Raw genomic sequence first — 142,732 nt, 5'->3', positions numbered from 1 at the left:
AAATGAACAGGATCAACGGAGATAGATTCTACATGACATAAAAAAAAGAAAACAGCATGTTTCTAACAGTTGCGTGACCAGAGACGTAACCACCCCCTGGTAAATATTGGAGATGTATTTGAAAGATGGAGACAGCTTAGAGCCCAAAAGGACGCCGAGTTGGCTTATTTTCTCCTGAACCGGTAAGTATTAGCTTCAGGCTAATTTATCACAGCTACTAGGGATGGGCATTTTTTGTCATTTCAACATTTGTGTACTCACATTGAATTATATAGCTAGAGTAACCGAGTTGGTTACTCGCAAAAACAATTGAGACATAGCCAGTAAAGTGATCCCGACTGGTCCTGGCTAACGCCGCCATGCTAACCCTGCTAACTGTTAACGTTACCGGGCAGCCCATGGCTGTTTACAGCGTGTAGCCTCTTCAGCGGCTGGAGCCGACAACGGTGAGTTATTTTAAGCCACGAGAGGGGGGCTGTAAATCGGAAAGAGGGGACTATGAGTTTGCAGTGTGTTTAGCGATTGTTGCCGTAATTCTAAGCCAATGAAGTGTGTTCCGTCGGCAAGGTAGTGGTATTTTTAGCGTTTCGTATTGTAATTCTAAGCCAAGGAAGTGTGCCTGATTGCCGTGTGGAGAGGACAGTGAGGTTGTTGTGTTTTTAGCGGTTCATACTGTAATTTTAAGCCAAAAAAGTGTGTCTGTTAGTTGTTTACAGAGCTCAGCGTGAGCACGGGCTTTTATGACTGTCAATATAGCCAGCATCTAACGTTAGCTACTCGGCTGTGCTGTGGAGTAATGTCTGGCTATGTGAGACTAGCATCTAACGTTAGCTACTCTGCTGTGCTGTGGAGTAACGTCTGGCTATGTGAGAAAAGCGTCCAGCTACATTGTTGTGAATGCTGCGGTCTCAGCTTGGCAACCCCCATGAACTTCGAGTCTGGGCAGGAGGGGGCGGGGGAGACGACTCTCCAGTATTTTGAATTGGTAGTGCAGTAACTATTTTAACCGCTAGCTGCCAGTATTACACACAATATTACATATTGCACCTTTAAACAAACAATTGGGGAAATAAACGCTGCTTCTCCGCGAGTCCCATTGATAGAGCCTGCGGCTGGATGTAACCCGTTTGTAGCTACAAATCACGGATAGTTAGCTTCATTTTCGGCATAATTCAGAGTATATTTACAGTTTGAATTTTGTCACGCCACGTATACAACATCTAGCTAAATGTCTTATAAAGCTAACAACGGTGTCCGATTTCAAATTAATGAATATTTGTGAAGATTAGGGCTTTCGCTATCTGCAACTGTCCCTTCAATCCTAGCTACCAGTGTAGCTACAAATCACGGATAGTTAGCTTCATTTTCTGAGTAATTCCGAGTATTTACAGTTTGAATTTCGTCACGCCACGTATACAACATCTAGCTAAATGTCTTATAACGCTAACAACGGTGTCCGATTTCAAGTTAATGAATATTTCTAAATTTCAGAGGAATTCTAAGAGGAGGCTAGCTAGCTCTCATTGATAGAGCCTGCGGCTGGATGGAGCTCTATCAATGAGACTCACGGACAATCTCATTGATAGAGCCAGGGTCGGGGGTGGTGGTCCAGCACGGGGGTGGAGGACAGACGCTCTCCCTCACAGCTCAGGGTTGCCTGGCTCAGACTCATGAAAAAAAAAATACTGCATAAACGCTACTGAAAAAAAAAACAACTAAATCTTAAAAGTAATACTCCATCTTCACTCCCTGTAGATTTGAAAAGGTTGCATCAAAAACCCTATACTAACCCATACACTGCGTCCATTTCGTGCCTCATGCAAAACCGTCTGGAAAAAGAGCTTGCTCACTTCCTGCACTACTATTGGTCAGAGCTCTTTAGCCCACCTATAACTAACTCATTAGCTAGTTTTGTCTTAATTTGTATCGGAGTTTGCTGATTGGCTCCAAGACACGTCAAGGAAATCGTTATTACAAAACACAAAAGGTCAACACAGTCGGTGTACCTGACCGATGGTAGAGCAGGAGCTGGGCACTAACATCAGAAAGTCAATAGCTTGTTCAACGACATGTTCAATTTCTATACAAATAGACAATGCTATACAAAATGTTAATAGAAGTAGAAGTTACCTCCTGCTTCCAGTCCTTTGCTTAACACGTCATGAAGTTATCCCCGTATAAGAGGTCCAAATGTCCGACATTTTGAATGCAATGTACTGGAGACCACGCCCACCCCAACTCGCCTGTCCCCGAATTTCACCCAGTCTAGTCGGGTCACCCTACTTGAACAACATTAACTCTCAGAAAATCTGCAATCTGCACTGTGAAACTGCACGTATCATCGTATTTTTGGATGACTAAATCTATCATGCATTTGATCATAAAATGCCTCATTGGTTTCTATAAAGTTATCTTTAATTAACTTACAGATTAACTCTTTAATACAAAACATTTAGCTCTTTGTTGTTGGGGATTTTTGTTTGTGCATCAACTCAGAGTCAAGACGTTGTGTCTCAACCCACAGAGTGTAATGAACAATCGCAAGTTAAGTGATAAATATGTTCAGGTTTAATTATCATGCAACGATTGTCTTGGCACTGATGTGGGAGTAACGGCAAAAACACGTTTGTCTTGTACTGACAGCATGCACATGCAGACTAAATAAAGACGAAGATGAAGAGAAAGTATTCTGTTGATTGTCAGCACACTTGTATACTTGGAAACAACTGCACTCTCACCCACACAGTCCCATACAAAACCACTAAGAGGTAAAAAATAGTCTTTGCAACAGTATAAGCACACACAACCAATCAACTGGTATTGTGTTCAGAGGCTTCCAGCACTCCAGAGGCTACACATTCAACCAGTGAGGATGCTGAGAGCTGTTAGCTAAAACAGACTCTTTTGTTTTAGATGCAGAAAAGAGATAAAGAAGAAATCCCCCCCTCGGATACTCAACACTGTTGTGTGGAGCATAATCACTCTGGAACATTCAGTGCAATCCAGGCGACTTGTAGTGTTGTAATTTTTCCATTGTGTCTAACTTGTACTTACATTTGCCCAGAATGCCATTCGAACAACTCCCCTGAGGACGGACATGAACGTTTCATTCAATTTTGGGTTCTTCTTCTTTACAAAAAAAGAGAGCGATAAAAATAACTTACCAGAAAAGAGAGGCCCATTCTCAATACCTACACCTGTGGTTTTTTGTACCAACGTGCACCACAGAGTACACAATAAAAAATGTTTGTCATGTCTGAAAAATGTACATAGGACACATTTAATTTGCCATCACTGTACTGCCTTGGCTCAGTATTCAGAATTACCAGACCAATAAACAGCTCAGTGTTAGAAGCCCAAGGGGCCGCATAAGGGTAGGTTTGTTGCTTCAGGTTGCACGGATTTAACTGGCCAGTGCATTGCATTGTCCAGCTGCAAAAGCATCTCACAATACATCACATTTGATGTCAAGGACTATTTTTCCCATATGAAGCCTCGAGTCAAGCCTACCTTCAGGTTCTGTACACATCATCCTCCTCAGGTGAATCTGGCTCCTCTGAAGCATTTGCAGATACCTATGAAACACATAGCGAGGTACTATCATAATAAGCGGTGAAGCTGTGTGCTACAGCAGAACACTACTGTTAAAGCTAGGTTTGGGTATCGTTTGGGTTTTTTCTGATACCGGTGCTAAAGCGATACTTTTGAAATGGTGCCGGTGCCTAAACCAATACTTTTTAATAAAGTAAAAAAAAGAAGAAGGGTACTAAACAACAGTCGATGGTCAAAATGAAAGATTTAATAATAATGTAATAACTATAACTTATAACAATAACTTATTTCACCAGTAAATTGCTGTTGGAACGACAAAAACAACCACCAGATGGGAAAAGGGTATTTTACAATAACTTTGAATGCACCACGAGGCTACCTGTTTTAAGTGAACGCAGTGTTGTTTAATTCCGACAACAGCAGCTGCTCGCTGCAGAGCAGACTGTGTTGCGTCCCGGTGTTGGAATCCACGGTTTAACGTTAGCGGTCAGCATTTTAACCGTGTTTAATACAGCTGCTAGCTAAAGGTAGGCTAACGTTACCTGCTGTCGAGTGTAGTGTAAAGTCAGGCACCGAAATTTTCGTTCTTATTCGGTCTCGTTACTACTACTATTTACGTCGGCACCGGTGCCCTATTGGCCCCGCGTTTCGGTACCCAACCCTAGTTAAAGCTATAGTGCGTAGTTTCTGTTGCCCCCCATGAGGGATTTTAAGTAATGACAACAAAACTGTTGGTGCACAGTCCCCACCCCTCCTCCATGCAGTTTCTGCGTAGCCAAGGAGGACATGGAGGATTGAAAAAAACATGATGGACTCTTCAGAAGAGGTAATTATCTTCACTTGAGTTTCTGCGCACGAAAGTCGCCGGACGCCACTAGCGTCTGAACATAGTCATACTGAGAAATCCAGAGAGAGTTGTGTGGAGCTGATAGTCTTAATTGGCTTTGTAGCAACTCATTTGGCAATGGCTTGAATGTAACGGACGTTCATTTATATCAAAAAGTTACACACTAAAGCTTTAAATGAGCACATGGAACAAAGCTCCATCACTAGGGCTGGGTATCGTTCAAAATATTTGATACTGGTTGCGATACCAATACAGTGACTTCGATACTGGTTCCTAAACGATACTTCTTTTAGATACCAATTTTATAAAACAAAAAGAAATGCCAACACAAATCTTTTTACGGGTAACTTTAAACAGCCAATCACAAACATTAGGAGATGTTAGTAGAAGCATGCTGCATGCTTATTGGCTCACTGATACTGATGAGATTTACCCCTTGTGTATTGAAATTGGGTATTGAATGACGAGGCATTTTTCGATACTTCAGAGGCAATTTGGTTGGTGCCAAAAACGTATTGAATTCAGTACCCAGCCCTGTCCATCACTAGTCATGTTCTGTTCCGTCCTCATGTTTTTCATCAAAACCATAATGACATTTCTGGAAGAAACTACTTGATAAACTCAAATGTTCAATTTTGCTGCCATTTCTTAACAAAAGTTTACGGTTACAAATAGAGGTCATGTTCACATGGGATGAAAGGTGGTGAGGGGAAAGACTTTTCCTCACGGCATCCAACAACAAGCAGCTGATAGTGCAGTTGTTCTGCTTTTCACTCATAAGCAGATATTCCAGCTGTCTCATAGTCTCACTTTCAGCTGTTCTGTTGTTTTGACCCTAAACTAAAGTTGTGTGACGCATCCTCTCTGCATTTTTTTAGCGCAAGACAACTAGAGTTTTCAGGATTTTTTGTTATGATTTTCATTTAAAAAGCAGTAGTGGAATGTAACTTTTGTTTATTTCACCTGAGTATTTTAATCTAATGCCACTCTCTACTTCTACTACACTACCTCAGAGGGAAATATTGTACTTTTTTAATATACACCAGAAGATCGATAACCTTTTTCACAGCAGATGTTCTCTGCGTCATAGCAAGAAAAGCAAAGCTGTATAACATTACTCCATTTAAGTCGCTCAGAATGCCACGTTAGTGAGCCATGCAGCTCTGGAACTTAAACACCTATTATTATTTATTAACTTACACCATTGCTTTTCCGCTATACCACCTCAAAATGTCTGCTGTGAAAAGGTCTTAGGAGTAGGTTTGGGGTAAAGTATTGAAATACATAGAGTTCAAGGTGTTTCATTTCAAGGTTTTTGTCAGTCAGAGTTTGCCATTTCTAACCCTAAATTAGTTGGTATGGATATTAGTGGCACATATAAAATGGTTTCCTCATCCAAGTGTAAAGAAAAGACAAATGCAGTTATAGTAAGTTTGCTAACCTCAAATTATTCCATGCAGCTCATTCAAACTCCTCCCTAGTCCAAAATAATAAAAAAAACATCACACCACAAAAATGGTCTCAATAAACCCTCTTCCCGTCATTTAACCAGCTTTTGCGTTATTTTCCGTGCAGCAGGAGTTACATGATGTTGGTGTTTCAGAAGTTATACAACTGTGAAGGACGCGGCTGGCCAACTTTTTGGCACGTTGCTATGGCAGCTGACAGCACGGACGAGACCGAGTTTGCCACAGGTGAGCCGGAGGAAGTAGCTAAGAGGCGGAGGGGTTGGAGCGCGGGTCATTTCATGGGCATGTTCAGGAAGGAGTAGAATTTTATTAACAAATGTGTTAACTTTATTAACAAAGTCATTTAACTCACAATAATAGTAAAGTGCTCATCCTTTATATGACACTAGCAGGTCCAAACTGGATGAATGGATACTGTAGATAGATAGTTTCCTTGAATTTCTCCATTTTACCATGTCTGTTCGATAGAGTTCAAACGGTTGGGATCAAATATTCGGTCACTGCACAGAGATCGGCATGCACAGGATATCCAAACTTCAGATATTGTAATATGGAGTTCTGGGGTGGCCCCATATAGGCTGAGTCCTTGGCAGCGACAAGGGTTCGAATCCGACCTGCATGTCATCCCCACTCTCTCTACCCTTTCCCATCTTCAAGCTATCCTCTCAGTAAAGGCCATAAAAGCCCCAAAAAAAAAAAAAAAAAAAAAAAAGAAATAATAAAGATAATATGGAGTTCTACATCAATCCTTCGCATGTTCAATTTAAAATGTAAGAGTAATTTTTAGATGTGTTGGAGTTTTATCGGGTCCCAGAGCATCACAAGACCAGCTTTGACTCCGTCCACCATGACAAACTAGGTGTACTGTTATTTCGTTCTCCTACTAACATGTCTACTGCAGTTAGTTAACACTTTTGTTCACCTTGGACTGCAGTTACCTATAATTAGACAAAAGGAGGTAACCAAAAAAAAACGTAGAGCTACAACCAATGATTACAACAGATCTCTCATTTTTATGAATTAATTAACATTTTTTTAAAGAAAGTGTTGGTATCAGAAATTAGTGAAAAATGCCTATCACAATGTCTTGCTTTGTCCAACCAACAACTGAAAACACAAATAGGCCTGTATTACATTTACAGAGATATAAAACATAGAAGAGCTGCAAATCCTCACATTTGAGAAGCCGATACCAGTGAATGCATATTTGCTTCATCTTTTTTGTCCCCTAATTTTCTGAGCCATTGGTTAATCGTTTTAGAAGACAGAGAAAGTGCCGTCTCAGTTTTGACCTCTTTCACGGTCATTTTTGTTGAGTTTTTCCCTAAAAAGGAGAGCGCCTTACTTTTCCCAAGCTCCAGATGAAGCTGACCACTGTTATTGCTGTCGTTAGTATTGAGTTTTCAAGTTCAAATAAAAAAAAAAAGAAGAAAAATTCTTTCCTACACTGTCACAGGAAAGTCAATTGAGCTGCGTGAGGACAGTTTGCTCTGATATTGCGGTGGGAACGGCTGATTGTTTGGTTTACCACCTGTGGCAGAAGCCTGGAGAAGATTGCCAGCCACCCGCTGGGGCCACTGCTGAGTGAGTGATGGTTGTGGGTGGGACTGTGTGTCCAGAGATTGTATGTGTATGCGTAAGGAAAGAGGGTTTCTGTATGTATAATAGAGCGCATGTGTGTGAGAGTCTTTAACTCTTAAAGTTGACACTGTGTGTGTGTGTGTGTGTGTGTGTGTGTGTGTGTGTGTGTGTGTGTAGCTATTATACAGTATGTAAGGATAGTGTGTGTGTGTGTGTGTGTGAGAGAAAAAGAGAAAGCACTCACATGCATTCAAGAGTAAGTTTTCAGGTGTCTGATCTCATCTGTGTGTGTGTGTGTGTGTGTGTGTGTGTGTGTGTGTGTGTGTGTGTGTGTGTGTGTGCGCGTGTGTGTGTCAGAAATCTTGGTGGGCGAGGAGGAGATAGAGACTTTGAATAGGCAACAAAACAATAACAGCACAATCTTTGTAGTTTATGGGTCTAAAATTGAATTTGTGCTTCAAAGCTTTTTCACCTGCCATGTCACAGCGGGTCATGTCATTTCAGCTCCGCCGGTGCTTTAATCTCCAAACCTCCCGCGAACTCCAGCTCACTCGACCCCAGAATGGTCACAACGAAGCCATTAAAGCTGTCTCGTCCAATTACATAGCCACTTCATCTGACACGCGCAGCCACATTAAGCAGCAGGTCACTAGCTGCTCTGTGACGACTGTTAATACACTGCGATTCTCCCTAACCAGCAGCTATCATAAAGCTTTAATGCCCCCCCCCTACCTACATAATAAAGTACAAAGACAGTAACCCTGGGCATCGCTATTAACACTGCATAGTAGGCGTTAGAGCTGGGCAATATATCGATATTATATCGATATCGTGATACGAGACTAGATATCGTCTTAGATTCTGGATATCGTAAAATATTAAGTGTTGTCTTTTCCTGGTTTTGAAGGCTGCATTAGAGTAAAGTGATGTCCTTTTCTGAACTCAACAGACTGTTCTAGCTGTTCTATTATTTGCCTTTACACAATTTAATCAACATTTCTGAGGATTATCAAAAATGTCATGGTGTAAATAATATTTTGTTAAAGCACCAATTGTCAATCCTACAATATCGTCATAATATTAACATTGAGGGCAATGGGCACGAATTTGGGCAAGAATATAGTGATTTTCTCCATATCGCCCAGCCCTAGTAGGAGTGTATGTATGTGTATGTGTGTGTGTGTGTGTGTGTGTGTGTGTGTGTGTGTGGGAAGGGGTCTATCTTGCAGTGCTTCTCCCTTTCTATCACATTTTCTTGTTCTGTTGCTTATTTGTCTCAATTTCCATCTAAGCTGGTGTCTCCCTCGGCTGCTACATTAATATCAGTCCACTTCGGTTTCTATTCAGCGTTAGGTCAGTCTTATTCACTTCACTTTAAGCAGTGCAGAACCCGTTCAAAACATGCCTGTCCAGAACGGGGCCGATTGCTTGGCCTCCGGTGTTGTTGCTGAAGGCTTTCTCGAGAGAACCGCTAATCCAAACAACTTCACACTCGACACTGCGCTTCCTTGGGTCCAGAGCAATATACCTACCGAGACATAGGTGTGTCCCCTAGCAATGCTAGAGTGTAGGCATGTCATTTGCTAACAGCTAGCTATTTGGGACCAGGCATTCCTTCTGAAAAAGTTACATGGCTGATCCTTGAAATATTTGAGTTAGCTACAAGGAAACATCTCCTGTCTCTCGGTTATTGAATGTACTGTAGTGAGCTGTATACCCAGCATGCTGCTGGGGGTGTAAAAGTTAATAGGGGTCCCCCTATCACACTATACACTGTGTACTTAATGCACTACTAATAAATACGTCCCGTAGATCTCAAGAGTTCGCACTCGACACTGCTCTTCCTTGGGTCCTGTCAGGTGCGTAGTGGACAGGGGGGACAGGGGGGGGACATGTCCCCCACACTTACAACACATCTGAGCATGGAGCTTGTTTTTCCGAGTTACGCAACGTAGGCGAGTGCGCACGTTACTCAAGTTGGTAGACTGGCTACAGTCTCTTGCTGCAAGCGGTAAGGAAATGTAATTAGTCTACGCCTCAGAGAGCTACCTAGCTTTCTATGGTAAATTAAAGTATTAATCAATTAGCATCAGCTATCGTGTGACATAGTACAGAGACCACCACGTCTCTCTGGCTTCTATTTAGCTGAAGGCTGTTGTGGGAGTGAGCTGATGCTGATAGTGCTACCGCTGGCTGTGGACGGTTAAAGTTAGCGGGCAGGCATCTCTGCAACGCCAAAATCGCTTAACTGTACATATTTAATACGAGTTTTGTCACCACCATGCAGTATATAATAATAACTTTGGCAGATAATGTAATACAAAAATGATAAATAAATAAAGTAGGCTATACTTCTTTCTCGAAAATGTAAAGTGTGCAAATATACAAACATATCAATCATAAGATAATACTGATGCAGATCTGATGCAGTGGAAGAAGGCAGTTCTGGTGATTTTGATGACATGCTTTTCGAAGAAGAGGCTGCTGTCAAAACTATCTCCTGATGTTGTGGATGTGAGGAGGGAGACAGAGTGCAGCTATAGATGGCGAAGCAAAAGTTGTGCGTGGTTTTGAAGAGGCATTTGGGACCGATGATGATCGGGTCTGATTTGTCATGGTTACGTATGAGAAGGTTGGTTTGCATCCATGATTTAATTCCACGGAGGACCAGTGGTCAAAGTGGAGGGAGTTGCAGAGGCGATGGATTTGGCGGAGATGACAGAGCTGAACAACATCGGCGACGGCGTTACATCGTTAGGCGTCATTACATTTCAGGAAATGATGACATAGAATGAAATAGTTGCCACAAGTACAGCTTTCCCTGTAAGTCCTGACAACTCATTTTAATTATGTCCCACTCTGCCCCCTTTTCTCACTGTCCTTGGCGTCTCCTGGGACCCAGCTGCTCGGATGAACCTCAGTGCCATCCTCCACCTGAATGGGAGACTTCACAAAGCAGCTGCTTGAACCTCGAACTAAGGCATACATTAAAATAATAATGCATAACCATTGCCATTAAGTTGTGCAACTTAACTTTGAGAACTACATTTCATGCTGAGAGTGATCTGTATACAGTATATAGGTCTATATGTATATATAAGTTATTTTCAGTCATGTTACAAATACAGCTCTGTTACACTCTAGGCTAGTAGATCGTTGATCATCTGTTTCTCCGTGAAGGGGAGAGACAGTGAGATAGAGAAAAAGAGGTGCTCAACAATCAGCTGTTTTTCCAAAGTCAGCTCTTTAGATCAAATTGTGGTCACCACTACGTTTCTTTCTTGCCTTTGTTTTTGGTGTGACTGACTTGTGTCAGGTTCGCTCTGTGGAATGGAGGATAGACCGGATGTTTTCTGTTGAGATGCTGGAGCAATGATGTTGTGCTGTTGTGGGAAGTAGGGCTGCACACTATATCGGTTTTTTTTAAATCGTCATCGCGATATCAACTGGTGCAATATAGATATCGCAACGTTGCGACATATCGCACTAGACGCTGCGAGATTTTTAGTGTTAGTCGAAAGAAAATATCAGTAGAAAACTGCATTTTAAAGTGTAACTGTCATTCTTTTTTAGTGGTGCCTGCTCAATTTGTTCAATAAAAGAATGTTAGAAATGATTTCCTTTTATTTGTTTTAAATTCAACAAGCAATTTTTTCTATTGTAGAAGAATACTGAAAGCAGCAGAAATGCAGAACTGAGTACATTTTAATATCTGTTAATTTATTGCAAGTAATATTGTTATTGCGATATTTATATAACAACGTTGTCGCGTAGTTTCCTCGTATTGTGCAGCCCTAGTGGGAAGCTAGTTTGATTTCGACAGACTGTACAGACATGACTATAGTTATTCTTAGTTATATTATTAGGCTGCATTTTCATAGATTTTAATCTACTTTATTGCAATACATTCTGTGATAGTTTCCATTTTGTCTTTTGTTCTAATAGATCTCCTTTGCTGTCACAGTTAACATGACAAGAAATGGAGTTGGAGAAAGTGGTTTTGTTTTTGGGGGACTGCGGGAGACTTTTTTGGTAGGCTACTGTAATTCACTTATATGTAGGATATTCTTACAGTCCTGTAATCTTACGTTGCAGTGTCTACTGTATGTTTTAGTGTACTTATTATTATCAGCTGGAGCGTGCGGCGTGAGCTTTATAGAACGTTATCATTCAGCTTATACAATCACAAATCTCGGTACAATCCGAGACAATTACAACAACTCACCTTTGAAGCCTCATTAATCCACTGATCGTCAAAACAGTCTCCTTACATTGACAAAGGTCCAGACGATCAAATCTGGTAAAATATTCAGTCCAAACACGTTATGACATTAAAATATATGCAAGGACAGGCGGTAGATGTTCAATTTTCCACTGTATTCTCTTTAGTAAATCATGTTCGCATGTAATCACCTGCCGACATCCAGTTTTAAAATCACCGCTGCAGTCAGACCGTTTGATTGACACCTCACTTGAACCAATAGGAGCTTCCTTGAGTCTTATTTTGAGTACAGACCCAGCCAATTGCAACCGGTTGGGCTGATGAAGGACAGTTTGTTTTGCCAATGAAATTCTGAACACTGCTATATGCTACTTTTCCGGGCAAGATTAATTAGTTAAGACGAGATGATTATATACAAAACCTCAGTACTATAACATATTACATTACTTACAGTTCAATGGACGTACACAACAGTCAAAGATATTAACTCCCCTTCTGGGCTAAATTGGGAGAACTCAGCCAGATGGAATTTATGGAGCATACCACTTTAAGAGAGGGGTTGGAAGAGTCCAAGAGGTGCTAGACTTTTTACCATTTATGTAACATTTTCAGTGTTAACCATTTTGTTTATATATATATATATATATATATATATATATATATATATATATATATATATATCACAAGGGACAGAAAATTGTTATAAAACAAAGTTAAAGTGCTGGTTTTTAAGTGCTTGAAAATTTAAAAAATAAGTAGGATCTAAATCAAACAAATACTGTATAACATAAACCAAAATGTGTGCCGTTTCTTGGTTCTTGTTGAATATCAGCTGATGCCCTCCGATGGTCAACAATCATAACATCATATTGGATATATGAGTACTATATTTCAGTTTATGGAAAAAAAAAATTAAAAAAATTCTTATCTTTTTGCATATTGAGGAACTTACCTGGTTCGTTGGCATGCTCCGCCTTCGTGTGGCCAGTTAAAATGTTAGCAGGTCTTCCATTGGTGCTGCAGTAAACGGTTCGAACGCTATTTTATGGAAAATGTCGGTGTTTCCAACAAACATAAATTAAATGTTGGCTACTTGGAATCCGCATTTTGGAGAGACAAATGGGAGAGGATCTTTCAATAAAATCATCCTCCTGAACAATCTGTCCCCCTCGTTTCTGAAATTCTGGCTACGCCCCTGGGTCCTCTGCAATACCCCGGACAAGAAGTCACTCAGATGAAACGATTGGCGAGAAAATCGAAGGACAGACAGAAAAAGACTCTTTTTTCTTTTAGTTAGATCGAGTACATGGAGTAGACCAATGTCACATTTCATAGAATGTATAGCCTAAACTGTAAAGTATCTTAAATTATATTAATGCAGATTTACTAAAGACTGAAATGCAATTTAAAAGTATTATAAAAGTACATAAAGATAGCTAATTACCCATAACCACATCACTCTTCAGGAACGGTTTCAACATGGATTTAAAACGCTCCACTTATTGTAGTCATAATCTTTATTGCCAGCACATTTACCGAGTGAAGTGTGCATGTCTGAAAGGGGCTTTTGTGTCTCACACTCCCGCAGTCTTTATAGCTACAGTATTTTTGTCTCTGAGTTTATCTTTTTCCTCTTGTGTTTTCATCTCAGTTTCTCTGTCTCGTTTTCTGCCTTCCTCTCTCCTCTCCTGCGGCGATCTGTCCCCTCGAGCTTCCACGGGAAAAAAAAAAATGGAAATTTGAATCCGTTCAATTAATACATCATCTCGCTCTCTTGTCTGCTCCTTCTCTCCCTTTATTTCTTTTTTTCTCTCTGCATGACTTCTTCCCCCAGAAAATCCTTTCCCTATCACCACATCAAAGGTAGTCCAACAATAAAATATTATTTTAATGGCTGTAACAATCAGACGCTGCCTAAAATGGCCTTGACAGTAATTGATGCCACACAAAGGCACTCAGGTAACATTGCTGCCTTTTGTGTTCCAGATGCAATTGCACCATTAGGGAGAACCCCTTCTGTGCTTAAACTTCCCTCTTGAATTGTTGGATACGGGACTAAATTTGAGGAAAACAACCAAGGATTGTTGAAAGGTCTCTATTTTCCTGATGCCTGAGTGGTCTCCAAGTGGCAGCTCACTAGTTTGTTTGTTGGCATCACGCTGCGCCGTCGGTGCTTTTCCTTTTCCAAGTTTCTTTCTCGACTTAATGGGACGCTGGAGGATAAGGGACAGCAGGCTGAGTGTCCACTAACCGGAAAGGACCCGGTCACGCTCATGTCTGGTTTGTTTATTTTAAAATAGCTTATACCTGCTTTTTCCCTCAGCCTCCTGCTCTGTTTACTTTTACATCTGTCATACGTGATCCCTCGAGGCACAGGGGATGGTTCAGGTATACTGTTCCATAACGCAATAAATAGATTTGACTGACACTTATCTGTATTTTTTGTTTTTGTTTCAGATAGTCAGCCAGAAAATACTATTATCTGGCTTCATTTTGAAAGACTGTTTCTTTTTATAAAAACGGTGGCTGGTATTGTTGGTAGCTCGATAGCTCCATTTTCTGCAGTTGTCCCCAATGTCACGACACTCAGAAAAATCTTTAAAATATGAGGATACTGTCAAGTATATGCAGATTGCTTATCTGAACAGATGATCTTTGTCCAGATAAAACTTCCAGTTCTGCAGACAGCTTAGCCTTTCTTTGTCACTCAAAGGAAATATCAGGGCCATACTGCCAGGCTCAAACTGTCCAAATAGATGGGTGTTAAAGGGGGAGAATAGATTTTCTTTGCAAACAATAAAAAAAAAAAAAAAAAAAATGGCAGTATGGCATTTTAAGTTATATATTGTGATATTCCGGTGGTGGAGACCCAGCGGTGCTTATTCTGTCTAGTGCGAGGCAACAAGGAATGGACCCAATGGCATACAATCTAGGCAGACAGCAACGGTTCAGTGATGTACTGATGATGAAGAAGATACATATGCTTACAGACAGACAGACAGGCAGGCAGGCAGGTACAGATAAGGGCACGAGTCTAGATACAGGTTCAGGTGGCTGGAAAGCAAGGCACGAAGGAACATTGACAATCTGGTGCAAAATGAGTGAAAATGGGCCAGTAAATGACGTACTGCAGGGCTGATGAGGGAAAGTGGGAACAGGTGAGCAGGTGGAAGTAAGAGGTGACTGGGGACAGGTGGGAGAGTCTCTGGTGGATGGATGGAGAGTGGAAATGCAGGGGACCTGGAGGAAGTGAGAATTGGCTGGAGAACACGGGCCGAGGGGCAAACTGAGTATAATAAAACCAACTGAGACAGACATTGTGACAATTCTCCAACAAACAACAACTCATTATGCATCTGTAATGGCAACATGCACAGCATGCATACAAATTCAGAACAACAGCAGAGCACCGAATATATCAAAGTAGTTACAGTAGTTGTAGTAAAAGCAGCAGCAGTGTTGTTGCGGACATTGTCTGTCCATTAAGTCCATGTGTATGTTTACATGTGTTCTTGCATTTTTTTAAATTATATGTATGAATGGCAAAAAAAGAGACAAAATGAGAAAAACCCAACCAGTTAATTTCAGTTCCTGTTAGAGCCGTCTTTGTGGAGATGCAAACGTCCTGCGTCATCCACATGATCTGTATGCTAATCCCTTCTTATGATAATTATCTAATGCTGTTGTCTTCCCCCAAAGAAAACATAATGTGCAAAAGCTGCAGGCTGGGTCTGTCAGAAGTACACAACTGCCGGTGCAGTAACCCAACTACTTTATGTAAATCCATTGAAAGAAGACATTTCGGAGATGCGTTGTCATGGTTGCTGACGGTGTGCATACTAAATGCATCTTGGCTCCTTCCAGGCAGACTGAGCTGAGCTCCAAACCACTTCGCTGCAAAAGTTCTGCAGCGGCTCCAGAGTCCGAGCAGCTCATCCCGCAGCAGGCTGACAGATAATTGCCACAGAGACTCTGGTGTCCCCTCTGCTATCAGGCTGCACCTTAACATGCCAGAAACAGACACTGCTAACCAACCGGAGCAGGGCACGCTGGACACAGACTGGGATTGTTCCATTATGTTCACTCACTTCTTTCACTCTCTCCATCTATTTCATCTCTCTGTCTACTCGTCTCCAACTCCAACTCTCCTATAGTCATCCATCTATCTATCTATCTATCTATCTATCTATCTATCTATCTATCTAGCTATCTAGCTATCTATCTAGCTATCTAGCTATCTATCTAGCTATCTGCAATGCAGGAGCTTGGCTGGTCTTTAAAAGGTTGTGGCCACCAGGGGGCATCGATCAGAATGCAGACTAGATGTTCATTTTAGGTGTTTTATTGGAATTTAAGTGTGTTAAGTGTGTGTGTGTGGTTCTGAAACAGAGATACAGGTATAAATCAGTAAAATGTAGACTATATAAATGTCAAATAGTTATTACATGCCTAGCAGGTACAGTATATAATAAAACAAACACAATTAAGAGGTTAAATTATAGTTTTCATATAGATATATATATATATATATATATATATATATATATATATATATATATATATATATGACTTAAATGCAGTGTTATAATAAATGCTTATTACTAAGCAAATACAAAACTTAGACATGCAGTAGTACACTATATCCCTGTTAATTTGCTGCACATTAACTGCAACAATACACATCATTGAGGGAACGAGGACTCTTGTTTACAGATGTACAAGAGACTGCAATTATAAATATGATTCTGGTCAATAATGACACCACATTTAACAACATCAATGCTGTAAGCCTGTCAACCATACAACGCATCCTCCAACGGCACCAAGTGACGATGACACAACTTTACAAGGTGCCATTTGAGAGAAACTCTGACAGAGTCAAGAATCTGTGACATGACTTTGTAGAGGTATGTATGCAAAACTACTTCCAGTACTTCAGACATACCACATATACTGATCTGTATATCCTTTTGTCAGTTACAGAGAGTATTGGAGATGGATGTAATTCGCCATGAATTTATTTATGTGGATGAGGTTGGCTTCAACCTCACCAAATCCAGGCGCCGTGGAAGAAATGTAATAGGACAGAGGGCAATTACTGATGTCCCTGGACAGCGTGGGGATAATATAATTATGTGTGCTGCCATCACTCAAAACGGGGTCCTCCATCACAATGCCACACTGGGTCTATACAACACCGGCCATGGGCTCACTTTTCTGGATGGAATTTACACAATGTTTGTCCCTGATCCAGATCAGGAGCCTGCTAGATTTGTGGTTATATTGGACAATGTTAGTTTTCACCAAGCTGTTCTGGTCCAAAACTAGTTTGCCACCCATCCATACCCCCATATTCACCTTTCCTAAAACCCATAAAGGAATTCTTCTCAGCCTGGCGCTGGAAAGTATATGATCACCAACCCTGTGCCCGCATGGCGCTTCTCCAGGCAATACTTACTTAGATCCTTCCCTCGATGTTTGGCAAGAAAAAACGTATCTTGTGATGTGAAGATGTGTAAAGAATATACTTTTGATTCATGGTTTTGTTGTATGCTACTGTATACAACAGTAATGTTTGACCTTTAATAAATATTTTCTGTTTCTACGTTGCAATGGTGTTACAGTGTACTTTTTACCCCTCTCAGCAAATAAATTTCAATGTAGAACATTGTATTGAAATGTAGATACAGTATAAGCCTATGAAAGAACAAAGAGCTTTAGATTTAGATCAACATGTGTTTACATGGTATATCCAAAACTTTACTATGATGAAAGAAGTGTTTGCCAATTGAGAGACATGAGGCATTTTGCATTTTGAGTGTGCAGTTTTGGGAATTATGTGTCGACAAAAAAAGGAGACATAGTTTTAAAAACCTGTGTAAGCAGTAACATGATGTAACTGAACATCACAGACTGATGATACAAGAGCGAGTTTGAGGGAGGATTTGCCCTTTACATTATTAATTCTTTTTTACATGTTTAGCCCTGGGTTTCTTTGTCTTGCTAATTTGCTGCTGTCCCCCTACACAGGAAAGCCATGTTTTTGCCTCACAGGGAAGTGATTTTCTAAATCGGATGCCTGTAATGAGACACTCTCGGGATGCGCTGAGCAGAGATGCAAACTCTCCTGAGGATCTGCTTCTGCTGGGGCTTCCTGTTGGATCAACATATTGATGCAAACTCCAATGTCTATACATATTGATGCTCTGTCATGTTGTTCATTGACGCAGGAATGCCAGATATTCTCTTTGTAATTTTTAAGGTCATTTTTGCATTTATTTATTTATTAGTGACAGTAATGAGATGAAGGAAACAAACAGGAGCAGATGATGAGCATCAAACGTCCAAAGCCAATAGCCTTAACTAGTACTATTACAGTTTTTCTCGATTGCTAAGACACAATTCTTGAAACCCTCAACCATTTTCTCAAAACTGTAAACACAAAACAACATTTTCAAACTATATTCACAAAACCCCTGACTCTGCTGGCAAAAAGAAATTCGAGAACATTGACCAGGGCTCAGTATTTCATATAGTAAACACATTTTGCAATGAAAACAAAAAGTATATCACAACTTGTACAGTTAATTACTTGTACACTGCAAGTAGTGCAAGTACTACAATATTGCATGTCTGTATATTAGGCACTTGTAGAACAATACAGTAGTCCATCTGTGAAACCACCAATTCAAACCTCAACATTCAATGCTCCTGTGCCACCTGTGCACTCTAACGTGTGTGTAAAATTTTGAGCCGTGTGTAAACGATGACAACTGTGTTGTAGTTGTGTTTAAAGTGCTCTTATTATGCTCATTTTCAGGTTCATAATTGTATTTAGAGGTTGTACAAGAATAGGTTTACATGGTTTAACTTTAAAAAAAATATATATATATTTTTGTTGTACTGCACATTGCTGCAGCTCCTCTTTTCACCCTGTGTGTTGAGCTCTCTGTTTTAGCTACAGAGTGAGGCATCTCACTTCTGTTCCATCTTTGTTGGGAGTCGCACATGTGCAGTAGCTAGGTTAGCACTACTAGCCAGTCAGAAGCAGAGTATGAGGTCATGCCATCAGTGTTGGTCATCTTACTTTAAAAAAGTAATTAGTTACAGTTACAAATTACTTCTCCCAAAAAGTAATTCACGTTACCACATTGTAAAAGTAATTAGTTACTCAGCAAAGTAACGGTGACGTTATTTTTTATGTTCTATCACGCTATTACGTTCTATAACATCTTCAAGTATGTTTATATTAACTGATTGAAGAATAAAAACACTTTAAACAGTATTTTAGAACATTTGGTATTTAGGATAGCTCTGAATGACTCAGACTCCAAAGTGGACAGGGGTAGCATGTTTTCAACAACATACCTTGCAATCTTTGTGTTCAGCTCGGCCTTGGTCACCTGTTGCTGACCCGAAAAATTGAGCGTTTCTTGTTTTAACAGAGTGGCTGCGTCTCCTTCACTGGAGCTCCTGCTAGCTGCATTTGGGCTTGGGGTCATGTGTTAGCATGTGTTGATGTGAGGGGCTTCATAAGATTGGAGTTGCTTGAGGCAGACGTGGATAAAGTCTTTTTTCCTGGGCGTAGCGTGCATGTTACATAAACATTCTTGTCTTTAATTTCAATGAGGGAGAAGTAGTGCCGGTACTTCCAGTTCGAGAACGCTACCTTTGAATTTCCCTGGCTCGTCGCCATTGTTGCTGTCTTGTGTTTAGTGGTAGTCAGAGCGTGCAGTGAGACAGCGTGAGCAGGGCATCCGCCCACCCAGTCAATCATCATAGCATTTGCACCTCGCGCTTCCTTCAACCAAATTGTAGTAACGCGGCACTTGACATTCTCAGTAACGATAACAGCGTTGCAACGATGGGAAAAGTAATTAATTAGATTATTCTGTTACTGAAAAAATAACGCCGTTAGTAACGCCGTTATACTTAAATGCCGTTACTCCCAACACTGCGTGCCACGCTAGCAGCTAGGCGAGCATTATAACGTGTGTTACAAAGTGACCACGTTTGTCTCTGAAGTAAAGGCTGGACTACAATAGAGCTGTTTGGAGCAGTTTGTGAACAGTGTTTTCTGTTGGAGATGGTAAGTCCCTTTGGGGTGGACTTTGGGCTTTTTCACTTCGTAAACCTGTAACATGCACAAAAAGATATATAACACAATAAAGGAAAGGGAAAAAGCCAAAAAGCATAATATGAGCACTTTAATGTTATTGGCTTTGGACCTTTGTTGCTCATCATCTGATCCTGTTTGTTTCCTTCATCTCATTACATACTGTCACTTATAAAGAAATGAAAAAATGCCCTTAAAAATTACAAAGAGGCATCCCTGCCTCAATGAACAACACGACAGAGCGCCAATATGTATATAAACATTGGGGTTTGCATCAATATGTTGATCCAACAGGATCGAACACAATAAAGGAAAGGAAAAAGCCAAAAAGCATAATATGAGCACTAACCATTTTGCAACACAAGTGCATCACAGTGTGAAATGTGTTTTAGCAAGTGAGAATGTGTTTAGAGTTTTGCCAAAAGAGTGATTGATTCGACAAATGGGTTCAGGCCATTGAGCATTTGGTTCAGAGAATGGGGTTTAGTGTTTTAGCAATTCAGCCAAACTGTAAAAGACCTATGATGTGTTACTTCAACACATGATGGACAAACACTGTGGCGGGTTAATGGTAAATACTATTTCCATATGTCTTCCATTATCTGTGAGGCACTGAACACACAGCAGGTTTCTTTATTTACATACCACAGGGGCTCTTTCATTGCTCTAATTAAAGTTATATATTTACAAGTGACTAAGGACCACTTGTGCTCGTGATCGTAAGATTTTTTCCCAATTTCACAAAACAGGAAACAGAAGACCGCAAAGGAAACACAAGTTGTGTTGTTCAATTTGGACATAAAGCTGCATATCAATGAGCTTTTCTGTCGGGACAGGCCTTCTTCATCCGTTATGATGTATTAAGTTCATCATGCTAACAACCAGTCCCGCTGTGTCTACTGGAAACCAAGTATAGTTTGTGCTGTCAGTAATGTAAATTTAATTACTTCCTTTGCAACAGCGGGTTTTTCCCCAGCGTTGCTCCACAATGTGTGTCTGCAACAGACTGAGTGATGTCTCCCAGAGGTCTCTGAAGGCACCTTTTGAAGCTTGGTTTGGGCTGTACCTCTGACTGTTTCTTGACAGTTGTTTGGAGCCTGGAAATTAAAGCTGAGGAGGACCACAGCTCAGCGTTGGAAGCTGAGAGAACTGCCAATCAAGACAAAGCCCCCAAAACATTTTTAATTCAAACTTTGTAATGAAACATTTATTGTCAGGATTGCCACCAGACACACATTAGATAGAAGAAATGAAATTATAGCTAATAAAACCATAAATTCCTGTGGTAAGAAATTATGTTCAAGACAGCTTGGAACTTTTGGAGCTACAGCAGCTATAGCGTCTGCTGCTTTTAGTACAACAGTGTTTAACTTGAGCAACGCTGTCAACTAGAAATTACATTAAAGTAATGGTTCGGAGTAATTTCACCCGGCTGCTTTGCACCATGACCTCGAGCCAAACAACCCCCCATAAGCTTTTTTCCCTTGTTATAACGTTGGTCGAGTTAGCGTTATCAGCTGGTTAGCTTAGTGCAGGCGCTAATGGATCCACGTTTGTATCTCGTAAAGTACCCCACTAATAATGCCCGGAATGATACCAAACGTCTACAGTAGTACAAATAGTTTCTGTACTTATAAAACAAGGCATTAGAAAGTTTGTAACTACACCAGAAGTATATTTAAATAACACTTGCCTGATGGATACTCCTCTTGGCTGCTATCGCACGAGATCTTGCCTTTGAAATTAAAATAGTCCCCCATCATCACTTACCCTTCACCATACCTAGAGATTGGCATAGTTTTATTTCAGTTAGCCTAATATCTGGTTTGATTTGCATTGAGAGATGATTTTATGGAATCTACCCCAAGCCAATCTCTAGGTATGGTGAAGGGTAAGTGATGATGTGGGGCTATTTTAATTCCAAGGCCAAGGGAACTTTATCAGGATGCATAGTATCCTGGATCCATGAAATAACTGGTGTACTCACTTTTGTTGCCAGTGGTTTAGACATTAATGGCTGTGTGTTGAGTTATTTTGAGGGGACTGCACATTTACACTGTTATACAAGCTGTACACTTAATACTTTACATTGTAGCAAAGTGTAATTTCTTCAGTGTTGTCCCATTAAAAGATATAATGAAATATTTACTAAAATGTGAGGGGTGTGCTCACTTTTGTGAGATACTGTATATATATATATATATATATATACACACACATTATCATTAGTGTGTTGTGAGTGCCTAAACATATGCATAAAAAACTATTATCATGCTTTAGTTGCTATTAAGTGGACATTGTATTGGATATAGTGTTACGTTTCTCTCTTCTTAAAATGTATTTGCAGTTGTGAATTTGTAGTTTATAAATGTAGGGCTGCACAGGGTTGAACTTGAGATTCAAAGTTCAGGCTTGAGAGCAGATATTTTGTCAGCAGTTGACAAACCATACCAGGTCCATTTAGTAGACCTAACATGTAGATGTTCAAATAGTCTTTTTTTTTTTCTGGCACCTTACAGACTTTTCATTCATGTTGGTTCAGAAGTTAAGATTTGTTTTTGCCATTTTAGGCCTTTATTTGATAGGACAGCTTAGACATGAAGGGGAGAGAGAGGGGGAATGACACGCAGCAAAGGGCCGCAGGTCGGAATTGAACCTGCAGCCTCTGTACATGGGGCCCACGCTAGACCAGGTGAGCTATCCAGGGGCCCCCATATTTGAAATTTAAGCCAACAGCTACTAAATACACCTTGTGTACTTGTCTTAACAAATTTGGCAACATGTTACTGGGGGTCTTGAGGACCTTTGGAAGACACTGGGTATATTTTGGAAGGTGTTGGTATCAGTACCAGAAGTGATGAAAGTATAAACAATTGGTTAATTCCAAAACTGTCTTTAAAAAAAATCAATTTTTATGTGATACTAAGTTATTACAAGCAACTTGGTATCTCATATATGGGATTTTAAATTATAGTGATGAATAGCATGACAACTGTTAACAGAATTACAAAATACAACGAATCACTTCTGAGAAGAGGAGCAGCGAATTATGTGATATGTGACCCACTTTTCCTTTAAAACACCATCTTTTCTTTAATTATATTCTACAGCATTAATCATTTTTTTGTGAGGCTGCATGTGTAATGGTGGATATCTTGATTTAAAGTCCTCTGTTGTTTATCTTTTTCTCTCAACACATGACGGAACTTTACTTTTCATGCCTGTAAAACAAATTTAAAACTCTGGGGTATCTGGAATGAAGTTCTCGCTCCTCTCCCAACAGAGTCTGAGCCGGGCCTATATGTATAATACCATAGCACAAGCTGTAAGACCAATTAATTCAGAGCTTTTTGGGAGCCCTGTCATAGCTTGGGGCCCCCTTAAATCGTAACCCACTTTCAGCTCACTTATAGAGCCGGCGGTGCCAATGCGAAGTCAAAGCGAGGTGATTAATGACGTTATTAAACAGTTTAGAGAGGTTGTGTGTTCTTCTGGCTGGAGCCAATTTAAAGTGATTTGTGAGGTGAAACAATGTAGTGGAATGAAATGGAGCGTGTGTGTGTGTGTGTGTGTGTGTGTGTGTGTGTGTGTGTGTGTGTGTGTGTGTGTGTGTGTGGGGGGAAGATGACTTCAGTGTATGTATAACTGTGTGTGGTGTATCTTAGTGGGTGGCTAAGGTTTGTGTGTGTGTGTGTGTGTGTGTGTGTGTGTGTGTGTGTGTGTGTGTGTGTGTGTGTGTGAGTGTGAGAGAGAGAGAGAGAGAGAGAGAGAGAGAGAGAGAGAGAGAGAGAGACATGCAAAGGTTAAACTGGGGACAGGTGGAAGTAAGCCAATAAGCCAGAATCTCATTTCCTGTGAACTGAAGGGGAGAACGAGTGAAAGAGTGAAAGATGGAGGGAAAAAGAGGGAGTGGGAGTATGAGAGAGAAAGAAGAATGTCGACTGAATTTGGGATGGAGGAAGGAGAAGTAGAATAAAAAAAGTGAACAACAAGACACGGTGAAAGAGAGAAACTGTCTAAATGGAGAGGAGAGGAGAATGAAAGGAGTGAAAATGAAAGGAGAGGGGAAGCTAGGAGGAAAAAAAGGAAAGGAAAGGAAAGAAGAAACTACAAGAGGAGAGGAGACAAAGGGAGAAAGGGGACACGTAGGTGAGAGGAGGTAAGAAGAAGAGAGAGAACAGGGAGAAGAGAAGAGGCAAACGGAGAGGAGAGGAGGAGAGGTGAAGGAAACAAGAAGAAGAGACGGGGGAAGTAGGAGAGGAGAGAAAATGACGAAATGAAAAGGAGGAGAGGGGAAACGAGGAGATGAGGGTCGACGGAAAGAGACTAAAGGGGGAGGAGAGGGTAAACAAGGAAAGGAAAGGAAAAATGACCACAGAGAGATCATTTTGAACCTCTCCATTGTCATATGTTTTCAAAGGTGGTCTTTGAGGGGGAAAGAAAACAAGGAGAAGAGAGGAGGCAAAAGGAGAGGAAAGAAGAAAGGATAAGAGAGGAGAGCAAAATGTGAAAGAGACAGACTATTGGGACGGATCGACAGCTGCTCCTGAGATCCTACTAGGGCTCAGTAGAGAGACTGTAACACGCTCACACACACACACACACACACACACACACACATAAACATCTCCCACAGATGTGTGTGCATGGTGCAGAAATTCACTCACGACGCACGCACACACATGCCTCATTGCTCTTGAGTCGTGTGTGAACACACAGGCATGCCTAAACAGGCAACTCACACACATCCACTCATCCACACGCATACCTACACGTAGAAAGAAGCAGCTATGCATACACAGACACATTTGTGTCATGCATGCAAATACTCAGCTTTGCACTATAAAAAGGAGACGCCACATCACCACATCTTTATCAAACACATCAGAAGACAGAGGAGGGAGGCACACACACACACACACACACACACACACAAATACAACAACACAGGCATGAACAACAAGAGGAAAACATACAGCTGAACTTGAAGAAACTGCCAGCCATTCAGACACATGGCCGGGTTGCCTCAGTGGGTAGAGCAGGCGCACGTATACTTGGAGGTGTATGCCTCGACGCAGAGGTCCAGGGTTCGAATCCGACCTGTGATTATTTCCTTCCTGTCTTCTCTCTCCCCTTTCTCACCTAGCTGTCCTGTCAAATAAAGGCGAAAAAGCCCCAAAATAATCTTAAAAAAAAAATCATTCAGACACAACCATCACCCACCTCCCCACCGACACCTACTGCTGACTCTACTTAAGCTCACCATTCAAACTAACATTGGCTGCCTTCTCCGAGAGGATTAACGGAAACGTATGGCTTCCATTCTGGGTGTAATGTGCAGGGAGTGGCTCTCTGTGTTCCATCGTCTGCTGCCTGCTTTCCGTCCTCTTCTGTGGGTGTCCGCTGCACTGTGCCTGGCCGACACTGCCCCCTGCTGGGCCACGAGGAAACAACTCAAATCTAACAGTTTGGCATCTGTTTGCTTGTCTGGGGGGGGGTCCAGTTTTCCATTTTTGGTTTGGTTTGTTTTTGTGGAGGCTGATTCTTAACATTCAAGAGCCAAAAGGATTTTGACCATTTCAGGCTTGCTTTGAGCATATGTATTATTTGATTTGAACACATGCACACTGATGCTGAGCTGCAGCCTCAGGTGTGCGGTTTTGAAAGAAGTTGGAATTTAGGAGGCAAGGAAGATCTAACGGATGATGCAATTGAGTTGCATTGTAGTACTCAATTACACAATTGTACAATACTAGAGAGACACTAAAAGTCTGTATATTTTTGACATTTCTTTGCAACAAAAAGAAAAAAAACCTTGTGTCTCTTGTGAGCACCAGCTTTATGGAAATTCAAATAATTTACTCAGATTAGATCAAAAATCTTTACTATAATTAATTTTTTTTGCGATCAGTGTAGATTTTGTGAAGGAAATCAAATAACAGATATTGCGTTTTCCAGTTTTTCTGGATTTAACACATCAGTAGCTTCAGAACAACAGTGAGTGTCCGTAACACACTAGGTTGTGTATTCATGAAGATTAATCAGGAAAGTGTTTTGAAATGACCAATCAACCCATAGCCTCAACCCCAAAACTTCTCTTATTATTAATTTAATATTCTGACATTCATGAAGACGTCTATCTGTGTAAAATGTTTAAAAAAAAAATTTACAATTTTATTTACAATTTTATTTACAATTGTGTTTAATTTTGATTGATTTCTAGAGATAAGATGCTATCTGCCGACATCAAGCTAGTAATTACGTAACTATAAGTGAAGCATTGATATCCAGGAACTTACAGGATATTAGATTCTAATATTTTCCACGTATTTTCCATTCTCCATCCGAGTAACAGACCACTGACATTTCATGCAGCCCAGAATCAAGACCGTAGGCTTGTTGCTGCAGAGCTCTGATGACAAAATGATGAAAAAATTACCCTGCGTGCGTGCGTGCGTGCTTGCGTGCGTGCTTGCGTGCGGAGTATGGGTTGTTCCAGTTTTCAGCTCTCTGCTTTCATCTCACTGTGGCCTCCCGTACCACGATCAAGACAAGATAGAAACACCCTCACGTATAACTGGAGTCCTGTATCACACACAAGTATGTGTTCACACACACGCAATGACACAGCTTTACTCTCTCCACCTTCGTTTCAAATTAACAGAATCATCTTTTCGCCCTCTCTCTTTCTCATTCCATGCATCATCAGGGGAAAGAAGGTACAGGCGGTTATTACATGATGGAGCTCTGAGGGGCGTCTTGCAGCCCCCCCAGTGCCTAAAACAAAACACACAAAAAAAGACAGAGAGAGGAGAGATAGATATGTTGCTATGGAAACGGACAAATGTAATTGTCTCCCTCCACCTTTGCAGGTCAAGGCAGCGGGCATTTCAGCTCCATGATCTCTCCGTCTGCTCTATATCTACCCGCTGGTCTATCAGTGTAGAATAGGTTTCCTGGAGTTCAGAGCTACAATCTGCTGCATGATGTATAGGCTGATTTCATAACCTGTGTGTATGTGTGTGTGTGTGTGAGCTATGTGTGTAGGTGTTCACATCTTATCTTGCTCTAAAATGAGAAACTGCATTTTACAACTCTGGAGAAAAAGACAAAGCTTTATTCTTACAGTTTTGGAATCAAACCCTTTATATTTTACTTTTGTCATCCATCCAACACCAGCACAAGCCAAAATACACTCAAGACCCCTAACATTTTGCACATTTTACTAGGACAAACAAAAGTTTACTGCTTGTCTGTACTTAAGTACCTCAGTGTCTCTCAATGTCTCTTATTGGCTTCAAATATGAATGTATTGTACGTATTTTCTTCAGCATAGCCAGGGGTATTTGAAAACGATTTTTTTTTTTTTTTTTATTATGTGAATAATTCCCTTTTAAGATTTGTGATGTATTTTATACATGTAGAGTTTAGGTTCGCTGAGTAGAACAGCTAGTATACAGCTTTAGCACTACAGAAAAGTCATCTGTGAACTTTTTGGTGAAACTGACAGAAACTATAAGTTCAGAACGGCTTCATAAGCAATAAACAAGTGAGAAGTGCAACAAAGAAACACTAAGTGAAAGTGACTATATGTAACGCTCAGTTTGTGTTGATTCTTGTTTCCTTTTGTATGAATCCTGTCCCAGAACTGCTTGTTACTAACCTAGCTCTGGAGAGTTTACTCCCCGGAGTCCTTATGTTTCTTCCTTATGATTCTCTGCAATTCCCGGCCGCGTCCTGCTATCCATACAATGATGAGGATGTTCTTTGCTTGTTGACTCAGTCTGCTGTGATCATGCCAAAGAAAACAATGAATAATAACAACCAGATATATCACATCTCTGTCTGGGATCAGCTTTTTTTTTTTTTTTTTTTTTTTTTTTTTTTAAATGACACAAAAGACCCGAGGAAAACAAAATGTAAATTTCTAATATCAAAGTTTCATCAATCTGACTTGAGCTGGATGCGTAAGAAGAATCCATAATAACTTAAATGTGTTTTTTTTTTAGATCACAGTCTATTTGGGTACAACAGAAGGAGAGAAAAAGTGGAGCAGATAAAGATAAAACATACAGACAATGCAAAGATAGTTTTTTCTGAATATTCTTTATTTCTTCCCTGATAACTTTTGGAGCTGATGGCATCTCAGGGAATTTTGACAATTGGTTTTAATTCTGTACAAGCCTGCAAAATCAACAAAGAGTTTCTGCATTTCAATGTGATAATTAAAGTGAAAGCAGTGTGAAAAAAAAAAAAAAAAAAAAAAAAAAATCCTGTTAACTTCTGCCTCAGAGCTCGGGGAGAGACAGACTGATGAAACATGCGCTGATTTACAAAGCAATCCTTTTGGGTCAACGTCATTTTGGAACTCATCACTCGAGGTGCTTCCACCTTAGAGTTTGTGTTATTTAGGAGTTTAACAGTAAACAGAATAATCAACTCAGTGTAAAAATGTCAACGCTGGAGCGTGCTGTACGTTCAGCAGATGGCACACATGAAATACTGACACAATGAGGCTGCCGCGACAGTTTTAATTATCTAAAGTATTTACCACAAACTTAATATAATATTACTAAGTTGTTCGTCTTCGAGGCGATGCAAATGGGAAATGTTGCAGAGCTGCAAAGAGCTCGTTAGTGATGTGGTTAGCGATATGTAAGGCTGATTTGTCAAATAGACTTGTGTGATCAACAGATGATCAGTTTAAATGTCAGAAAAAAAAAAAAAAAAAAAAAAAAAAAAGGCCCATTTCAATTATCCACAGCCTGAGGTGACACCTTCAAATCGCTTGGTTTGACCGACAAACAGTTTAAAACCCCCAAAAAGATTACATTTACAACAATATGAGAAAGAGAAGCAGCAGATTCTCCAACCTGCATAGTTCTGGCCATTTTGCTTGATAAATTATTTTAAATGATTAATCGATTATCGATATCGGCCGATCTGTGAATCGACTAGCTCGGCTGTCAACCGCAGGTTAAGAAAGCTGTGCAGCGCCTCCAAATGTTGACAGTCTCAGAACTTTAAAAAGGCACCAACAGCAGGGAGACTCGTTGAATGAGCTTCTTTGTAGTAGCGATCAGAGTACTTTGCAGTGAATACGGATATTTGTCCGTTTGATATCGCAGAGCAGGTTTCGCTCGCTTTTTGGGGGGTTCTTACGGTTTGTCATACTGCTAATTAAAAAGCAACGCTCTCAGCTGCATTTCATGTGTCAGCACATTTCTAAGTGTAGTTAAGGGAAAACATCAGTATTTCAAGGACCTTTAAAATGAAAGTTAAAAAAAAAAAAAAGGTGCATGATGAGGAGCGTGAACACAGCAATGTAACACTGAATGACAAAGAGAGATGTGGTGAAGATGGCACATTTCTGTGTGAGGGAAGCTCGGAAAGACAAAAACAGGTATTTAAATATCTTTAGAGCTCAAAATCAAAAGAGACAAAAATAATATGCAATGCTGACGTCTTTACTGGCAGATGAAACATACAAAAGCAAAATATAACTGACTAAAGACCAGAGAAAACCTTTTTTTTTCTCTCCTCTTTTTACATTTGAGTAACCACTGCTCAAGAGGACCAAACAGGCCCTTCAAATCTGTATTACAGTATGAGGCTATTATGTTAAAATATATATAATTATTTTAATTTTTTGATATTGTATTACTGCAGCGAGGTGATGTAACCTCACATTATTAAAACAAATGCTGGTTATTATCATAGTAATATGTTGTCGAAACCAGTGTCAATGAAAGTATTTTAAATGAAACGAGTAACATTACATTTATTGTTTCCATTAAACAAGTATATGGATCTCACAAAACACCACTTTTTATTTATTTTTTATTTAATTTTTGGATTTTCAAATTAATCCACTGAATTTGGAAAATTAACTGACCCCCGAACCAGGTATCAGATATTGTTTTGCTCAACTTTCTGCTTGGCTTTGTGACATCGCCACGCAGCTCCTTCCAGGCTCCGTCCTGCTGAGCAGACGGCTGTGAAGTAGTACGAGAGTCACTGTAATCGGGCGTCAGGGAAGCCAAAGATGGAGAAAAATCAGCTTTGACTGTGCTGTAACCCACCATTAGTCTTAATTCTGCCTTTAACAAGTTAAAAAAAAAAAAAATTACATTTGAGGTTGTTTATTTCTTTTATTTTATTGCTCAAGAATCAAGTTTACTTTTTTCCTCCCACTTTAAAAAACTGCAGGACTGCCGAAGTGGTACGATCAAAGCAAAAAAGGCATACTGCTCCCAAACTTTTTAAAGAGACTGATTTGTCCTGGTGAGCACACCAAAGTCAAAATGTAGAATTAAATAATAGAAAAAGGTGCTTAAGAGTGGAATTTGGAGTGCTATACTTTGATTTGACTGTAACTCAAGCAGCTGAGCAAAGATATGTGTAAATCAACTTTTCTGTACTGAAGAACAGTTCCGCCAGGACATAAGTGCCCACTTTGGCCCATGAGTTCAGTAGTGTGAAGACTCTTCATATATAAGAAAAAAAAAAAAAAAAAAAGGGTGGAGATAAAGATAAGATCTTAAAAGCATCCACTACTTAACCCACCAGTCAGAGACGATGATTTTCTGAATTCTGTTTCTCCCGTTACATCAGCGGATGATATTTCACTGGTAATGAGTCCTCTCAGAGCGGCGGCGGCGGCAGCAGCCACACTGTCAGCCTGCACTCAGACGTCTTATCACGACTTCTGCTATCACGGATTATCATCCCTCAAGCACCTCTCATCTGCAGCGACGATGGAAGTCTGGTGACATTTCCTGGCGTTCAATTGTCTTGGAACATCACACGCCACTCCTAGACAGCTGCCGCCGCCGCCGCCGCACAAGCACACAAGCTGCACTGAAACAATTCATTCAATTTCGAGGTGAGAAAACCACCAGCCCGGCACGGTCTTATTTTGAGAGGAAGGGTGTTGAGGCTTTGTTGGCCACGCAAACCACATAATGTTCACTGAAGGTTCTAGTCGGCCCCGACAAATTGGCCCAGTGGCTAAAAAGAGCGCCGGCAGCTGCACCGAGACATCCGAGTAAGTTGACTTGCCCTGTATAGACTGGTGGTGGTGCAGCCCGATCGGAGCCATTTCATTAAATCTTCCTGAATGTTGCCTGCCCCGTGGTCAGCGACAGCCACCGTGGGGGAGCGTACTATTTCATCATGTTCTCCCGCCCTGGCCGCACCTCTCCAGCCATAAACAAAAATCCAACCGGAGACATTTTATTACAGGTTCGCCTCCTTCTCCCAAAAGCCTGAGCCCTGAAACAGGGGTGGGCGAGCGGTTAGTGAAGCAGCGGTGTGACTGTTGGGAAGATCAGGATGTAAAAAGTAAAAAAAAAAAAAAAAATAAAATCCAAGGACATTCTCTTCCTGCCCTCGCCAGCTGCTGACAGGGGGGGGGGAGAGAAAAGCCGTGCATGGTCTGTGGCCATTAGAAGTAGCATCTTCACAGAAACACGTCTGTTGATTTTGCATGAGTGGGGCTGAATGAAAATAAACCATTTAAGGGGGAAAATTGTGGGAACTTTCTAGTCTTGAGAGCGTTACGTTTCCTTGGCACAAACTCGGTTCTCTCTGGTCTCAGCAACATCCGCAGTGGAAGTCGGCGTTGGGGTCCTTCAGGAGCTTCTTGCGGTCGACGTGCAGACAGTCCAAGTGGTACCAGGCGTCGCACACGTCGCACTGGATCCACTGCACCGTGTCCTGCTGGGGCAGCCGGCAGCGCGGCGCCGCGCACGGCTCCACCGCCCCGCCCGTCGCCCCGCCGTCCTCCTCCTCTTCGTCGTCGTCGTCGTCAGAGGAGGAGGAGGACGACGAGGAGCCGGAGGAGGAGGAGGCGGAGGAGGTGGAAGAGGAGGACGAGGAGGATGGTGAGGGCAGGGAAGGCCGGGGGGGCAGCGGGTGTTTCCTGGGGCGGCCTCGGCGCTTGCTGAGAGGAGAAAAGAAGAATGAAGGAGGAGGAGGAGGACCGTGGGGTCAGCAAAATAGGAAGGGACAAGCTTGTGTTTAAGGATGTTCTAGCATGTTTACGCTCATCACATTTGCCACGGATTCACTCGTATAAATAGATTAAAGGTCTTTGTTTGATACACTTTCTGCTCCTTTGTATTTAATTGGACTATAAAATGTGAACTCAATTTTACATCGAATGGCTTACTTTGTGTCCTGTTACATTCTGTTCTTTCAATCATTAGTTCACAATCAACCTAATTATTAACAGACCGATTAATAGATAGATTTGACACCTGTGGCTTTCATTTATTAGCATAACTCATCAGTGTTTCCCACAGATTAGAAACCAATTTGTGTGTGGTGGTGGGTGGTGGGTGGGTGGGGGGGGGGTGGAGATCACACTCTCCTACTTCAACTTCGCCTAACAAATCTCTATCTCACATTCTTTCTGACCCTGTCTTTAACCAGTTGAAGCCTGAAAATATTGTAAACAAATTAATAACATAACTAATCCTCATCCTCAACACGTGCCTTTTTCAGTCGTGGAAAATACTTTTCAATACTCATCTGGACAAGTGACAGAGAGATGGAGAAGCAGGGAAAGGAAATGGAGCGGAACGTGTTTTAAATAGCGGTTAAAAAATAAATAAAAATCATTAATAACCAAATGTGTTGCGGCCGGCGTTGATAGTGAAGCACACCACCACACGTTTTTTTTAGTTATTTCACTTTTGGATTTTCAAATGAATCCACTGAATTTGGAAAATTAACCGACCCCGAACCAGGTATCAGATATTGTTTTGCTCAACTTTCTGCTTGGCTTTGTGACATCGCCACGCAGCTCCTTCCAGGCTCCGTCCTGCTGAGCAGACGGCAGTGAAGTAGTACGAGAGTCACTGTAATCAGGCGTCAGGGAAGCCAAAGATGGAGAAAAATCAGCTTTGACTGTGCTGTAACCCACCATTAGTCTTAATTCTGCCTTTAACAAGTTAAAAAAAAAAAAAAATTACATTTGAGGTTGTTTTTTGCTTATTTTATTGCTCAAGAATCAAGTTTTCTACTTTTTCCTCCCACTTCAAAAAACTGCAGGACTGCCAAAGTGGTACAATCAAAGCAAAAAAGGCCTTTTTAACACCGCCACTATCTGAATAGCTCTGAATCAGAACTATTATACTATTATTGTCCTGGTGAGCACACCAAAGTCAAAATGTAGAATTAAATAATAGAAAAGGTGCTTAAGAGTGGAATTTGGAGTTCTATACTTTGATTAGACTAACTCAAGCAGCTGAGCAAAGATATGTGTAAATCAACTTTTCTGTACTGAAGAACAGTTCCGCCAGGACATAAGTGCGACATGTGTGATTCTGTAAAGGTGTTCACGAGATAGATGCCAACCTTTTGTGAACTTGTGAATTTTGCCAGCCGTCTTCTCTTCTTTATGGAGACAGACGCTGTGTGCACGGTGTGAGGGGCTCTGTGTGTGTGTGTGTGTGTGTGTGTGTGTGTGTGTGTGTGTGTGTGTGTGTGTGTGTGAGCGAGACAAGTGACCGAGAGATGGAGAAGCAGGGAAAGGAAATGGAGCGGAACGTGTTTTAAACAGCAGTTAAAAAATAAAAAGAATTAATAACCCAATGTGTTGCGGCCGGCGTTGATAGTGAAGCACACCACCACACATTAGTCTATGTGTGGGAAACACTGCATCATGAAAGCTTCCTGAAGATGTAAAGATCCTTTGGTGTAAGGTTTAAAAAAAATAAAATAATGACTTGGTGACTCCTAGGGGGGGGGGGGGGGATAGGACAAAGAAAGAAGAGAGGTTATCCCTTTTACAGTTAAAAAGGGGGCCCTTGGTTGGTGGCAAAGAGACAGATTTCTGCAAAACCTCCATAACTGTCTCACCTTGTCGGATGGTGAAATCTGTTGAACTGCACCCTGCCTCTCTCGTCGGTGCGGATCCTCACCGACGGCGAGGCCAGACTGTAGTTCTCCCCTCCGACCACCAGAGGGGAGAAAACCGGAGAGCTGTGAGCCCTCCGCCTGCCTCTCTGCGCCGTCGGAGAACTGTGGGCGGGTTTCTGTTGGCGGAAAGCTGCGATGTTGGTGTGCACCGCCGTCTGGACCCGGTGCATCGTCTGCACTTCCTGTTTGCGGACCGCGGGGTTGCCGAGCGACGCCTGCAGGAGGTGGTGGTTGAGTCGGCTGTTGGTCATGGCGCCGTGGAAGCTGCCGATGGTCCGGATGCCGACGGGGAAGGGCTTGGCCTCCAGCGGGCGCCGGATGTCGCCGTGGCTCTTGGGCTGCAGCGGCAGAGGAGGGGGGGGGCTGACGCTCTCCGACTCCGATTTGTAGAGCCGCCGCCTCTTCTTCCCCCTCGACCTCTGGCCGTCGTCAACAACTCCTGCCGGAGCTGAACATCAAAAAGGAGAATATTGGAGCAGGAGCGGCGACAGACACCAGTTTCCAGTGAAATGTATTTCTTTATGATTAACATTGTTTTTAATTTTGAAAAACAAAAACATAACGGACGACCAGCTTCCAGTTAAATTCACTTTTCCAGCACATGTTTAAGAGCAGGTATGTGTCTGAACTGCCAAATAGCTAACCAGAACTTTTGACTTTGAAGTAGTGCTGTCAAACGATTAAAATATTTAATCGCGATTAAATCGCATTAATGTCATAGTTAACTCGAAATCAATTGCACATTTTTATCTATTCTAAATGTCCCTTGATTTCTTTTTGTCCCATTATTTTTTTTCTCATTTTAATGCTCTTATCAACATGGAAAAGTAGATCGGCTTGCTTTGTGCTTTGGTCGCCTGGTTTTGACTAGGGGGCGGAGAATTGGCATCAGCTGTGTGCTCGGCCATCAGGTGGTATTTCAGACTGGACGTGCTGCGATGATAGCTCCGTTCACAACGACAAAACACACAGATCTCTTTGGTCTTGTCAATGGAACCATTTGGCAACTTTTTAGAAGTAAACTTTCCATTCATAATCTTATTGGCATCCATTTCGGCGTCTCGCGCTCGCCATCCACTCAAAACGGATCGTTAGCCTGCTACTCCTTGGGCGGCTCGCAAGCCCAACAAGTGTGTATGCGGCGTGTCCGGTTCGTTTTCAGTCTAGCTAGATCCAGTGTGGTGTTGTAGTTTTTCTAACGTTACTCGTTGTTGCAACAGCATGTGAAAAAAAAAAAAAAAAAAAGTTTGCTAGGCCAAAAAGAACGTTAATCTCACGATAAAAAAAATTAACGCTGTTAAAATGGGTTTGCGTTAACGCCGTTAAGAACGCGTTTAATGGACAGCACTACTTTGAAGATGTCAACATTTGCCACGTAAAGATTTTTGCTTCATAGAGTTTTTTCGATCTGAATAAAAACTAATCCTATATACGCCTTCAATAACTGACCTGGGTTTAGTGTTAAAAAAAAAAAACACATTTCCTTATAAAAAAAATCTGCCGCCTCCAACGTTCAGCGAGTCTCACGCTGGGCCTCACCTGCTCGACTTCTGGGTTCGTCCGAGCTGTCGTCCTCGAGGAGCACCGTGTGCGCCGACTTCCTCCTGCTCCTCGACGTCGGCTGGTGGAACTTTGTCGAAGGCACCGAGGCTGCGGAGGAGGAGGAGGAGGAGAAGGATGGCGGCGTGGAGGGCGGGAGCAGAGAGGTTAAGCTCACAGTCAGAGGCGGCGAGGAGGAGGAGCCGGGGTCCGAGGCGGTGCCCTCGTGGCTGTGGCTCCTCTGGAAGGTCCAGGCGCTGCCCTTCATCTTACTGAGGCTGCCGATGGAGTTGAGGATGACGGTGGCCCGGTTGATGGGCAGATTAGACAGGTCCATGTTGGCGGCCGCCCTGCGGTCCAGGTTAGTTCTGATCCGGTTCTTTAAGTCGGAGGAGAAGGTGCCTGCCTAGGAGACAGGGGTATAAGTATATAAATTAGAATTTTTTAATATCCTTTAGATGCATGTATCATTAGTTTGGCTGGGTTTTTTTTCCCCTTCTTTTTAACGTCATGGAAAATTTTACACTTAGCGAATGAGCATGTTTTAGTTAAAGTACAAAATATGAGTGCACCAGATTCCATCTTTGAAATGGAATGGAAAGTCTTTTCTTCCCTAACAATTTTGTCCCTGACATACGGAATATTCTAGGGCTGTCCTCGACTAAAGAAATTCACGGTCGACTAACACTTATAGGATTTTGTCGACTAATCGATTAGTTGATTTAATTGACAGAGCTGTGCACTTTGAGAGGTGGTTAAGCACAATATAAATGTAGTTAATTAACCATCTGTAAAACTGAGTTTCTTCACAATTAATCCTGCAAAAGCACCACTTCAAATCTTGTGTTTACCATAAATGTGCCCAAAAGTTTCTTGGAAATAAGTAATTAAGCATGAATAAGCATAAAAAATGACGATGTCGAGTAAGACCAAAACGACCGATTAGTCGACTAAGAGGTAGCAGTCTAGAATATTCATGTTCCTCTGGGACACCTTCACCAAAAGTCTCATTGTCACAATGCCTGCACACACACTGCTGTGTGAAGCCTAAGTTGGAGGTAAATTAAAAAGGAAAAGGAAGGCATCATTCTCTATTTTTCTCATCAATCAATCCCATTAAAAGACCAAAACCTTAATTCTTCCCTACCCAGGCACAGAGCCAGTCCATTTGTTTCTACTGAAGACGTAGATATTTTAAAACTGCTCACAAATATAAATATTTTCTCTTTATAAAAAAAAGGGGGGGCATAATAATTTCCTTAAACCCCTGGTTACTATTTTTGGCCAACATTACTCAAGTAATAGTGCATTTGTTGGGGACCATTTGTTGCAGGATTAATACTCATTTAGTACTTAAAGTGCTCCTATTATGCTCACTTTCAGGTTCATAATTGTATTTAGAGGTTGTACCAGAACAGGTTTACATGATTTAATTTTAAAAAAACACTATATTTGTGTTGTATTGCACATTGCTGCAGCTCCTCTTTTCACCCTGTGTGTTGAGCTCCGTTTTAGCTACAGAGTGAGGCATCTCACTTCTGTCGCACATGCGCAGTAGCTAGGTAAGGACTACTAGCCAGTCAGAAGCAGAGTATGAGGGCGTGCCACGCTAGCAGCTAGGCGAGCATTATAACGTGTGTTACAAAGTGACGCACGGTCGTCACGGAAGTAAAGGCTGGACTACAACAGAGCTTTTTGGAGCAGTTTGTGAACCGTGTTTTCTGTTGGAGATGCTAAGTCCCTTTAGGGGCGGGGGGACTTTGGGCTTTTTCCCTTTAAAACCTATAATGTGCACAAAAAAAAAAAAAAAGATAAAAATCACAATAAAGGAAAGGGTATAAGCCAAAAAGCATAATATGAGCACTTTAAGTGGTATTTACGGCAGCGAGACAAACCGTGAGATGTGCAATCAACTAAAATCTTAGAGTATTAACACAATTTCAGCTTGCGTAGCATGCAAGTTTGTTAATAATGAATGAATTGTAATTAATGTATGACCTTAGGTGGACTGTGAGACCGTTTGTCATCGTGGTAATATTAGAATATAGTTATACTGACTGACACTAACCTTTCAGACAGCAGAAAAAGTCCAGACTTTTTTAACTTCGTGAAATACACAGAGTGCAATCTATAGACTTTATCTGTGTTTGTTGCAGTACATGAAGCATCATTATAATTCTGTGCGGTTGAACTGAAAGCGCACAGAATCTGTCCTTAGCAATGACAAAAAAAAAAAAAATTACCTTTGGAATTGTGATGGCATCGAAGTCTAGCGGACGAACTTTGACCTTCTGGAAGAGGAAGTAGAACTCGGGGCTCCCTGGAGCCGACTGGACACCGAAGGTCAGCGTGTCGCCATCTGAGAGCTCCCACTGGATGCCAGGCTGGAGGCGGACCTCATTGACCCAGGTGCCTAGCAACACAAGAGCAATACATGAAATATTCAGCTGGCACTGAATTTTGTTCCTTGGAGACTCTCATTCTCAATAAGCAACAGTTGGGGAGTGGGGGGCCGATGTTACCTGGTGCCAGATCATCACAAAAACCTATTAATATATGAACATTTGACAAACAAGAGCGAATAAACCAAGCGAGCTGAGCCTCAAAAATCGGTCATTTGTTGACTTATCAATGTGTTTACAGCTTCCAGAGCTGTGGGGAAATCTAAAAATGTTTGTGAAACAGACCCAGAATAGAGGAGCTGGAAGGCTACAAGGCAATCACATGGCCACGGCAGCACAGCACAAAATGAGAAATGCACAGTGAATACTGAGATGTACTTTTAATAGCAGAAATGAAAAATGAGTGTAACAGACTGTGAAATTACTTGAAAAATTAGGTAGTAAGAGCACACTTTAGATTCAGAGCCTGTCAGACACAGTCGATCGGCCTTAAGCGAAGACACAACTTTCCTTTCAATCTCATCCTTCTCATCTCGTACCTGTGCTCTTCAGATTTCACTAAAGACTATGAGCAGTCTGAGGTAGTAAGATAGCTCTGACTATTTTACGCAAGGCAACTAATGATTTCCCTAACTAATATATTGACCGTCGAAAACAGGCTTGCAATACACTAGAGGAAAACCTGCATGAATCCTGCTGCTGTGGCCTTCACAATTACCTGAATTCAACCAAACTGAGCACCTATGAGAGATTTTAAACCGATGTGTTCGACAGTACTGTCCAGCAACCAAATGAAGGAATAGGTTTTGAAAGAATGACGTTCATCCCTCCAGAGCAGATTCACAGACTTGAGGAATTTATCACAAGGACCATTGAAGCTTCTCCGGAGGCCCAAACACCTCTCTATTAACCATTTTATTGGGTTTTCCTTTCATTTTTCACCCATCTATAGGGTTAAATACATTACAATTACTATATAATCAATTTGGAGCTGGTGTCATGCTTTATGCTTCAATTCACACAGAACATAAGGAAAAGGTCAATGATCGCGTCATCACTATCAAACTCCCGACTTTGACATAACAAAATCTCAGTGGGAGTATTACAGGCTTCTCAATAAGCTGTACATTCTGCAGCTCGAAACCATTTAGATAAAATAAGTCCTGGTGGGAGAGTATAATTGAAAGGGTCTTGAAAGTTGAGGTTTCAGAGGCGCATTTAGCTCCTAATGTGCGTGTGTGTGCATCTGAGGGTTCACCTGCTCTGTAGCGTCTACAGCTGTGTTTTGGCAGTTAATAGCCATGTATGTGTTGGTTTGTGGGGCTCAGCTGCTGTCAGGCTGCAGGTGTTAGTAATTCAGCAGAAGACAGTATATGTGTGTGTATATCCCTCCCTCACATCAAATATTGTGTGTGATTGTGTATATCACATTTCCACAATATTTAGTATCTGTATTCCTGTCAATTTAAAATGTGTGTGGGCTCAGTTTTGCTTTGAATCTGCATTTTATTTCTCTCACAAAAAAAATGCCCATGTTCATCTGTGTCTTTCCAAACACTAAATTAAAGTGCGTGTGTGCAGCGTTTCTGAGAATGGGTTTCCCCGTAGAAGTATTGATGGATTTCCTGTAAGAGGGTGTGTAACTTTGCCTCTTTCTCTCTTCCACAATGACTGTAGAGTGGTGTGTGTTTGTGTGTTTGTGTGTGTGTGTGTGTGAGCCTCTCACCATGACTGCTCCTGTCCTTGATGTGGACACTCCAGCCCTCCTCCTCCTGTGGCGCTGCGTCACCGTCGCCTGCCTCCCTCTCCGCATGCAGCTCGGCGTGGATCCGTGACACCGACGACGAGTCAAGCGTGACGTCACACAGCTCCGCCGCCCGGCCCAGTCGGAACACAGACTGGCTCTGCACCGGCCTGAACGTGTAGAGGTCCCGCGCCGAGTCGGAGGCCGACGAACCGATGCGAAGCAACTGGAAGCACGGCTGCACCCCGGACAGCATGACTGAAGGGTTTGATTGTCTGCCACCGCTAAGCCCTCACCTGCACCCCACCCAGAGGCCAGACTGTATCTGTGACAGGCCCCTGAGTTACAGGAGGCTGCGATGCATTTTGGGATACAATTCTTTGCTAGCGGACAGAGGTTAAATGAAAGCCATTTGCCCAGGCAGTGCTGACTGCTTACATAAAGCTAAACTGTTCTAAACATAGGCCTGAAAGCACTGAGTGTGTTGGTGACTGGCATGTGCAGCAACAGGTGTTTGCATTAGTATGGAAAGCTGATGACCCTTTGTGCACTGCTGTGAATACATGAATAAATAATGAGGATATGAAGCACTGTATAAGCTGGCAAAGTGTGGAAATTAGCTTCTGCACTCGGTTATGAGCTCAATCCCCCATAGAGAAGAGGCAATAAGAAGATGGATTTGAGAATAAAGAGCTTCAGTAATGTAGACAGCCTGTGTGTTACAGTGATGCTAAATCGAAAGGTGCAGTAAACATTGAAACCGTGGCGAAGCAAACCTGCCAAAAGACTTGACAGCCGTGACTTTTAGCTGGAGTTCTGACATCTAATATTTTAAGGTTTGAACAGTTGTCACCTGAGCATGTGTGTGTGTGTGTGTGTGTGTGTGTGTGTGTGTGTGTGTGTGTGTGTGTGTGTGTGTGTGTGTGAGAGAGATTAAAATCCCAGGCTCCTGACATCAGCCGTCTCACAGGTGGGAAGCCTGACAGGGTGGAACGGCTGAGGTCTGTCTGATCTGAAAGAAACCAAACGAAAAATCCTTCAAATAAAAAAAATTAAATAATAAAAAACAACTACATTTTTCTTAATCGCTTTACTTAGGGTCTGAAAAACAGCTCAGCCTTTATAAATGTAATCTACTTGACACTTCAGACGAAACGAAAGCACAAAACCACGTCTCATTACGAGCTCGCGTTAAATTAATATAATGTCACAATGAAGCAGAAACATACAGATGCTAAAATTACAACAGAACTTCAAAACTGTCAACTTCACTAAGAACTTGGCCGGCTACGGCAGTGTGCACCGCATGCCGTGCATCAGCTGCATATATGGACATATCATGGGATCACCGCACAAAGCCACAGACAATAACCCACACAATTGAATGGCTTGTCATGTAAAAACTCGTTTTAGCAACACTAACTGCATATATGCGCATGTAATATACTTACTTACTTACTTACTTACTTACTTACATGTGCATGAATTGACGTTGAAATAAGATTTTTTCTTTTTTAAAAGAGCAATGGAATATCGCGGTGTGGCTTTTTAGCTTGTCAGACAGAAACAGGATTAAGCTAGCTGACGTTAGTTCCTTGTAGGACAGAATGAAAGTCAAAGCTGCCACTTACAACAATGACACGCCGACTTTATGCGAATTATTCCTCAAACTGCCGCCAATGGAACACCGTCGACAGCTCCACCAGCGGGCTCAGCAACTACACTTTAAACAAAACGCGTTGTTTCTGCGGGATTTTATCGCCATTTGTTCAGCCAGGCGTCGGTGCAGCTTTTCAGCCTTCTTTCCTGGAGGAAGTCCTTTGAAATTTGGCGCGTCAGTCCTGGGGCTTCCTTGCGCGAGAATCTACGTCATGTCCTGCTCCGCCCCGATTGGCTCAGGGCCAGGGCGCCTTCAGCGGGAGCAGGCCATAGATCGTATATATGCAGCAGGCCTGTGTGAGGGAAAGTGGGGCACACAATCACACAATAGGCTACATCCATGGGCACAAGTGTCAGAGAGCTGCAGACAGCTGCTGCTGGAATTGATGTAGAAGCCTGGTTCATTGAAGGCAGTATCACACAAACAGTTCCACGATGAAAATATTCAGATTTTGAATACATGTTTGTAAATTGATACAGTTTAAAAAGTCTTAAAATGACATCTACTTGTTGAAGAATCTGGAATCTATGAATATAGGGGGGATTGTAGGGTCTCTGTAAGTTATAGAGGGTTTCTAGACCTACTCTATCTGTAAAGTGTCCTGAGATACAGTAACTTATGTTGTGATTTGACACTATAAATAAAATGTGTGTGTGTGTGTGTGTGTGTATATATATATATATATATATATATATATATATATATATATATATGGCAGGACACTGAACCCCATGTTGGTCTTGCATGGCAGCTCCGTCATAATCTGGAATCATATGCATTGCTCTTAAAAAACAGCCTTCTTGGGTCAAACATATTATTGTTCACAGTAAAGCTCAACATTCCAGATGAATTAACAAGAAAAACACATCAATAATTGGATTCCAATAAACATAAAAACATAAATTTATTTTATTTTATGTCGGTTAGCCTAATAGCTGGTTTGATTTGCACTGAGAGATGATTTTATGGAAAGTACCCCATGCCAATCTCTAGGTATGGTGAAGGGTATGTGACGATGTGGGGCTATTTTTATTCCAAAGGCCAAGGAAACTTTATCAGGATGCATAGTATCCTGGATCCATGAAATAACTGGCCTTCAAAAGTAAAATATTTTTTTCCTCTATGGGAATTTAACATAGGGATGTACTTACTTATGCCCCCTGTATTTTAAGGAAGAACATTTATTTATTTACGATACATTATTCATTCACAAAGAAAATTAGTGTCCTTAAAGATTGGATTTTTCCTCATTTTTTTAATTAAGGCATTAAGATCAATTTGCAAAAGCTCTTTTTAGTCAACTTTAGCATGGGTGTCCTAATTTTTTCACATGACTGTATGCCCAGAGCTGAAATTTGTCTGAAAAATGGTTGAAGACTGAGATCTTCTCTTGACTATTTATTAATTTAAAAAAAAGGCAGTCCTGGCATGCTTGCTAATCCGTCACTGAAATTCAAATGAAAAATACTTGAGTTTGTATTAATGAAATGGAAATAGCATCAAAAGCAGATACACACCAAATAAAAATAAACCTTTCGATCCTCACTCTGTTGAAAATCCTTTTAATTGGAATTATTCATTCATTACAGAAAAAAAGACAAGCTTTATAAAATTCTTTGTAGGATGCCAAAAGGTCTTATATAGTACCGGTATATAAATAATCATTGATTTATTCTTCAAGCAAACAAGGGGGTGTGGACGTTTGTCCGTGGCAGTGCAGTGAAGTATCGTTAAAGTCAATGATTACCTGGAAACATGTCAAATGAGACCTGAACTCTTAGATATGAAGCATTCACGTAAATTATTTCAAATTGAAAGCAACAATCAGTAACAACATGCAGACAAACCAGTGACCAGAATTTCTAGTATCAAAAAACATACTGTAATGTCTCCTTTCAACTTTTCTTTTTTCATTTACAACCTAAACTTGCACTTGCACATCCTGAGACATTCACACTTCAATGTTTTTGATGTGTCAATCAAACCTCGAACACAACACAGAAGACTTTTATCCAAGCATGCAGAATACTAGCTAAATAAAGAGTTATTGTTGGGCTGAAAATCAACCACAAAATGAATGGGAGGAAAAAAATGAAAAAGTTGTTTATGTTACCTTTTATGCATAAGCAACAGCAGTAATATTGACAGTGATAATACTTCTCCTGCCTGAGTTATGGGCTAAAACAACTAATAGGACCTAGTTTAGCCTCAAGAGCCATCCTGACTCCGGGGTTTCCCAAAATTATTTTACAACTATGAGAGTAGATTTTGTAAAGTGTAAATCGCTAGAGATGCAAATAGCATGGCATTCAACATGTGAACGTAATACCAAATCCGCATAAAATTAACCTGCAATGCAAAATTTAATGATGATAAGAATGATAAATGTTTGTTGAAATTATTGAATAAACATCAGTGTCAAATCTGTGCACATTATAGCAGAAGGGATGTTAAAGGAGAGTACTAGTGCCACATACATGCCATTTGATTGCTCTTACAGTAAAGATTAGTTTGTCCCAGCAAAGATGCCTTTGATGAATAAAACTAAACATGAATGATGTGACATAGTGAGCCAAAATGTTTACAGTGATTATTTTTTAGGTGGAGACTTGTATTTCCTCCAGAATTAAGTGTGTACCATAAAACACTAAGAGCAATACTCAGATACAATGAAATAAAACTAAAAGCCAAATGGAGACTTCAAGGCAAATCATACATTTGTTTTAAATTGCAAAATATGAATGGCAACAGATACTGTAGCTTCTACTGAAGCAGAACAAGCTTTCTTACTTTGTGCTTACACCAACAAGACATAAAGACCCCCTCTATAGATAATTGGCAGCGAAATAAAAAATAAAAAAACACACCAGTATTCTCCTTTAACTATCACTGTGAGAGGTGATATTAAGTGAGTCAGGAGGATCATGGGAAACCAGGACCAGACCTCAGTGACAAAATCAGGATGGACTCAGGAGGCCAGCTGTACAGAAAAGTGCAATTCATATTATTATTATTATTATAGACTATATTATGACTAATATCAATATTAGCTATCGGCATCACGGCTGCTGTCCCACAAGCAATCTACAGGTCAGCATGCTGCAGTTACACTAACTCTTAGGTATACACTGGGACCGCAGATATAGGCTATAATATCAGAGTATGGAGAAATAGTGAGCACATTAGTGGTGAGAGTCGTCTTTATGGAGCTAAAGTGATGCTACAAAAAACTCTGACAAAGACATGTATTCTAGCATGTTCATTCAAAAGAGGTGCCATTTGTTTCCCTCTCCAGTAAATGCACTAGTTTAGGATGAGTTTGTCCCAAAGTAAACACACTGACTATATGAAAATTATTTTTAGGAATATGTTTTGTTTTTTCTTGCAAAAAAAACATGTGTTGGGGAGTATCACGTTGGCAACAGACGTGTGACTACAAAATAATTTTCAAGCAGACAGCGTGCAATGCATTTCTGATTAATTCTCCATGTAGCCCAGAGGAGGAGTGCTGCTGTGTGTTTCTTACTGTATTTCAGCTTAAGAGTGCCAAACAGTGGTTTTTCAGTTATTTTCTCCAATTATCTGTCACGAATCAAAGATAAGACTAAATTCAATCACAGTAGGAGCCATTGAGCTGCACTGGAGTGAATTCAAATTAATTGTTCTCTGTGTCAGGAATTGCGGTTGACAGTACTTCTGATATTTTTGCGCTAAAGCAAATTTCTATTATGATCAGAGGTATCAGCAAACTGCGACACCGCAGACATCATTTCATGCTTTTTCATTACATTCTTTGGAATTACAGAGAATAGTAGATTAACAGAAGATTGAATCCACCAGAATTGAAAGGACGTTGTATTAAATCTCGCCCTACCCACACATGGATCAGCACTTCTGTGAATAGCGGCTCTGATGTGTAATGAAACAGAAAACCACTGACAAGGTTGAATGACGGAAAGTGAAATCCTTTCATTAAGCCTTCATCAGCTGTTAATATTCCAACAGGCACATGCTGAAATCCAAAGGAGGCTCTTGCCCCTTCACCCTGCACAATGCTCAAGTGTCCTCCAGCAGAGGCTTTGCGATGTATATTAATAATGAAACATTCCGTCTTCACTCAAAACAACTCGATATATCCACAAAAGATCTGAGACGAGCAGCATCGCCGGCTTCTAAAATACAGTGTCAGTGTATTTAAATGTGAAAAGTTCACATTCCACTGAAATCATGAATTCATTTATCAAAGTTGTTCTGTTGACATCTTTTCTAGGCAGATTAAAGCCAACACTATAAGCATTTTTGTGGATATTATTTGACTTATTTGTGATAGTTGGCTTTACAGAGGCCTGAATTTCTTACATTTCTGTGATGCTCCATGCATCTCAATGGGTGTAAGCCAGTGAAATGTGGAGCTAAATCTTTTCACCCATGCAACATGTTGGTTTTCTGCACTTTTGTCTGTCTTGGTCCTGCTATACGACAACCTGGTTTTCAATGCAACAACGCTGTTACGGTGTCAAACAGTGCACCCCTGAGGCGACTACAGATACTCCAACACTGCTGAAGCAGGTTTTGATGAAGGGATGTCACACAGCCTCACTGTGACCCAAATGTGTAAACATGACAAACGTGAGTTAGACTGGAAGAGTCTTCCCAGCTGAAGGCGTCTCCAGCACTATGGGTTTGTTTTCTATCCGCTGTGGACGTGTGGTTAAAGGATCAAAGCAGCATTTTGATAGTATAAAATCTTGCATAAGCCTTGCAATAAGAAACATAGTATGTTCACACTATTTAATTTTTTTTTTTTTACACATGCAGATCCCATATATTTATATTTACAACAGTGGAAAAAAACTGTAGGGAGTGACTGATTCCTCTTTCCTTCCGGTGGATGTTAGTGATATCTCAGTGCTATTATAATGAATATTGCTTAGATTCAATCCTTTGACTATCAATTTGTCATTAGTCCACCTAACCTTCTTATCAGAGCTTATTTGAATCAACCTGTATTTACATCATACACAAAGTCCATTTTGGGACTATTACTGTTGCCTCTTTGTATTCATATATACTGTATACCTGATCAAGTGAAGTGCCTGCACAAGCAAAACAGCCATACAAAATCAGTAATAAAATGACAAGTAGGTTATGTAAGTCATTTTACACACTCATATATATATAACATTTTACTTCTGCAGTCAATAAAGACTCCAACTAAACTACATTGTCCTAATAAGAAGGGAACTATAGACATTTTGAGCAGATCCATATATTGCATTTATAATAGCTGCTACTTATTTTTTTACCCTCTTTTTAATTACAATGTGAACCTTTTTCTTGTTTCAAAAGGATCACATGTTAAATGTTGTGCTTTTCTTGTCCAGACACCAAACACCTGTGTCTGTCTGACAGCTTGTTGAGGTAGCCATACTGCTGTCCAGCTGTCAATGGCAACAACATCTGAATGGGATTTTAGGGACACTGAGCTGTGTAATGATGAGACTGTCCTGCCCTGAAAATTGACTCCATAAGTTGTTAGTACAATCGCAATGACAACCCTTATTTGCGTTTTATTGTTAGGCGGCGTCACCCTCTAGTGGCCATAGTAATTGGGATGGGAGCTAAACAGGAAATATAGGAGCACCAAATTCCCCATAAGAAGAAAGGTTGGGGTGGTGGTTTCCAGTAAGTGAGAATGCATTTGACACGGACAATCTCCTGCTGTGTGCTACATGTGCGAAAGGGTTACTCCTGACTATGTTTGGACCTGATACGTCAGACATTGTCTGGAGTTAATATGTGAAAATGGGGATTTTTGTTGCTTCAAATAACCAAACTGTTACGTTTAGATACGAGGACAGAAAACGCTCCTGTTGCTCCTTATTTTCTGCCACCGCTATGGGCGCTAAGTTATAAAAATCTCCTATTAGAAGGTAGGAATGAACAACCTTTAAGTTTGTATGGTCGGAGGACTTGTTGGTTGTGATAAAGATAACTGATTTTTTGGTGTGTTTCAGTAGGTGAAGTCCCCCAAAAGGTGTAAAAGTGCTGCACTTTAGTGTGCAGCTAGCACAGACTGTTCGGCCCGTGGAGCGGAGGACATAGTTTGGACAAAGTTTCCTCAGCAGTGTGAGAGGTCTCGCTCTCATTCTGTGAAATGTCTTTCATGTAAATCAGTTTCCTGTGACCTGAATTAGCCCACAGGCTTCTTCCACAGCAAGGAAAGGGAACCAATTAGTCAAAAGCAGTTGTAATGGCTGCGAGAGCTTAATTTAATTCACTGTTCATGCTTCTCTTTAAATATCTTTGAACTTATGCCACTGTTTCCACTCTCTCTCATCTGTATTTTTGTGGTATTACTCGTCCTGTCTTTCTGTGACGAAATGTGTTCATAGTTGTTAAGTGTGTAATTAAAGATGAACAAAAGCCGTGACTACAGATATTATCCAAGGATGACATTTAAGAGCTACCTGTGGTACATCTGCTCCACCATCCTCTGTCCTTTTTAAAACCCACACATGCTTTAGAGCTCTTTACACTAACAAATATACAAGATGTAACATGGTCCCAGAATAGCTGAATACTGTACATTTAAACGGGAGTGGTTGTAAACATTTGACCTTCCTATACCATACATACTACACACTATTACTGGTAAAGTCAATAGTAGCATGACTGAATTGTATGTTGCACAGTTGGTGGGGTTGAATTCATAGAGCACACGCGGCAAATGTAAGGACTTACCATTTTGTTTGCGTTATTGATAGTAACCATTCATTCAGAATTTTGTATACTCAGAATGACCAATCTTTCTCATTTTCTATTTTTCCTGAGCTGGAAGGAATCACGTCTCCATGCAGAGCATTGAATGTCTAATAGTGTTGGTTGCTTTGTATGAAACGTCCCCCCCCCACACACACACACACACACACACACACACACACACACACACACCCCTTTCATAATCACTGTTATTCAGTCTCATTCCGTTGGGGCTGTAGGCTGCTTCGTTATCTCAGATTGATCCGACTGCGTTCCAGTCACTTCATTTTGGCAAACAACTGGGCTACAATAATCAGAGCTCCGATGGATGGGAGCTGAGATGAAAATAGGACGCTTTAAATCATGCAAGTCATTTATCTGTTCCCCGAATAGTCGCCTGTTCCATCTCTGTCGTCTCTTTTATCACCGCTCCTCACTCTATGGTGTCCGTGAATCGGTCCTACTGAAAAGAGACCAAGAATCCAATTATGTTCTCGGGAGCTGTTCCAAAAGTCCCTGGAGTGATGCACAGTCTTCTCTTAATTTTATTTTGCACTGATAGGGCTTGTGACAACTCCACTGGGGGTAAAAAAACAACAACAAAAAAACAGATGAGGATAGTTTCTACAGTTGGCCGTCATTCTTGCGGGTGTTTTATCTGGAATTGATCATTAGTTTGAATGACATGAGGCGGACGTTTCGACAGGTTTCTTTTAGATTATGCCTTTAAATGTGGGAGATGTGACACAAAATATATGAGAGAAAGGGAAACAACCACTGGAGTAGGAGTGGTGTTATTCAATCTACAAAGCTTGTTTCAGTTTACAGGTTTTTCAGAAAGAATACGTTGAGGTTATTCTCATGGATATCGGAGGGAATGAGTGCTGAGACAAGGAATTGAGTCTGAGAGGCAGAGACGCCTTCTGATATACTCGTATTGTTAATAGTGTCTGTGTGTGGGTGGGATGAAATGCAATCATTGCAGTGTTTGTCTGATGCTGTGAGAGCAGACAAAAGTGCTGTCGGAGGCAACACGCTGAGATTTGACTCCATACAGGAGAATCTCTTAGCTGTTGTTGTCAGTAGCCTCGGTCTTAGAAATTATTGTCTGATTACTTGGAGCGTGCTGACTCCAGCTGTCAAAGCCGTCAGGCTCCTGTAATTATTTTTGACAACGTTCAACAGGTGGAGAAATAATTTGATCCCATTTAGGTGTTTTCCTGAAAGTGCTGAGAGCATTTTCCCTTTTCACATCATCGGAACTTCCCTTTGAGCCGGTGCGTCTTCGGCCCATTGAAGCTTGCATGCAGTCAATCTACTCTAACGTCAGCATCTTCCTGTAGATCTGAACTATATCTACCTTAATGTTTAATTTAAATGCATGCATTTTCCATATGCACAGAATGACTTTGTTCTTCTTTTGATAGAGCTAAAGGTTGACCTTTCGCATCAATTTTTTTCAGTGCTAAGTGCATGACATTTTGTATTGTGCATTTTGTGCAACTGCCTTTTTTTTATTTTTATTTTCTTTTAGGCTAAACTGACATCTGAATCCAAGCATGAATATTTTGTCTATGATGTTTCAAATGCAGTGTTCAAGGACTCGGTGGTGTTTGGATGTGATAGACAGAGCCAGATTATTGTGGATGTCATTACCGTATGAGGACCATGAGTTAAAAAAAAAAAAAAAAAATACACCCTGGTGCATCCTCTCAGGTGCTCTGAGCCGATTCCTCCTTCTGCCCAGCTTCTTCGCTCTCAGCCCCTCCCTCCGTTTTGGCTAAATCCGACGCAGCTGTGCCCCTGGAGGCCGCTCCCGGTGAGACAGCACCGTGCAGGCTGCCATCGGGGGTGGCAGCTGCAAGTGAGCGAGGATTGGAGGCGGGGCTGGCACTCATGGCGGACTCAGGGGTCCGGCTGGCACTGAGGTCGCCGTGGGGGGCCAGGGTGGCCTCCGGGCTGTCGATGTGAACTTCTTCGGTCATGGCTGTAGGGAAGACGGCATTCAGGAGGGGCTTGTGGGAGGCGTAGGTCATCGCATCGGTGTCACTGTCCAGTGGGAGGCCAGAGGTGGTAAACTCCACTCCAGAGTCACTCAGCTCCAGAAAATTGTCTGAGGAGAGAGTGTGGTAGCGGCCCGGTTTGGACACCTCGAGGCCCTACAGAGAAAGCGGGAGGGGGAAACACAGGAGAGGAGAGACGTAAGCGGAGAAGACAGGAGAAAAGAGTGAGGGTCAAAGGAGATGAAAGGCACAGGGAATATGAGATTACCAAAGGCAAGGACAAGAGGAAGGAGAAAAGGAAGAAAAGAGGTATAAAGACAGAACAAAAGATAACAAAAGGGGTGCAGAAAGAAAGAGAAGCCAGGACAAGTGGAAAAAGGAGGCGGAAGGAGGTGGAAAGTGAGGGGAGGCCCAAGAAAAGAGAGAGGGATGGGACAAGATGAGTACAAAACAGATTCTCCCAACAGAGTGGAAGTGGTGAAGGATGGAGGAAGGGAAGTTAAAGAGGTGGTAAAAATTGAGGTCAGGAAGAAGCAATGTGAATAATTTAAGTTTTTAGGACCATATTTATAGATTTACCTTCCACTCGCATGTAACCAGCACTACTTATTTTCCGTGTTACATGGAGATACAATGCATTGCATCTGTGAATTTTTCATGGAGCTATTTTGTTGCGCTGGTGTTCTCTTGCACATTACTATACCATTATCTTTGCACTACCCTCATTCCCACTAACATCTAGTCCTTTTTTGCAATCTGGCTTCCGTCAGAAAACACTCAACAGAAACCACTCTTCTTAGAATGTCCAACGATTTATTAATGTCCCCTGGCATGGGTGAATGCTCGGTTTTGGTGCTGCGGGACCTTAGCTTTTGATACAGCGGATTACAACATCTTGCTTGAAAGACTTAAGCACTGGGTAGGTAGCTCGGGGAGCTTTTGGGGTCCCTTTCTTCAGCGGTACAGTCCAAACTGAGAAATCTTGGTGTTATATTTGATCTGAGCTTGAGATGATCATTCGTGGTTTTATATCATCCCGGCCACTCCATTTTCACCTGTCTCAGCAAGTCTTCCCAGGACCGTCTACAACTGGTCCAGAACTCTGCTGCAAGGCTATTGACCAGGTCCCGCAGGATGTCGCACATCACTCCAATTTTATACTCATTACATTGGCTTCTGATCAAGTTCAGGATCCAATTTAAAGTTATTGTTCTGACTTATAAAGTTTTGCATGGTAAGGCACCTGTTTATATTTCAGACTTGCTCCATCCGTACACTACTAACAGGATTTTTTCCTTGCTTATTTTCTGTTGGATCTAACTGTATTTTTAAAAATGTTTATCATGTGAAGCACTTTGTGACTTTGTCTGTAAAACGTGCTATATCAAATAAACGTATTATTATTATTATTATTATTATTATTATGATATTGCACATATTCAATATATTTTCTGTGTGGATATATATATATATATATATATATATATATATATGTAACTGTATATCTTCCCATTTATACATTTTCTGTGTGTGTGTGTGTGTGTGTGTGTGTGTGTGTGTGTGTGTGTGTGTGTGTGTGTGTGTGTGTGTAGCATGTAGGGGGCTACGACTGCATTTCATTGCGCTACAATCTCTAAAATGACAATAAAGCTGAACACTGACAACAAAACTATACAGTACAAATCTGCAGGAATTAACTTGTACCAAAGATACAGACTATAAAATGTATACAAGACTTCTCCATTAAATATGGACACCCCGTGTCATTAGTGAGACAGAATGGATAGTAATTTAAAACCTGCCAAAACATGTAAATAAAATGTGTCCAATTATAACCTAGATGTCTAGACATTTTTGGATGTTTAAATCAACAAATCTGGGGGAGCTTCTGTAGTTTCATTCTGGTCTTCCATGTCAGAGTGCACATGATGCCTGCTGAATATCTAATCAAACAGCTCTAACAACTCCCTGAACGTTGACCACTTTACTTTCTTTACTCGTCTTTATTTCAGTTACACAAAAGCTCCTTCCTATAAACTTTAATCTAATCTGTTCCACTACTGAGTCGAGAGTCTAAGGTTGATTGCCTTTTAATTACACTTGGCATTGATGTGGGGTGTGTGTGTGTGTGTGTGTGTGTGTGTATATATATATATATATATATATATATATATTTTTTTAATTAGGTTTATTATTCCAGAATAAGACTTCTTGTATCCTGTATGTACAGTTTGCTGCTGTTTTTACCAAAGTGACACTTTAAGTTGTATTTTTTTTTGTATTGTTGCTGAATCGTTTAATACAACAATGTATTAATGCCCCTGTGAAAAAAAACATCTTCTTGGTTCCACCACTGACCTTTATGGTTACCTCGGTGCTCTCCGTGGGCTTCTCACTTACAGAGTGCATCAGAGATTCCTCGGCGAACCTGTTGTAAGCCTCATGGACCACCTGCAGACCCACACACAGGAGCCATGTCAAAATGTGGCCACAACAATATAATGTCCCAGCAGCTGAGCTTTTGCAAACAACTAGTCATGAGAAATACATCACAGACACTGCTAGAGAAGACACACACACACACACACACACACACACACACAAAAGATATTGAAGGGGAAGTTTGTGTGATATGACTGAGAGGCTGAATTATTCTTCTGGGGCTAGAGGTTGAGAGGACACAGAGCCAAAGGGGCTGTAATCTTTAAAAAAATGTTGGTTCCATTGAACTGCAAAAAAGACGGCACGAGGGAGGCTAAAAAAAGATAAGTGGAGAAAAAATGCACTAAAAGTTAGAGAGGAGCAGAGGGAAGACCAAGATGGATATGTTGAAGATGAGGTTGAGCAAGTCGGAGGAAAAATGGGAGTGAATAGAGACAGGTTTGAGAGAATGAGTGTAAAAGATAAAGTGAGGAAGCTGGGAAGGGAAGGCGTTTAACACTCCAATATATTCAGGAGGACCTGACATTTGGTCAGCTGCATGTCTGGTGATCAGTGCCAACACTTTACCATTTTTAGTGATCTCCATTTATTAGCTATACCCGCTTTATTTTCATTATTTTAGAGGGTCATGGGGGACTCAGCCCATACCAGCTGCCGCTGGGCGAGAGGTACACCCTGGACACAGGTCGACATGTTCTCCCCGGGTGCTCCGGTTTCCCAGCCCACAGAAAGAACATGCAAACGCCACACAGGCCCTTGCCGGCCGGTGGGTTTGAACCCTGAGCCTTCCTGCTGTGAGTCGATAGTACTAAATTGGAATGTAAAATACTATAATTCATTTGAAAGTGAAAAAAAATGCACACACTGTACCAGCTTTATAAGTTGTGAAATCCTATAGAGCTAAATCTTGCAGGGTTTTTTGTACAGGTTACATTTGACAGAAAATATAATGCAAAACTAATGTGCTGTCTGTGTCATGTGATGTGTAATAGGTAAATTAATACATGCTTTGTCCCCAGAAACTGTTCCAAAATGAAACCTGGACAGATCTATAAACTGTGTTTATGTATCTGATTTTTTATATACATCTATAGCCACACAAAAATACTATTAAAGGTTTGCTGACTATATTCTGTCTGGTCAACGTATACTGTGGATTATGTTATGTGAATAAAAGCAAAATAAGTTAGCAGGAAGCACCATTTTGGATCATCTTTTGGTCAGGGAGAGAAGGTACAAAACAGATGAGAAAGAAAGAGAAAAGTGAGAGAAAAAGAGGGGGTAGGAGAAGTAAGAGTAAAGAGCAATAAGCAGAAATTGTGAGACAGAAAGTGTAAGTGAGATAAAAGTCCTAAACTGAGCAACGCAGAGACTTTCAATGAAAGAATGAGAAGGAGAGGAAAGGAAAGAAAAGCAAGATAAAAAGAAAGAAAGATGAAGAAAGACGTAAATTGGGGCAGCAATGGAGAGGTGGATGGAAAGTTAGACTAACGGAAGACAATAAGTAGGATGAGAAAACAGAGACATGGAGAAAGAGCAGGGGAATCAGGAGCAGACAGAGAGAGAGAGAGAGAGAGAGAGAGAGAGAGAGAGAGAGAGAGAGAGAGAGAGAGAGATTCAGGTGGAGAGCTATGATTGATTTGAGTTTGATGTCTCTTGGGTTAAGTCCATAAAGGCCGCTGACATTGTCTCACACGTTCTCTGTTCTCTGATCTACGAGGAAATCCAGCTGCTGTCATCTCAACCTCCACTGTCGATACACAAACACACATAAGAAGTTCCTATACGCACATGAAAATTTAGAGGCACATTATAAGCATTTACACACACACACACACACACACACACACACACACACACACACACACACACAGAGTTCTGTAAGTATATACAGGAACACATAAGGATACAGAAACACACACCCGAACAATACATGTACAGTACACATACAATAAATGAGCTAAACGAGGGGGTATGACCTGTTGATTTTACATTCATTGTGTACTGTTCACTAGTACGTATTTATAGTGACTCCAGTAGGTGAAATAGTTTAAAATCTTAATGGGCACCTGGGTAGCTCACCTGGTAGAGCAGGCGCCCATATGCAGAGGCTCAATCCTCGACGCAGCGGCTCATGGTTTGAGTCCGTACCTGCGGCCATTTGCTGCATGTCTTCCCCCTCTCTCTCCCCCCTTTCCTGTCTACAGCTGTCTGGTTTATTAAAGGCTAAAATGCCCAAAAAATTATAAAAATAAATAAATCTTAACAATTTCACTTTTACTGGTATCATTTTTTACTTTTAAAGAAACACTAATACTATTCAAATGAAGTCTTATTTTAATGTTTTCATTTTAATATAGTGTAAAATAGAAACTATTAGTCTTGGCAGGGAATAAAGAGTACATTTTATTTAAATACTAGCCCATCACTATTCATTAGCTAATAGTAAAGTATTGATATGAAAGAAAGAAATTGTATTTTTTTGTGTTAAATAACAGTTAGTAATAATATAATAGTAGTAATAAGTAATAATAGTGAGTACTAAAAAGCTAATAACTAAAAAATGTATTTATACTATTTATATGTAATAGTAAAAATGTACTTTACATAGCTCTAAAGATGAGATTTTATACAGACATTCATGGTTTACAAAAGATGAATCCTACTGACTTGTCATCCCTCAAAAAATAGACTTTACTAATGTAAAAAAAAGAAAAAGTAGGCCAACTAATAACCTGAAGAATAGTTATTAGTCACTAAAAGGTAAGTAATTTGTGTCTTTGGTTTCTGACATTTGGGAATAAATGTAAAAACAGCACGCCACAGGGGAAGAGTCTCAATGTCACGTGTGAATCTATCGCTTCAACACTAGAATATGAACACAAAACATCTAAGAAACTAGACAGACACAAAAAAACACTGACAGCACACAAAAACACTTTTTGGGCAAGTAGGTGATTACGCAGTAACAATTCTCCAGAAGGACACATATCTACTGTGTATCATGGATGGTTTAATAAAGCCTACTCATACAGGTTAATCACTACTGCCCTTAACACATACAACACACGCAAAACTAGCACAGACACCCACACATACACATACACATCGGATATTTACCTTATAATCAGCCTACGCAATAAAACATCAAAGTAAGGAATATGTGCATGTGTGTGTGTTGCTAGCTGAATCGCCACATACTGTATGTTAAATACAGCAGTGACGCTACATGTCGGCACTTATAACTAGATTGTTTATGAGTAACTGCAGGTTTACATCTGAGCCGTTTATCAGCGGAGAGAGAAAGAAAGAAAGAGAAACAAGGAGGGAAAGCAAGAAAGGCAAAGCAGAGGTGGCACACATGACATTAGTGTGACTTTCTCTAATACCCCTGGTCAGCTGCAGTTACACACACCAATACATAAAGGAGAGCTAACAGGTCATTTAGTCTCTACACTTAAGTTTAAAATAAAATTTTCTTAAAGCAAGTGAAAAGCTCTGGTCTCCCTTCTCTAGTTTCACAAACTGACAGGGAGCCAAACAGATTATCACTTGTTTTGAGAAACACAAGATTTTAGTAGTAAATAATGGATTGAATTACTTGTTAAAATGGACATTTTTGCAGCGTGCACCCCGACCTGGTTCAAAACCATATCTAAAATCCTGGAAGACAGACCGCACTGTTGACCGAGCTTGTCAAACCAACACAGCTTTGTCGAATGAAGTACTGACATATAACTGGCCTCCTATGCTATTTGCCATTGATATGGATCTTTACGTCTAACCTCCATTCAGAAAGCGCGTTTGCCAAGATGTTGATTTTTTTCCTTCTTACACAGGCTACTGTCAATCATTTTCAAAGTATACTTTATATTTTTAGATTGGTTTTATACGTTTCTGGCTGCTCTCGGTTTCTAGTCCCACACGGTTTACATGATATCCACTTCATGAAAGAAATGGAGCTATCTGACCCTCACATACTGTATACTAAAATATACTGATACATACTTATAGTCTACATAAAAATCAATTGAATATTGAAAAGTCTGTAAGGATCCCAGAGACAGCTTGTCCCAAGTTGTGGTGCCAGATCCACTTCAGGTAATTCATTGTGTTTTTGTCAAATTAGGTCTTTAATCAACTTCGGCCTGTTCATTAAGATTGATAGCAGTTTCTCCTCAGTGTCCAGGATTTATTCAGTGTGATGGTGCTCAATCTCCTTTAATGGATTTGTATAATCTCAAAAGCACCACGATTTACAAAATACTGAACACACATTTCTGAAACTGTCACCAATAATCTTCTCACACAACAGCAAGTTGATCAAGGAACTTGTTTGCCAAAAGAGCAAAGTACATTTCGCTAGACACCAAAAGGTAGAGCAGAAACAGATAAAGAGGCCGGAACACAATTCTCTCACCAAGAAGAGGCTCCGTTTGAGGCTCCTTAAAGTAAGAGGGAGAAACGTAACGCACAGGCAACAGCGTTAGCTGGGCCACCCAATCAGAGACATCCAGCTGTGAGCTGTAAGGCCTCATTTCCACAGCTGTATTTTCAATTCACTCAAACTGAACCAAAATGCACATTATTAAAACACCACACACTTATCAAATATAATATTAAAAACAAATACCACACAACCTTGGATGAGGTATGTAGCTGTATGGATAATTAAATAAATAAAAAAAGGTTAAACGTGTATCCTACAAATTCAGCAAATTGTTTTTGTGTTGCAACATGCAACATGTAATGCAATTTAAAATTTCATGCAATCGTGAGAATAAGGAATATTGTGTCTAACTGTCAGCTGTATGCTGCAAAATTCCTGAATGTGTTTCTATTCCCTGAATGTTTTTTTTTTATATAGGATAGAAAACTGAATCCAGGATGACATTACAAATACACTGCAACACACATACAGTAACAGGGAAGAGGGAGAGAGCAGAGACAAACATAAGTAACATTAATGTGACATCACACACAAATTTTACATCACACACATTTGTTCAAAACCTTAAAGTGACAATCACGACGACCTGTGACGATAAGCGATAACTGCAGGGTGTGTTTTTTGTCGTTTGTGGTCGTCGCCCTTTCTTTGTTCAGTCGGCCATAGTGACCGGTAACCTGCAACGCCAGCAGAGAACGGAAAGAAACAGTACGCCGCTTTACACACACAAGTGAGTTGAGGAGCGAGTCTGTTGCGTTAGCTCCGCCTACCCTCTCTGGCGGACCTACCACTGCTGGGTGACAGAAAACACCTCACTAAAGGGAGCTCCGCTTGTGATTTTTTCCCCCCAGAATGTCGCCACAGAATGTCGTAATACTGCAAATGGCCTTTCAACAACTCTGGACTCAAAGAGAGCTTTAATATTCTAAGTTAGTAACATGACATATTGTCTAAACACGTTGAGTCTCTGCAGTGCAATCAGTCTCAGGGTTATTTGCAATGAGTGACTCATCTATCTGCAGTGGGTTTTTCATTAAACCGGTTTTAAAGATTATTTACTGTGGATGCTGTCAGCTATTTTAAATAATTCATCAAGTCATTCCTTTGGGAAACAATGCTCTGATTATTAGTTTAGCAAAAAGCAATATAAAAGATAATGGAGTTTGTCTAATTTGATTCCAAATTAAAGAAGTCTAAAATAACCATTGATAAATCAGTCCCACCATTTAATTACATCAAAATGATTTCTTTGATAAGATACGACAGACCTGATAGACAGTGTTTTTATTAAACCCTCATGCAATTGATCTGGACATATTTCTTACACCATTTGGTGCTTGTATTAAATAACTATCCCTGGGTGAAGCGATCCATTTCTGAGCCTAATGTTTAGGTGTTTTCTATAGGTGAGTCATCTGTTTGTAATGGGTTTTTAATTGGTCCATAAATTCAGTTGGTTAACAAATCCCCAACTGGGGCCGCAGAGTGGAGGGTTGTGTTGACAGAAGGGTGAACAGTCATCTCCTCTAAATCATCCACTCGGCCGGTTAATCAGCCAGTATTGAGCAGGTGAATAGAGGGAGAGCAATGATTTTAAATTGCAAATTAGAAAACAATCAAAGTTTTTTCATTTCATCTTATGCTCAGAACAACCTTTGAGGGCCGTCACAATTCATTCTTAATGAAGAGTATTCAAAATTGACATTGTAAGAATGAGATGGCTCCTCAAAAGGCTTTTGTAGTCAATCAACCATTTATAAATTACAATAAATCATGAGTCTTTGTGTGACAACACAGGGTGCTGCTCTATATTCCAGAAACATTCAGTGATTTGTATTACACAAATTGATAAGACGCATTTTCATTTGTCAACTACTCATGAGTTTCCTGTGTAAAGGCACACTGCAATGTCAGTCTCAAAAATATCTGGTACCAAAATCTTGTTATTGTCTGCGACAGATAGCATCCCTCATTGCCAGGCTTGAGACTGTAACTTGCGCTTATACTTTATTAAAAAATGAAAAATGTGACAAGGTCAAAATGTGTGAAAATTGCTTACTGTAGCTCAAAGCTTCCACACTTGTGGCCTTATGTTACAGGCTTATGTATCCAGCATACAGACATGTTAATGAGCAGTGCCAGAGTTATAGTGGTTTACTTTAATCAGGCTGTTCTCATTCACTGTACGTAATGCACTCCTAGTATTTGTATATAAACCACGTGATCGTGAGCCAGGACGAGCAGGGCTGCCTCCAAGGAATAAAGTCAGGCGATGTCGTATGACGAGCAACAAAGATCTGCGAGGGAGGAGGGATGGGTCAAACAAAACCAGCCTGTCCTCATGAACCATTCGTTCAAAAAGCTACGAGAAGTTAAGCACTGTAATCATCATATCATACGGACCCGTTCGTGAGAATGCGTTGACCCAGGAGGCCACTGTTCGTGTCCCGTCTCAAAGCAAAAGTCAACTTTGACTTAATTAACTAACGCAATGTAGTGTTTGGCGTGCTTGGCGGGTATATATTTTTCTTTTTTCTTTTTTTTGCAATGTCGAAAAACGGAACAGAACTGCGCTACGGCAATATTTACATCATTTGGAGAACGCTTTACATTCTGATCCTCGCACGTTGGGTTCATTTTGAACTAAAGAGCTTAATAAAATGAAAAAATTATCGTAATACTTTTTTATTTGTCAAGTATTTCATTCACGCATGCATGTGGTCATTTTATATAGACTATATATTAAATTACAAGAAAACACACTATATTGTGATATATATATATATATATATATATATATATATATATATATATATATATATATATATATGTAGTTACCAAGACATGAAATTACCTACTGTATATCGGGATAGAAGATTTTGGCCATAACACCACATAGTGACCTAATAAAAATAATGATCCTCTGCCATGTTGCTCTCTTTATTTTGGCTGTAACTATATGTGTCAGGTCCAGCACTGTAAGGGAGGAAGTGGAGCAGATGACCACAGCAGGAACATAACCCTCCTCACCCTTTTGATAATTTCCAAGCCACCAAACACACACCTCACTCTTCCCATGAGTCACATCTACTAATTTTGCCTACAGGCCCACCGTTCCACCAGAGCCTTTTCCTTTTCCTAGCGCAGTGACTCTACAATATTCCCCCCTCACAGAGAAATGAAAAATGATGGCAGTGCCCTATAAGTGGATGTTACCTGTCTGAAAGCTTCGCCGTCTCCCTTGCCGGCCTGCTGAGCAATGAGGATCAGCTTCTTGTTCTTCTCGTTCCTCTTGTGCATTCTATAGACACAGGACAGCAGGCACACCAGCAGCATGAAGGCGATCACGCTCAGCAGGGAGAGGATGGCTACTGTCAGGGGAGGCAGCTTATAGGCTGAGACGGAGACAAACAGAGAAAAATAATAAGCCTTCTGTGACTGCAGAACCCATGTTTTATCTACGTTTCTTGTTAAGACTGTATCTTGTTTAAATTAGTAGTTTCATAGTTAATGTTAATTTGCATTAAAATATTGGTTATTATCTAGTTAAAGACTACGTTTTTTCCCCGTGCAGCTCCAAAGATATCTATAGCATGGCAATCTTACATTAGACCGATTCCATTGTCTAAGTCAGTGGTTTCCAAAAAGGGGAATAATATATTTTAACTATAATACCATCCATAAGTAAATCAATGACAGAATGTATGGCTATTTTGGTCATGGGTTTCATACACTTTCTGTAATAAAACAGCTAAAAGCAAATAATCCTATCATATGGGGGACCATGGGATGAAATCTTATCACATTTTTGTGTCAGTTTACGGTTCCTTGACATGAAAGCGTTTGGGAACCACTGGTTTAAGTCCCTTTTATTTTGTTATCAGTCATTCATTGGCAGCCTGCTGCCAACCATTTAAAATATAAAGCAGAACTATGGCTTGTACTTGTGTGTATTTCTAAGGTTGGGTATATATCATTTTTGTATTTAAATGAGTTCAATTCTTTTTTTTTTACATGGCAAAGGAAAAAAAATGGAAACAGCTCTATGGCACACAGCACATTAAGTGTCAACATCTCATGGTGTTGCACATCCTTCAGTGTGTTATTGCTATCATGGCACAGTTTCATTATTTTCATTTATGACTACCGTAAAGTTTAGTTCAAATAAATCGCTCTATAAAAAAGGCAATATCGTAAAGCACTAAACTGTGTACATTGCTCCATCTTTTGTTACATATTATATCAAGTAATTGCTACTAAGTTGTATGAAGCCTTTGGTTGGGTGTGGAGTTAAAAGTTAAAAGACAATATATCTGGTTCTGCTGCATTGATTTTGATACCGTCTATTGTCCAACAATTTTATATAAGTGAAAAGCTAAATCAGTGGAATACCATTTTAAAAGATGTTTCTGCTCTTTATTCACCGATAGTCATTATCTCATTTGCCTCAGAAAGGCTCTGAATGTACATAAGCTCTGGTTGGCACTCACACAGGATGTTCCAGCCTGAATGTAGCTGTACTTTATTACATGCTTTATTGCAGTTGCATTACTCTGACTGGCACCACATGTTCCTTTTGATAGAAACACCTTTATTAAACAATCTACAGCTGATGAGCTCTTTACATCACATTAGATGGTTGGTGGGTTAAAAAGGCATGAGAACATACAATGCATTAGCTCATAATAAAGCAAGATCAGAACTAAATACAGTACGTTGATCAATTAAATGTGTATTTGATTCCTACCTTCTACCTCTATGTAGACATGAGCCACGGGAAACCCATCCAGGTCTGTCACTTTGAAGACACCCGAGTCTGCCACTTGGACCTTCTTTATGCTGAGCTCCGATCTCTCCACAGTCAGCCTGCCCTCCAGCAGAGGGTCCAGCGGTGTCACCAGAACCCCCTGGTCCAGGATGACCCGGTCCTGATTGCCTGATTTGGGCCTGTAGACAACGTTAACATTGGTATAGTCCCGGTAGAGTTTCACCTTCAGGTTTTCTCCATGGGAGGGATACAGGAAGTTCTGGTGTTCTGCGGAGAGAAATAGAAACAGATGTACACAGTATACAATAACTATATTAGCAATGTGGTTATGCTAATGTTGACATGTTTCTAGGGTTTCCTTTGATTTAAGCCTTTTTGAACCCTTATTTCCCAGAGTGTGGCACATGTGTAATGGTTACAGTAAACAGCTAATAGCAAAATATCCGAGTTTTAGCGACAATAGCATAAATTGCTCGAAAAATGCACATAAAGTTGCACCGCCACCTTAATAATGTGGACAGGCCATGATGCGCATTTTCACATCTTGCAGATGTACAGTATTATTAATTAGGTCCATATGTACCATTTTTAGGCACGTTGATTGTATTGAATATAACATTTAGTTTAAACCACCGCCATAAGCCTGAGTCTTGTTTAATGCCAAGATATTGTTTAGCTTACAGAAACCATTGTATCTCAGTTATCAGTATTAGTGATAATATTGTGTTGCCTAACCTCCATTAAAGTAAATGTGTTCTTGACATATTTTTATCTTTTATGCTGCAGCGGCCAAGCATCCCTGCAGGCAGGTTTAACCTCATTTTAAATAAATGAAATAAAGCCGTATGACTTTCTCTTAGATTAAAGCATTAAGATATTTAAAAGGTAATACACTCAAGAATCAATAATGTAGGCAGTAACACTAGGCCAAGATAATAAATGTGCAATGTGAGAAACACAAAAAGCCTTTTGATGATAAAGGTATAGACAACAAACACTTAGTGAGAACTGTGTAGGCTTATATCAAAAGGGACATTTTCTTTCTAATTTAAGTACATCAACAATGCACTTAAATCAGTCACTCTCAGATGCATCAAACACCAGCATATACATTTTACAGACAATTCAGTCAATTAAAGTGCCCATATTATGAAAAAAAAAAATCACTTTTTCTGGGATTTGGGGTGTTATTTTGTGTCTCTGGTGCTTCCACACGCATACAAACTTGGAAAAAAAAAAACTCCAGGTTGTTTTGAGTGAGATACGGGTTTCTGAATGTAACCTGCCTTCAGTCTCCGGGTGAGCTGTTCAAAATCTGCACGGTTTTCTACGTCACTAGCCAAAACCCTCGTTCTCAATGGCAAAACACTGCTAAAACACATACAAGTTCACCATAATCTACAAAATAACTACTTCCATGTCCCTATTCTTCAGGTATTCCTGAAAGTTGGAAGTGCGCCCTCATTTAGAAGAAGACTCCTGGCTAATCCTGCCTTGCCCTGACAGAAGTTGGAGAAACAGCTAGCTGATGTGAGCCTTGCCTTGCTGCTGAGCATGTGCGAATCCCAACAAAAATACTACAGAAATAGGATATCTCACTCAGTAGCTGAAATAGAGACCTGAACACACAGGGTGAAAAGAGGACCTAAAAGCATTGTGCAGTACAACAAAAATATGGTGTTTTTTGAAAATTAAACCATGTAAACCTATTCTGGTACAATCTCTAAATACAATTATGAACCCGAAAATGAGCATAATATGGGCACTTTAAAGTGGAGAGGTGGCAGCAAAGCTCAAATCTCTCGTCACCTCTGACATTCAGACAGTTCCTCCTCTTGACTTTGCCCTCACGGTCCAGCACTGTAAAGCTCCCCTCGTCCGTCATCCTGACCGAGTGCAGCGTCACCCGCTTCTCTGACACGCTGAGACGGTCCACGTAATCTGGCAGCACCACCGTCTGGTTGTACAGCACCACGGGCGGAGGCTCTGTTGTACCATGTATCTCACTGTGATTGGCCTGAACCAGACCAGGCCTTAGAATACAAGAGAAGAGAATAAAATGTTGCTTAAACTAACACATTAGCAGAGAGTGTACATCCTATTAAACCCAATCAGTGACAGTGAGTCACAGCAGGTGTTTTACCTCTAATTGCTGAATGAAAACTCCTGTTGTGACATCACTGATTGGGGTGTGGTCAGAGGTCTGAATTGTCAGTAGAGCAACAGCATTTGTCTGTCCTATTTATTCATTTTAAGACCACACATAAAAATATTGTTACATTACAATGCAACAGATGTATTGAATATAGGGCATCTTGGCTTTACATTTCAATTAAAGAATTATACATTATATATTATATTTAATATAATAATGAATAAAGATTACTTTTTTTCTGTTTAACTGACAGTACCTGAACTCCAGAGTGATGGGGCCTTCCACCTGGTTGAGATGGATGTAGTAAGTTTCTCCGTACTTCACCACTTGCTCCAAAGAGCAATCTGATCAACACACCAGAAGAAATAAGTGGGACATCTGTCAAAGAGCCTGCAACTTTGTCATGATGTGATGAAAGTCAATGTGTACACATTGTGTGTGTGTGTGTGTGTGTGTGTGTGTGTGTGTGTGTGTGTGTGTGTGTGTGTGTGTTTGTGTGTGTCTGTGTGTGTGTGCTTAGGGTACCTGGAAGTGCTGCGTGTGTGTGTGTGTGTGTGTGTGTGTGTGTGTGTGTGTGTGTGTGAGTGTATGTGGCATATGGAATGTTTATTTTCATGTATATCACTATTTATATTTGTATCTGTTTTTATAACTGTTTTGTGTTTTTGCAGAGGATTCAATGGTCAATGGTGAAATTTATTGTTGGTTGTTTTGTTCCTTATCTTCAGACCTTATTAACAGAATCTAATCTTTGATAACTTGTGTGACAAATACTAACCCTTAAACAACATACGATTTGCTCAATTATACGTGACTTTTGCGATATAGCAAATAGCTAACTTTTTCAGTAACACGTTACATGACATTATTGTAGTCCTTTGTGTGTCCTAAATATTCCATTTGATACAGCATATTTGCTAAGTATTCAGTTATAGCTACGCTAAGTAGACTCCATGCTGGTGATCCAGAACAGAATTAAGCTAGCTTACTAACTAGCATGTTATTGTATTTTACATAGCTAAGATTAGGGCCACTGTTCATCTAATTAGTTATTTAGTAAATATGTTTGTACAGTAATTCTTTCCACAGTTCTGTATACCTTTATTTTCAGTATTTCTCCGGAGAAGATACCAAAGTCTTTGCACAAGTTGTTCCTCCCCCACCAGAGCAGTTTTCAGTGCCAAAACTGTGACTGTGAATTGTTGAGTCTCTGTAAATTATAGATTGTGGTCTAGACCTACTCTATCGGTTAACCCTCGTGTTGTCTTCCCGTCTACCATGAACTTGTTGTCCTTCCGGGTCAAAATTAAAAAATGCATATGAACAAACAAACAGTTTTTTTCTCCCGACATTTTTGACTCTTTTTTTATTCATGGTCAATACACCTAATTTAAATGACATTATACCTAGTTTTTGAGTATAAAAAAAAACAAAAGTTATGAATAATTTTGACTAATAGTCAGAGGATGTTGAGTGGATCACAGACTGGTTCATTTTCTGAGTTTAGTCAGGATACTGTTTTGAAACCATTTGTTTGATATACAGTAAATCCTATAAAATGGAATAAAACACCCAAAATTGAATGAAAGTAGGTAAATTGAACTGACAGACAACCGCTAGGTGGGGAAAACACTTTCGGTAACACTTTGCTTGAAGGTATCTACATAAGAGTGACATGACACTGTCATGAACACATGACACTGTCATGACAAAAAACAAATGACACAAAAAGAAGCGTTATGTCATAAACGTTTATGACTTGTTTTTATTGTTTATGACACGTTCATGACAGTGTCATGTCACTCTTATGTAGATACCTTCAAGTAAAGTGTAACCACACTTTCTAACGCTCGCCCCACCTCTGCATAAAAGTACAGCAGACGTCTTACCCCTGACAACGAGCTTGAGGTGCTGGGCTGCGTTGGGGTTGTTGGTGTTCTTAATGATGTACTCCCCCTCATCTTCCTCCTGCATGTCCTCCAGCACCAGGTGGCCCAGAGAGTTGAGATGGCCCCGGGGGGTCACCACCACTCCCGCTCGCAGCAGAACCACCTCAGACGACCGGTTGGTCCTGGGTATGAACACAACCTCGCCGAGGTTCCCAGGCGGGACGTCGATGTGAATGTCCTCTCCGAAGAAGGCTTTCTTTTCTTCCTTTTTAACTGATAGAAATGTTTCATTAGATACCACAGACGGCCTGCTATTCCTTATTCGCTTTCTCTTTTTTCAATTCAAAATTGAATTGAATTGAATTGGCCGGATTTGAACCTGATCACATTATCACTATCTTTCCACATGCATATAATCTATCTATTAATCTGTTACTTCTCAAAAAGCATTCCTAGACATGCACTGAAATCCAAACAAGCATGCCATTTTACCTTTCAAAGTCGCTGACACAACTGTGAAATAAAAGATAGGAGTTTATTTTAAAATACATCTTTTTGTGTCAGCTGATTTATAAAAAAACAAAGATCTTAATAAATCAGTTACTTTCTTCTTATTAAAAACCACTTCCCCAAAAAAGTATGAACGCGTTTGAAATGTAAATGCAGATAAAAATAGACCATATGTAAATACAATCGGAGGTTCTCATGAGACAGGAAAGAAAAGCAAATTAGTGGAAATGAATAGATCACAAAAATAATTGAAACAGCTTCCTTTGGTGTGGTTTTCACAGGATCCGTGCTAATCATTCAGTTGAAACAAGCTTTGCAGGACGTTTGTTTCAGCCATTCATTTATCCAAACCCGCTTCCCCCAAGTGACTGATTAAGTATGTGCTTACCGGTGCAGAACAGGGCGCTAAGCACTGCAGCGCTGATTACTTTCATCTCGAATGGTCGGTCTCTGGAAGAAAAGAAGGAACCCACACACATTACAGATCAAATTAAAAAAGCATTTCATAGCATGAGTATGGCATGATCACGGCTTTCTAGAAAGAGATATATCTGCCGTAATAATCGTTATTTTTATTTGACTTAAGAATAGGTTAACTTACTTAAGGTTAAGATGTGTTGCTAATTTGGGTGTTTAATTGAAAAACACCTCAGCGAAGTAGGAATATGCCAATTTCAATCTGTGTCCAAAACATGGAAGAGAAGTCCCCTGCAGCCTCCAGCTCTACACCACCTGGCTGCACTTTATAGCATTTCCCAAATGAACTACCTACTACAAATGAAATACTAAGGGAGAGCACTGTAAAAAGTCCATGACAAGAAAAGCTATAGCGCTGCTTTAAAGTAAAATAAAACTATTAAGCCAAATTTTATAAAGTCTCTTCAAAGCAAAGAGAGTCGTGTGTGTGTGAGTCAGAGACATGGCCCTGCCCTGTGTGTGTGAGCTGAAGAGCAGCTTTCTTCGTCTCCTGTCGATCAGATATCCACTCACGACACATGACCACAAACCAGAGAGAGACATTAAGCAGGAAGAGGAGCGGTAAAGAAAACAGAAACAGTGATGGAAGAGACCAGATCCGATCACTCTGGTATCTCTCCAATGCATGTGCATGTGTGTTTTGTATTAACAGAATGAAAACATTGAATTTCCCCAAGAAGGATTAATAAAGTCTTTCTCCCTAAGAGTGCACGGTAATCCCATTGGGACGATGAGAGGGACAGCGGCCAGCTGACATGAAGTGACTCTGACCTTTCACGTCTACTGCACTGGATTAGACTAAACAGCAGTAGCACAGAGTTATTAAGGTGGGATAATTAGATGGATAGATAGTGGGAGGGACAGAAAGAAAGAGAGAAGATTTGAATGGGAAACAGCATTGCCAAATGTGGTCAACTAGTTCTGAAGGTGTGAAATTACAGAGCAGAAACTATGGATTATGGACAATGGATGCATTTCCCAATACAAGAACAAGACCACAACAAAATGACAAATCTTTGCCACAAGAGTGACATTCCTACATTTTCTCTATTGTATCTTTTGCAAGTATATACTTTTCTCTGCCACAAAACTTGTTTTTCATGTACTTATATAATACAATATAACATTGGGTCGGTTTAGTAAAAGACGTGATTTGGGTTAAAGTGCTAACATTAGTGTAGTGAAGAATATTACGTTAGGAACGTTAAGTAAGAAAGTTAATTTATGTAGACTACCAAACTTTAAAAACTTATAATATTGACACTTGGTTTCGCACGTGACACAAACTACAGTCCCCAGGGTTAAAGTCCTGTTTGTTTGACTTATCCACCACTCAGAACCCTCATGCAGAGTTTTTTTCTTTTAATACTAAGATGTTCTATAACTAAAGATAGCGCATTACATGCTGCGTCAACTGTATAAAACGGTATGAAACAGTACACCCATCCTGTCTCCTAAGTGGGCGCGGCCTTATTTGTAAGTGTAGTGAACACCATGTGAATGGATCAATAGTTATGCTGTATTTGCATAATGTGTTTCACATTTTCTTTTGCTACATTATTTACACAGCTAAAAACCATATTTAGTATGACAAATGATTATGTTCTAAGCCATCTCTGATACTACTCTTAGTATAAGACTGCCATTTGGGTGAAAACTAACAAATCTGAGTTTTCCGACATCACTGCAGTTTCAACGACAACTATACAGCTGATTCGACTGAATTCAAAAAGCCTGTTAAGCAATTTAGGGAACAGTCATGAGCGACTGAGCGAAACACCCCTTTTTAATGTTTAGATTTTCTGAACCTTTCATATACAGTATATATACCAAAGGCCTGTTGATTACATGTTTTCACTAAAATGAGATCACCTCCATCTTAATGTGTGCTGTATTATAGATTTCATTCTGCAAAAAAGTTAGCAAATGAATATAAGTTATTTTCCTGATTGTATTCACTGCAGCGTTATAGAATAGAGTGAATCACTGCATCTACTGAAAGGGAGAACAATATCAAAAAGCCATTGAATTTCTGCCAGCTTCTTCAGATGGGGGATTAGAGTGCTATTTAAAGAAGAAAGCCCATGTACTCCCACTGCTATCAGACGCAAAGTGACTTTCCAAACGACGCCCTAGCATTAAAGTTGGCAGAAAAACTGCTCCAGAGACTTCCAGTCCCTTAGCAGAACACAGTAATCACAGCATATTTTCTAATCGGTGCCCTGCGAAGCCGGTTTCAATACCCTCCTACAGAGCCATTAGCCTACTGCATGAGTGATTGCTCGTGCCGGAGTGCTAGGAAGAAATAAATCACAGGTTGGATTCACTGATGGAGAGAACTATACATCTGGTGAGAAAATTAGAGGTTGCTGCTGATTATATAGAGAAAAGATCATACTGCACACATGCACATATCTTCAAAAACTGACATGTGATAAATGGATTGAGCGAAGTGGAGTCAGAGTAGCGGTTATGTATTTAAAGAATACATCTGAAAGCCATGAAGAGGCCTATCATTGACAAACTTTCCCCCATTAAAACCCACAAAGAACAATTCTGCTGTCCCTATGGGAAACTTTAAAAAACGTATAATGTTGACATTTGGTTTCACACGTGACACAAACTACAGTCCCCAAGGTTAAAGTCCTGTTTGTTTGACTTATCCACCCCTCAGAACCCTCATGAAGAGTTTTTTTTCTTTTAATACTAAGAACTATACCGTACATCGGATGAGAAAATTAGAGGTTGCTGCTGATTATATACAGGAAAGGTCATACTGCACACACATATATTCAAAAACTGCCATGTGAAAAATGGATTGAGCAAAGTGCAGTCAGAGTAGCGATTATGTATTTAAAGAATACAACTGAAAGCCATAACAACCATTACAACCCAAGAAGAAAAATTCTGCTGTCCCTATGGGGAGGGGGGAGGGGGGTTACTATGAGTAAACACAACACAAATTAAGACATGATTTGATTTTTTGAATTTGATGAAAACTGAAGGGTTGATGATGATTAAGTGTTTTTTTTATTCATAAACACTACACAGGCTGTAATTAAAGAAGACCATTCTGAGTCACTAATGTTACCCCACTGGGTGTTCTAACTGAAAGAGTCAGCTAGGAAGCCCGAGATAAGGATGTAAACATTGTCCTTTGTCTGAGGGAGTGATGTCCATTTTAAAAGTCTGATGGACTCTAAATGGGGTCACTGCTCTCCTGTCACCTGTTCTAACCAGTTAGATCAATCTTCCTGTAGGAGTCACAGCGCTGACTGAACTGTGTGTGACTCATCCAGCAGCCTCCCCGTAGTGAGACGAGCGGAGGTTACATCTTTCAGGCTGATCTCATCAGCCTGACATCCATCCTGCCTGACGGACTTTAAAGAGCCTTTTTTTTTGCCCTCATCTCTCCTCTCCCACACAAGCCAGGAAGGCGGTAGCATCATGCCTCCATCCTCGTCTTGTTACAGTATTATCTCTCTTAGCTCTCTACTTCCCTGTGTCGCTCTCTTTTTTGAAACATATTGTATTGAAAACAGAATCAAGTTTTGAAAATAGACCTTTTGTACTGTACACAAAATGACAGAGCACAACAAATCATACGAACAAAAAAAGCACACAAACCATCCACCCCACCCTGGCTTAGTTGGAATCATATGCATATATACAAAATATAACAGAACTTAGTCTGGTAAGACTAAGTACAAAATACATCACACGAGTCTGCGAAATATGATAGAAAAGGCTGCCATATATGAAAACACTTGTCAGTGTTTGCTCTAACCGTGTACTTCATTTTCTCAAGTTTCAAGAAAGTGTATCTGCTCTCCTTTCTCTCCTTTGAAACACTTCTGTCTTGTTCTGCCTTGTCTTCCCTGTATTATCTTCTCCTTAAATATCCTTCAAATGTATATGATGGTTTCTCCTTGTTCTTGAGCTTTTATTATTCAAAAGCTCTCTCCACCATTGCTGCTATCGACTAACTTCATTAGCCAGAGTTTAAGAGCCTTGTGTCTAGTTAAAAATGCTAATTCAGAGGCTCTCTCATGTGTCTATTTATCCATTTTTAACATGAAAATAGTTAAATGAACTTAGGCTATTTCAATAGAACCTAATCTAAATAGTTTATACTGAGATCAATGCACCTTAAAAGTGGGTCCCCTCCCTGGACATGTTTGTCCCCTGCCCCTTCACCCAGACCATGCATATGCTCCACCCCCACTCCCCCTCCCCACCTTTTTACGCAGCCCATAAAGCCAGGAGCAGCTGCTGGTGCAGCCCAGGGTGTGTCACGACTGGCATGAATGGGGACTGTCCCAGTGGGGATGTCCGGATGATAGATGGGGAGGGGAAATGAGAGTGAATGAATGAAGAATGAAAGAGAAGTTGACTGTGGATTTATAACCACAGTCCGACACTCTAATGCCACAGTCTGAGCATAACATACTTGGTTTTAACGTCTAGGAATAAAGCATGTGTTCTCTCTCTGTCTTTGTTTCATGCTTTCACAGACATCAGTTGTGACGGTTTGGACACTTGCCATACCACAAGCCTACAAAATGCAGTTTTAGCTGAAGATGAAACAAAAAACCATTACATATCGAGGTGGACGAGATATGTTACAAAACAAATGGCATATTATCTTACCTATCTTTCCCTTTGAGATGACTTGGTTTATTAATTTGTCATAGGATATCAGGAACTGCCCTCATTCAATACTCTCTTAAGACTCTTAGGTGACAAATACTTAGTCAGCAGCTCTAATGTGTGCCAGTACATTGCGTAACCATTTCCATCGGGATGGACCAGAAAATAGCCCTCAAGTCAGACGGGTATATCCCGAACACAAGACGTGATAATGCACCACAGCCTGGGGAACATTCATGCAATCATTTCAATATCGTGCTTTAAAACCACTTGGTGATGCGATTAACAGCATCAGATTGTAAATACTGTGTTAATGTGAGTCGTCTCCTACATAGCAGCAGAAAGATGAATGGATTTACGGAATTAACACAATTGGGAGAAGGAAGGAGGCCACTCGGTCCACAAATACCTCATTAACTAATGTCTCGTCTGAGCAATGCTTGGATTCCTGTCTGAAAACTGTGAATTGCATCATTTTTGCCGAGCAATTCAGGAATGCTGAGAAACCGTTAACTGTTTAATTTTTGTGTGATTGCAGCCATCCTGCATGCCTTCGCTTCGTTGCTGTTGGTTACACGCCCTAAATCAGCCGTTACTGCCGTTTAAGGGTCCGCTCAACAAAAGCACTACAACAGTCAAACAGCGAAGGAAAAACTGCAGAACTTAACCCACTATCTTCCCCACTTGAACGAAATATTGAGAGAAAAAAAAGATCAGTTGTTGTAATATATAATTATAACTGGATGATGGTAATTACCTTCGTCAGTCCTCGAATCCGAAAATCACAGAACTGGGAGGGGCTCAGGACTGATGGCTTTCTGGAAATCTCCTTTTTTTCTTCTTCTTTATTTCGCTAATCTCGTCCACCCCATCACCCCCCTACCCGACAACAACAGACTTCAATAGGGTCCAGATCGGGAGTAGTTTCGGCGGTCCTCGGGAAGCTCCGGTAAGAATCGTCATTTCTGGCTCGGAGCCACAAGTAGCCGCTCTGCAGTTGAAACTCAGACGAGCATTACATCTGCACGACTTCTCCATTCTGTTGTAGGCTACATTTATTCGGTGAAACAGAGGGAGGAGGGGGGGGTGTCCCCCTCTAGACTTTACACACGGACGTCATCAGTCTGTGATTATCCCAGAGTTATGTCATCATCACTTGTGAGTTGTAGTTTTTGTAACTTTTTTTGTTAAAGTGGATGAGGGAAAGTGGGGTCGACCGGTCCGTTTTTTTGCACCATTACATATTTTTACATTCGCAGTGTATGATGGCAATATCAGCAGGTAGTTTTCCTACTTATAACCGAGGTCCTAATCTTTCCCTACCCTTTATGGCTGCTCTTTCAGTCCTACTTCTCAGTTTGTGCTGCTGACGCTGTCCAAGGTCAAGGTCTCCGCCACAGTTTTTTTTCCAACTGCTTACACACGTTTTCAAAACTATGTCTCCTTTTTTCAAAACTCTACACACAATTCCCAAAACTGCACACACAAAATACTAAATGCCTCACATATCCTTCAAAATACCATAAACACATGTCAAAATGAAGCATTTGCATCAAATGGCAAAAACTTTTTTGTATTGTATGCACTTTGGGCAAAACAAAGTCTGATTGATTTGTAATGCTGAAATAGTAGTGTTGAAAAAGTGTTTGCAATCGAAAAATGAGTGAAAGGCTTAGAAATAGCGTTGTTGTGTGTCGGGGCGGGTGTCAAAAGCAATTCCGGAGAGGGACACCAAAGGTGCAGCCTAAAGTAGTTATCTCTATCTCACACAAAAAGGAGTGTTAGACATTATTACTCATTCAATTCAAGCATTGCAATGCCTGTTCAAAATGTGTCTGTTCAGAACGGGCCGATGCTGCTTGCAGCTTTCTAGAGAACCGCTCATCCAAACAACTTCACACTCGACACTGCACTTCCTTGAGTTCTCAGCAACACACTCGCCAAGTGTGAAGTCGATTGGATAAACGGTTGCCAAGAAAATAAAAGGACAGACAGACAGATACTTCTTCCATTATAGTTAGACTTGCCATGAAATGACAGAGACTCAATCTTAATGAATGTTGGTGTTTAAAATGCCAAACAGATTCATCAATAATGAAAATAATCCTTAGTTAGCGCCCTAAAGTTTTGGAGATGGGAAATATGTCAGAAAAATCTTTTGCTTGCTTTCAGACCTCTCACTCCATTTGTTGATATCATAAGAAGTTTAACGACTTCTAAAAAGAAATCACCCCACAAACACACTTAAAGCTGTTTATCAATAACAACAGTACACTTTTTTTTTTTTCGACAAATGCCATTTTATTTCTTGCAAATGTTTCATAGTCACAAGGATCGCACAGGAATTAAAAAAGGTACTAACATACAATAAAGCACAAAATGACAACATGGTTGAGGATCACATACCAAACACGAATGACTTCAGTTTGATTTGAATACATACATACTGTAGTGGCTCAGTGTGTGTAAACATTTATCAGACTGTAAAATTGTGCACTTTTAAAACTGCAAATTGGAAAGAATAACATTTTTGGAATGTGTTTCAAAAAGCCTTAATAATTAAAATGTTTAAAATGACTTCCAGGCACCACAAGGTGCAACAACAGAAAAGATGCTTCTAGTTAAGATGAGCTCATCGGGCCTTTTTGAGTCAAAGATATCAGGGAATGGACAACAGACCAAGACCTGATCTGGGCTCAGGACATTTGCAGTGTGGGATCCTCCTCATGACGTTGGCTGGCGTCTGAGATTAATCCTTCTACTGCTGCGATAAAACTGTGAAAATGAATCTTAGTAAAGTTGATTTGTTGGTCAGGAGTTCAATCAAACACACCTCTGACAACTTTACAGAATTTGAAATGACGGTTACGTGATATGTTGAATTGGCTGCAGGCTCTGCAACGAAAAAAATGATATCTTATACTTTCCGTGTGTCTAACAGGAATGGAGAGAGGGTCTTTTACTTGGATGTTGACTTGTAAAAACCCTGACATCTGGAATTAAATGACTCTGCCAGCAGAAGACTGAATCGCACCAAAATGTTCTCTCTTATCTTACCCACAGTCTTCAGAGGGATGTTAAAAAGTCAGAATGTATTTCTGATCAATCTACTTTGAGTACGGGCCTCAGTGAGGGAAAAACAGTAACACCAACTACCCAAAAAAAAATGTGCATTTATCTCTGCGAGAGGATCTTCAAAGCTGATAAATACGGACAATGAACACTGAAAACAACAATAAACACTGATAATGGCATGGTTTCTAATATCTGATTCCCACTTTCAAGGTTCCAGGCTTGGTTTCCTCAAAATGACTACAGCCACAGTTATAGGGATTCTAACACTTGACATTCTTTGACTTCACCTTAAATGCTTTAAAGGTGCACTATGAGTTCCTGCATGACGTCGCTTTTGTTGACGTTCCAAGTAAATACCAAACAAAACAGAGCAAGCTCGCCCCTCCCCTCATGTTTCCGTAACTGTCATGACTAACTGACTTGTCTGTGATTGGCTGGAACATGGTTTGTTGTATTTTGGTGCACAGCCTGTGCCTCTGGTGTTTACAACCCGTGTTGTCTCCCGAGACTGGGCTTTTTCACAGTGTATTCAGGGGGCAGGCAGCTAGCGGATCAAGCAGAGATGCCTACGATTTGAGACAAAAATGAAATTGCGCTGAAACCATGCAGGAACTCATAGTGCACCTTTAATCCTGGAATAACTGCTAACTCACTACATCACTCACTCTATTATCAGTGAACAAGCACATTGATTACATTTTCTGTCTGCTAAATACCGCTAAATACTGTTTCTCATGCAAGATGTAATGTCAATAGTACTGTATTTGGCAAAAATTACAAGCTTGTTTGCATGGAGTGTGAATGAATGTAAGTGTAATATTGTCATTTAACAATTTAACACATTTGTTCAAGGTGGAATTAATGTTACAATAAAAAGCTGCCCCCCCCCCTGATTACTTTATTGATTTTGTCCCTCGTAGAAGTTTTAGTTTCTGTTTTTGAGATATAAGCCTACTTGATGAAAGGGAAGTGTAAGAAGTGCTTCTGTTTTGTGCATTTGCTGCAAGACAAGATCTTAGTTTCAAAAAAAAAAAGATTTTGTGAGTCTTGGTGAAACCGCCCAACATGGCGTCACAATGAACCGTAAACCATGGCACATTAATTTGGTCTTTAACATTTTGATCCTGTTACTCTTTCACTTCTCTGCCCACATTCATCTTTTATTATTTTGTCTTCACATAGTTTCCATCCTCCATTGACCAATTCAGACTCTCATACTTCTCTAACCAGTCCTACTTATCCAATCTGCCAAATTCCTTCATTTCATATCACAATATTGGTTCTTTTTTCTGGATTTTTTTTTCTTCTCTTTTTGATTATTATCTTCTCCTTATTCTTCAGCTCATGTTACATCATTTTCTTGTTTACTTTTTTAGGCATCCTCTTCCACGTCTTCCTCAAACTCTCCCTCCTCCTCGGCCGTGGCGTCCTGGTACTGCTGGTACTCGGAGACCAGGTCGTTCATGTTGCTCTCCGCCTCGGTGAACTCCATCTCGTCCATGCCCTCGCCGGTGTACCAGTGGAGGAAGGCCTTGCGGCGAAACATGGCGGTGAACTGCTCAGAGATGCGTTTGAACAGCTCCTGGATGGCGGTGCTGTTGCCGATGAAGGTGACGGCCATCTTGAGGCCGCGCGGCGGGATGTCGCAGACGGCCGTCTTGACGTTGTTGGGGATCCACTCCACGAAGTAGCTGCTGTTCTTGTTCTGGACGTTCAGCATCTGCTCGTCCACCTCCTTCATGGACATGCGGCCGCGGAACACGGCGGCCACCGTCAGGTAGCGTCCGTGGCGGGGGTCGCACGCCGCCATCATGTTTTTGGCGTCGAACACCTGCTGGGTGAGCTCGGGCACCGTCAGGGCGCGGTACTGCTGGCTCCCCCTGCTGGTCAGAGGGGCGAAGCCTGGCATGAAGAAGTGGAGACGGGGGAAGGGCACCATGTTGACGGCCAGTTTCCTCAGGTCAGCGTTGAGCTGGCCGGGGAAACGCAGGCAGGTGGTCACGCCGCTCATGGTGGCCGAGACCAGGTGGTTGAGGTCGCCGTAGGTGGGCGTGGTGAGTTTGAGAGTGCGGAAACAGATGTCATAAAGGGCTTCGTTGTCAATGCAGTAGGTCTCGTCTGTGTTTTCTACCAGCTGGTGGACGGACAGCGTGGCGTTGTACGGCTCAACCACTGTGTCCGAGACCTGAAGATGAGAGACGAGGAACATCAAGGTTAGGGTTGGGTACCGAAACTCGGTGCCAATAGGGAACCGGTGCCGACGTAAACGGTAGTAACGAGACCGAATAAGAACAAAAGTTTCGGTGCCTCATTTCGGTGCTCAACTTTACACTACACCTGACAGCATGTAACGTTAGCCTACCTTTAGCTAGCAGATGGATTAATCACGGTTAAAATGCTGACAGCTAACGTTAAACAGTGTAAATAGCAATAAACAAGTCACTAACTGTTGTTTACTACCCTTATTTTTTTTCTTCTTCTTTTTTTTTTAACTTTATTGAAAAGTACCGGTTCAGGCACCGTTTAGGCACCGGTACCGTATTAAAAGTATCGATTTAGCACCGGAATCGAAAAAAAAACAAACAATACCCAACCCTAATCAAGGTATAGATTACATATATTCTACACATATTGACTTTAGCGTGATTTATGGTCCTGCGGAGGCTCCACGCAGAGCTTTCGCCGTAGCCTACGTAAGTGGCCTGAAGTTTATACTTGTGCATTGGTGTGTTCGTCGATGTCTTTAAGAGAATAGCAGGGCCGGCATATGTGTGCGTGTGTGTGTGGGGAGTGTGTGGTAGAGCGAGTGAGAGATTGATGGCAATTAGCTTCGGAGCGATTATCGACTCTAGAGTCTCATAGTGAGAGAAACAAAGTGTCTCCCCGGGTTCTTTCTGACCACGGTGGGAAATCTGTAGCAGGAAAAGTTAATTTTCTCCTTGATTTCATGTTGTTTATGGAGAAGGAGAACCAGGAAATGAGTAGGGGGAAACGCCACAGTTACATTTTTCGAGATGTGCACGTCAGGCTACGGAGTAGGGTCTGCGTCTCCACGTACCTATGTACGTAGCCACAGCGTAGATTTAACGCTGAAGCATAAATCAAGCTCTACCAATCAATAGATAACTTTATTTTCCCCACAGATCAAGGTTACAATACGATGCATGGGGTTGTTTTTGCAACTGAGAACCATTGTTTTACTTGTAGAGTTTTCTGGCTGTCCGTATCTCACTGACGGAGAACAGTGCTGCAACCTCATAAGGCACTGGCATGATGTTAGACTGCTTTACTTCTTCGTTTTTACATTTTGATGGGCCTTAGCTATTGCTGGACTTACCAATAAAGAGCATTAAAGGTAAACAAAACTACTTATTACTTAGTGTCAAGATGTTTTAATATCAAAATTGATAGCAAGAACTCATAGGATAATTAATCATTCATAGTAAAACAAAAAAAGAGACATAAAACTTCAACTTTATATTATGTCTCTATCAGAGTAGCAATAAATAACGGTATCAATATTTTATTCTGATGACAAATTAAAATTGTTACTGTATACAACGGTACAATATTTGATGCGTTACCTTTGGAGAGGGCACCACGCTGAAGGTGTTCATGATGCGGTCAGGATACTCCTCCCTGATCTTGCTGATGAGCAGGGTGCCCATGCCGGAGCCGGTGCCTCCTCCCAGGGAGTGCGTGAGCTGGAAACCCTGCAGACACTCACAGCTTTCAGCCTCTTTTCTCACCACATCCAGGACTGAATCCACCAGCTCGGCCCCCTCCGTGTAGTGACCTTTGGCCCAGTTGTTTCCTGCTCCACTTTGACCTGGGGCATTAAAAAAGTTTTTTTTCTCAACAACCAAACGAAATTCACAAGAAAAACTTTAATCAGCGTTATTTTTTCTCCATTTTTGATGATTAATGTTGAAGTGGAATAACAATAAACCAAAGTCAACAATGAATAATTTTGAAGCATCCAACAAACAAGTCAAAGTCAGTGAGTGAGCTGAAGGCCAATGTGGTTTTTTGGACTGTTTATGGCAGGAGTGGGCTCGTTTGCGCCGTATGCCATATAAAGTAGAAAAAGGGACACCAAGCATTTATCCTTCAAATGAAGTCCAAACCCTTGTGACAGCAAGCTTCCAAGTGTCTTTGGGCATGCTCCATGACTGAATGATGATGATGTTTTTTACCCCACCATGACCTCTGACCTCCGGTGCAAAAGAAGGCCGCATTAAAATATGTATTCCAGTAGCATGTGTTCTTACCAAAAACAAAGTTGTCAGGCCTGAAGATTTGTCCAAAAGGTCCAGAGCGGACTGAGTCCATGGTGCCTGGTTCCAGGTCAACAAGGATGGCTCGGGGCACATACTTCCCACCTGAACACACACACACACACACACACACACACACACACACACACACACACACACACACACACACACACACACACACACACAAACAACATGTCATGTGCTTAAGATGGCATTAAAACTGCAAAATCAAACTAGAAAAAAGTTGAAATGTACAGACAAATTTAAAAGAGGGTGTTATAAGAGCTGTTGTAAGCCGGGTTTCTAACCCTGTGATGCTACAATGTAGGCTGCATTGTCCACATCACGTCCATCAACCCATATTCGACAGTGGATCCTGGCGATTATGATTCACTTCATCAAATTATTTACAGGCAAGAATGCTGTGAATGTCTCACTCAGTTGCTGTTGGAAAATGATGACAGTGTATGGAAAAGTTTAGTAGAGTCAAAAGCTCAGGTTCTCACACAGTATAACAGCTGGTGTATGGATGTATCAAACGTGGCCACTAAGTGGAGAAACACAAGAAACAGCTGTCCAATTAAAACACTCCTAACAGTTTGTGTTGGTAAAATGAACTATATCGCAGCCAAATTAAGCAACCATATGGCATTTTCTGGTCATTTAAAGTGCTCATATAATGCTCATTTTCAGGTTCATAATTGTAGTTGGAGGTTATAGCAGAATAGGTTTACATGGTTTCATTTTCAAAATACACCATATTTTTGTTGTACTGCACATTGTTGCAGCTCCTCTTTCCACCCTGTGTGTTGAGCTCTCTGTTTTAGCTACAGAGTGAGGCGTCTCACTTCTACTCCATCTTTGTTGGGAGTCGCACATGCGCAGGCCTAGGTCAGCACTACTAGCCAGTCAGAAGCAGAGTATGAGGGCGTGCCACGCTAGCAGCTAGGCGAGTATTATAACGTGTGTTACAAAGTGGCGCACGTTCGTCATGGAAGTAAAGGCTGGACTACAACAGAGCTGTTTGGAGCAGTTTGCGAACAGGGTTTTCTGTTGGACATGGTAAGTCCCTTTGTGGGGGACTTTGGGCTTTTTCAATTTGTAAACCTATTACGTGCACAAAAAAGATATATAACACAATAAAGTAAAGGGAAAAAGCCAAAAATCATAATATGAGCACTTTAATAGGCTACACTAGCTACTTCTGTGAACTATTATTGAGGCTCATCCAATTCTTTTTTTGAGTAATACTGTCTTACAATAGTCTCTCAGGTGCCAGCTTCAGTTTTTCTTATGTTCTTGAGCTGCTGATTAAACCTGTAGTATTTAGGCTTCTTAAACTTCAGACTGTCATGTTACATAGTTGATATACAAACATTAAGGGCATTGGACATGTAAAATGTATAACTTTTTTATTATTAATAGCATAGTAGTCTATGCAGCGCAGTAAAAGTAATAGAAGAATATCTTAACAAAGGTAGTTTTGTCTGAAAATCTTCCTGTGTTAGTAGCTCTTTGAGGCAGTATGTCCGTCATAATGAATCTCATCATGTGAACAGCACATAGCACATGTGCACATCAGGTCTGTAAATGTAACTCTTTTTCTTTCAATTAGCATAACATGTGTATCCTGGTTTTAAAGCGGTTGTAATGTATTTGCATGCTATTTGTAGCAGCTGCAGTGAGCCAGTTTCACCACAGGGGGGACGTCTCCCCTCACTTTATCAAACACAGTCCTCAGTGTATGCCAGGATGGACTTACCAGTGGCCTCGTTGTAGTACACACTGATCCTGTCCAGCTGCAGGTCGCTGTCTCCATGGTAGGTTCCTGTCGGGTCGATGCCGTGCTCATCGCTGATCACCTCCCAGAACTAAACACACAAACACACGGGCCAATACAGCATCAGTTAAGATGCACTGTACTGTAACAATAATAATAATAATAATAATGTATTTGATATAGCAACAATAGAAAACCAATGAAGTTAAAAGATTAAAAGACTAAAAACCTAAAATTACAAACATGAGACAAAAGCGAGTTGAAACAAGTGCGTCTTCAGCTGCTTTCTAAAAACGTCAGAACGTAAGGTAACAGGAAGGGCGTTCCACAGAGTCGGAGCTACAACTTCAAAGGAACGGTGACCTTTAGTTTTCACACGCCGATCGATGAATGTTAATTTATAAAAACACTCAAACTTTGTGTGACCTATACATTTAATCCATCTTCAAGGGTTGACACTTAAAAACAATCAACCTGTCACTGGGCTTTAACCTGAAACATCCATTTGCAGCTTTAATTATGATAAAATGCTGTGTGGAGTTATTCAATCACAGTTCTGGAAGCATGGGTTAGAAAGAGGTGTCTTTGTGTAGCGATAAAAGCCATAAGTGCAAGTCAATTTACTGAGGGGGAAGAAGAGAGGACTCTGTAGGATTCTGTCCTGTGTGCTTCCCAAGGACACACTGTCATCTGATTGCCTTTTGCAGTCACAAGATCCCCTAAAAACAGCAACATGTTCTGTAAAACCACTGTTTCTTTCTTTTAATCTGGTTAAAAAAAGGTTATTTGCAGTCTGCAGTTACCTTGCTCTGAACAACAATCTGGCTCTCAGTATTCTCCGATCGTCATGCTGCTTAAAAGCTGCAAGTCATGGATACACCCTTATTGTTTCATGTATAATTTGTTATTTCTGACCCAAAGGCTTTTTGAAAGACACCGTGTTCTTTGATCCAGATCACAAGGCACCCGAAAACAGCTCAGAAACAACTTTCTGCATTTGATGTACTTATATCGTCGGCTAGATTTCCAAATTACCCATAGAAACATGTGAAATATCTGTATTTAAATGACAGCAGTGGCACAGCCCTGATCATAAAGGAGAAAAAGAGAGTTTCAGAGGTTTGAGACCAAAACAAGGGACATTATGTCACAAGAGAAGCAAAGAAGAGGGCTACAACTGACAATTATTTGCATTATTGATTCATTTCTTAACAACAGATTAATAGAATACACGTTTTAGAAAGTAAGGAAAACGTCTCTTTACTTGCTAGTCCAATTAACGGTCAAAAAACCCGCACATATTCAGTCTACCGTGTGACAGAAGACTAAGTTAACCAACAACTATTCATCTTAGAAGCTGGAAATATTTGGCATTTTTGCTTATAACGGACTAAACTGATTGCTGATCAATTTTCTGTTGAAAGGCTTTTCAATTAATTGACTAGTTTTTTAGCGTACAAAAAGCTAAAATCTTGAAATGTAGTGTTTATGGAACGTAAAAAATGGCTTGACCTTTTGTAGCCTAAAACACATACTGTACATCTAAAAAGGAACTGATCATAACACATGTCAGTTAAGCTCACACCTATCATATTATCTACCCAGGAGGCAAAGTCCAGAGGGTTCTTACAGCAAAGGAACACGTTGAGCTTCAGTAAGAGGCGGAAGAGGTCAGTGAGAGCAGAGCTTTATCAGGAGGATTCAGGATTCAGTCGGCCTCGTTTCGTTTCTACATCAACGCCAAACTCAGTTAAGATACGAGCAGACTGTCACACCAGCTCAGTCAGCTGACCCTAATCTGTGTGATTGTGTGTTTAAAAGGAAAACGGGGAGATAAGCAGAGGGAGGTTGGCACGTTCTGTGTGTGTGTGTGTGTGTGTGTGTGTGTAAGAGAGAGATTGGTGGACAAGAAAATCTCATTTTGTAATCTTTGCTACTGTCCCCTCACCATCTTTGTCTGTTTCTGAATTTATTTAAATGATCATTTAGAAGACTAATCCCTTACAATTACACAATATGGCTAAATATACATTGTGATGTACACTGGGTTAAATAATAGCACACACAAAACACTGTATCACAGACTTTATATGTGTCACGGTGTGAGAGGTCAAAAGGAGGACCCAAAAGCAGGAGAACAGCCAGACAGGTTGGCAGAACAAAAAGCGAGCTTTAATAGCCTAAACATAAGACTGAACCCTCCCCCCAAAAAAGAACTTATTTAACACTAGGAGAGCCAGGAACAAACGCAGACACAATCAGACACCGAAACAAGGGAACACCGATTAATATCCAAAAAGATCGGGGTAAGTGGGTGAATTCAAGCAGAGTTAATCCATTGTGAAATGACGATGACCTCAGCCTCACTAAATCCTCTGTAAATACACACGTCTTTCCTGATCAGGGCCATTGGGCAGTGGAGTTTGAGTCACCCCATATGGGGTTGCCACGCCTCTTGTTGCCCCGCCAAGAACCCCCCACCCCCCAAAACACACACACACACACACACACACACACACACAGGGAAAGTCTGCTGGATGAGTGCGTAATGGCCCAAATAAATGTATATTACTTAAAGCTACATTGTGTAAGAATTTCTTCCATCTAGCGGTGAAATTGTATGAAAACCAACTGAATATTGCTTTCTAGCCCTTCCTCCTACGGTGGCTGAACCCGAACTCTCCATCGTTTACACGCAGCTGTTCTAGCCACTTCAATATTAACTTTTGTCTTGTTGCTTTGCCTGTCGCGTTGTCGTTTTAATTCTCTTTTTCGCTACCCTGGCAAGTAATCTCCTCCTTGCATTCGTCACGGTGCCAATAGGTGTAAGAGGGCGAAATGCGGAGGTATGTCCCTCTTTGGCTAATGTATTTTAAAGATGGAGGCGCTACATGGCTGCCGTCAGTATGTATTCTGAATGATTCTGAATGGCAGATCCTACGCTTACGAGAATACTTTGATTAGTTGGTTGAAGTAATTGCACATGTATGAGTACATATTTGTGAAAGAACAAAGGGTTTTTTGCTAAGAATCAACTCAAAAAATTACACAATGTAGGTTTCAAATAATAAAGACCTCCAGACTGATTTTTCAGTTGCAAATCATTCAATGTTAAAGTCCTGTTTCTGATTTGGGGTGGTGATGGTGCAGTGTAAATGACGCATGCCTTTGGTGTGGGAGACCTGGATTCAATTCCCACTGCGATACATCAACCAATTTGTCCCTGAGCAAGGCACTTAACCCCTAGTTGCTCCAGAGGCGTGCTACCTCTGATGTGTAGCAATTGGAAGTTGGATAAAAGCGTCAGCTAAATGACATATAATGTAATGTAATGTGTACATCTGATGGGCAACACGACACATCTGGACTCCATTTAGAAGGCAAAGTTAGTTATCATCTGCAATATAACATTATGATAAAATAGAACTTATTTTGCAGATTTTCACCTGATAAATTTAGTTCCATGTGTTTTTTGGGGTGTGCATGTGATGCACTGACTGGGAAAGCAGCTCTTTAAATGACATCATCTGTGCTTTCAGAGCAGACACTAGGACACTTGTTATCTTCCCCCCCTCCTCCTCCCTCCTGCTGCGTTCCTCCGCTCTGCCTCAGCAAATTCTCCTTTCTTTTCACCCTCTGGCTTTTTTTCTCAGTGACAAAGAGTCCGGCTCACCAGGCAGCCAAGACATCAGCTGGCCCTGTGCGTCTGCTCAAGTCTGGCCGGCTTCATTAATCATGAATCAATGACTTGTGTCACTTTTCTGTTAACATTTCTAAATGTGGGAATTGTTCCTGTATTCATAGGCAAGATACAACTACTTCATATCCCAGAAATACTGCATCACTTCAATATTTCTATGGGCTGTTTTTACATATTAGTTATGGAGGTTTTATGAAGTGGTGTAGCTGTACTTAACCCTTTGTCATTGTTTATTATTATAAACCTTTATTTAACCATGTCATTGAGATTACAAAATCTTCATTTCAAGGGAGCCCTGGCCAAGATAGCAGCAATACAAATTATATTATATTTCTAACTATAATGTAAGACTTACAAACAAGCCTGCTTATATTCTTGTTGTGATACACATTTTGGAAGACCTTACGGTACTTTGTTGTACTTTTATCACCCATCACATCACTGATATATTTAAACAGTGATTCAATGTTTCTGTCTGGTACTTACAGACCTTTATCGTCCACTGTTACAATAGGACAAGGTAGCCTGGTAATACATTTGTGCAGTAGCCTTATAAAATGTATCATAAAAGTACAAAATGTATACATTTATCTTTGGACGAGAGGTAGCGCGCACTAAAAAACTAAATAATTGGGTGCTAGTTAGGCAAGAAAAGCACCAACTTGCAACTTGAAGACACTAACTTATGTAATGTATCTTATGAGTACAGAGGCTATGATGTTCTCTTGTTCAACAATAATTGTGGTGAACTACAACATGGACCAAAAAATATATAATAATAATAGACATTTTAAACAAGTATTCAGATTTGAGAAGTAGTAAACCAGAGAAAGATGACCACATCGAATGGTTGACTGAGTCTATAAAAACAGGAGGATGGAGTGCAAACAATAGGGCTGCATAGTTTCTGGTCCAGTTATGTATTTATTTATAGAAAAAGAAAAATAATAATATTTTTGGTGTTTTGTTTTGTCAGCTACAAAAATTAAGCAATTGATTTTTATCTTTAAATGAATTTAATTCTTTTTTTAAACTGTCAAAACACACAACAAAAGAAAGGCCTCTTTAGAAAAAAAAAAGTTGAGAATGAAATGCTTAGCATAACTGGAAAGAAAAACTTGAAGAAAAACTGGAATAAACTGCTTATTAACAACAACAACAAAAAAATAGTTAATTTGTTGTCACTTCTTCTTCTTACCTTTGCACCAATCTGGTTCCCGCACTGGCCGGCCTGGATGTGCACGATTTCCCTCATGATGGATGGTGGTTGGTTGGTGATGAAAGTAACAAAGTGTTGGCAGAGATCAAGAGGCGCTGCTGACCTACTGACTGACACAGACAGACAGAGTTGACAGACAGGCTGCAGAGAGTCTGCACTGCTCCGAGTCCTACGGGCGGGGCTAAAGTCTGTTCCCGCTCATGATTGGCTGTTGGTGTTAAAGCCCCGGTGCTGATTGGCTAAAAGGGAAGATTTTCTTTGTCTAAAGGGGTTTCCTTGTCTCAAAGGCAAGGACAGGAAGAGAAGAAGGAGTGCCGGGTTTTGTCATCACTGCCCCGTTGGAGCTCCTGAATGAAACAATGCAGAATAGAATAAAAATACAATAGAATAAAAATACAATAGAATAGATAGGCTACAGCAGAATTCAATTTTAATCAATTTTATATTGAGTCAATAAAAATAACATGTCAACGTGATTATGACATCTAAATCAAAATCAGGTGTATTGCCAAGTTTGTATTTACAATGAATTTGCCTTGGTGGCTGGTGCATACAAAAACAAACACATATTGAACATTAATATGAAAATAAACAATATATACAACAACAATATAAACAACACATATATGCAAATCGCTAAGAAGAAATATCTCTCTCTCTCTCTCTCTCTCTCTCTCTCTCTATATATATATATATATATATATATATATATATATATATATATATATATATATATATATCCCATTTTGTATTGTAATTTCCCTCAGGATAAATTAAGTTTTATCTTATCTTATGTCTGTTTAACGGACAATAATAGGCTTACTACTTCTTCAATATGTGCCAACAATAGGGACATTAAAGGAATAGAATAGAGTAGCAGAATAGAAAATAACAGAAGTGTTGCCATAATACAGGAACACTAAATACAGCTTTTATCAATCAACATAGTTTAAAGGATGAGTTTAAGAATCAGATACAAGATAGTCATGTGTTAACGTAAAACTAAATTTGAAAATATAGTACATTTATAATAAATGGTCTGTGACCTGTGGGAAATTACTTTCAATTCATGAAATAGGATATTCTGCATTAGAGGTCAATTTACTTTTAATAAAAAAATGATATATATATATATATATATATTATTATATTATATTGTGATGCTAATACTTTTGTATATTGATTAAGTAGAATTTGAATGCAGGGAACATTTGAATGCAGGGTTTTTACTTGTAACAGAGTATTTCTACACTGTGGTATTCCTACTTTTACTCGAGTAAACTATCGGACGGTGTATTCATGGCAGTTCTCCACGACGCCGCTAGATGGCGGACTCACACAGTTTGAAAGGGGTACTAGTTTGAGTGATGGGCATGCTCAATAAAAGCCGCTGAGCTGATCGTACACCTCGAATCTAACCGGAATATCCATCCGCTGGGCCAAAATACATTCATTTGAACCCTTTTAACCAAGACAGACCGCTATTTATCCAGCCATTTCCACCCTACTCCATCTCAACCACATCGTTTATTTACTAACTGGTAAGTGTGTGGCTATATTAAACCTCTATGCACTATCCACATCCATTCTCGGTTGTAAACACAAAAATGTAGGTACTGATGGATAGATGAGAGTAACGTTACACACATATATATATACATATTTTGAAAGCGATTCTTCCTCAATAAGTGTCTCTAATGTGTGGGGTTTTCTGTTATTCTTACATCTTTTCTTGCGGATTTAACTGCGCAACATTTGTGTAAATAATTAGATTGTATGCCTGCTGGTCTGCTCTCTGGTTACCATCACAACCCTCCCTCCTCTTTAGTCATGGGAGTCATATAGAGTAAACATAACATACACTGTTAGCGTTAATCATTTTTGAAAGCCTGTTATATTTAAAATAACATAATAAAATAAAATAAGTATATATGTGGTACAAGTAGGCTACATGCAATTCCTTTATTAGTGGTGTGTTAATAGTGACTGCTTTTATGTATTATTATTCCATTACTTTCTTTGGTTTTTAGTCTGAAAGAGGATCTGCAAACATGTTCTACACCTGTGGTCCCAACGAGGCTATGGTGGTGTCAGGTAAAATGATGGCCTCTAGGCTATAGGCTACTGGCTACATCAACTTTTTTTCAACTTTAAAAAAAACTAATACAATAATATCATCCTTGTTTTTCATTCATTTCCATCTGTTATAATGCTGTCATTCCAAAGTGGACAACATATACAAACGATTTAAAAGCATCTACATGATAACCTATTTGAAAATGTCACCTTTTTGTAAGCAAGGCTTATAAAATAGGTATTACTCAATGCTACTTAACCAGTTTTTGGTTGAATATCTAATTCTAAAGTGAATCATGCTACAAAAACAAAAAATTGAAAAAAACTAGTTAACCATGTTACAATGTTTTGTTCATATCGCACAACCTTAGTCAAGTCTGAAATCGGATTTGAGGCTTTGCTCTGTCTCTTATCTCTCCCAGGGTTCTGTCGTTCTCCTCCACTGATGATACCCGGAGGCCGAGTGTTCGTCCTCCCGTGTGTCCAGCAGTTACAGAGGTTGGCAAATGTTAATGTCCACTGATGTCTGCAGATCTTTACATCCTGACGTTGCTGCTTTTTAACTGATGTTATTACCAGAGGTACAGCAGATGGCAAACGTGATAAGATGGCAAAAAGCACTGCTGCAACATTAAATACAATTTATATAATCAAATACAAATTGGAAAGGAAAGAGTAACTTTGCACTAAAGGTAATAAATCCTAGAGCTGGGCAGTATGGAGAAAATCAAATATCCCGATATGTTTGACCAAATACCTTAATATCGATATTGTTGCTTTCACAAAATTGGCACACAATGAGATTTTTGCTAAATAATCATTATATATATACATATATATAATATTGATATATTGCCCAACCCTAATAAATCCTATAAATATTAATAACAAATTTGCGATTTTAGTGCCAGGATGGCTGATGGACACAGATTGAAAACAGTGGCCAGCTTCTTCCTCCTCCTCACTAAATAAAAATGATAAGTAACATCTATATTATGTCTAATAATGCCATTTGTGCTGCACTTAAACCATTGCTTACCTGTTAGTCAACAACTATCTCACAGGAGCAGTTTGCTTTCTGCACGTCTCTCCTCCTACTTTTCATTTCATCATATGGCAACAGACTTAGTGAGTCTTGTACCTGGCCTCGATCCTGTACCTGTAAAAGCATGCACTCAGTACTTTATACTTTACTTTCTACTCAATAAGTACAAAGCAGAAACTACTACACTTAAATGTGTGCCATTAGAGCAGTGGATAATCAATCAGTAATCATATTTTCCTTTATATGTCTCTCCCTGCCTCCCTCCAGGATCTCTCTGAACACTCTGACTCTGAATGTGAAGAGCGATAAAGTCTATACCCGCCACGGGGTGCCCATCTCTGTCACCGGGATAGCTCAGGTCAGTGTGCATTGCTGCAGAGGGAGCAGTAGGAGGTTTAGCTCAGGAGGACAGGTCTAGGCTAATGGACACAACTGAACATGGCTAAGCTGAATAATAAAGATGTAGCTGCAACTTTTCTGTATCTACTCAGGCAGGTTGCCCAAAATGCAATCCACATCTCTGAGTGTGTCACATTTACCAAACAAGACAGAGTCGGCATAGATAGAAAAATGTGCCATTTCCGCCATTCACATTTACATGCATGTATTTACTGAAGTGAATCAATCAGGCCTGTTGTAGAATGTCAAAATTAAACTATTAAAATATAGTTTTAGCCACATTTGACAACAGATGTCTCACCATGTGAAGATTGTTATGTTTTTTGAGTGTCAGGTATTAATTTGCTTACAAAACCAGCTGCTGTTTTGCTGGACTCTTCATTGTGGACATAGGCAGTCATCAAATTCAAAGTCTGACATTAACAGAGAGAAAAACAAACAGAATTTTATTTTTTTGTGAGAAAGAATCTTTCACTCCAATGTACGAAAACATTTCTTGCAAGTAACGAGTAACGAAGACGCTTAGGGGAGATGTAGTAGTGTATATATAATGTATAAGTATACATTTTGTTTAGGAAATGTATCAGAGTTATGCCACAGTAGTGGGATGACTGCCCCTATTTTGTGTATGTGAATAACAGTCAAGAGCTCATCGGGACCTACCCACATTTTTACAATCAGGTTGATATAGGTAGAATACTCATCATTTGTGCTACTGGTGTGATGATATGTGAAAGATATGGAGACGGGTTAGACCAATGTTTACCCGGTGTATGTATGTATGTATGTATGTATGTATGCATATATATTCTTTTTTTTTTCCTGCTCATTTGTTGTTCTCGCTCCCGTTTTCTATAAAAGGCAATTAAAAAAAGGAGTAAAAGTATACATTTTATTTAGGAAAAGTAGTGGAGTAAAAGTAAACATTTCCAGAAATATAAATAACAAAGTAAAGTACAGAAACGTGAAAATTCTACTTAAGTACAGTAACAAAGTATTTGTACTTTGTTACATTACAACACTGGACATAGGGAATTAACCCAGCCATGCTGTCAGTGTGTCACTGTTGTCACAATAATAAACTAGCAGCTGTTCCTTACAGATGAAGATCCAGGGTCAGAACAAACAGATGCTGGCTGCAGCCTGCCAGATGTTCATGGGGAAGTCAGAGGCTGAGATTGCTCAAATCGCCTTGGAGACGCTGGAGGGACACCAGCGGGCCATCATCGCCCACCTGACTGTTGAGGTAAGGATGGGGTGGTTGTTTGTTTTGTCGTTGGAATGACTAAAGTTTAAATTCTGGGGTTTTAAGTTCAAGTCGGTAATTAAACTGTGTTGCCCTGAAATAGTGTCACCTTGTCTTGTTTGTGACACATTTACATGACAAATATTAATTCACTGAGTTTTAGACAAAAAGAGAGAAAACGTTCATGTTTAAAGGTACACTGTGTAGTGTTTTAAGTATATTATTAGGTAAAATCAATGTCTTAATTCGTAAATATGTCCTCATTGGTGTAAAATGACCTCTGCCAACGATCTGACTTATCCTCGTAAGCGAAGAATTTCTTATCTGTATTTACATCGGACGGGCAAGTCCAAGGGGGCTTCCGTGTCGTTCCGCCATTTTGAAAAACTATAATCACTGAGAGGGACATAAAGCACTAGCATACCTGTCTAGCTAATCCACAACGCGTTTTGGTTCAGAGCCAGCGTCACGTGACTGAAACCAGCTGAAACGGAGAAGGAGATCGTGAGAGGCGGCAAATTTGAAAGCCTGCACTTTAGTTCATAATGGAGGATCATACTTAATGCCGAGCCACAGGAGAAGGAATCCTCGTCGTCAAAAATGCGAAAATTGGTACAGAACGGCTACCGTAGTTGCAACACGCATTTCAAAAAGCGAGGCGCAAGAGAGCACTATTTGTTTGAAAGCAAAATACAATTTCACCGCTAGATGGGAGAAATTCCTACACAGTGTACCTTTAAAGGTTTGTTTATGTCACATTGCCTTCCTGACTGTAAATGCACAGATGCTAATAACAGGGCTGAGCAAGTAAAACATATCTAACTTGTATTGTTTTGATTCTATTTTGACCTATAGAGACAGTAAATACCACATACCTCTTACAGGAGATCTACAAGGACCGAAAGAAGTTCTCGGAGCAGGTTTTTAAGGTGGCGTCCTCTGACCTGGTCAACATGGGCATCAGCGTGGTCAGCTACACGCTCAAAGATGTTCACGACGACCAGGTAACCGCATATCTTCAAACAAGTATTTTTCAATTATTAATGTCCTAGTCTATATCCACGACGTTTCACTTCCGGGATTGCTCCGGTGCCGCAGGAAATTCCACTGGATGCCATTCTTTTCGGCCAGATGTCCGTTACCTTCCTCTTTCTTTGTGTTGTAATTTTAATCTCCGGTGGATTTATAAAGACTATGGTTAACTGCTCCTCAGATCTCTGTAAATCCAGACAGCTAGCTAGACTATCTGTCCAATCTGAGTTTTCTGTCGCACGAATAAAACAACTTTTGAACGTACACACGTTCCACCAAAACAAGTTCCTTCCTGACGCTATTTTGCAGCGGCACCGTGGCTCCGTCCGGCGCTTAGCACCGCCCAAGACGATTGTGATTTTGACAAACCACAGCACGTTATTCTCCCATCCCGGAATGCTGCGTGGACAAGCCAGACCCTCCTCCGCAGCGCTGTGGAGGAAGGTCTGGCAATGCGAGACTAGTCATTTTCAAAAAACTTTAGCATTTATAATTTGATGTGTATTTAGTGAGTTTGCTAGGGTCTTTACATTATTTTTAACAAATTGATGACCATCTCATTCAAGAGAAAAAAAATAATATTGAAATTGTACACAAAAGAACGACGCATGCCATCGAGGTGCACGTTTCTCACTTCTGTTTTTTTTTTTTTTTTTTTCTGTTGACTGCAGAAAAAGATGCCATAGCTACATCATGTTAGCTCAAAAATAAAAGGAATTTTCTGTATCCGTTTTGAAGGAAGAATGCACATCTAACTTCAACATCTCTTTCTGGTACTCAGGATTATCTGCATTCACTGGGAAAGGCTCGAACTGCCCAGGTTCAGAAAGACGCTCGCATTGGAGAGGCCAAGAACAAGAGAGATGCTGTGATCAGGGTGAGCTATATCACGTTGTCTCCCTCCCCCCAGCATGTTGTTATTCCTATGAAGGTGTCTCATTTCAACATAACCTTCGGGCAGCAACAGGGTGTATTGGAATTGACGATCAACTTGTTTTTAGAAGTCTGTTTTTAGAGTACGTCAGTCACATAGTTTGTTCTGCTCAGTCCCCAGTGGTATTTGTATAAATGATTGCTCGTATCTTAAGTATCTTCATCCTGTTTATTCTATTTTCAAGACTTATTCCCATTTTCTCTTGTTCCTGTTCCTGCAGGAGGCTCATGCGATGCAGGAGAAAGTCTCGGCTCAGTACAAGAATGAGATCGACATGGCAAAGGCCCAGAGGGACTATGAGCTGAAGAAGGCTGCCTACGACATCGAGGTCAACACAAAGAAGGCTGAGTCAGAGATGGCCTACCAGCTGCAGGTACACACGGGTGAAGAAGAACTGCGTGACTGCAATCAGTAAAACATTTACTGACCTGGAGCTAATATTTTATAATATTGACTGACAAAATACACTCACCTAAAGGATTATTAGGAACACCATACTAATACAGTGTTTGACCCTATCCTATTAATATGGGCCAATATTTCTAAAGAATGCTTCCAGCACCTTGTTGAATCAATGACAAAAAGAATTAAGGCAGTTCTGAAGGCAAAAGGGATCCTCCACACCATTACACCCCCACCACCACCACCACCAGCCTGCCCAGTGGTAACAAGGCATGACAGATCCATGTTCTCATTCTGTTTACGCCAAATTCTGACTCTACCATCTGAATGTCTCAACAGAAATCGAGACTCATCAGACCAGGCAACATTTTTCCTCATTTTCCTATTTTTAGTGGAGATGAGTGGTACCCGGTGGGGTCTTCTGCTGGTGTAGCCCATCCACCTCAAGGTTGTGCGTGTTGTGGCTTCACAAATGCTTTGCTGCATACCTTGGTTGTAACGAGAGGTTATTTCAATCAAAAGTTGATCTTCTATCAGCTGGAATCAGTCGGCCCATTCTCATCTGACCTCTAGCATGAACAAGATATTTTGGCCCCCCAGGACTGCAGCATACTGGATGTTTTTCCTTTTTTGGACCATTCTTTGTAAACCCTAGAAATGGTTGTGGGTGAAAATCCCAGTAACTGAGCAGATTGGGAAATACTCACACCAGCCCGTCTGGCACCAACTACCATGCCACGCTAAAAGTTGCTTAGATCACCTTTCTTTCCCATTCTGACATTCAGTTTGGAGTTCAGGAGATTGTCTAGACCTGGACCACACCCCTAAATGCATTGAAGCAGCTGCCATGTGATTGGTTGATTAGATAACTTCGTTAACGTGAAATTGAACAGGTGTTCCTTTAGGTTTTTCCTTTAGGTGAGTGTATAATATGCGCGTGCTGTATCTTCCAGGTAGCCAAGACGAAGCAGCTCATCGAGGAGGAGAAGATGCAGGTCCAGGTGGTGGAGCGGACGCAGCAAATCATGCTGCAGGAGCAGGAGATCAGCCGCAGGGAGAAGGAGCTGGAGGCCAAGGTGAAGAAACCTGCAGAGGCCGAGAGGTACCGCCTGGAGAAACTGGCCGAGGCTCAGCGGTGAGTTGCAAGGGCTCGCTGCGCTTCCAAAAACAACTGGGCGGTGTTGGGAGAAGGCAGGTGGTCTTTCAGTTTTTAGTACCAAGGTTTAAGGCCCCCGAGGAAAGATGCTGAATATGCTGTTGTTGCAGAAACTTTAATTTTGTATCAAGCTTTTATCTGTCAACTGCTTACCCTCCTTTTTATGTAAGTAAGTAGGCTTTCTACAGCTCCTATTCACACATATAGATAAGGTATGTCATGGTATGGTTAGGTAAATTAAAACAAGTAGTGGAAGAAGTACTGTAATCTTTTATTTAAGTAAAAGTATCAACAACAGAGTGGAGAAATACCATGTTACAGTAAAGTCCTGCATTCAAAATCTTACTTTAGTAAAAGTACAAAAGTCTTAGCATCAAAATATATCTAAATTGCCAAATGTAAAAGTACTCATGATGCAGAATGGCCCATGTCAGAATAATATACAGTATATCACCGTATATTATTGCAATATAATTATTGATGTATAAATGTTCCACATCACTTTAATGATGCAGCTGGTTAAGGTGGTACTGATTTTAATGACTTTATTTTATTCCAGCTAGAGCTTTACCTTTTCTTAACCTACAATAAATGCATCCTCATCATCATCATCATCATCATCATCATTTATTTGTTGATTATATTTTGGAATATTGATCTGAATCTGGAAAGTAACTAGTCACTAAAGTTATCAAATGAATGTAGTGAAGTAAAACAATACTTGCCTCTGAATGGAGTGGATTAGAAGTATATGGTAGCAGAAAATGGAAATACTTATGTAAAGTGCAAGTATCTCAATTGTTCTCAAATACAGTACTAGAGTAAATGTACTTGTTTTTTTCCAATGATGATTAAAAGAAGACACTGTTTAGAACTGTAGGCAACTTTTTACAGCCACTGACAAATCTTTTTTTAAGAAAACAGTCCCAACGTATCATAGTGACAGAGTGTGAAATCCTTTAAACATAATACTGTACTTCTTTTGATGATGAAGTGAATATAGAGCTCAGACTCAACTCTGTCTGTCTCCTGTTGTAGTATTGAACATGATATAGTAGTATGTATCATTCACTGAACCATCTGTGGTTTTCTGTCTGAGTCCGCTTTTCGTTCTCTCTCGCTGTCCAGTCTTAAGTTGATCATGGAGGCGGAGGCCGAAGCCGAGTCCATCAGGGTGAGTCACAGACCATCACAACTGATTCCAAACTCAGCTGTTTAAAAAAAAAAAAAGTTTAAGATTCTTAACTTGAAAAATCAAGTTAAGAATTGTTTTTTAAATATTGGTCTTATGCCCACACACGTTCTTGTTGTGTGTATGAGTCACAAAGTATCTCAGTTGGGAGTACTGTCTCCTTAGTGTTTTCTGGAGAAGTACCCCGGGCGTCCTCTTGTCTCCTTCAGATGAAAGGTGAAGCCGAGGCGTTTGCAGTGGAGGCCAAGGGTCGCGCGGAGGCGGAGCAGATGGCGAAGAAGGCAGAGGCCTTCCAGCAGTACAAGGACGGAGCCATGGTGGACATGCTGCTGCAGCAACTACCTCTGGTGAGAGACAACATACTGTAGTGTGCAGTCTATAACAGCCATTTATACCTTACTTACTGTCCTAATTACAGCTAATAATTGGCTCTATTTATCTATTTATTTTCAAAGCCATGAATAAAAACATATTAAGGATATAAATTGTATCAGTAAAGTATCATTGTTCATCTGTTTTCTTTGGAGTGACAGCACAACTTTTTTTTTAAACTTGGGAAATTCACATTAACATTCATTTCACATTTTAGAATTTGAAGAAGAAAGTGTCAGAGAAAATATCATACAATTATATTTAAATTTGTAAAGGTTTTAACATTTGTATGTGGGTTGTTTGATTTGGTTCCACTTACTGTCCTAATTACAGCTCATCATTTGCTCTATTTACTGCACCTTTTTCAAAGCCATGAACAAAAACATATTGAGGATATAAATTGTATCAGAAAACAAAAAGATAAGTATCAATGTTAATTTGTTTTCTTTGGAATGACAGGACAACTTTCTTTTAAGAAACTTGAGAAAATTCAAGTACTGCTTTTTTTAATTTCACATTTTAGAATTGAAGAAGAAATTGTCAAGAAAAATATCATGAAACGATATTGTTTTAAATATATATTTATAAAGGTTTTAACATTTGGCAATGTCTGTCTTCCACCAGATGGCAGAAGAGATTAGCAGGCCTCTGTGTGCAGCCAACAAGGTTACCATGGTATCCAGTGGAGGCGGGGAGGTGGGCGCCGCCAAACTGTCAGGAGAGGTGCTGGACATCATGGTCCGCCTCCCTGAGGCTGTGGAGAAACTGACTGGAGTCAACATCTCCCAGGTAACACAAACACTGTATAATCCTGTATTTCACTGGACTCGCTGACTCTGGTCTGCAGATGCAACATGGCATCATGACTTTGAGTAAACATACACGCCACTTTCCTAAAGCCAAAAGGTGTGTTATCTGTACGCATTTTGAGCTATCCATGTGTATGTCTACGCTGTATACAGCAGATGTAAACATACACACCACGTGGTGTCGCCACGTTGCGTGTTATCGCGAGAACGTGTTATCGCAAGAACGTGCTGTGCTATCGCGAGAACAACGTCACGCTTGTAAAAAAATAAATAAAAATAGGTTGGGTTTAGGAAAAGAACATTGAGAAAGGCTTTAGTAACACAAAAAAACGACAAAAACATGACGGTGACCAACGTCACATGCTTAGGAAAACAATAAACGGTTGGGTTTAGGAAAAGAACATTGGAGAAGCATTTGGAGCACATCGGCACAATGACTATTGTTTCTCGTACTTATTATTGATTATTTTGTTGCCAAGGTAGAAGCACTCCAAAGCATCCTGGCATTTGATCACCTTATTAAATTCATATGGATAATGTGTCAGCATTAACAGTTTCATAGATTGTACATCTAGCAGCTTTTCTGTCAGCTAGTTGCTAACTCCGACATTTGGTGTCGGCCGGGTAGCATACAGTGGGTTTTATCAGAGTGGGAAATGGGGTTGACGAGAGCAGCGCGAGACTGAACCAGACCGTGAATAGGCTTAAAAGCTTTAAGCTGCAAAGTTAAGCCATAATGCTCTGAGCGTTTTCGCCATCTATTAATATAAAAAAATATAGAACTGACGAAAAAAAAGACGTCCCTCTCTTTCCCTCTTGTTTGTCTCCATTCTGCAGGTGACCTCTCGTACAGGCTGAAGAGAATCAACCAGTCTGATGACCGGACAGGTCCAATCCCCCCTCCCCGCTCCCCTAGCCTTATCAGCTGCCTGGACTCTTTGCATGAGTCTGCTAACACTAACAGCCTCTCTCTCTTCTACTCCCATTTCTGTCTCACAGCATCCGGTCAGCTGTTTCCCCCCCCCATGTAGCTCTGTAGACATCTTGCTGTGATGTTTCTGTGTTGTGAAAACACGTACACTTCCTTTGGTCACTGATACCCAGGTCTATCTAGGCTAAAGTATTGTACTCATCCGGCTACAGTTACAGTTTTTATTTCAGTTATTAGTTTTTATATATTCCCCTGGTACTGTATAAACACAAAGCACTCAAATTACAATACTTTCCACATATTTTCTTTAAAAAAAATCAGGCCAGTGACTTAATTTACATTGGCATGACATGAGCCGATTTTTAAATGCATCAAAACAAGCAACAAGTAACTGTAGCCTCTGTGTATCTAGTACTTCTTACATTTTCACTTTCTTCTCTCTGCACTGCACGCTAATGAGAACGTCTTTATTCGTCTCTCCCCGCTGTCTGTGTTTACTCTTACCTCCATTACTGCCTGTCCACTGCCTCGCTGCCAAACCGTAAGTGCATCTTAACATGAATGTTTAACACCGACACGCATTCAAAACCTTGATTTACTAATGCTACTAGCATTGCATAGTCTAGACCAAAACCACTGCCTTTGGTTTTAGCCATCACTCATTTCTCATCATGGGATCCTGATGGAATTCATATTTAATTTATCAAGGGGGGTTAAGGTAGTCATTTTGACCTTTTAATCTTTAAAGTTGGTTGCAAATTAAGGTAATCAAAATCGTGATGCCATCTGTAAATCGATATGCCATTACTATGTATTATATACTGTATATTTTTTACATCTGTCAATTGTTTTCTATTTTATATTTGTGTGTTTTCCATCCACAAAAACGTCTTTTAGTCTTTTCCTGCTGAATCATTGTTAATGCTTTGGGGATTTTTGGAAGATTATTCTTTAAGGACCCTTGCATAAGGCATACCAGTATAATATAGTATATCAAATATTAAAACCCTGTGCAGCAGCCCCTTACCCCACTTTTCTCTGTGATGTCATGCAAAAATATTAACAAATGTTGTGCGTGTTCACTAACCCGAACCCACCTTAAGTTCCATCTACCCTAGTCTATATCTTAATACATCCATGGTCTATATCCACGACGTTCCACTTCCGGGATTGCTCCGGTACAGCAAAAAACAGCAGGAAATTCCGCCGGATGCATGTCTTTTCCGTTTCCTTCCGCTTTCTTTGTGTTGGAATTTTAAATTTGGTGGATTTATGAGGACTATGGTTAACTGCTCCTCAGATCTCTGCAAGGTATATCCAGACAGCTAGCTAGACTATCAGTCCAATCTGAGTTTTCTCTAGTAGGACTATTTTGCAGCGGCTCTGTGTGGAGTTTAGCACCGCCCATGACGATTTGTGATTGGTTTAAAGAAATGCCATTAAACCAGAACACGTTTTCCTCCCATCCCCCGAATGCTGTGTAGAGTAGCCTGACCCTCCTTCAGCGCGCTTTGGAGGAGGGCCTGGCAAAGCGAGACTACATATAACTTCAGGTTCTATACTAAGCACTTCCGTATTAAACATATTTATCTAATTGATATTTTTATATATATATATATCATCAGAGCACTGCAATGGTCACTTTCTACTGGATGCTTACAATGTTGGCAATTCAGGAAATTCAGCTCAATTTACTGTTAACCTTTAAAGGTCTTAATTAATAAATCATAATTATATGAATTATGTTATTTATGATGAAGGTTTATGACTTATAATGAAATGTACACTTTTTTTTGTCATAATCTAATGCTGTAATGACCATCATAGGTAAAGCCCCCTCTCCCTGTCCATCATTAACAGTGGGGTCACTGGGACACTTAAACAAAAAAAAAGATCTAGGCCAAAACAGGAGCTTGAACCTGGATCTTATGGTTCAGGTTCCTTTGAGACTTTGCCACCCTGTAGCCCAGTAACACATACACTGTACTAAATGTACACAGTAAGTAAAGTGGCACCATTTATGTTATTATAGCAAGTTATGTAGCAGCTCTAATAAAGGTGTAGCTTTTAGTACTAAAGGTAAATGTGGTGCAAAGTATAGCTTTATTATGGTAGCAATGGGAATACCACAGTCCAACTGTGAGATAACTGTATTGAAATGCTGAACTATTTATCATTATTGTTGTTTTTCAAATGTGATGCTAAAGAGTCAGTTAGATGACTGATTGTCAGATGATGTCAGCTCGTACTTCAGAGAAAAGGATGTATTGGGATTTGGTGGTCAGAAATAGAGATCATTTTTCTTTTCTTCATTTCTCTCTAGTCAATCTTACTGTATTGTGTACTGTACTTATGTGTTAACGTATTACTTTATGATACAAAGTTAATATCAAGCAATCCATTGTAAGGAAGTTAAAATCTCTTACAATGTATATTTGTAATTTATCATCTTAGAGTCAGAGCATTCGTCACGCAGAATGATACGCTGGTGAGGGTTTACGAGCTAGCTCTGAAGTGTTAGTGTTCCTAAAACGTGCTGCAACTTGCCTTATATCATAACCCTAATTACACTGTCACCGTCCATCATAAGCTCTGGGCCAAAACGTTTTTGTGGATCAGCAAGACATCAAAAGGTATTTAAACATTTAGGAATCACACAATGGACAACACATTTAGATTTAGAAAATGAATTGCATGTCTGATTTAGTTTGACTGAGCTGTATGATGTATGGCACTAAATGTAACTATAATAGTCCTTTTATTTCTCCTCCATGATATCCCGCCTATACACCTCACTGTTTGTCCGTCAGTCACTGTGTTCTCTGCCCTGCTGATTACAGCACAGCCAAATCAAATGTATTGAAATAGTTTTTCCGAAGGTCAATTAAATTTATGTGAAGGTTATTTTGCATGCACATCCATACCTGTCAGTCACACTTTAACTGTAATTTATTCTTGCATATGTTTTAAGTCAGGACGCTGTACTTTACTGTGGAATTACCAAAGTAGGAGGAGATTTTTTTCCGTTAGCTTTAAAAAAGGAAATGTGATCTTTGTTCCTCTGAAATTCTGTTTTAAGTGTAATCATACTCTGAAGTGGCACTACGTGTGGATATAGATGTATTTATACAGTATATATTTGATATTTAATGCAGTATCAGTGTAGCAATGTTAGCTTCACAGGTCACCATTAACAACTAACTTTGTGTTTCACCATAAATGTATTTACGCTATAATCAGTTTTCTGTGTTATTTCAACTCAGCAGCGAAGTTCGGCCAAGGATTATGGCACATTGTTGCTTTTTAATTACTGTCTGTGAACTTCAGGTTCAGATTTTCTTTTTCTGGAAATTGTTATTCTACAAAGCTCTACAAATTTTAGCTGTCATTACATTGCAAAAGGGAAACCATGTATGTCCTTTACTATTTCTAAAAACAGAATAATCATATCCTATATTTAACTACATGTTACTTATTAGTCTTTATGTATTTCTGTTTAACTCACGCACTTCTGTTTATACATTTGATTTGTGCTTGGTTTAAGCTTATTTGTTGTTGATTGGTTTTCATCAATGGGCACGTTGTGTTGAATTGTATCAGCATAATGTTTATATGGAGTCCCCATGGAGAAGCTGTCACATGCATGGCCTAATAAACTTTTTTTCCTACACATTTTTAAGGTTTTCCTTTCGTTGATCTGTCAGCTGAATGTTGATTTTAGGTGTCTAGTTCACACTTGCACTTCCCTGGGAGCTGCAGTTTTCTACTGTTTGCACTGTTCAGCTCTACTGGAACACAGTGCCTTGCCCAAGAGTAACTTGCTGGCGCAGTTGTTCCTGTTGTTGAATCTCAATTTATTTATTTTTGTCTAGGGATTCAAACTAGTAACCATGTAAACACAGCCCTTGTTCTCACCCTAATGCTAAAGCCATGATAACAAAAGTGGGTCATTTTCTGTGAAATAAACTCTATATCAGCTTATGTGGACATAAACTAAATGCAAATGGAAAATAATACTATATAGTAAGGATGCATGAACACTGCAGCAAAGGGGTATTTTTAAATGGTGGCTATTTAAATGCATTTGAGAACTGCATATGCTGAATTATATAGCCATATAGCGTCCAATCTAAGACCAAAATGTACATATTAATAGGTCACCTTAGTGATGTAGCCTACTAAACCCACTGCATACGGGATCATTAATACACCGGAAACCACTGTACGGACGTTGGAAGCTGTGTCAAGTTAGCTAGAGATAGCGGATGCAGGAAGTAGGAGGATTTTGTCTTCAAAATTAAGACATAAACCGCCTGAGAAATACACGCATTTGTGTGTTTTTTGTTTTTGTTTTTGACACTTTGTTGAACAACAGTCTTCATTACAAATGGAGAGCAGTCACCTGCTGACAAGTAGACAATCAATATATTATTAGCCTAAATGATCTCAGGTAAAATATAACTGGCAATTGTTGTATTTTATTACAATGACCACTTGTGTCGTGAATACATTTTAGAATTTAACATTGGTACTGTTTTTACTTAAAAGCAATCGAAGTTATCAATATGGGTTTTATTTTGAAAAGACGTGACCGGAAACGCTACTGTTTACCTCTGACTGACTTGATTCTGCTGAGGAGAGCTGGAGGGAAAAAAAGGAAAAAAAAACGAAGAAAAAAAAGGCATATCTGAGGGGTTTGAGGGGAGGATTTGGACAAAGTTTCCCAACTGTCCCGACCCGAGGAGGATCCGGGGGGGTTGACTGGGAATCGATTTCACCGGTAATTAACACAGGAGTTAATTAGTCCGTTGTTAATTAACTGTTTGGTTCAGTGTGTCTGAGAGCACCGTCGTCCCAACCGCCGGAAGTCTGCATGAAGCTGCGTCTCCTACAGTAGCGACGGCGTCGACGTTTTTTTTTCTGTCTTCGTTTTTTTTTTTATTCGAGACTTTTTTTTTTCTCTTTTTTTATTTTCTCTCAGCGAGATGAGCAGGGAGTGAGGAATGGAGGCGTAGCGAGCAAGGCTGTTTGTATTTACTTAGCTAGCGGCAAGCTAGTTAAGCATATCAATATACAGGCCTCCATGTATCTAGCTAGAGCAAGCCAGCGAACAAAAGGAGAAAATTAATGGAGGCAAGTTAGCTAGCTCCCCCTAGTCTTGTTGCGTTAACCAGCTAACGCTAGCCATGTTTGTTTACAACCCAGATATCTCATTAAGCTCTTGGCAGCTGGTTAGGTGCAGTGTTACGCCTCTGTGCTGAGTGCTTTGCAAGGGGCTTCCTGTTGTAAATGATTTATGACAAATTTGTTTAAACAAGAATTAATTTATCACTGCTAACGTCAGCCCGCAGCTAGCAGTACCACAGTTTTGGAGCCAGCTAGTGTCCTTCGTCAAACATGGCTCTCTCAGAGCACTAAAACATTGACTTTGTATTACACTTATAATGGCTCTAAATTGTCATATAGCTGCAGCATGTGGGAAATGAACTAATGTACTTGTAGATAGTGGAGGGGGAGAGGAGGCTCACGAAAACAACATAAAACATGCCTTGAGTTATGCACTGAATGTTTTGCATGAAATATATCCTTACCTCAGTTGTTTCAGAGTTTAACGTCATTTTATAAGTGTATTATGTTGTTATGTTGAAGTAAATTTTTCATGGGCATATACTCCCCCAAAGAATGTAACAGTTATGAGTTATATTAAATATCAGTTCAGCTTTACTAACAATAACATGCTTGCTTTTCTTGGTATGTGAGCTATGTGGCTATGCATGGCATTCACAATCTTCACATGCATACAGAAAACTAAACCTCAAAACGTATTTCACGATTGGTCTGTAACATTAGCAAGAGTATGTGGAAATAAAACTGCAAATGCATGCCCAAATAGAACAATGAAACTATGAAACTTCCCTCTTTGTGCTACAGAAAACATGTTGCCTATGTGTCAGTGGGAGATGATCGGGAAACAGAAGATCAGAGGTTTGATAATGAAAAGATAAACAGTAGTCTTTTAAACAGTGAGTGTTGTCGTCAACAAACCATATGCATTCTCAGAAAGAATTATTTCCAACATCTACTGTGCTAGGATAGAGTTTAGAAGGACGTGCCTCTGTGTTACATTTTTCCAGGCGATACATAGTTACAACATTTTGACACAGCATTGGGTTGCACTCCAAAACTAGACTCAACAATGATGAAGTAACCACTCAAAGATTGTGTAATTTGTAAATCGCAATGCAAACTGTGTAGGAGATTAGTGAGGAAGTGCATGGGCTGTGTTACAAAACATTATCAAGAGCCTCAAAGACTGATTATTATCATTTCTCAACTCTTGTCTCTTCTATGCTCCTGTAGATTATTTTTTTTAACATATTCATTCCCCCCTGGGATTGAACATCTTTGCCTGATTCCTTTCACATCCTCTTCTCTGTAAATCTGGTCAAATATGATTAAAAACAAACAAACTGAACATCATAAACCTAAAAGCTTTTACCTTCAGTAAAGTAACAGTCAGTTGTGTGACAGCCATCTTTAACTTCTTTTACTTACTTGCCTAGCAAAGTGGCTGATATAGTAGACACATTCACCAGCCACAATTAAAATGTAGAAGCATAGGCTGATAGGGCTCGTACTCAACACTGATCCTAAAACACTGATGCTCGGTGTCTCAGCAAACAGAGGAGAGGATCCTAGAAGGAAACAAACTAAGATGATTGAAATGCAGCCACGCATGGTCTCGTTTCACATGAAAGTAATACAAAATAATTTTAAACAGCATAGTAAGAAGGAGGAAGAGGAGGAGGACAGGTGTTTTCTAAGTGTGTTGCTTTTTAATTACAGAAATAATGGACGATTCCCATTTCAACTCATCATACTTTTGGTCTCCCGTCCCCACTGTACAAGGACAGGTAGAGACAACCTTATTGTTGGAAATACACATGGTATAGTGGTATGTGCTGTCAAAAGATACCCAGGAGCGATTTATCATATTGACTGTTTATGGAAGTACTTCAAATATGACATAACACCAGACTATCGTTTGACCCTGAACATGTAATAACACAACCGAACAATGCTCGCTTAATCTCACATAAAAGTTATTTGAACATGAGTTCTTGACATGGGGAGGGTTCACTTGCTCATATGATCACTCCTGTCCCTCTCATCTCTTCCACCCATCTGTTCCTTTTTTTCTGGTTCCTTTTTGCATCTCACATTGCCTTCGTTCTCTCTTCTCTCCCATTTCCTTCTCATCCGCGGTCTTCTCCCTACATGGATCTAACTCATTATCAACTCCCACCCTTCGTTCTCCCCCTGCTTTTGTCTTCTTCCCCTTTCTCTTCTTACTTCCTTTGTCTCTTCATCACACATTTTTTGTGTCACCTTTATTGCCTTACCCGTCTTCCTCGCCGCCTACGTCACCTCTGTCTGCTCCTGTTTTTTTTTCCTTGTGTAAACCTAACCCATCCTCGATTCCTGTTCTCCACCTCCACCCTTGTATCTACCTACCTTTCCATCCTTTCCTCTTTATTCTCTTTCCTCCTCTTATTTCCTTTCTCTTCCTTTTCATCTTCTTCCAATCTGCCTGGCCTTCATACACATGACTCACCTTGTTTACCGTCATACCACTTCTTCTTTTCTTCTCCTTTCTTTGTCTCTTTACACCTTGGCTGTCTTCCTCATCTCTCATGGCCTCCTTCCCCGTGCATTTCAACCTTCATCTTCCTTCCCTGTTCTCACTTCCTCTTATCCTACATCTCCCAATGTTTTACCCTCACCCATCTTGCACTCTTTTTCTCTTTATATCTTCACCCTTCCTCCTTTCATTCCTCTTACCACCGGCCCGCCCCCTCTACTCATCCCTATCTAGATCGAGAACGCTATGTTCCTGAACAAGGCAAAGGAGCAGATGGGTCCAGAGAAGACCAACGTCCCCTCCTACACTCACTCCTCTGCGTCTACCACCTCCTCCCCCCACTACCCCACGGCTGTGCTCGCCATCCCCGGCTCAGTGGACTCAGGGTCCGGGTTGCGGTTGGTCCCCAAACAGGAAGGAGGTGGGAGCACCGCAGGACTAGGTGGGCCTGGCGGCATGAGTGCGCTCGGGGGACACCTGCACCAGGCGCACACGACCCAGAACATCACCGTTGTGCCTGTTTCCTCGACAGGTATCATGACTGCAGGTGAGTAGGCTGTCTTTTTTTTTTTTTTTTTTTTTTCCTGCCTAATCATGGCATCCCGCACTCCATTTTACATTTCTGTATCATCATATTATTTGTTTGTTGGAATCACTATAACATGGGTGCATGTGAGTCAGGAGGAACACCATGAATATTGAACTGCTGCTGCTACAAATCTACAAAATGCTGATCTAAACAGTTTTCCTTCTATTAATACGTCTCTTCTTATTCAATATCAGTTTAAGCAGTGTCTTAGGGGCAGTCTAAGGTATAGGTTGTTAAAGAATATTGATCTGATTCATTTGTTCACAATTAAGCATCATGACAAGTCTGTTAGTGCTGTGGTTTCGACCCTTATACCTGAGTATAAGGTATAAGTATTTGTGTGGCTTTAAATATTGGTAATGCAGGTTATTTGGACAGTGCACCTATTGCTAGCTGCTTTTAGTAGGAATGGTATCCTAATGTAAAATGTTTGTTTTGACCAACAGCCAGATCACAGTTTCTCTTTTCCTCTTAGCCGGGTTAGTGATCACCACCCCTCAAGGCACACTGGTCCCCAATGCCTCCACGCAGTCATTTGTAGCTGGACACCCCACTGCCACCACCATGATAGTATCTGCAGTGCACCCCTCACATACAGGTAAAGCACGGGCGCAGTTCACCGTCACTTCAGCCATTTCAACGTGTTAAGTCAAACAGCAGTTAGTTAAAAACCTGGTATTAAGTACTGTCAAAGTTCTTTGACAGTTCTTTTTTTTTTTTACACACCTTTTTGTTTGAGGAAAATATTAGCTTTTTCAGCAATGCCTTGCATCGCAATTCGAACACTAAAATTCACAGCTAAAACCTGCCCACTGTACACATCGTTGGCCATCAAGCCGCTCTAGTGGATTAGGTCTGACTAAGCACATCACTCAAGGGCACCATGACACAAACTGATAGAAGAGAATTGATAGAATTATTATTAGTTTGATGTAATAAGAGCCTGTTTTTCCGCAGAACAACACATTTCCTCTCCTGAGAGACCAAAATGAATCAAAGGACAGACACACACATCTCATTTCATTTGGATTCTTGTTTTCCAACCACCATTTATTTATTTCTGACTTTTTCTGTGTTGTGACATTCAAACAAAATGCAAGCGCACACACACGTGTGTATGTCCATACAATTGTAAGATTTGGTATTGCTCCTGACCAAGACAGCACCCCCTTCATGACAACTCATGTATGTGATGTGTGGGACCGATTTTGTCAGATTTTTAGATGTATTGGATGCTGTCTTCACACGGCACTCACCAACTCTCTCCTCCTTTCCCTTCCTGTCTTTTGACTTCTCTCTCGTTTCCAGACAAGAAGCAGGACATTGCTGTCCCTCCTGCAGTTGTCATGCCAACTCCATCAAAGCGAGGCAGGAAGAGCAAACAGATGTTGGGCAGAGTGGGTGGGGTCCTCCCTCCAGGAAGTGATGCACTAATATTGGCACACCTCGCTGCTGGTGGACAGGTGAGGGGCAGATGTATTCTTTGCTTATAGTCTTTCGTCTTTAGCTGTCTACACAACATGGATTGTCAATGTTTGTGCCTTTAATCATAACTAATATGTTGGTGTTGTTGTGTTAGCACCACACTGCTGACCCATATGACCTGTCAAATGATGAGGATGAGCATACCAACAAAGATGGACCCAAATCCTACAGGTAGTGGAAACATATTCAGAGAAAAGCATTGTTGTTTTTTGGCATCATAGATTTTTATTGAACATTTAGAACAGGTCATCTGCTGAAATAGACACTATAGACTCCATTGTCAGCATCATTTCAACGCTTCCCATTCATTTCTATGGTAGCAGCCATGAAATGCATTCTGGTAGGATCGCGGGGACTTTGGAGAAGCGAGGCGTTGAGTCGCCGGCTCCTCATTTGCATAAAGTTGAATCCAGGCAACTTTATGCAAATGAGGAGAGGCCGGCTCAGCTCAACACCCCTAAAAAGCTGACAAAAATCTTTTAAACTGACCTTTGTCAATCTGAAATAAGACAGATTCAGCTACTGCATAGCCTATTTCTGGATCAAAATGTTTTCAGGAACACGTTTTGGTGAACTATTTCCGTAATATAAGAGATTGTATTCCGAACGAGCCACCATTACGGTCGGTTTTGAAATCAGGAAGCAGCCAGCCCCACATGACGCATTCGTCCAATCAGCTGCAGCCATTGCGGTTGTAGGAGTGGGTTGTCTTTGCTTGTCAGTGGAAAGTACTGTAAGCCTACATTAAATCCCAATGAAGGTTCTCTTCTCTCTCTTACTCCTCACTTGCCAAGGTGTCGGATGTGTGCAGTGACGTTCTTCAGCAAGTCAGACATGCAGATCCACGCCAAGTCCCACACAGAGGCCAAGCCCCACAAGTGCCCCCACTGCTCCAAGTCATTTGCCAACTCCAGCTACCTGGCCCAGCACATCCGCATTCACAGCGGGGCCAAGCCCTACACCTGCACCTACTGCCAGAAAACATTCAGGCAGCTCAGTCACCTACAGCAGCACACACGGTACTGGACTGAGTGGTGTGTGGGTGTTAGTGTGTTTGTGGCTTCTGTTGTTAAAGCACGTGTGTTGGCCTGTTGTATGGTGACTGATGAAGGGAGGAAGGGGTGGTGAGTTGGGGATGAGTCAGAGTCTTTTGGGAGAGTGTTCACAGTTCAGAAATGTCTTGTTGCACAGTCTAAGCATCACCTTTGAAGGTACAACAATTGTAGGAAACTTAAATTAAATCACAGTTCTAATCTTGTTATTGTTAATGTATTTATCAATGAAGATTGGTTCCTTTCTGGTAACTGATTAATGGACAGGACAGCAGCTTAATCATTAAATTTAACAGTTGCTTTGATCGCTTAACAAGCCTTTGCGGAATACGAAAGAGCCCGGGTTGATGCGTGCTACAGTGTTTGAATAGAATAGGGCAACTTACAGTTCCAGTTACCACCGAAATATACCTCCGTTTAGCAGGTGGTGGCATTAACTTTCTCTCTGCGTTCATCTCATCCTGATGATGATACTATCTTGGCTTATCATATTTATTCTACTTTCTCTGGATCCACCTCTGCTTTCACACAACTCCTTCAAAGATCTCCTCTTTTGTTTGAGGCACCTTCTGGAGACCTTTCACTTTCTCTTAAGACAAAAAGTGGATTTGGACACGCCCTAAACGCACCTGGGCAAGGCACTTCACGCCATGCGCTTAGATTGTTAAAATAGGGCCCTAGGTCTGTTATTTTAATCATACAAGTGTGACTATACACATTTTGTTCTAACTGTGTATGATCATTTCCTTTTTTTAAGACAATGCAAGCTCCTCTTTGCCTTTGCCATTCTTTTACTGCCCTGAGTCAGCCCACATGTTTTATACACCCTCATGATCATATTTCCAAAACAGATAAAGCTGTTAAACCACTATTTAGAATGGTTTTACTTGTAATACACGTAACCATGTGTGACGATGTAAGTGATAAAAGCTCCTGTCTCTGATTCATGCAGTCAAGACTCTGATAAATGTTGTAATTTTACGTTTGACCTTGTCATTCACCTCCCTCGTGTTTTCATTTCCCCTATTGCCATGCTCTGGGGCTTCTTGGGCCCAGAGCACGGCAATTTTCAGGCCATTCACTTTACAACACCAAGATGCGCTCCACTGGCCTGCCACTCATATTGCATTTACATTACAATTTAGCTGCAGCAAAGCCAGACATTCATAGACACACTCACACTGCACTCAAAGCAGGGCAGCACTGGAGAGAGAGACTGCGAGAGAGAGAGAGAGAGAGAGAGAGCGAAAGAGAGAGAGAAAGAGAAAAGCATGACTGTGCCCGCTGTATGTTTTTGTTCTGTGTTTTCACAACTCAGACACAGCACAAAGAGCACACTTTCAAACCTAGTGATTTATTATCAACGGATCCCAGATCCTGTTCACTCTAACGCATGATTTGGTCTTCATTTTACTGTGAAGTTTGGTCATGCTGTAGCTTAAAAATCTCTCGCTGTTTCTCTCTCTGTTTCTCTCCCTCCACCTCCTCACCCCTCCAATCCTGGTTGCCCGTGTTAGAAACCACACTGAGGCCAAGCCCCACAAGTGCCCCCACTGCTCCAAGTCGTTTGCCAACTCCAGCTACCTGTCCCAGCACATCCGCATCCATACCGGGGCCAAGCCCTACGCCTGCTCCTACTGCCAGAAAACATTCAGGCAGCTCAGTCACCTACAGCAGCACACACGGTACTGGTACTGGTCCGGGCTGGGTGGGTCTGAATGGCTGGTTGTGTTTTTAATGTGTGCATGTATGGGGGCAGGTGTGTAGAGAGTTGTGACATTGTGGTTGTTTACATCGTTTTGCCCTTTAGTTGGTGTGTGTGTGTGTGTGTGTGTGTGTGTGTGTGTGTGTGTGTGTGTGTGTGTGTGTGTGTGTGTGTGTGTGTGTGTGTGTGTGTGTGTGTGTGTGTGTGTGTGTGTGTATATAACATCTCTCAAATTTGGGAGGCATGCTGTGTAGTCGAGAGGTTTGTCACAGTATCGTTTTTTTTAATAAATCAAATTAATTTTATTTATTTTTTAATGATGCCACATTTGCCACTAGGGGTGGGAATCACCAGAGTTTCTCACGATACGATATCATCACGATACTTATGTCACGATAAGATATTATTGCAATTTTAAACATATTGCAATATTCTGCTATTTATTGCAATTTATTACCTTTTTTCCAACTTCAAATTTTTACCATTTTCAAAATATGTCCCCAAAGGAAATTTTGTCAACATCTGTTTTATCTAAAAAGATACATTTCTCTGTTTGTTCATCTCACTTCAATTTTGTTGCTGCAAAATGGGATTGTTAAGCAGACAAACTGACCAACACATATATAATAATAGATTGATACTTGGCATCTATGTATTGATACAGTTTTGCCACGGAAAATATTGCGATACTATGCTGTATAGATTTTTCCCCCCACCCCTATTTGCCAGTCCAGCGCCATGTTCCACATCTTCTTATACACATAAAGATAAAACAACCTATCAAAAGGAATTGCCTTTTGGGGAAGGTTAAGTAGGGGGAAAGCTGAGCTACTAAACTATGATCTTAATGCAATTAAAATACCCTTAATATGTTTACTTTTATTTTTGAATGATGGTAAGTGATAGATGTCTAAGAAAGAATAAGCACACTGCATTTGAATTGGCATAACACTGCTGTATGTACAATATGTTGCTTTGGATAAGAGAAAACATGAATGCATCTCACTCGTTTTCGTTTTCTTTCTCCAAGTGCAGCAATATAGTATCATGTATATTGTAACAAACTAATGGTGTTTCTAACTGTGATTTTTCAGGATTCATACCGGTGACCGACCGTATAAGTGTAACAATCCTGGCTGTGAAAAAGCTTTCACTCAGTTGTCCAACCTGCAGGTAAACACATTCACAGGTTTGATTCTTGCTGCTGACCTGATGGCATAGTAAGACTTTGATTTGCCTACCTGTTCTTTCTCTTTGTTGGCAAAAAACGTGAAAGTAAACTTTATATTTAGGTTCCATGTAAGGCTTCGGAAAAAAATCAGACTTTTTTTTTAAAGATTATTTTTTGGGGCTTTTCCCTTTTTATTTGAAAGTGTATAGATATGAAAGGGGGAAAGATATGGGGGATGACACGCAGCAAAGACTGCAGGACTCGCTCTTACTGGGTGAGCTAGAGGCCACCCCTTGTCTTAAGATCTTGACACACTACATCTGTATTCTCGCCCAAAAATGAAAACCATCAACTGATTGGACGAACGCGTCACGTGGGTCTGTTTTCTCTGGAAATTCAAAGCCAGACTGTCATGGCGGCTTGTTCAGAATACGATCTCACATTGTACTAAAATAGTTCACCGAAAAGTGTTTCTGAAAACATTTTACGCGAAAAAATAGGCCATGCAGTTGCATTTCAGATCCGACAAAGGTCAGTTTAAATGATTTTCGTCAGATTTTGAGAGACTCTAGTCACGCTCATCCTGCTCCCCGTTTCCGGGTTAGCACTCTACCAATCAGATTGGTCATTTGAGTCTGATTGCCAGCAGTGCCCGCCCCACCGATTCAACATGTCAAATCGGCCAAAATGAAAGACGACGACGGGCCCTCGGACGGACGACAGCACAGAACACACCGAACAGACTCGAGTCACTGACCTCGCCAGACTGTCCGACAGCCGATTATCGGCTTGGTGTGTCTCGACCTTTTAAAGGACTTTAAAATGTTTCCAGTGAAGTCAAGATCAAGTTATATTCTTATCAAATTATTTTTGTTCACTGTTTGAAGAATAAAAGTGTGTTAAAAAATAGAACATCAAATGGCTCTTACAGATAATTTTGTGATACTGTCAACATCCGATTTTGAAGCACTGTGTGTTTTGGAAAACATTGATTGATTGATGGGGCTAATGTCAGTCATTTTTCTCCCCACAGTCTCACCGTCGGCAGCACAACAAAGACAAGCCGTACAAATGCCATAACTGTAACCGTGGTTACACAGATGCTGCCAGCCTGGAGGTGCACCTGTCCACACACACCGTCAAACATGCCAAGCTGTTCTCCTGTGGCCTCTGTAACCGTTCCTATACCTCAGTAAGCTCGCAGACTTGTCAATCACACATCAGACCTAATATTCACACTATGTGCTGACTCTGGTCTTACTATGACAAAAGAAGATGCATAAGGACCGAGTTGACAGACTGTACAGGATTAGAGAACAAATGTAGTTCTGACACCATGTCTTCTACTTCTCTCGCTCCCCAACTCTAGGAGACGTATCTAATGAAACACATGAGGAAGCACAACCCCGACCCGCTAACCGTGGCAGCGACAGTAGCTGCTCAGCAGGCCCAGGGCCTTACGCCAGGCGGAGGCAGGGGCCGAGGCCGCGGCAGAGGGAGAGGTGCTGGTGGAGGAGGTGTGGGCAGAGCGGGCCAACTCCAAAGCCAGACCAACCCGAACAACAACACCCAGAACCCTAACCCTGGGCCCCCAGGCAGCTACCAGCAGCCCACGGAAGCGGTGGTTCAATGCCCGTTTGACCTGCACCAGTACAAGACAGTGTCAGCCGGCGAGATCCAGTACAAACCGGTCACTGTGGCGGACCTGCCAGTGGCCCACAAAGACCTCTGCCTCACCGTCTCCACATCAGCCATACAGGTGGAGCACATGAACTCATAGGCTGCGTCTTCCCGCTCCGTTCATGGAATTACTAATTGCATCAGCAGTGTAAAAAGATCCATACAAGTAAAGTTAAACTATATTCAGTATTATAGTCTTCTTCAGCAGGAAAAAAAAATGGCTCATAGGGTGGAAAACTTTACCAATGTGATGTTCAAATATACTGTGGCAACCCAGGGGACATGAACGCCAGATTCCCAATGAACATAGGAAACAGAGACAGTCGGCTTAAAGTGTTCTTTAATGAAGCAGCTCGACAAAAGGGTAATGGTACAAACTGCAGCTTAGGTTTCTTCCCATCTGGGGTCGGTCAGCCTTCAAAAGGTGTAGTCCTGGGAGGATTTAAGCAGAGGGAGAGGTTAGTCTTTTCCTGGCCAATAGCCTCGTTGACCATCAGCTCCTAACAGGTTACTCCCCTGGGCCTTTGTTGCTCACTGTCTCCTCTCCCCCTGCAGCCTTGGGCTGGCTCTCTTAACACCTTCCCTCTGATTACCTGATGGGCTGCAGGTGTGACCAGTGCCAGGTGCCAAGTGGCTGCAGCACCTGCACAGGCAGATAGACTCCCTCAATCACTTCCCCCAGTCTGAGTCTATGTACCTGCGCCCTGTGCTGGACTGGCTGACCCGTTTCCCCTGGTTTGCCACAATACAAGTAAAATCCACCCAATGCCAGGTCTTTTCCTTCATTCTAAGAAGCTCTAATGCTGAGTACAACATTAAATTACTTGTTAGAACACAGATATTTTACTATGTGCTTCTCGATTCCTGAGCCCACTTGTGCCAAGGATCTCTTGGTAGAAATGCTGGTCTAAGACACACTGATACAGGTGGTTTAATTATACTTCAGACTGGAGCCACATTTCCTCCAGTTTGTGAAGACTTAACCAAAACATAATCTGGATCACTTTTGGCTTTTATATCATTATGAGTGACATAGTAATTAAATCCAGACCTGAATTTCTCAAAAGCATGTTTAGTCTAATTCACCTTTTCTTCAACTCTAGGTCAATGGATCAGTGGTCAACTTAGTTGCTTTGTAAAACACACTTAACACACTGATCCAAAACCAGCAGTCCTGCTCGGAGTATTTTGATAAAAAGAGGCTCACTGGTGACCCTTCCCTGTTTTTTTTTATTGCATTGTTTGCAATAGGCACCATTGGAGGATGAAGATGTAAAATATCTGTAAAATTAAAAATGACATTACTCTCTGCACAGTTATGGTCCAGAGAATGGTGACATTTTTGGACACAGTCAGATCACATTAATCTGAACATACTCCATTATTTAGTTCAAGCCAAAACAAGGGAGAGAAACAAGACAAGAAATCAACGAGGATCAGACTGTAGGGAAAGACCTAAGGAAATAAGTTTGGATTTGGCTTTTGAATGACATCTCTGACAACCGAGAAGAGGGGCAGGAGAAAGAAAATTAGGTATATTATTGGATCAGGCTAAAACCTGGGGCTGAATCTCAAAGTGTTCACTTTCCAAATCACGATGTCCTTATTTACGCTCCCCTCCCCTCAGACAGCGAGGAGTTGAGGAACCGACTTTGTCGGAGCCCAAAGTATTGATCAAGACCTGTTCAAGAATGCACTAAATACGAATCTGCAGCAGAGTGAGATGGAAAAAAATAAGAGAGAAAAGAGGGGTTTGTGGGGTGGGAGGGATCATAAAGAAAGCACTTGATGAAGCTTGTACTTCATGTCTATGTTTGTCATTATTGTACTTTTTTTTTTTTTTAAATATATTATATGTATGTATTTTTCTACCAACCGAAACGTGTGAAAACTCAGAGAGAAAGCAAAGTGATGCATGAATGTGAAGGGAACAGAGAGAAAAGTCCTAACAGAGTTTTTTTTGTCCTATTTTGTTTTGTTATTGTTCACAGAAAGACAGTCTGCTATTCTCCAATAGTAGTAAAGACAGCCCAACTTGTTGGAAATAACGATTGTGTGATAAAAAATGGCTGATAGGTACTGTTATCAATCTTTTTTTAAAAGAAGTTTTCATACATATTATTACTACTTTCATTATACCTATTGCAAATGTTATCCACATTATCGATCTGAGGCATTATTGTATTGCAGTATGCTGTACATAAAATAGATAGAAAAGACTTTTTCACCTGTAAAAGGGAAGTACGTCCTGTGTCAAGTGTATATGAAAACTAAAGGAACTCAAATTAACAAGTACCAAATCACTGTCTGTGTCCCAGGTCACCTTTAGTGCTGAATGGACCATAACCTCAATGCTCAACAAAGTCTGCAAAAGAATGATTAAAATCCAGGCCTGAGAAAATATTTGTTCTCTTTCTGTAACGTACGACGACTTAACATTTCCTGCAGTTTGAACCACGCTCGCCCGTTGCCCATGGTGATGTTCGTTCAAATTATGATGTAACCTGAAATGGTTTAGCCAAGTTAACAGGATGTTTAATTTGTAGGAATCATTAACAGGGACTGTCGTTAGGCTTATTAGACAAGACTGTTGTGGCACTGTGCAAAAGTGAACTACTACAACATAAAAAAAAATAATTCAACATTCATCACCCATGATAATTCCTTCATTAATATTTCAACAAATGATTTAAAAGTATATCTTAATGATTGAATAACGTAACATGAAACATAGCTCGGTGACCTGGGACACTGCTGCCACGTTTTTGTGCATAAGCTATCTCTACCCAATCAAAATGTTCAAGCAGTCTAACAAATGGCTGCTTGTCTTCATGTATACTCCGTTGTATTTCATTGTCTTTTTTTATGAAAAATAACAGATTCTCAATATTCTTGTTATTGTTATTACTGATACTCCTAATTGCAGTTATTAACTGCCCTCTTATGCTACACTCTTGCAGACTGTATGCACAGTTAGACCTTTTGCTCATCTTCCCTTAAGGAGAATAAAGTTGGAAAACAGTTTATGATGAAAAAAAAACACAATTGTCAGATTCTTTTTGTTTAAATCAAGACTGTGTGGTACTAATAAGTATTTATATTTATGTTTTTTTTTTCCTGATTTGATCAAATCTGAGGCCCAAGTTCTGTCTGATTTTTTTTTTTTTTTTTTTTTTTTTTATTGAGTAAGAATTGTAAACGCCCTGTTAGAATTGACACACAAGGTGAGAAAGATCACTTGTTTTTCTGAACAGGTAATAAAATCTATGGTTACAGCCTTGTGATTTGGTCATTTCAACAGCCAGGGGATCAGCGGAGTATGTTTGTTCCATGGTGGTTAACAACTGAGAAGGGAAGCAGTTAACAATGTAAGGGGATCCACATGCTGAGAAGGGAAGAGTGTCCAAGACAATAACTTCCACAATTAAAGTTAGTGTTTTGAACAAGTGAAATTGTGCTGTAAAAGAGAAAAATATTTGTATTGGCACCAGGTTTGTTATGAAGAAGTGATGCAGTACATGTGTCTCAGTTCAGCAGAAACGTGGTGTTGTCCTGAAACGTTTCAACAGGTTTGAGGGATTGCTAATTGTCAACACTACTCTTGTGTAGATCATCATCTGCTGTAACATTAACACGCAAATATCTGATCAAAGCCTCTGGAGGTTTGATATTTTGTGTCCTGCGGTTTATGTGAAAGCAAATGGTCTGCAGAGAATTTACTGGCCTAGAAAGCAAGTAAAGAGCCGGCATAAACACTACAGCATGCAGGCAATGTAAATATAAATATATATAAGCACACAAAAAATAAAAACTGAGGAGGGGGTATTTTTTCTTTTCCCTTTCTCCTGTGCAGCGTCAACAGGCTGGCACCAAGGCAGGAGGACCTGTGATCAACCCTTATTTTCTAAAGATGTGTGTGTGTGTGTGTGTGTGTGTGTGTGTGTGTGTGGTTTCTGCACTTGTAAATAGTTTTGCCGCACATATACATGCACTTGTAAATAGTTCATATGCACATACGTGCACTTGCTAAAAGTTCATATGCACATTAGTTATTATTGCACTTGCACTTTTTAATATTGTATTAACTTCACTGTTTAGCATGCCTTCTACTTTTGTAAACAGGTCTTAAGTCTAAAGTTGGCTGTGTTGTGTTTTACTTTGATATAAATAAAATATTTAATAGAAAAGTGGGTTACCACAGTTATTTGTACATGCACACATGAAGGTAGGCCTATACCTGCTTGATTAAAAAGAGCAGCAGCAGGCTAAATGGCTGTGGTATCATAACAAAATATTGTGGCGGTTAGATGGCAATGTTACAATAATAAGGTCTGCACTGGCATTCAGACAACTTTGCCCATTCAATTTGCCAGTGTAGGCCTTTTGTGTTCACACATAACAGTCTATGGTTCACACAGCCATCTAATCACACCTGACATTCTTGTGAAGTTTTTGTGTCATCATCACAAAAGGTCACTCCCTTATTGCCACTTCTACCAGTTCCTACGGTCACTTGGCCAGTGCGAATGCATGGAAAACCAGTTTTGGGGGAGAGTAGTTAGTAGAACTGCAGGTTTGAGAGGGAAACACTCACACCCTTTCCCCCACTCCAGACCAACTACCCCCACCGCTCACCTGGCTCAGATTGGCATGGTTTTATTTCAGTTAACCTATTAGGTAGTTTGATTTGCATTGAGAGATGATTTTATGGAAAGTACCCCATACCAATCTCTAGGTATGGTGAAGGGTATGTGATGATGTGGGGCTATTTTAATTCCAAAGGCCAAGGGAAGTTTATCAGGATGCATAGTAGGATCCATGAAATAACTGCCTTTAAAATTAAAAATCTGCCTGCCTCTATGGGAATTTAACATAGGGATGTACTTACGTATGCCCCCTGTATTTTAAAGGAAGAACATTTATTTATTTACATTATTCATTCACAAAAACATTTGGTGTTCTTAAAGGTTGGATTTTTCCTCATTTTTTTAATTAAGGCATTAAGATCAATTTCCAAAAGAAGATTTTTGTATTCCACTTTTTAGTCAACTTTAGCATGGGTTCATAAACTTATGAGTGCCACTGTATATTAGTTAACACCTACCGAAGTCAAATTCCTTGTGTATGGCCAATAAATCTGATTCTGAACTACGTGTATCCCGCCCAAGCGGGACACTCCGTACGCCGTACCAAGCATACATAAAGGCGGAGGCGGGGTCTACGCTGGCTCAACCAATCACGGTAGTTTGCCCGAAGAGCCCACCATAACAGTTCAATTTCAAAATTTCAAATTCAAACGGCCGGAGACAGAGGATTGGAGACACTCTTTTTCTAAACTCAACTTTAGTTAAGGTAAATGATTTGATAATTTTGAGCCAATTACATCGTTCATCTCGTTTTAAAGGAGGGTTGCAAAACTCTGCTCAGTAACGATAGTTACTGAGTCCCTGTAGTTTAACGTAACTATTTATCATGTATGTTCAAGCTTACGGCAACCACTAAGCTAGCTAGCTAACGTTAGTGATAATAACATGAACGTTGGTTTGTCAGTGTTAGCTAGCTACATGGCAAACGGTAACGTTAATCCAGTCGAAGCTAATGTAATATATAACACGCTCATATGTGACTCATTTTGTATTTGAGTCGACAGATATTAAATGTGCATGTTTCAGCAGATGTAAAGTTTCAAATGTAAAGTAAACGTCACGGTTAACGTTAGCTTCTTGTAAACTCACGCAACCTATTCCTCATCCCACTGCACGGCTCTACAGATACAGTAACGCTAGTGTTTGTAGCTGTTCCTGCTTTATTGTGTTTCCCTGTTTCCTGGCGGCTGTTTCAGAAAAGCAGAATTTATAAATCCAGGATAACCGGTACAGAGAGGCTTGACCTAGCTAGTCTAATCAGTGTAACCTTGGAGCGTTTCACGTCGGCCAAGCCACTGCTTTCCTTAAAAAAACAGACCGCGGGGTCGATCACAGACCCCTTCATTTGTTAGTCTTTTGTTAACTAAATCCTCTACTCGTTTTACCTGACAATATGGGCTCGACTAGCTCTTTTTTGTTTTTCCAAATAGTAGAGATGAGATGGGCGTATTCGAGACACGAAGCTCTGAAGCTTGTTTTACTCCAGTAAGCCATAGGCGTTAGGTGTTGGAAAGGATCATGGATGGATATTTATTTCTCAGAGGAAGGGATGCTTATACTAACGTTAAAGAAAAAGAAAACCGGGAATAATATGCTCCTGATTGAAACTCGTGTGACAGTGAGATGTTAATGGTTGATATTTTCTGTAATATTTAGTTTTTGTCTTGATCATATTTACCTCTTAACCCTCAACAGATCATGTCCCGCTTGCCGGTTAGTACCAGTAAGAGGGCTCTTTCCAGCAGCAGCTCAGAGAATGGCCAAGACTTTGGGCCTGCTCAGGTTTGTACTAAAATTCATCTACATCGTTTCTGTCTTTGCCCGTTATTCTCGGTCTGTCTATCCTGCTGCTCAAGCTGCTCTGCATGTAGCACTGCACAGTAACCTGTTAACCAGCTCATAAATTCCGTCACAAAGATGTTGTCCTATCCCTTTTCCACATAAAATCTCAACAGTAAAATTGAGTTCTTCTCTTGGTCATGAAGCCAATTGTAATGTAATTATGTTGTACACTGTTAAGGCATGTTAAACAATTACACAGCATGTGCAATGTAATAAAGAAGGTTACGTTCTTGTTGTGACAATGTCACAAGGTGTTGATTAAAACTAAACTACAGTATCATTTGTTGGTGCGCTATCAGGTTGCATTCAGTTGTCAAGCATTCATGTTGTTGCATCTATAATGGGAGTCATCAATAGAGCCTATATAATAGACTTGGTAAACATTTCTGTGTCCCTAAAATAAAAAGTAGGTTATAGTTACAGCTCCAAAAAGTGAAATATTGCTCTATTTTTATGTTGGTGTTTTTTGTGTTTGCAGAAGAAGATATGTAAGGACAAAGAGCCTGTTAAACCACGTGCCGCAGCTACAATCATCGGTGGCAGGCGACCAGCTGTTGGAGCAACGAAGGCGCCTATTTGTAAGTCACTAGCTCTAACCTTTTAGAAAAGAAATCTATTCTAGAAAAGTGTAATCAAACACATTATCAACTCTTCAGACAAATTCTATACCTCTCTTTCTCACTTTATTCCCCACACAGCTAGGCCGGTCAGAGCTGTAGGAGCTGCCACTGTGGCTGTTGGTCCCTCCAGAGGTAAGATGAACTGTCTGATTGGTGATGGATGAAAGTGCATACGCTGCATTCATTTGTCAGGATTTCAGGGAATGCGCATTTATTGAGCAGTTTATTTGGGGTATTATATTTTAATGTAATTGTATACTTTGTATTGATCCCCAGTGGGGAAATTACAATATACATTCTGTTTGTGAGAAATCACTACACACAGGCTAATATAGACATTATTTCACATGTGGCATAGCTTACGCAGTGGTAGTAAGAAAGTGCAGAAGTGCTTTGGACGTCATAAGGACAGGGTTTTTATTGAGGTAATAGATTCTGGTGTTGCATGAATGATTTTGACGTGATTTCTCACATATTGTTCTTAACTATGTTCCTGTTCCATCAGGTGTCCTGAAACAACCGGTTGCATCCACTGTCCCAAAAGCAGGTGAGAGATCAATTCCACAAGGTTCTTGTTACTTAGTAAATAATGACACATCAAGTGATTTAATGTTTACGTAATGTAGTTAATGGCTTTATTTATGTCAGAGGATAACTAGAGCTAATTGTCCTTTCTAACAAATGAGAAACCATGATTTGGAGATGGAATGTAATGTTAACCGTCTCTATGGAATGGTAAAACCGTGGATGACGGTGATTTTAATTTTTTACCAACCTATATTGGTGCAAGGGGGGAAAGTTTTTAATGAATGTATGATGAGATGTTCTCAAAGTGAATGATTTTATTTAGAGTAGGCATTTTTCACAGCAGACACTTTTCACAGGTGTTACAAATAATATAAACGATGGCTCTCCTCTATTAAAGTGTCCCAGTGAAAAAAGGAAAACATGGGGAGGCTCACACTTGTAAATGATGCTGTCGCGTACAGGTGGGGGTGGCGCCACCAAACGTCAACCATGGGACCTGAAGGGCAAGGTCAGCGACATGGAGGGCAAGGTCCGTAACTTCCAGACCAAGATCAAGTCTGTAAACCAGGAGAATGAGGTTCTCAAAGATACAGTGCTCCAGAGCAACACAAAAGTGGTTGAAATGGAGAAAACTCTTGCGAGGCAGAGGAACCAGATCAGGTACAAGGAACTTTTCATTTGGATTAAATTCATCATATTGTAGTGTTCCTGATTTAACATTGGAACCATATTAAATGTCCTTTTCTTTTCTGTGATTTCAGTGAGTATGAGAAGGAGCTGCAGGCATTGTTGGGAGTCAGGAATGATTTGGAGAAAGTGTCTGGAATCAAGAGCCTTCTTGAAAAGGAGCTCTCCAACTTAGAGGGAAAATACAAGGTGATGGAGACTCTCCGAGACAGCCAAGAGACAGAGCTGCAAACTCTCAAGGTATAAAGTCTGCTGCTGGAATAGCATACTGGTTATTTTGGGTGTGTGGTATCAGAAGATGAAGAAGAATCCCGCAAAGGGAAATTAATTACATAATATGCCATTTGACAGACCTGACCTGGCTAACTTCAATGAAACTAGTGTCATACTCTAATCGTCTTGTTTAAATTCAATAGGTATTTATTTTAGCAAACAACTGGGTATTTAACAACCCAGAAAGGACTTAGGAGTTACTTTTCTAAAATCCAATCAAGCAGTTGAGATAATCTAAAAAGAGATAATATGATGGCCATATTTTGGAACCGACACAATTTAGCTGTGTCTTTTCTTCTCTTGTTTCTTTGCTGTCCAGATGAAGCTTTCAGTGCAGGAGTCGGCTCTGGCCCGCCTGCAAACGACCCTCACAAACACAGAGGAGGAGGTCTCTCTTCTCAAAGAGACCGTAGTCCAGCAGAAAGACGAGCTTCATGCCGGGGAGATGGAGCGCAGGCGGCTCCACAACACCATCCAGGAGCTCAAGGCAAGTTACAATGTGGTGTAACCGCTCAAAACAGCCCAGTAACGGCACCTTCAAAAGCCTTTCAGCTATTCCGTGATGTTGTTTCCTTTTGTTTCTTCTTTTTTGTGATATATTTTTGTACTTTGTTGTGTTGTTAGCACTAGACAGCCAAATCATTCTGTGCCAAACAACCAAACAAATGTTACTCCTGTCACTGACTAATAATTTGTCAAACTGACTAATTTGTCCATCTGACTAATTCAGCAGAAATTCTCTTTTCATGCAGGGCAACATCAGGGTCTTCTGCAGAGTGCGCCCACTGGTTGCGGGAGGCCTCAGCAAGCACATTCAGCTCCCGGTCAGTGACAACAAGACAATAACACTGGCCAAAACAGAGGAGGTGAGAATCCTGTTTGCGTATCAGATCTGTAAATAAAGGCATGTTTGTGGTTAAAGTTGCGATCTTAAAGATCTCCTGTTTGTTTTCTTTGGAGGCCTCCTTTGGCAATAAGTGGTAATTGCAGTTGTTTTTGGATCTTAGGTTTTTTTTTGGAAAAAATGTCACATGTCGAGAATGTCACAATGTCATAAAAATAAGTCTCTCTGCCCTTTTCTTCTCTTTAGTCACACACGGGCAAAACGTCTGATACTCAGAAGAATTACAATTTCAATTTTGACCGGGTGTTTGGCCCCCAGGCTTCACAACATGAGGTAAACAAATAAATACAAACTGTTCTAAAATAAGACACGTGAATAATATGTGGCTGTTATTAAAAAATCTAATTCATGGTGATTTTGTGAACTTGTTTTAGGTCTTTGAAGAGATCTCACTGCTGGTGCAGTCAGCGTTGGATGGCTACAATGTCTGCTGCTTTGCCTATGGCCAGACAGGAAGTGGAAAGACATACACTATGGAGGGAAGCGAGTACGACGACTACAGGGGTGTAATTCCCAGAGCTGTGAAGCAAATCTTCAGAGCAGCAGAGAAACTGGCTGCACAAGGCTGGGAGGTTAGTGTCTAACGTCTCTAATGGAAGTCATAGTATTCAAAATGAACTTTTTTTTTTTTTTTCTCCCTTGCTGCTTTTGGGCAGCAGTACAGCAACAACATGGACCTATCCCCTTTTTAAATTGATGGCTGCTTTTTGTCTGGATTTCAGGTCTTTACTGTGTTAGTTACTTGGTAATACTTTGTTTGCTGTTTACTTGTTTGTAATTTATAGCCAGTGTTAAATACACCAGTTATTCCCCAAAACTAAATACTCAGAACTTTGATTTTACACTGATTCCGATACTTATGCATTATATGGAAAGTACATTCTGACACATTTATAGGACAACACAATGTCCCAATACAGTACAAGACAGGTGCACAGAGACGAGCTCCTCGAGGGAATTTCACACTAGTGTGATTTCTCCCGGAGCACATCGTAACATCGCTGGAGATTTATTCTCTCTGTGCCACTGCTGATGCCAGCCACCAAAACAAACCAAGGCGTGTGCGCGTGTGTGCGTGTGTTATTTGCACCCCGGGACTGTGGCATATGGTGTGGAGGAGATCCAGTACGACTAGGGAAAGTGAACAATGTTATTAAAGCCTGTAACCATTTCGGTTTTATCTCAGTTTACCTTCACAGCCAGCTTTGTTGAAATTTACAACGAGACCCTGCGAGACCTCCTCTACACCGGCAAGGCCAGCAAGAGGCCCGAGCACGAGATCAGAAAGTCGACCAACAACGAGGTGACGATCACCAACCTCACCTACCAAAAGGTGTCCAGCGAGGATCAGGTACGGCAAGCACATATATATCAGTCGCTTAAGTTACTTTACTAAAGAAATACTCAAAGTATAATATACATCAGTTAACGATGTACATGCCATGTTGTTTATACATTCTACTTTACAATAACTCTATATGATCCCCTCCACCTGCCAGGTTCTCGGCCTGATTATGCTGGCCAATCAGAATCGCTCCACAGCCCAGACTGCCCAGAATGACCGCTCTTCTCGCTCCCATTCGGTCTTCCAGCTGGATATAGAGGGAGTTAACATTGGCAGGGATGTCAAATGCAAGTGTGAGTATAACCTCGCTAATTATGCCAAAATCAGAAATGTGGTTTCACTTGTGTATTTTAGAATATCAAAAATCTGTGGTTAAACTGGGATATCTTGTTCAGTTGTCTGAAATTGCTGCCATTTCTGCATACGTAATATGTGCTCTTTTTATAAGATGATTTTATTGTACGTGTGTAATGTAGTTAAACCTTCTTTTTTTTGTTTTATTAAAGATGTATTTTGTTTGTTTTTGTGTGCATAGCCACTTTGTGCCTAGTGGACTTGGCCGGCAGCGAGAGAATGCTGAAGAGTCAGTCTCAGGGCGAGCGTTTTAAAGAGATGACGGCAATCAACGGCTCCCTGTCCAACCTGGGCATCGTCATCAGCGCGCTGGCCAACAAGGTCTGTAAGCAGCAGCCTGAATGCTGTGTTCAGAGGCTGTGAAGCCTAAGATATATGGTTTATTTACATGGTACAAAATGCTAAACATTCTTCTTTTTTTTTCCTCCAGTATTCATGTGACATAAATTGAATTTGTTTGTGTTCCAGGAGAGCTACGTTCCTTACAGGAACTCCAAGCTCACCTACCTTCTGCAGGGCTGTTTGGGAGGAAACAGCAAAACGTGAGTCTTCATAGCTTTGAGATTTCAGCAGATGCAGTGTTATCGTTTCGTCACAGTAAGGGGTGTTATCCAAAATTCAGAAGCTAATTAAAAGTAAGCTCAGCTGCCATATTATAGCTGGTTATCTCCCAAATCAGGGCAGACAAATTATAACTCTGTTAGCTTTTTGCTGGTTCTTCTTACCCAGGGAAACTTATTTAGGAAAGGAGGGCTTTCGAACTTATTTTTTAATGCTTATTGCATTTCTGTCTTCCTCATTCCAGCCTGATGTTTGTGAACATCGCGCCAGAACCGGACAGCTTTGGGGAAACCCTCAACTCCCTGAGGTTTGCCAGCAAGGTCAGTTGCATCTATGGTTAATGTTTTTTGTTGATGAGACAGCTGGTATAAGATGACAAGAGTACGTTGAGAACATGACGTGAAATTGGAGATAAAGTGAACTTCACCGAAAAGTTATTATGTTACTGTATTAGCCAGGAAAGCAAAGAGTAAGCTATTTAAGATACAGTTCAATTCTTCCTGCTTCTGGATCAAAAATGCCCCATTTAGTGATGTTTATTTCTTTTCTTTTTCAAGTCTTCTTCAAGTCTTCTTCAATGTATTACCATTTTCCTCAAATTTATTTTCCACCATTTCCCTGAAGTCTGCTGACTAGTTTGAACTAAATGACTACTAAAATGCTTTTAACACTGAATATGTCCCCGTATTAAACTATCTGAATGTAGCATTTCGCTGTACCAACTTGGATTTTTGATGTTTTGTGTTTCCTCTCTCTTTACAGGTGAACGACTGTGTAATTGGGACCGCAAGTGCCAACAGAAAGTAGACGGTGCTTAAAAGAACTTTCGATTTTATCCTATACTATTTACCAAAGTGCTCATATTATGCCTTTTCCCTTTCCTTCTTTGTGCTTGTTATAGGTTTATAAAGTGAAAAAGCCCAAAGTCCCCCCCCCCCCCGCCAAAGGGATTTACCATCTCAGACTATTCTGTTGGTGTTTTACCGACAGAAAACACGGTTCACAAACTGCTCCAAACGGCTCTAATGTAGTCCAGCCTTTACTTCCGTGACGAACGTGCGTCACTTTGTAACACACGTTATAATGCTCGCCTAGCTGCTAGCATGGCCCGCCCTCATACTCTGCTTCTGACTGGCTAGTAGTCCTAACCTAGGTACTGTGCATGTGCGACTCCCAACAAAGATGGAACAGAAGTGAGATCCCTCCACTCTGTAGCTAAAACAGAGAGCTCAACACACAGGGTGAAAAGAGGAGCTGCAGCAATGTGCAAAACAACAACAATGAGGTGTTTAAAAGATTAAACCATGTAAACCTATTCTGATCCAACCTGTAAATACAATGATGAACCTGAAAATGAGCACAATATGAAGTTATTAATGTAGATAAGATACTTTTATTTCTGTTCAGTGTAATTTTATTTCCTTGTTTTTTTTCTACTTTTATCTTTTATCTACTCTGGCCCAACAAGAGGTAAAAAATAAAGACTGTAAATAAGCTTCTTATATTTCCTTTCTGTGTGTATTTCAAACAAACCATTGCAAACTCTTGTTAACATAAAGCAGTGTATGGCAAATGTACTGAAACCTTATTCCACACCAAACTACAGGGTTATCTTTTTGGATTGGGTGTTATACTGACGACTTCTGATATTGGTTGTTTGATAAGTCAGTCACAGCTAGTTGCCTTCACTACATCGCAGTTCTGACACGTCAATCTCGGAGGACAAACAATAACTAAAATTAAATTAGATTAGTTATGAACGCTACATTTCTAAGACTTAAAGTGGCAAAGGATGGATGTTGATTGCTTAACAAGCATGTCGGTCTCATTAGTCAATGTTTGCTTCAGTCGCAGGTTGTATACATTGGACATGATGTTCTTATCAGGGTCATGATTATTATTTATTATTCTTTTTTACTTTACAGTCATTTTTAAAGGCTGCATGTTATAGATCAAGAAAATTATGGGATTTAATGTTGCGTATTCTGCAACATATTTACAATGTATGTTAATGTTCTGAGATAACTAAGACAAGAAAAAGAAAAATGTATTTTAAATCAATTCTTGTTTAATATTGTAAATAATACAACGCTGTATTTAAATAACACAATGCTGTATTTAAATGTGTCTATTTCACTGTGTATTTTATTTATTTGTGTCGGCCAAAGTCTGGCTCGTATGTCTGGAATCCTTTTAAAGGCGACGCGTCGCTGTCTGCCGCTGCAGAACCGATCAGATGGGGAGAACATTCTCTAAAAATGGTCCCCAAACTTAAGGGCCTGCAGAAACGGGCAGGACACACTGCCGTCAGCTCGGACAGAGACGGTACTTCTGAAAGCTGCAGTGTCAACTAAAGAGGTGAGTTTAATGTCCGCAGCTGCTCCATGTTTTTTTTTTTTTTTTTTGGTAGCCAGCCGTCTGAGCTAGCTAGCAGGCTAACGTCACATCTGTAACGGCATGACTAGAGTCTGAAGCTCTGATGGACTGTTTGTGTCCGCTGTCTGAAAGCAGAAAACAACCAGCAGCGACATTTTCACAACAACTCCTGTTTGAATTTTCAGTCGACATCTTTGCTTTTGTAGCTTGCCAACTAAAAGTGTGTTTGTACTCCAGCTGTTGATTTTTCTCATGCACTAATACAACACAGCAAGCAAATAGAAGTGGTATTGTGGTGGGCTTTTTTCTGTTCATTATTTACGTGATGTGTTTACGTTCACTGTAAAATACAAAATGACATTGTTGATCTGAGCTTTTCATAACTATCATTATGTTGTCAAAGAGAAATCAGCTCACGTGTCATGAGTGCAGGGGTAGCCTGATATAACCCACACGGCGCATGACAGACAAACATATTCGGTGCATAGAACTAAAATTGCAAAAACAAGAAATAAATACTGTGCCGCTTTTGGGTAACGTGCAGCAGGGGCTGGCTGCACAAAGACACTCTGTGACTGAGATCTAACAAAGAGAATTCAAATAGACACTTGCACAGGGCTGTCTAGTTCTTGACTATCTCAAGTAGGACTCATTTGCAGTGTATTCTGGGTAAATTAAGAGTGTTTTCTAGTTAACAATTACATCAACTGCTTCTTTGATTGGCAACTGTTCCCTTTGCATTTACCATCTTATGCTACATACTATGTGATACTGGATAAAGATGTGATTACACACTTAATTGCAATATTAATCTTGGGGTCCTCTTACTGTTTGAGAATTAGGTTGACAAATAACTTTGAGTTATACTAATAAACCAAATGTGGATAGTTTGAAGAGTCAAATAAACTGGTAAATGTGTTATTGAATGGTGAGATCAGAATTACAGCTTCATGTTTGCTCAAAATTGTCTTGCCTGACAACATCCGACTTGGACATATATGGAATTGAATGCATTACTGAGAGGTGGATTTGATCTACCATCAGTTTGTTGCCAGCTAAAACTAACCTGCTGTAATTCAACAGCCCTGCATTAAACCCTATCTCGATGACACTTATAATCACTTGTAGAGAACGTTGATTCAACTTTATAGGCATTTCACAAAGCTGCAGTTTGTGATGCTGTTAAATGGTTGTAGTAGGGCTGGGCAATATATTATATTGATAACGTGATATGAAGCTAGATATCGTCTTAGATTTTGGACATCTTAATATTGTGATATGACATACGTGTTGTCTTTTCCTGGTTTTAAAGGCTGCATTACAGTAAAGTGATGTACTTTTCTGAACTTACCAGACTGTTCTAGCTGTTGTATTATTTGCCTTTTCCCCACTTAGACATTATGTCCACATTACTGATGATTATTTATCTAAAATTTAAGTGTGAAGATATTTTGTTAAAGCACCAATTGTCAACCCTAGAATATCGCCGCAATATCTATATCGAGGTATTTGGTCAAGAATATCGTGATATCTGATTTTCTCCCTGTCGCCCAGCCCTAGGTTGTAGGCTATTATACATACTGAGAGGCGTTTCTAATATTTTGTCCATCCTATTTATATTGGAGTGTAATATAAATAGATTAAAACATTACAACAGCACCACAAACTATAACCTCCAATATGATAATACAGTTTAATCAAAAGCTGCAATAATTAGTTGACTAATTGATCAGTGGATTGACAGATTGATCAATGATTTCTTTTGAGTCATTTTCTATGACAAAAAATGCCCAAATTCTCTGATTGCAGATCCTCCATTGTGAGGATTTCTTATATAATTGTATACTAAATGTTGACGAGTTTTGGGCTTTCGGTTTGATAAAACAAGACATTTAAAGATGTTCAACTCTGGGAAACTAAATTGAACATTTTTCTCTATTTTCTGATGTTTCATTGTATAAACAATTATGATGGACAAAGATTGATCAAGAAAATAATCCACAGTAGTGATCAATAATAATGAAAAATAATCATTAGTTTCAGCAGTAATTAACACCTCTATTATTATTCTTCTTATTTTATTTTATAAGGACAACACACATTAATCAACATTTCTATAAATGTGCCAGTGTTAGCCAGCCGGCTGATTTTCAACTGTAGTCCTTTAGCCAGATGATTTCAGACCAGAGCTACAGGAAGCAGCAAGACATTAGTACAGGTTAAACTATACAGACATAAGTCAACAAGCCACAATACAGACAGCTAAGAGCCACAAATAAGCTGTCTCAGTAAGCCATGCAGTGCTACAGGAAGCAGCAAGACATTAGCACAGTTAAACATCAACGGTATCCCTATTCAGTATAAGAAGCTATGGACAAAAAACACAGGACACTTCTACCAAGTCCAAAGTGTTGTTTTTTTTTGCATCCTCCTGATTTCTTTGTTGGATCAACATATTCAGTTCACATGGATTATCATAAAGGCAACATTCCAGTTTAAAATGGGGGTTAAACATCCCCAAGAAACTTAAAGGTTTGTGATGAGTGCTTAAATGAGAACTGCTGTTAACATGACCGTCCCGCTCGCCGCCATTTTTCCCATGGTAATGGTAATGAACATCATAAATCATATAAGAAAAACAAACCACTTTAAAGGTCCCACGGCATGAAAATTTCACTTTATGAGTTTTTTTAACATTAATATGAGTTCCCCCAGCCTGCCTATGGTCCCCCAGTGGCTAGAAATGGTGATAGGTGTAAACCGAGCCCTGGGTATCCTGCTCTGCCTTTGAGAAAATGAAAGCTCAGATGGACCAAACAGGGATCTTCTCCTTATGAGGTCATAAGGAGCAAGGTTACCTCCCCTTTCTCTGCTTTGCCCGCCCAGAGAATTTGGCTCGACCATGAGAGAGAGACATCATGGCTTTCAAACGAGCAAAGTGGCAGTTGGTCAAGGCCACACCCCACCCTCCACCTTGCCCCCCCCTCTCCTCCTCAGTAGCTACAGACACAGAAATGGCACATACTAAGGAAAGCTCATTATGGGACTGGCTCTAGTGGCTGTAATTCTGCACCAAGACTGAATTTTGGGAAAGAGACTTCAGATACAGTATTAGGGGACCACTAAGGTCTATATAAAAGAGACTTCAGATACAGTATTAGGGGACCACTAAGGTTTATATAAAAGAGACTTCAGATACAGTATTAGGGGACCACTAAGGTCTATATAAAAGAGACTTCAGATACAGTATTAGGGGACCACTAAGGTTTATATAAAAGAGACTTCAGATACAGTATTAGGGGACCACTAAGGTCTATATAAAAGAGACTTCAGATACAGTATTAGGGGACCACTAAGGTCTATATAAAAGAGACTTCAGATACAGTATTAGGGGACCACTAAGGTCTATATAAAAGAGACTTCAGATACAGTATTAGGGGACCACTAAGGTCTATATAAAAGAGACTTCAGATACAGTATTAGGGGACCACTAAGGTCTATATAAAAGAGACTTCAGATACAGTATTAGGGGACCACTAAGGTCTATATAAAAGAGACTTCAGATACAGTATTAGGGGACCACTAAGGCCTATATAAAAGAGACTTCAGATACAGTATTAAGGGACCACTAAGGTCTATATAAAAGAGACTTCAGATACAGTATTAGGGGACCACTAAGGCCTATATAAAAGAGACTTCAGATACAGTATTAGGGGACCACTAAGGTCTATATAAAAGAGACTTCAGATACAGTATTAGGGGACCACTAAGGCCTATATAAAAGAGACTTCAGATACAGTATTAAGGGACCACTAAGGCCTATATAAAAGCATCCAAAGAGCACCATGTCATGGGACCTTTAATAAACTGCGAGTATCTTGCTTACTGTATTTTAGGATTTTTAAAATACCCTGAATTCACAAAGCACGTACTAAGTAAAGATTAGTTGACAATGGCAAAAACATAATTTAACTGCCAAAACTGGGAGTCATGAAAGTGTTTCTACCACCTAGATGCAGTCCCTGCCCATGGAAGTGGGAAGCAGCAGCAGCAGCAGCAGCAGCTCTGCTCCCAGCGACACATCTGGCCCGGTGGTGCAGGTGTGCTTCCCCAGCGCTCAGGCCTCGGTGCTGGACAGCCTCAACCGGCAGAGGGAAGACGGCCGGCTATGTGACCTCTCCATCCACGTCCAGGGACAAGTGTTCAAGGCCCACCGCTGCGTCCTGGCCGCCTCCTCGCCCTACTTCCACGACCAGGTGGGAGCGTTACGCTAATGATGTTTTCTAATCAGCATGAGCACATAAAAAAAAAAGCTACATGGAGTCATATTCGTTCATTTCTGATCTGGAGCATGTATAAAATGGTACCCTAAAATCAGTGCTGTAGTCTAATGTATTGTAGTGGGTATACTGTATATGTATGGGCCTATATATATGGGCCAGGATAATTATGAGCGTCAAAGACTTGTTTTCCTGCATTCTGATACACTTTTATGCACCAATTTCCGGTGGAAATCCCTTTATTTAGCCTATACGAAGACAAAAAAGTTTTAAGTGGGTATATGGAAATCCTGGCGCTTTCTTAGCGGGTATACTGCGTATACCTGCGTATCACGTAGACTACACCACTGCCTAAAATCAGATTCAGAGGCATACAAACCGCTTCTACATGCAGCTTGTATTTGAGAAATTATATTTAATTGTGCAGCAGCTGTCTCAATATTAGGACATATGACTGTTTGGTTTAGCCTGACCGAGCATAGAGGATTTTGAGACACAATAATGGATATGACTAGGGATTCAAAGAAAGTTAGTTGGCCTGATTAGTCTTTGTGGATGCAATACACTTCGTCAACACTCGGTATTTAATGCAACCAAAATGTGTTGGGGAAAAAACAGGGAGAGGGAAGCCTTTAAAACCACTTTTAACACATTTCTGACATCGCTGCCAATTTATATTATCAGGTATAGGTGACATCATTTTCATTTTTTCACAAGTTTATTATACTAGATGTACAAGATCTAAGTTGTATGTCTCTTTAAAAGAGGAGTAAATATACATTGTAAATTATGGTCATAAGTACTTTATTGCTGCAAAACGCAAGTTTAGATGTGCCAGAGACATAAAATCTGCGTAAAATGGGTTTAAAATGATCTGCTTATTATTATTTCTTTGGAGGAAAATAAATGAAGAGCATAGTCTAATAGGAAGCATCATTCAGATTAATCAGATAAAAGCACAAATTTAGAACTGAGAAAAAAAAAGTCCTGCAGCGTGACAGCAGCTCCACACAGACACTTCAATTATGTGTCTGTATTTCTTGTTTTTTTATGTTTTAATTATTCGGTTCCAAGAAGGTGTTACTCAAACTGCCAAAGACCAGTTTTACTGACACTTGGTGGTGGGGGGTTGTCTCCGACCCCAGTTACCTGTCTGAGGGGCTGGCAGACAGATGTACCAGGGATTGGATTGTGACCAGTAGGTTTATTTTCCACATTAAGTGGGTTTAAGAAATAAGAGACAGAGACATGGAGAGAGTGGGGAGGAGGAGTGGGAGAGTCAGGACAGAACATCGATAAATTGATACATTCATCACTGTGATGCAGTGTTGTAATGTAACAAAGTACAAATACTTCACAACTGTACTTCGTTATTTATATTTCCGGAAACTTTTACTTTTACTCCACTAAATAACTTCTAAACATCTTAGTTCAAGGTCAAGGTGCCGAGGGGCAATTATTTGTACAGCCAGCAGACACACATAAAGGCAGTTACTCGTTACTACAAAATAAAATCAGAAGAAATGTATTACATTGAAAAAAAGGAAGTATGGCGAATCATTGCTCCTAAATTGCCAAGATAATACATGCTCCATTCCTGTTGGTGATGTGATGCCTGTTTGTAGCCAAGCGGCAAAAAAAACAACAACCATAGGCCAAAACTAAAGAAGAAGAGGAGGAAGCATAATGACTGATAGTGTCATGAAAGCACCTGGTGCGGACTCTGCCGCCATGGTAACAGACGATGACCACGCCAACGACAGTGGTGATGAAGATAACGTGACAAACCTTTGGCCATAAAGTTCATAATCAAAGTTTTTTTTTTTTTTTTTCTTTTACTTCTAATACTGAAGTTCATTTAATATCAGAAAATGACTATGGATACTTAAGTATAGTTACTTTGAGACTTTTACTCAAGTAATATTCTAAAAGGAGACTTTAACTTCTACCAAAGTCATTTTCTGGTAAGACACTTGTACTTTTACTCAAGTATTGCTTTTGAGTTCTTTATACAAGTGATTGTGTCCATCCCCAGGTACTCCTGAAGAACATGTCCACGGTCTCCATCCCGGCGCTGATGGACCCGCTGGCGTTTGAGAGCGTGCTGAGCTGCGCCTACACCGGTCAGCTCCGGATGCTGCGCGAGGACATCGTCAACTACCTCACGGTGGGCAGCGTCCTGCAGATGTGGCACATCGTGGACAAATGCACCGAGCTGCTGAGGGAGGGCCGGGCTGCAGCGGGAGGAGGGGGCAGTGGAGGAGGAGGAGGAGGAGGTGTCCAGGACGGAGCCAGTGATGGAGGAGGAGGAGGAGGAGGAGGAGGAGGAGGAGGCTCAGCTAACCTGGGATGCAGCAGCAGCAACGGTGACGGTGCGGCAGGCGGCGGTAACGGAGCCGGAAGCGACGGTGATGGGGTTGTCGGAGGAGGTCAGTCCCAGGTGGTGGGGTCCAACGAGCCCCAGCGTGGCCCCCAGCCCCCCAGCCGGCCCTCGGTGAGCGAGAGCCAGTCCCCCAGCAGCACCAACTACTTCAGCCCCCGGGACGGGAGCGGCTTCGGGGGAAGCGGCGCGGCCGCAGCGGGGGCTTCGGCGGATGGGGGCGGGGCTAGCAACACCCCCAGCTACTGCACCCCATCAGGAGGGGAGGAAGCCTTCCTTATCGAGGAAGAGGAGGAGGAAGTAGAGGAGGAAGAGGAGGAGGAGGTGCTGTACCATCAGAGGAAGAGAGGAAGAGGAGGCGGCAGCGGGAGGAGGAAGAAAATGAGCTCGGTGTCAGAACAGGAAGTCGGGGTCAGCGACAGCTTTGGCGTGTCTTCCTATCAGGTGTGAGCAACCCGCACTAACACAAACGTTTTATTTTCATGAAGCTGCAGTTATTTCAAACATCAACTTTGTTTTTATATTTTATATTTTTTTATGTCAATAATTGATGTACAGCAGGGTGGTTAAAATCAATTTCACTAAGGGCCACACTAGAAAATAAGAATCACATTAAGGGCCAGACATGTTTAGTTTATTAACATGCTTTTATTTAATTGAAAGTCAAAAAATGTTGACTGTATTGTCTCATACAGCTTTGTCACTTACAGTTTGGTTGACAAAAGTCAGCAAAAAAGTTCCTTCATAGAGTTTTAGCAGATTTATGAATGTCAAAGTCGGCAAATCTGCCAAATTCAGTTTTGAGTGTCGCGTAATTACAGTTTGAAAACTGTTTCTGTCTTTTTGGTTTTGGCGCACATATAGGCGGGCCAAAATTTGTTGTCAACCTAAACTGATATGTGGGCCGGATGAAAACTGGCAAGGGGCCGGATTTGGCCCGCGGGCCTTGAGTTTGACACATGTGATGTACAGTATTTTCATCAGCATTGTCATGAGCAGAACATAAAGTCATAAAGCAACTTCCTAAAGATGAAACTCGCTGTATTTTGTTTTTGTTTTCCAATTGGCAATATAAAAAGTAAAAGGAGATTATGTATTATTTTAGACAGAGGTTTTTATTTTGGGGGGGGCATTTTAGGCTTTTAATTTCACAGGACAGATCTAGACATGAAAGTGGAGAGAGAGAGAGAACAACATGCAGCAAAGGGCCGCAGGTCGGAGTCGAACCCGTGGCCGCTGTGTTGAGCAGTAAACCTATATGTGTGCCTGCTCTACCAACTGGGCTAACCCGGCCACAGACAGAGGTTTTTTATTGTATTATTTTGATCTTAAGCCAGCAGGAGCTCTGCTTTAACACGAGGAAAGTTCTGAAAGTAGGTACGTTTTCACTGACAACAAAGACTTGATATCCCTCATCTACTGTATCATGACGTGAAATGTCTCATCTGCAAGGACGGGGAGGACTCTGCGTTGCCGCTGCTGAAGCGTCCCACCTACAGCCAGCCCAGCATCATGCCGCGCAAACAGTGGGTGGTGGTGAAAACCGAACGCATGGAGGACGACGACCTCATCGTAGTGTCCGGGGAGGAGGGAGGAGAGGACGAGGAGGACGAGGAGGAGAGGGAGATGGAGCTGGCCAGAGAGAGGGAGAGGAGCGACTTCAACATCTCCAACGTTAGGAGCCTTTCAGGCGACCTGGGGGGCCGAGCCGAGAACGACATGGACTCACAGGTGAGCTGAGACCTGTTGTAAAGGGTTTTTCATGTGATTATCACATCTTTCTACGGTAAATATTCTGATAAGCAGAAGTTTTTTGTTTGAAGAAAAATGAGACCGACACGGTGCAAACTGAAGCTGTGTTTTTATACCACCACCGGGGGGCGCCAATGTTGCATCATTTTAAATTGTACACAAATAGTTTGAAACAATTTCTTTCTTAAACAGAAATACAGCCATCTGAATCTGGGTGATGTGCAAAAGAAATATATATATTTTTTAAATTTGTGCAGCTGTTTTATCTCAGGTGCTCCTGATTGGGCCATTAGTGGGTGGCCCCGCCTCCTGTAGGCCTACATAAGGAAGGCTGGGAGACAGGGATCTCTCCCTGTCAGACTGTGTCTGTTCCTGTTGCTTTCTTTCTGTTGTTTTTATTTCTTTTGAGGATGGAGGGCTGGTAGTCTACAGTAGTTTTCGCGGCTTTGTTTCTTTGTTAGTTTAGGGACTATTTTGATAGTTTGGGGGGGAGGAGTTCTGGGTCTCAACTGCCCTTTGTGGGTTGTCCTAGGCCTTTTCCCTTCTTTTGTTTTTTTTTGGCCAGACCACCAGACTCATAGCCTGGTTGACACCAGAGCCTTCTCAGTTGTAACTGAGAGTGGGGTCTGGGGAAGGTTCATTCACAGCCCATTTCCAAAAGGGCGTCACCAACGGACGCCGCTCAAATGCCTCTGGACGCAATTAGATAGTCCTAAAACCAATCAGAGCGATGAAGGAGATGATGTATGCAGAGAAATGGAAAAACATCTCAACCAGCGAGCATGTTGCGCTATCGTCAACGGTTGCGATTGGTGCCTCGATTGGAAAAATTGGAAATGGGCTTGTATGGGCTCTTGGCCAGACTTAACTTGGAGAACAAATCTCAAATTTGCCAGAAGTTTGTCAGGGTTTTCCCAGGCTACCAGACTCCCATAGTTTTGGTTAAATTTTTCGGTAGTTATTTTATGTGAATAAATTTAATTTATTTTAACTTATCCTCTGGAATGGTGTCCTTTAATACACTTGGAGTTGACTTGAGTTTTTCTGGTGTGGCTGTAACAGCAGCATATGAGATTTTCACTGCACATTGTCTGTCCAACATGCAGGTTTTGAGGACTCTGTGCGATTCTACAGAGGAGTCTGTGTAAAAATCCCTGAAAAGTATTTCTAAACCACTAGTTTGAAATTTTGCAAATTGTCCTGATGCAGCAAAATCCCGGCATTTTTGCATTAATCGCAGATCTTAAACCAGCTTCTGTGTCTGTCTCCAGGTGGACTACTGCCATTCTTCAGAAGACTACCTCAAGTTTGAAGGCAGTTTAATGGACCAGACTTTAGCGCAGCACCTCCATGACAGCGCAGCAGGTCAGAGCCAGAGCGCTAACCGCGCTGTCTCAGCGCTGCTGGGCCAGGTTCAGTCTGCGGCCTCGGCCCGGGCCCAGCTCTTCCCCCTGGACATGCAGGGGAACCAGATCCTCCTCTACAGCCAGGCATCCGGACTCTCTCTGGACGCCGCCGCCGCCGCCCCTCCCCTGGGGATGGCGGGCGCCATGATGGGGGGAGCCTCTTTCAAAGGTCCCAGCCTGGAGCACGGTGCGGTCCACCTGTCGGTCCAGGGCGGCTTGGGAGCTGACGGCATGGACGGCGGGGGGATTGGGGGTGGGAGTGGTGGCGGTAACAGCGCTGGGGGTTCTGGGAAAGTGTTCATGTGCCACTGTGGTAAGACCTTTACCCACAAGAGCATGAGGGACCGCCACATTAACATGCACCTGGACCTGAGGCCCTTCCACTGCCCCGTCTGCGCCAAGAAGTTCAAGATGAAGCATCACCTCACGGAGCACATGAAGACGCACACGGGCCTCAAGCCGTACGACTGCCTGGGCTGCGGCAAGAAGTTCATGTGGCGCGACAGCTTCATGAGGCACCGCTCGCACTGCGAGAGGCGCGGCGGGCTGGGGGAGAGCGGAGAAGGCGGGAGCAGCGGCAGCGGCGGCGAGGGAGGGAGAAGGGGAGGAGGCGAGGATGGGCCGGATTTGATTTCCTCCCCTCACCTCCTCCTGTCCGCAGGTGAGGGAGGACATGGCGGTATTCTGGGCGGGGGAGGGAGAGGAGGAGCGTCCGTTCCTTCTCCACATCTCTCCGGCGCTGTCATGTCGCCGCAGCACACCGGCGTCTCAGCCACGGGAAGCAGCAGCAGCAACAACAGTGTCATCAACAGCATGGCCGCCGCAGGGTCGCTTCTAGGAGTCGTCTCCCAGAGTCCCGGTCAGGGATCTGGGATGTTCGCTGGTCTAGGTTTAGGCCGAAGTGTGTGCGATGAAGACGTGTGTGAAGTCAGTGCCAATGACAGCAGCGTGACTTAAACCAGAAGTGTGTGTGTGTGTGTGTGTGTGTGTGTGTGTGTGTGTGTGTGTGTGTGTGTGTGTGTGTGTGTGTGTGTGTGTGTGTGTGTGTGTGTGTGTGTGTGTTCTGTCCAACGGGTGCCTCTTTCTCAGCAAAACAGTCGTGCTTCTCGTCCCTGCTGCTGTTTTTACAATAAAGTAAACTCGGAAGAAGCTCTTGTAACTGCCAACACTCAGCATTTCAAGCAGGAAGTGCGTACTTTGTCGTGAGTGGGGGGTGAGGGGGGGTTGGGGGGGGAGGCAAAGCTCCCGTTGGACACACACGCTGAAGAACCTGTACGTGTTTAATAGAAAAAAAAAAGGGTTCTTAAAGTCGTCAGGTCATGCTGATGCCATCTCTAATCATCCATAAATATTTTGGAAACTTAGCCTCCTAAAAGTGGCCTCATTAAAAATGGACCTTATGTCTCAGCGAGTAAGCTATTGTTTTAAAGTATCCGAGATGTTCTAGTCGAGATTATAGTTTTTGGTTCTGCGGGAGACTGCGTTGCGCGTCGAGAGGAAACCAAAAATGAAGAGACAAGTGCTTCACTAACTGTTGCTTTCTGTGACAACATTATAGTATCAGTATGGCCGTTCGAAATTGCTGTGATTTTCTGCAGTATTGAATTGTAACGTATCACTGTCATGTGATTAGAAAAACACAAATCTGCAAGAGAAAATGTATCTCAACACATAATTCATAGTCCAACTCAGAAAAGATGAATCTAAAGTTGCAGATTGGTGTTTTTTTTCTTTTTCTTCCTTACTGCATCTAGCAGTAGTGCAACTTTTCCTCAGTGTCCCACGTAACAGACTTACTGTCAGCACTGCCATGTTGATTTAGATGATACGGTGCTGCGCTGCCTGAAGCCCGAGCTGGATTATCACAGTAAAGGCACAAACATTTATCCTCATCACACGTGAACCCTGATAGATCTCAGACAGATGTTCACCAGACAGGAACAAGTTTTGTCTTTTTGCTGCTTATTTACGTTCTGTTTTCAAAACGTAAAGGTCCAATATGTAATATATTTACTGTATTTAATAATAAAAATAAATAAAAAATATGTCATCAGATATTGAGGAAACATGCTAAATTGAAATACTATCTTCTCTGACAACAGTGCTAAAGAGGCAGTATTTTTATTCTTTTCAAATTTCCATTCTGGAACAGAATGTTTTTATATTGACACCGGGGTTGCCAGACATGAAACGCAAACACGCAAAAACAACGGGATGCAGCGATCGCAGCAGCAACTAAATTTACTGGATTAACAGAGTTAGATTCATTCTACCCGACCTTAAAAAAACTGCATTTTTCTAAACCCGGGTAAATATTGGAGATGCATTTAAGAGATGGAGACAGCTAGAGCCCAAAATGATGCCCACTTGGCTAATTTTCCTCCTTAAAGGTCCCATGGCATGAACATTTCACTTTATGAGTTTTTTTTTTTACATTAATATGCGTTCCCCCACCCTGCCTATGGTCCCCCAGTGGCTAGAAATGGTGGGTGTAAACCAAGCCCTGGGTATCCTGCTCTGCCTTTGAGAAAATGAAAACTCAGATGGGCCGATCTGGAATCTTCTCCTTATGAAGTCATAAGGAGAAAGGTTACCTCCCCTTTCTCTGCTTTGCCGCACCCATGAGAGAGAGACATCATTACATAAGGTCTATATAAAAGAGACTTCAGATACAGTATTAGGGGACCACTAAGGTCTATATAAAAGAGACTTCAGATACAGTATTAGGGAACCACTGAGGTCTATATAAAAGAGACTTCAGATACAGTATTAGGGGACCACTGAGGTCTATATAAAAGAGACTTCAGATACAGTATTAGGGGACCACTAAGGCCTATATAAAAGAGACTTCAGATACAGTATTAGGGGACCACTGAGGCCTATTTAAAATTGACTTCAGATACAGTATTAGGGGACCACTAAGGCCTATATAAAATTGACTTCAGATACAGTATTAGGGGACCACTGAGGCCTATATAAAAGAGACTTCAGATACAGTATTAGGGGACCACTGAGGTCTATATAAAGCATCCAAAAAAAGGATGTCATGGGACCTTTTTTTCCTCTAACGTTACCATCGCCAGCCTTAAGGTGATGTTGAACAGTAAAATTATTTTCTTCTTTGTAACAAACTGGCATGCAACCATAATGTGTGATGTACAGTGTATAGACACGCTGTATAACGGGTCTGGAAAGTAGTGGTACTGAAAATCTCCCCGCCGTAGCCGACAGGCGGTGACTGAGACATGGGCTGTTGCATTGACGTTAAGCCGAGACAAGGTGGCTGTCGGTCGGGCACAAAGCTCCGCAAACTCGCGGTCTTTTGCCACCTGGCAAGCCCGTGAACTTCAACGCTGGGTCAAGAGTGTAGAGGAGAGTTCGGGGGGAGAATTTAGAATTTGGGCTGCACTAACCATTTCAAACGCTAGCTGTCAGTATTACATATTGGACCTTTAATGTTTTGTTGTTGAAGTAGCAAAAGATGAAATTGTCAATCTATTTTCCAGTATCGTCCAGCCCTACACAAACACTACCTGTAACTGATAAGCTGCAGAACGTACTGTCTGGAGCTTTTAAAGCATGTAGGGGGTTACTGATGAATCCCTTCAGCAGTAGAAGCCCCTGATGCTTTCAGTTTTGCTGCTGTTACCTGCTTTCACTTTCTTGTTGTTCACAGAGTTCTCGTGCTTTGAGAAGTATATTATTACTGTAAATATATAGAAATATATGTCCTTTTAATCATCAGACTTAGAACAAATACTAACTTGTAATACTGATGAGTTTGCTGCCATTTGATCTGCTTTGGAATGAGTTAAATCAGTTGTAGAGAAAGTATTTGAAAGTGTTCTGCACTGGGTTCCCCAAAACATCATAATAAGCTCCAGCGCGTCTCCTCGATAATGATGGTACATGGTGGTCTTATCTAAGCTATACAGTGTATAGTGTGTTTACAAGTGTACTTCCTCTGAACGGTTGACAGAATAGAAGTTATGGGCCACAATGAAAAGAAAACCTAATTTCTCAGTAGCTCTTATCACATCACATATTTCATTTACTTTCTTTTTGTGGAATTATTTGTCTTTGGAGTCAAATATTTTCTACCGGTGGATTTTTCTTCCTTCAATCGTTTTCAAAGCATCATTGAGTCACGCAGGTCCTCACCTCCCAAAAGTCTGTAAATGTTGAGAGACGTTGTTTCTTCATTGAAATTAGAGAAAAGCATTGTTTCCCCCTCTGCTCACATTAATCAGCGGTGGTGGTTTTGGTCCCAGATGTGAATGCGTCAATAGTTTAAGTACTTCAGTTTGAAATATTATCTAAAGATTGGTTTGGTTCAAATAAATGTACATTTTCGGAAACGTCCAGGTAGATAGATGAAGATTTCAGGTAGAGTTAAGGTCAGGAATGTTTTGATTTCACTTTTTGGAACCGTCCGATTCCAGGAAAATGCCTAAGTAAATATCTGACTTGTCAAACAACCTGAAGCTTGTATTATCAGTAGTAGTTTTGGTAATCGTAAACTACCAATTTATTTATTTTTTTAAATAAAATGTTTCTTTTAGTTCTAGTAAGTTGCAAAGGACACTAGTCATTATTTTAGACATGTTTTAAACAATTCATTTGATAGTCGTTTTGAAAATGTCTTCATTAGGAGTAACCCCTTGAGATGCAAGCATCTCGTTTTCAAGGGGGTCCTCAATGTTGTGTTAATCATAATGATAATAATAATACTATACACCACTACAGATAATATGAGTTACTTGTGGGATCTCAGGACTTGGAAGTTCATCGTTGTTCTCTCACAATAAAACTAAAATGAACTTGCTCTCAAGATGCCGAATTGAAATGCAGGTCGATCTGTCCACTTTGAGCCTGACAGGAACGTTACGTCATAGTTTCTCTTCAAGTACCATATTCTCTTCTGGGCCCTGCTGCTGTTAAAATCCATTTTTGAGTTCTGTGCTGTATCCATACTGGGACCATACTGAACATCAACCAACTACTGATACACAGTGTAGTTATACTTTCTGCTTCGGTTTTTCCATTAATACACTCAGTAGTTAGGTTCTACTTGTTTAGGAGGTTGTACTTGTTGCCATACCAACATTTTTCAGGTTCAGGTGCCTTACCAGTACGTTGACTTACTTGCTCAACACTTTTTTTCTATTTGTGATAATCTAATCTTACAATGAGAACAACACATACAGGCCTGGAAGGAACACGATTTGGTGTTGTAAAGTATCTCTATACCACAGAGTTCTTGTTACCTAGTATTGGGACACCCTAAACACAGTTCAACCACCATTATCTATGCGTGCACAAGATATATTAAACTGGAGGTAACCGCAGCAACAATACTAATGCGCTACACAACTTCAGTGTGCCAGTGTAGCTGCAGCACAGGACAGTTTGTGGTGGAAGAATTATTATGACATGACCTCTTAGACATTTTTACCTGTAGAGCAAAGAGATAAAGGATCGGAACGTTTTACCTTCTGTGAAGGCAATGTTTAGATCATTTTTACATGCAGGTTTTGGAGCGCCGACTAAATGAAAGGACTGTTGGCTTTTGTATGCGTTCGCTGATCTGTGAAGCGTGACCTCAAGTGTTTCCTCTACGTCTGCTTCAGCTGTGTCGGTTTGCTCCTCTGCCGAACAGCTAGAGAGAAAACACTGGATGTAAAAGCAGTGGCCGTAGGTGAACAAGATGAGCACATTTATTTTCACGTTCGTATTCCTCAACAAACCAAACACACAAAGAGACGGAGGCGTTTTGTGTTCAGACAGGGCTCAGTCAGAAACATGTGAACTCTTGGTCTCTACTTGTGAAACCAGTCTGATTTCTAAGCAATGGAAGACTCCGAATCATTTCTACCGTTTACACCCAGTAGTTGAAAACATCTCCTCTAGTCAGCCCTGATGGGAGATTCGGTTATGAATTACAATTACTCGAATAATCAATAAAACCTTAACAACACTTTATGGAAAGTATACAAAAGGCTGATAAAAAAGGCTGTTATAATTTGATGTTTGTTAGATCACCTTCACATCCCTTATATTTTGAAATGAACGGAATCAGAAAATGTCTTTTTTTTTTTTTTTTTTTGAAGACCCCAAAACCAAAGAGAGTTCACATTTTCTCTAATTGTTGAAGGCCCCTTGGTGGCTGCGGGGGACCCTGTTATTTCACAATGCCTTCTGGGAAATAAATGAACATGATGGCTGTGTCTCCAGCAGCTCTGCAGCTTCACCTGCTGCAGCAGCACCAACACACTGAACAGTTTCTGACAAACAACAGTTAAACACCCTAAACTACAACCACATGGTTTCTCTTCTTTTAAACGAGTGATAGGAGAGCCAAACATTCCTTAATCAAGAGAGAGAGTAAAGCTGTAAAAGGATCTGTGTAGAGAGCTGAAAGCTGCTGCTGAAAACTAGACCGAGGTATTTCAATTATTTTTGTACATTCCACAAACTGTGTTACACAACTTCTTACACGTCTTCTGATTGACCAGTTGATTGTTGAACAGAAAATGACAATATACATTTTTTATGTAAATCCTGAGTGGTACTAATAATGTAATAAACTGCAGTACATCAATATTCACCTCTGCCCTGTATCAAAAATGATGGAGTAATAAATTA

At 40.8% G+C, this 142,732-nt stretch overlaps 8 protein-coding genes across 21 annotated transcripts in view; 4 read left to right on the top strand and 4 right to left on the bottom strand.

The window, feature by feature from the left end:
* Window positions 1-11,946, bottom strand: part of pvrl2l (PVR cell adhesion molecule related 2 like) — a 364,045-nt gene extending 352,099 nt beyond the window's left edge. Inside the window, exons 1-3 of one of the 2 annotated variants that reach the window (XM_028597615.1) lie at window positions 11,863-11,946; window positions 11,675-11,746; window positions 3,511-3,575 (exon numbers count right to left, since the gene is read on the bottom strand). In XM_028597615.1, coding sequence (XP_028453416.1) covers window positions 3,511-3,575; window positions 11,675-11,688 — 79 coding nt within the window. In that variant the 5' untranslated portion in view covers window positions 11,689-11,746; window positions 11,863-11,946. The other variant, XM_028597616.1, reaches the window with a different exon arrangement.
* Window positions 11,947-31,223: 19,277 nt separating this feature from the next.
* tcf19l (transcription factor 19 (SC1), like) lies at window positions 31,224-41,271 on the bottom strand. 2 transcript variants are annotated; one of them, XM_028597806.1, is made up of 6 exons: window positions 40,874-41,271; window positions 39,381-40,410; window positions 37,496-37,665; window positions 35,253-35,658; window positions 33,654-34,161; window positions 31,224-31,731 (listed from the first exon to the last, which is right to left on the bottom strand). In XM_028597806.1, exons 2-6 carry the CDS (start codon window positions 39,652-39,654, stop codon window positions 31,383-31,385), a joined length of 1,707 nt encoding a protein of 568 aa, XP_028453607.1. In that variant the 5' UTR covers window positions 39,655-40,410; window positions 40,874-41,271; the 3' UTR covers window positions 31,224-31,382. The 2 variants fall into 2 exon arrangements, with proteins under 2 accessions (XP_028453607.1, XP_028453606.1); XM_028597805.1 differs by having other exon boundaries at window positions 41,030-41,271.
* A 6,718-nt stretch (window positions 41,272-47,989) lies between these two features.
* LOC114568329 (uncharacterized) lies at window positions 47,990-72,194 on the bottom strand. Of its 2 annotated transcripts, XM_028597892.1 has the most exons (10): window positions 71,922-72,194; window positions 66,426-66,487; window positions 66,020-66,040; window positions 65,528-65,800; window positions 63,895-63,982; window positions 63,293-63,516; window positions 61,463-61,750; window positions 59,932-60,110; window positions 52,182-52,274; window positions 47,990-49,979 (listed from the first exon to the last, which is right to left on the bottom strand). In XM_028597892.1, the coding sequence occupies exons 2-10, from the start codon at window positions 66,469-66,471 to the stop codon at window positions 49,533-49,535; spliced, it is 1,659 nt and encodes a 552-aa protein (XP_028453693.1). In that variant the 5' UTR covers window positions 66,472-66,487; window positions 71,922-72,194; the 3' UTR covers window positions 47,990-49,532. The 2 variants fall into 2 exon arrangements, with proteins under 2 accessions (XP_028453693.1, XP_028453694.1); XM_028597893.1 differs by lacking the exon at window positions 66,020-66,040.
* A 2,605-nt stretch (window positions 72,195-74,799) lies between these two features.
* On the bottom strand, window positions 74,800-85,376 carry LOC114567718 (tubulin beta chain). Of its 3 annotated transcripts, none has more exons than XM_028596826.1 (5): window positions 85,195-85,376; window positions 80,279-80,387; window positions 78,511-78,621; window positions 77,824-78,068; window positions 74,800-76,424 (listed from the first exon to the last, which is right to left on the bottom strand). In XM_028596826.1, the coding sequence occupies exons 1-5, from the start codon at window positions 85,249-85,251 to the stop codon at window positions 75,612-75,614; spliced, it is 1,335 nt and encodes a 444-aa protein (XP_028452627.1). In that variant the 5' UTR covers window positions 85,252-85,376; the 3' UTR covers window positions 74,800-75,611. The 3 variants fall into 3 exon arrangements, with proteins under 3 accessions (XP_028452627.1, XP_028452625.1, XP_028452626.1); XM_028596824.1 differs by lacking the exon at window positions 85,195-85,376 and adding an exon at window positions 78,825-78,960 and having other exon boundaries at window positions 80,279-80,367; XM_028596825.1 differs by lacking the exons at window positions 80,279-80,387; window positions 85,195-85,376 and adding an exon at window positions 78,825-79,233.
* A 1,215-nt stretch (window positions 85,377-86,591) lies between these two features.
* On the top strand, window positions 86,592-96,898 carry flot1a (flotillin 1a). 2 transcript variants are annotated; one of them, XM_028597505.1, is made up of 13 exons: window positions 86,592-86,756; window positions 87,246-87,309; window positions 87,714-87,789; window positions 88,604-88,694; window positions 89,838-89,981; window positions 90,866-90,985; window positions 91,795-91,890; window positions 92,168-92,320; window positions 93,303-93,484; window positions 94,634-94,679; window positions 94,907-95,044; window positions 95,694-95,858; window positions 96,716-96,898. In XM_028597505.1, exons 2-13 carry the CDS (start codon window positions 87,267-87,269, stop codon window positions 96,734-96,736), a joined length of 1,275 nt encoding a protein of 424 aa, XP_028453306.1. In that variant the 5' UTR covers window positions 86,592-86,756; window positions 87,246-87,266; the 3' UTR covers window positions 96,737-96,898. The 2 variants fall into 2 exon arrangements, with proteins under 2 accessions (XP_028453306.1, XP_028453307.1); XM_028597506.1 differs by lacking the exons at window positions 86,592-86,756; window positions 87,246-87,309 and having other exon boundaries at window positions 87,711-87,789; window positions 88,197-88,694.
* Window positions 96,899-101,437: 4,539 nt separating this feature from the next.
* On the top strand, window positions 101,438-113,537 carry znf384a (zinc finger protein 384 a). 7 transcript variants are annotated; one of them, XM_028597681.1, is made up of 12 exons: window positions 101,438-101,589; window positions 102,741-102,794; window positions 103,656-103,723; window positions 104,686-104,998; window positions 105,516-105,638; window positions 106,349-106,503; window positions 106,620-106,696; window positions 107,320-107,544; window positions 109,095-109,262; window positions 110,377-110,455; window positions 111,487-111,645; window positions 111,823-113,537. In XM_028597681.1, exons 2-12 carry the CDS (start codon window positions 102,746-102,748, stop codon window positions 112,231-112,233), a joined length of 1,827 nt encoding a protein of 608 aa, XP_028453482.1. In that variant the 5' UTR covers window positions 101,438-101,589; window positions 102,741-102,745; the 3' UTR covers window positions 112,234-113,537. The 7 variants fall into 7 exon arrangements, with proteins under 7 accessions (XP_028453482.1, XP_028453485.1, XP_028453484.1 ...); XM_028597684.1 differs by having other exon boundaries at window positions 102,741-102,832; XM_028597682.1 differs by lacking the exon at window positions 101,438-101,589 and adding an exon at window positions 101,596-101,942.
* Window positions 113,538-117,383: 3,846 nt separating this feature from the next.
* kifc1 (kinesin family member C1) lies at window positions 117,384-124,964 on the top strand. Of its 2 annotated transcripts, none has more exons than XM_028597558.1 (17): window positions 117,384-117,485; window positions 118,475-118,561; window positions 119,100-119,199; window positions 119,320-119,373; window positions 119,747-119,788; window positions 120,231-120,429; window positions 120,531-120,696; window positions 121,049-121,216; window positions 121,482-121,595; window positions 121,820-121,906; window positions 122,008-122,205; window positions 122,820-122,984; window positions 123,133-123,271; window positions 123,514-123,653; window positions 123,801-123,874; window positions 124,138-124,213; window positions 124,656-124,964. In XM_028597558.1, exons 2-17 carry the CDS (start codon window positions 118,478-118,480, stop codon window positions 124,698-124,700), a joined length of 1,851 nt encoding a protein of 616 aa, XP_028453359.1. In that variant the 5' UTR covers window positions 117,384-117,485; window positions 118,475-118,477; the 3' UTR covers window positions 124,701-124,964. The 2 variants fall into 2 exon arrangements, with proteins under 2 accessions (XP_028453359.1, XP_028453361.1); XM_028597560.1 differs by lacking the exon at window positions 117,384-117,485 and adding an exon at window positions 117,546-117,607.
* Window positions 124,965-126,105: 1,141 nt separating this feature from the next.
* Window positions 126,106-137,275, top strand: zbtb22b (zinc finger and BTB domain containing 22b). The gene is made up of 6 exons (XM_028597891.1): window positions 126,106-126,251; window positions 130,283-130,525; window positions 132,585-132,804; window positions 132,931-133,373; window positions 134,382-134,660; window positions 135,953-137,275. The coding sequence occupies exons 2-6, from the start codon at window positions 130,283-130,285 to the stop codon at window positions 137,042-137,044; spliced, it is 2,277 nt and encodes a 758-aa protein (XP_028453692.1). The 5' UTR covers window positions 126,106-126,251; the 3' UTR covers window positions 137,045-137,275.
* Window positions 137,276-142,732: the final 5,457 nt, after the last annotated feature.

Source organism: Perca flavescens, chromosome 14 (assembly GCF_004354835.1).
Source record: "Perca flavescens isolate YP-PL-M2 chromosome 14, PFLA_1.0, whole genome shotgun sequence".
Classification (NCBI taxonomy): Eukaryota; Metazoa; Chordata; class Actinopteri; order Perciformes; family Percidae; genus Perca; species Perca flavescens.
This window is presented reverse-complemented; position numbering and strand designations above follow the sequence as displayed.

Bases quoted from the DNA above. Each gene is read 5' to 3' on its own strand.
- tcf19l (XM_028597806.1), bottom strand. From the start codon at position 39,654: ATGCTGTCCGGGGTGCAGCCGTGCTTCCAGTTGCTTCGCATCGGTTCG. The intron at 37,666-39,380 runs GTGAGAGGCTCA...TTGTGTTGCTAG, and splicing joins CAAGGACAGGAGCAGTCATG to GCACCTGGGTCAATGAGGTC. The intron at 31,732-33,653 runs GTGAGACAGTTA...TTCTCCTCTCAG, and splicing joins AGATTTCACCATCCGACAAG to CAAGCGCCGAGGCCGCCCCA.
- LOC114568329 (XM_028597892.1), bottom strand. From the start codon at position 66,471: ATGAAAGTAATCAGCGCTGCAGTGCTTAGCGCCCTGTTCTGCACCG. The intron at 63,983-65,527 runs GTAAGACGTCTG...TGTGTTGATCAG, and splicing joins CCTCAAGCTCGTTGTCAGGG to ATTGCTCTTTGGAGCAAGTG. The intron at 52,275-59,931 runs GTAACATCCACT...GTGGGTCTGCAG, and splicing joins ACGGCGAAGCTTTCAGACAG to GTGGTCCATGAGGCTTACAA.
- LOC114567718 (XM_028596826.1), bottom strand. From the start codon at position 85,251: ATGAGGGAAATCGTGCACATCCAGGCCGGCCAGTGCGGGAACCAGATT. The intron at 80,388-85,194 runs GTAAGAAGAAGA...TTGTGTGTTTAG, and splicing joins GGAACCAGATTGGTGCAAAG to TTCTGGGAGGTGATCAGCGA. The intron at 78,069-78,510 runs GTAAGAACACAT...TTAATGCCCCAG, and splicing joins GCCTGACAACTTTGTTTTTG to GTCAAAGTGGAGCAGGAAAC.
- flot1a (XM_028597505.1), top strand. From the start codon at position 87,267: ATGTTCTACACCTGTGGTCCCAACGAGGCTATGGTGGTGTCAG. The intron at 92,321-93,302 runs GTACACACGGGT...TGTATCTTCCAG, and splicing joins AGATGGCCTACCAGCTGCAG to GTAGCCAAGACGAAGCAGCT. The intron at 95,045-95,693 runs GTGAGAGACAAC...GTCTTCCACCAG, and splicing joins TGCTGCAGCAACTACCTCTG to ATGGCAGAAGAGATTAGCAG.
- znf384a (XM_028597680.1), top strand. From the start codon at position 102,715: ATGAAACTTCCCTCTTTGTGCTACAGAAAACATGTTGCCTATGTGTCA. The intron at 106,697-107,319 runs GTAGTGGAAACA...TCACTTGCCAAG, and splicing joins GATGGACCCAAATCCTACAG to GTGTCGGATGTGTGCAGTGA. The intron at 110,456-111,486 runs GTAAACACATTC...TTCTCCCCACAG, and splicing joins CTCAGTTGTCCAACCTGCAG to TCTCACCGTCGGCAGCACAA.
- kifc1 (XM_028597558.1), top strand. From the start codon at position 118,478: ATGTCCCGCTTGCCGGTTAGTACCAGTAAGAGGGCTCTTTCCAGCAGC. The intron at 119,789-120,230 runs GTGAGAGATCAA...TGTCGCGTACAG, and splicing joins ATCCACTGTCCCAAAAGCAG to GTGGGGGTGGCGCCACCAAA. The intron at 124,214-124,655 runs GTCAGTTGCATC...CTCTCTTTACAG, and splicing joins CCCTGAGGTTTGCCAGCAAG to GTGAACGACTGTGTAATTGG.
- zbtb22b (XM_028597891.1), top strand. From the start codon at position 130,283: ATGCAGTCCCTGCCCATGGAAGTGGGAAGCAGCAGCAGCAGCAGCAGC. The intron at 130,526-132,584 runs GTGGGAGCGTTA...GTCCATCCCCAG, and splicing joins CGCCCTACTTCCACGACCAG to GTACTCCTGAAGAACATGTC. The intron at 132,805-132,930 runs GTGGAGGAGGAG...ACGGTGCGGCAG, and splicing joins TGCAGCGGGAGGAGGGGGCA to GCGGCGGTAACGGAGCCGGA.